Raw genomic sequence first — 142,589 nt, 5'->3', positions numbered from 1 at the left:
CATAAAGAGGAATTGGTGAAGTAGCTATTACACTACGGCAAACAAACAAACAAACTCGTATTTTTTGACAGTTTGCCAGTTTGTCTGCTTTGTTTGTTTGCCTGGATTTGTTTGTACAAACGTCAACCTGCATACATTTTGCCTTGCCTGGGTTGTTTTGCCTTGTTTGCGGGAGTTTGGCAAACTGTCAAACACGAAAAAGTGCGAGTTTATTTGTTTGTTTGCGGTAGTGTAAAGGCTCCTTGATTTAGGAAAAAATATTGTACAGAGCAATTCAAGCAAAACAATGTAAATGGGCAAATGTGGATTTATGAACAAGCAGGCTGTCCTGCTCATGCAAGTATCCCATATAACCACAATAAAACTACTAGGAAAATGAACTTTTAATAAGACCACCTAGACCCATCTTCACGTATATTAATCGATAGGTAGGGACAATTTGGGAAAAATTATACACTCTAAAAAAAAAATACCCATTATTTATTGTTTTCGAAAAACATAAAAATCGATTTGCGCAAAAATACTTTTTTCGAAAAAATATATTTTTTATGTGTTTTGGAGGATTAAAATCAAAAAGTTGCGCTTCTTTTTGCTAGATTTTTTTAAAATAAATTTGGAAGACTTCGAAAACATAGTCGAGATTTTTTTTAAATAATTACTTAGGTGATAAATGGTAAATTTTTATAATATCACTTTATTTTGTATGGACATTTTTTTAACAATTGTTTATCAGTTTTTAAGAACTTTTATATATTTACAAGCCTTACCCGACAAACTTCGTCTTGTCATTTTTTCACTTCTTGACGTTTTTAGCTTGTTGGCTTATTCAGCCTCCTGTGATCAACATTTTATTTTACGCAACTATTCCCATACAATCTGCAGATCTTCCGGAATATGTTCCGGAGTGGCCAAAGTTGTCACTCTTTAGCGTAAGAACCTTCCTTGGGCTTATACGAACCCAACGCAGCAAAGAGCGCTCCGATCCGACTTTCCGTTATCAACTGATTCGCGTTCGAACAAAACCGTCGAAATTTTTTATATACCGTAAAACGGGGTGACTTTGATAGGTTTGCGATTTTTCCGCAAAATGAAGAGTACAATTAAAATACGTAAGGAATGGTTTAGAAACATACTGACCGTGGTAGAGAAGTATTCAAAGTACCTCAAGAAGAACTTTTCAAAAAATTTTGACAAGTTTAAAAAGTTAGTTAACTATAGTTAAGAAAATGTTCATGAAAGTCATTATTTTAAACTTCTCAAAGTGTCATGATTTTCTCAATGAACATGATTTTTAATCGGAAAACGGAATGAATTTTCGGATTCTTTGGACAATTTTCCACTAGGAGAAGGTTAAAAAAGTTTGTAAAAAATAAATAATATGTGTTTTTGAAACACAGTTATAAAAACTCTCTAAATTTATAGGCAATTTCAGTTGAACAAATTTCATGTAAAATGTGAAAACTTGTGATTCGTGCTTCGAATTCAGTATAAAATGCAATATAAATCGATAATTTTATAAACAAAACTAGTTTTAACAAATTTCAGGCAAAATTCCGACTTTTTAACAATTTTACCTAAAATTTATATGTATTTTGCTTAAAAGCTTATACACGTAGTTAATTAAATATAAACATGGATTTTTTTTCTCTTAAAAACTATATCAGCTACTTTAGTGATGGTACATTTAACGTACAAATGAAGTTTGAACATCTTAAATATGATTTTAACAAGAAAAACTATGACTATCAAAGTCACCCCGGAATTCAAACTAAGAATTTTTAACGTAACTATTTTTCTAAACATTATTGAAAAAACTTTTTTTCCGAAATAGTGCATGGACTTTGTGTGGTCTACCCCAGTACATGTTTTAAAAATAATAATCTTGAGAAAAACCTTACCTGTTGGAAAATATTCTAAAAACAAATTAAAATCCTATCAAAGTCACCCCGGTTTACGGTATAGATATTTATTTCCCAATAAAATATGTTATTGCAGCAATTCGTAATTTTTTCATACTAAAAATCCATATGGTACACTTGCCCCACCTTAACAATATTTTTTAAAAGCTCTCAACAAAAATAACCAAAAGTTAAATCACACTTTATAATAGGTGCAAATCATTGTTTGGGACACTACTGGTCTAGGGAAAGCATTTTGATAAAATGAGCCTTAAAATGAACCCTAAGCCTTATTTTGTACTTTCAAAATATTATAAGAAAACAAAGGTTTTGAAAAAAACTTCATTAAATCTTATGCCCCGTGGCGTTTACGTCGTTTTGGCGGTTATGTGGTAATAGAATCAGCTAATTGCACTGCTAGCAACAATTACTCATACTGGACATAATCAAAATTGTAAAAATTACGGCCGTACGAGCGATTGTTCCTCTTGCCCCATATGGTCGTCTTGGCCCACCTTCCCCCATATCAAAATTTTTGTAATTGTCTGCTCTACAATTTTGTAGAACATTGTTACACTTTAAAAAACAACCCTGCAAAGTTAGAAAAAACACGAAATTTTAAAATGAAAATTTTTGTTCTAAAATTCTAAATTCGAAAAGAACATTAAATTTCCCATAAAATGACATGTTCCAAAATCTTTATCAGTCGAGTAACGGAAAATGGCAGAGTTTTTAAAACTTTTTGAGTGTTTTTTTTTTTTATTAATGAAAAATACGTTCATTCGGAATTTTAAATACGCCATCAAATCGGGCGTCCAATTTTACATAAAGTCCCTTTTAAACCAAATTTTCATCTAATCACCATTTAAGGCTGCAAATGATTGAAAAACACGTATTTTTCGCATGTTCAAAAATTGAAGGGGTCGTACCGCCCCTCCGTCACGAAATATCAAAAAACGGACCTCAGATTCGTGATCAGGGGCAAAAGTTACCCCTTACGACAAAGTTTCACGCAAATCGAAGAGGGGTCGGGCAACTGCTGTGTGAGTTGGCGGAGAATGACTCATATATTTTTCACTACAATTTCGGAACAAAGCTTGCGTTTACCAAACCCATACCGTCAGTGGGGGTGACATTGGGTCTGGGGGGTGAGATTGGGTCAAAGTGATTTTTTTACGGATTTTACCATTTCTCAGATTCTTCTCAATAAAACTTAATTCTGTTGAAGGGGTTGTGTAGGGGACATCTTAAGATATTTCGCTGAAAAAATCTCGTTCCTAGAACAAATCCTGTTATTTTGGCAGCTGTCTAAAGTACGTTTTTGGCCAAAAATGACCTCTCGAAAAATCATTTTTCTAATATTTTTTGTTAGAATTGCTCGAAAACTACCCAAATGTTTGAAAATCTACACTTCAAACATTGTAGCATGTCAATACGATTCCCTCGAACAAGAAAAACTGTTGGATGACTTGTTTTTACCATATCGTTGTATTTGAGCATAATTTTAGTTTCACTTGACCCAATGTCATTTCCTCTAAGGGGTGAGATTGGGTCAATTTTCAAACTGTTGGCATTTAAGGTAGTTTTCATCAAAATCCACCATATTTTGGGAAAATGTTAGTAAACTATCTAAGAACAAATCTACGTTGAAAGATTTTCGATGTTATTTAAATTGTTTTTGTGATTAAGAAATTACGAGAGGTGTATCGTTTTTTGACCCATAGTCACCCCCACTGACGGTAACTAAATTTCTAGTACCTTCCATATTAACTAAACCGACATGAAAATAAAAAAAAAAAAACACAATTTTAATGATCATCAAACCAAAAATTGTGGACCGGTTCGGAGATGTTAGCAGCGGCTTGTTAACTTTTATTTGAGCTGTTTGTAATTTAAAAAAAAAAACCCTTTTAATTTATTCGTCGGCCTTCCAATCATCGATGATGCAACCACGCGGCCCCGCTGCATTCAATCGACCCCATTTTTTTAAATATTCATCAAACAGTAAATTAAAAATTTCGCAGAAAAAAATTAAAAGTATCTGTTCATTTTTTATATCCTTTGATCTCAAATTTGAAAAAAATATATTCTTGATCATAAGATAGATTTATATTTAAAAATTTATCGGAATTTATCGGATAATCGAACCAGCACTGTGCATCTCTCGAGTTTTTTTTGAAAAGGTCCTATAAACAAAATTTTCACTTTTTGCTTTTTGGGTGTTTTTGAATACCCCTGACTCAAGGCGGTTCTAAAAACACCCAAAAATTAAAAATTTTGTTTATAGGACCTTTTCAAAAAAAACTCGAGATCTGTATTCGATATGAACTGTCATAAAGTGCACTGCCTGCTTGTGCAGTTTGCAGCGATACAAACAACAAAACAAACCTGAGTCACTATAGTTGGGCCGTGTCCAACTCAGTTCTGGACTTGTGTTTGATAGGGGGTCAAAGATTTTCGTAAATAATGAGTGACATTCCAGTTTTGCCACCAGAGGTATTATTATAATCTTCCCAAAAGACGTCGATAACACCACTCTTTCCAGGTGATTTCGATGATCCTGGACTTCCTCACATTTCGCGAACGACTTGCGTTAGCCACCGTATCCAGACAGTGGCACGATCTGGTGTTTGGGCCAAAGCTGTGCCAGCAGCAGCTGGTTCTTCGCGTGAGCTCCACCAAGGGACCGTCGCAGCCCAGCTTACCGGTTCAGCGATGTCGCCGAGTTCAGGTCGATTGTCGCGGGTTGGACGAGGAGAGGGTGGCTTTGGGGAAACGTTTGCTGCTGGAATCGCCTGTGCAGCATTTGGCTGTGATTGGGAGTGATCTGGAGATGAAGTGGGTTTTGGAGGAGTGTTTGAGTTTGATGAGTCGGTTGGTTAGTTTGGAAGTTGAGTGCAAATCTGAAGGTGGTGCTACTTTGTCTCTTGCGAATGGTAACCTTGAGAGAGTTACGCTGAGTGGGAGTTGGAAGTTCGATGTAGATTTTACTGGTTTGAAGAGCATTTCAATACATCAGAGTGATGAAAGCAGGGTTATAACTTTGCCGAATGCTGGTAGTTTCGCTGAGATTAACTCCTTCCATTTCAATGGTTTGTACCAATGCAACAGAGACTTTGGTCAAGTTTTTGAGAAAATGATTGCGTTGAAAAAAGTGCAGCTAGAACATGCCGTCTTTGAGTCGAGTCAGTTTAACGTGCTGACCTCGCTAACCGATCTGAGATTGCTCGACACCACAACCAAATTTGTAGCATGGAAGAGAGCCATAGCCGGAATGAAGCAACTCAAAACACTGCACCTTATTGGATGTACGTTTGAAGAGGGCACGGTGCCAAGTACCAGTTTTGCCTCGGATACTGTCACTGAGTTTAACTTTTACCCTGGAGAAGAAAACGACGTAATTTTACCAGATTTCCCAAATTTGCTAAACATGAGCTACATTTCAAAAGAAGAATCGACTCCTCAGATGTTCGAACCGATTTGCAACAAGTACCAGAAACTTCAACGATTGTCGTTTGGCTTGAGTGGAGGTCAATTTGGAAGGGTAATTACTTCAAATCACATTAATTTTACTGTTTCTTATTATTGAACTATCTTCAAAGTTTCTCACAGAGTCCTGTATCGCTCACATCAACAAACTTCCCGCGCTGAAAATCCTCCAACTCGTGCGAATGTTTCTGGACAATGTGGACTGGTCCCTGTGCCGAAACCAACTTCAAAAGATCAGACTGGTAAGTAGCCCAATCGACGGACGGGCAGCCCAGCAGCTTGCGGCGACCTTCCCCGAACTTCGTGAGCTCTTCCTGGACTATGGCTACCTGCGACAACCGGCCGAGGCGTTCGAGATTGCGGAAAACTTTTCCGAAGAGCAAGGTCTGAGGCGTCGTTTACCACGCTGTCGCGTTTCGTACTACGATTGCCACGTAGAGTCACTGTACGATACGTGCTCGGGACGGCGACGCGACGCCGGAGGAGTGCCCTCCTCCTGAGGGCGGTGCTACTACTTGTTTCTTGGCGTTCTGTGCGTTGTAATGTTCAAGTATGTTGGCATATTTCTGGGAGGAGGAGCCCTCGGCGGGGGAGATTCGGAATGAAAAATATAGTATTATGTTTACCTCATCGTACCTATTTATTTTACATTCTTTCCCAACTAAACCAGAAGCGGCTTGCACGTGAGAAACCATTCCCATAAACAGTACCGCTTTACGCCCACATCTTGACGTTCTTGCGGTTGGCCCGGTCCTTGCTGGCCGAGTGCACGTAAAACTCCTCAAAGGTCGGATCGACCAGCTTGTCCTTGGGCAGCGTCTTGAACACGGGCTCACCGTACCAGGTGCCCACCTCCCAGCCCTTCACGTCCTTCATGAGGGCGGCCTCCTCGTCGCGGTTTCGTCGCAGCTGCTTCAGATATTCGCGATCGCGTTCGGCCAGCAGCAGCGCGTAAATCACGTTCCGGGCTCCGCGCATCTCCACCTCGTTCCGGTGGTTCTCCCTGCAGTTCAGATAGTACAGCGACAGGCCGACGGTGGTGAAACCGGCGTACGCCGCAATCAGCTGCCAACCTGGGGAAAGAGTTGGTGGTCAACTTCTCCCCGCAAAATCAAAACAAAGTGTGACATAACCAACCTTTGAAGTACTTTTTGGCCGGAACGCGAGCAAACGGGATGCTCTGGTAGCCACCCCGCGGGGGCATGTCCTGCAGCTTGGCCGGGGCACTCATCGTTGGATCTGGAACGGGCAAGCGAGGCCGGAATTAGGGGAAAATTTGTTTATCGCGAAAATCGAAACGAACCTTTTCCACTCGTAACCAGAACAAATCGGCGAGTGACAGTTTGTGAAAATGAATCGAACTGTCAAGCGGTGAACCGGTTCGGCGGTGGGATCGAACGAACCGGTTGAATCATGCAACATTTGGGAAGACTGTTGCGCAACATCACATTGTGTTGCATAGGGCTATTTATGATTAAATCGCTTTGAATCAATATTGCGCAATTCTCACTAACTTGGACTTCGCACTAAATTATTGCTATCGATCGCACTATTGCGACTTGTCAAACTGGCTTGGGAAATTTTAATTTGCTCTGAAAATGATCAAAGCGAGCCGATGTTGCTCACCTGTCAATCGCAATTTTAACCCTTTCTAGCCTGATGGGTCATATATGACCCAAATATCAAAATTTCCAAAACTAGCCTATAATTTTCGTATGGTCATAAGAATCATTTTCCCATCATTAACTATATACTATATTTTTTTTGAAAATTCAGGCCTAAAAGGGTTAAAGTGCGAATGTCCAGTTTGGTGGAAACTGCGAATGGAAATGTAAATAAACAACTAGTGCGGGCCAAATCCAAGTTACAGTGCAAGGATCAATATGAGAGATAAAAACAAATTTCAATTTGTATTTAAAAAGTTAAGAACAAAACACTGATGAAGGTTCCTTACTGACCTCGGCCGTTACAAATGACTTCAGGGATATCAAGACCTCCTGTACGTCGATCGCGAGTTCATCAAAATCCAGAACCTAAGGCCGATAAAATTCCTGGACGGATTCTTAGTGACGTGGCGATTCTACACGAAGATTCCAACGAAGCAACCCTTCCCACCCACCGAATGGTATTGTGCGTATTCCCGAAAAAGACACGCGGCAAACCAGCCTCGTTATGACGCGCAGCACTTTCGGCAAACGGCGCTGTAAATCTCTAGGGCCTCGCCTCGAAACGTCATACAGGAACAAAAGCTGCAAACCGAAGATTCGCGTGACTTTTTGGAATTTTGACAGTCTGGAACGGATGAATTACCTCATTATCGGTTTCCCGCATGGATAAAGTGAAAATTGTTGCACACATTTGAAGTTGGAAAATATGCGACTAATTTAGATTTTATGCTAATTTTCATCATTAAAGCAACTTTAAAGCATAAATTTAGGAACAAAAATGTTTGAAAATATAAGACAAACCTGAGGCACGATGGTTTGATGCATAATCTTTCTTGAAAAGGCGGCCAAGATAAGGAACATATGAAAAACAAATGTCTCGATGCTTCATCAGTTGTTTTTTCAAAGGTTTGGTCAAAAGTTTGGCATAAAAGGGCATAAAAATCAACTCATAAAAACTGAAAAGACCTGCACTGCCCATGTTCGCATAAATGTCCCATATGCAAAAACAGCAAGCTGAGAAAAACGCATTTGAAGTTTGTCCCACACATAAGGCTACGTGTTAAGTTTTCACAAAAAAACTGGATTTCCTCCTGATTTCTAGAACAAAGTACTGGATGTTATAGACTCTTTTGAAAGAGCACACGATTTTGAACCAAACTGCATCAATAACTCAAAAGTGATGAAAATGCATATGGGACATTTATGCGATTATGGGCAGTGCAACGAATGCCAAATCATTAGCAAATGATGTCAAACTGACAAAAGAATGTTACTGAATTTTCAGCAAAACAAACTGACAATAATTTTGGTTGTTTTGACAACCCGTACTAAAATTTCAGTCAATATTCTGTCAAAATTACATAAGAAATAACTGAGATATGTAAACGTGAAGGTGGGTCAAGGAGGTCGAATTAAGAAGTTCATTGATTGAGAGATTTTCAAGCCATTCCTCAGTTAGGTGAGGAAAGCAAAACAGTGTGTGGATTTCTAGCATTTAAAAAATCCTTTTCAAGGTTTCTATGTTTCAGAAAGTTCTTTTTATTTCACATAATACTTCTGCTGAGAGTAGATCCAATATTTATGTTAATCACATGTAACAACGGCCCATTCATTGTCATTAAAAATACCCGTTGAAATTCCAAGTCACCGTTTGTGCATCCTCAGTTGACGCTCGGACTATTGGGCAAGTACATCTCCTCGTCGGCGTTCTTCTCGGACTTTTCCATCTGCGTGTAGGACGGATTGTGCGGCTTGGTCATGATGCCCAGGCTCTGCTGCAGCTGCCAGCGCCGAGCGGCTCGCAGTGACTTGGTACGGCGAATGGTACGCGCCAGCATAAAGGCACAGATACTGCCGAGGATCTGGACGAACGCCACCGTGGTAGCTCCAGTTGCTACCAAGGCAGCGCTTTGGGATACCACCCATTCCATGCGCGAGAGGCAGCCGTACTCGAACGGTTGGCACATCTCGCCAAACGTTGGCTTTTGGCAACACGAGTCGGGAACGACCAGCGGTGCGCTTTCCGTGCCGTTGGTCGCAAACGTGTCGTTTTCCAGGAAGAATCGCCAGTCCTGGTAGTTTTCGACGCCGCAGCATTCCAACTTGGAAGCAAAGACGGTTTAATATTTTTTTCATCAAATTAGTGACAATACACTTACCGCACTCTGCATAAAGTCGACGGACTTGGCAACGTAATGGTTCGAGTTGTAGCTGACCATGGATTGGTTGATGGTGCGTCGCACCATCTCCGTCACCTGTCCGCGCAGCGCGAATGCCGAAATGGCTGCCGCCACTTCCAGAACGAATACCAGCGCTAGCAGGACACCGTACTGAAAGTTAACGTTTTAGGTTACAAGCTGATAAACAGTTTGGGCAGTCCTTACGATGTTGATCATGGCGGTGCTTTCGCGTACGGCGCCGACGCAGCCAAAGATCGACACGAACATCATGATGAAGCCGATCGCCACCAGCAGCTGGGCCGGCGAGGAAAAGTGCGAATCGATGAACGTGTCAAAGTCGCCAAAGATGGTTCCGATCGCGGACCCAACGGTGACCAGCAGGATCGCTGTGAGCTGAAAATTCGGTCAATTTAGTATTCGATTTCAGTTTCATGTTTGACCAACACAGCCTAGACGAGGTGTCAACACAAAGGCAATTCTCGCGAGCAAACCTCTTATCAGATAAGATAAGCTGGATCGATCGCATCATCCTATGCCGAGACAACCTATTTTTACTGTGGCTCTGATTCATTCATTACGAACTTACCAGAAACATGAAATTGATCACGAAGATCATATACTTGACGCAGCGCATCCCCGTGTTGAGATCACTCCGTTCGTTCGCCATGGTTGCAGCTTTCCCTTGAAGTGAAACGATACTCGTATACGATACTATTCCAGCTGAAAAGTTGTAAAATACCTGGCGCAGTTTCACAAGAAATAAAAAATCAAGCAAAGCGTGAAAAAACAACAGCGATCTGAACGACCGTCAACTGAACAGTGGCTGTCCGTACGTTTACTGTACCCTTTTGCACGATATCTTATCAGGCCGCAGTGTTATTTGTAACAGATATAGTCAAGAGCAGCGCTTCAGTTGTGATAAGAGGGTGACAGTGTTGGTGGGTTTAGTTCGGTATTTTGCCATGTTGCAGGACCAGAAAGGGGGATTTACAATTGCTAGAAATTCGTATTCCTTGAGGTTGCGAAATTTCGGATGTTATTGAATGTTTTATTATGAATCCATGGTGGATGTTTTATTATGAGAGTATTATTTGGTAAGTTCCAGCTGGTTGCCACTCAGTATCTAACCTTTTCTTCTAAAATTGGTTCAAGATTGAATGCATCGTTATTGTAAACATCAGTTCTCGAAGAAGTTTGCGCAACTCGATGTTTTTTGAAGCTTTTCAGTTTAATTACGAGTACAACAGCGCTGATGATACAAATCACCTGAAATATGATCACAATGGTCGTTCCAGATGACATTAGATTGACCACGTATCCAATCAGCTGGTTCATAAGGCTAAAGCAGCCACCCTGGAAGGGTTCCTGAAGATGTGTCAGCGAAAAGCACGATGCTGGCACTGGGCTCTCTCCAGTTTCCGGTATCATCCAATTGTACCAATCTTGATACCCTTTAAAGCCACAGCATTCCACCCTTTGCTGCATATGATCAACGGAGCGTTGAACACTCAAGTCACCATGATAACGGTTGAAGGCGTAGTTCAGGTTAACGCGCAACATGCTATCAACTCGGTTGCCCATCGTGTAGGATGCGATGGCCACAATCGTTTCCAAAATTACCATTGTCACAAACAGTGCAATGTACTGCAAATACATGCAAAAATCATTTCTTAGCAGAGAAATTCTACAGATTCTACTTACCACAGTTATGATTGAGACATTTTCCAGAATAATACCAACACAACCGACTAGAACAAGTATCAACGTAACGATACCAGTGGCTACCAAGAACTGGGTTAGCGAAATAAAGTGGTCATCTATGAAAAGTTCAAACTCTCCAAACAGATGTCCTGCACTAGCACCGAGTACAACCTGAATCACTTCCATAACCTACATATGAAAAGTAAATTTTCAACTCGTCACAACACCGGATAAGGGATTTCAGTCCTACCACACACATTCCAGTCACCAACAGCACTAGATACTTTACGATTGAGAGTGCCTTCCTCGAGATCACTCGATTTGCAGGTTGGACAGGTTCCAGGCTTTCGGTCATCTCGCAGCTGTGACATGAACAATGCTGAGTGAATACTGTGTTCTGACGGTAGTCCGAAGCTATCTTGGGCAAATGCTGATCCGCAGCAGTAAAGCAACGGGGTTCGGTTCAAATTTGATGGAGTGAGCAGGGTGTGATATCACTACGGCAGCAAATTGATTTTCGATGGATATTTTGACATCGTAATTATAATCTTAATCTAAAGAAGTGATAAGATATACGGGCGCTGAGATAGCGTTGGTGGTTTGCTGGATATAATTTCGCAGTAAACTTTGGGTAACGCGATCCGCGAAAGCTTAGATCTTTGGTTTTTCATTCGAAATCTCGTTCAAACGTCGATAGTCGAACGAACAAATGGTCTCTTGATACTTTGACCGATCCAGCGAACATCTGGTTTTGATCAGTCTTATCCGCTTGCCAAGAATGAAGGAGAACATCGCCGCGGAAATCTGTGGGAAAAATGATTACTTTCACAAATAACTTTGACTTCACTACATTACGAACCTGAACGAAGGCAACGAGCAATAATCCACTGATGACGGTTTTTAGACAGTGTCGAAGCAGTGCATTCATCCTTTGGTAGCATCCAGTTTGAAATGGCACACATGCGCCATCCTGGTAGAGTTGGCAGCAAGAAGCTGGTAGTTCGGCTTGTAGGTTCCCACTGTCCAGATCGACCACCGCGAAGACATCCTCCCAATCTTGATATCTCGTTACACCGCAGCACTCCAACTATTGTCGTGGGAAATTTAAAAGGTAGCAACTTGTGTCACGTTCGCCCTCCAAACTCACCTCAATCTGCATGAAATCAACCGATTCTTGCAAGTTACTGTTCCACGGGTAACGCTGAAGCGAACTGTTCAGTGTTTGCATAAGAATTCCGTCTACCTCGCGACGATGGTAGATTCCGACCGAGGTCGCCGTAACTTCCAGCAAAAACACTACCGTCAGTATTCCACAGTACTGAAATTCAAAATTTTAATTTTCCACCAGAAAATCTTCACCCGGTACTTCACTCACGATATTGATCAGCAGTGCACTTTCCCTAAACGTGCCAATAAATCCGAACGTTGCAATCGCCAGTGTTATCACTCCCACGGCGATAAACATCAGCGTCGGCGAGTAGAATTGCTCATCGACGAAGCTGGTGAAATTTTTGTACACCGATTCGACGGCAACTCCTGTCGCAATCACCAGCACTCCGGTAAACTGCAAAAAAATAAATCAGACAAAAGCCTCAACCACACTCGATAACCGACCACTTGAAGCAACCACCTACCACAAACATCAGGTTCGTCATGAACAGGAAGAACTTGATCCACTTGAGGGACCAATTTCCGGTCCGGAACTCCAGCTTCGTCTCGTACGCCATCATGATCCTGGAAAAAGAGACAACCAACCTACACCAGTGCCGGCTACCGTGTGTGAGATATCGCGGGGTTCGGCAAAAGCCGTCGAGCTTGTTGACGAAAAAATAATAATGTCAAGATTACACCGAAAAGCAGCAGCTAGGTATAGGACAGGGGCCTAGATATGTGTTATCAGAGATCACGACGCGTCGGCAAAACGCACATATGCAGGTCTTGCTGGTAGAAAAAGTCTAGCGAAAGACATTTAATATCAGCACCCAGGTGATGATCTTATCGGGCGAGCTTTGTTGTACACACGTAGGGAAGTCTGAACACCAGCCAAAATTAAATAAAATCATACTAGCAAACTAGCATTGAATGCCAGAACTGCTTCTTTTGGGTGTACGCGAGAGCATTTTTCAACTTTTTCAAGTGCGATGCAATAGTCCCTCGTGCGGATACACAGCGAGATTGCTGGCGGATAACGAAGCCCAACATTGGAACTTTGCATACGAGGTTTGCTTGTGATGAGGGTGTTGATAAAAATGATAAGTCATTAGACAACGATACGGCTGTAGCACGGTCATTTATAGTTCATTTTAAGATTAAATCATAAGATGAGATTTTTTCTCGTGTTCAGAAGGATCATTTTGTTCAATGAAACACTTTTATACTTGGTTTGTGTTTTCTTCTTTTACTTTAATTATTTTTCATGCACTTAACTTGTTTAATTTTTTGACCCGACAAAAATGTGCAAAAAGGTCAGTCATAATCTTTGACCTAATATTGAACCAATTTGATTGTAAAAAAGTATTTGAGGTGTGAATATTTTCTGGTCTAACCTTGGTAACACATTTTTTTTTTAACGTCAGATACCCCGAATTTCATGTCCGTTATTATCTGTTAATGTGGTTTATGTGTAAATTATATCGATATTTTCTGGAGTTTCAAAGATATTAAAATTTACTTTTTGCTTTTTGGATGTTTTCAGATACAGAGAAACCTCTTTTTACGCCGAGGCGTTACGCTTCTTATATCGTCGATTTCTCTTAAACCATACAATATTTTTGCAATCTTTAAAAAGCGTTTTGTAGATCTGAAAAAACCTACACATTGCATTTAAATTGTTCGGTAACTGGGCGTTGTTTAACTGGGCTGCTTTTAAACTGGCCGCTCGATAACTGGGCCGTAGCCCAGTTAAAAAGCAGACGTACGTCACAAAAAACTAAAGCAACCCGAAATGACCGAGGGGTTAATGAATGCAAAATGATTTCTAATAAATGCAAAAACTTTTCTCAAACATTTATATGAAATTAAATAAATGTTTCAATTAAAGAAATATGAAAAGTGAGCATTATATTGAGTAACTTTAATTTTAATCTCATAATTTTTCGTTCAGCCCAGTTAGCGAGCAGTATTCGGTGACTGGGCTACGTTCTCAGCCCAGATACCGAACAAGAACTGATTGCAAAAATTTTGCGTCGTTCCAGAGAAACCGACAAAATAGAAAATCGTAACGCATCGCGTAAAAAGAGGTTTCTCTGTACCCCTGACAGAAGGCAGTTTCAAAAACACCCAAAAGCTAAATAGAAATTTGTTGATTGGACTCTAGATCGGACTCTTAAAAAAAACTGCAAATTTTATTATCAAATTCTCGAAGTCTACGATGTCTTGCCAGAGGTCACCAAATATTAATTGTTATTTAATAATTATTTATGCAACCAGTTGCAAAAGAAGATTTCTAGAGCAAAATAGTTCAGTTAGCTTACCCGACCTTTTCTCGAGTTTCTCCACATTTTTTCAGCATTTATCTAATGAGGTTCGCCGATTTGAATAAATATGACGAGTGCTGAAAAACACACGTTTCAACTATGGTCCCCTTGGAACGAGCTGTCAAGTTGAACCTTTTCTTTCAAGAAGGGTCGCGAAGTTAATTTTTCAAAATTGATTAAAAAATCCATTTTACATCTTTTACGGTCGTACAAAGGGTCATTGTACTCAGAAAAATAAGCTTTATCGTTGTAAAATTGATATCACAAAATTAAGCTTTATTTTAGGACCCTATTTATTCTTTTTTTGCATTAAAATCAAAAAAAGTTTTTAGAGATCGTTGCTGTTGTGCTAACTTGTCGCACGTCCATTTTGGGCCAAATTGAGTTAAGAACGTCATTTTGTGCACCTTTTGGCCTTCACAGATCCCCAAAAATCGATTTCAATTCTGAGATATTCAATAAAAACCGAAAAAAATGCAAAAAACGTGCATTTTTGTCACCTTTCATAATAAAAAAGTTTAAATCTTGTCGTGCTACCTTGACACACCCTGAAAGTTGGTGTAAGTGTGACAAAAGGGCAAGGGAATTTCAGGTCAGAACGCGTTTGACACAAGTACGAGATCGACTACTGTAAACATTTGTAGTTATAACTCGGGGCTCCACCAACTTGAGGGTTGTTGAGCAGTAAAAGTAAAGGAGCTATTACACTACGGCAAACAAACGAATTTTTTTTACGGTTTGCCAGTTTACCTGCTTGGTGTGTTTGCCTGGATTTGTTTGTACAATCGTCAGCCTGCATACATTTTGCCTTGTTTGCGAGTTTGGCTAACTGTCAAACACTAAAAGTGCGAGTTTGTTTGTTTGTTTGCGGTATTGTAATGGCTCCTTAAGTGTTCATTGTAAGGATAACTTTGCTAAACAAAATTAAATTTTAAAATAAACCACAGCAAAAATATATCCAGAGTTTTTTTTGAAAAGGACCAATAAACCATTGTCTTTCATATGTTTATAGGACCTTATCAAAAAAAACTCTAGATATATTTTTTGAATCGCAACATTCACTTGATGTTGCAACAGTGTCGCGCGACACGCTTCACTGCCGCAACACGACCCGAACCGGTTCGACTCTCACGAGCAAAACAAAACACCGCGCAACATAAACAAAGCAGAACAGCGCGCGCAAACTGCCGTTTGTCATGTTGTTTCATGAAATTCAATTTTTGAAATTCCAACTTGGATTGATGAGCTTGCCCGGTGTTTCGTTTAAAATGTGTTAAAAGTGTGTGATTTTGTGCCATAAATACTGCTCAAAATGGTCCCGAACATTGCCGCGGCCGTCATCAAGCTCGGCCAGCAGAAGAAGAACGACGAGCTGAAGGAAATCCTGGAACGAATTCCGACCAAGGAGTTGGTGGATCTGGTTTCGTCGAATATTGGGGGTGCGGATGGGTTCACGCTGTGGCACTTTGTCCTGCTGGGGATGACCCACTCGAGCAAGACCAGCGACAAACGGTTCCAGATTACGATGGCCGTGCTGCAGCAGTTGAATCGGGTGGAACTGGCGACGAAGGTTGCGTTTGATATTGTTTCGCGGCTGGTGCTCGATTTGCCCAAGTTTGGGCCGGACCAGCTGGTGGAGATCTTGGAGTATTGTGTGGAGTCGATACGGGCCGGGGATCCCAAGTGTATGGGTTGGAAGGATTTGCTGCCGGATGTGCTGTCGCTGCTGAGCCAGCAGGTGGGCCGGATCAGCGTGAATGGGTTTATTATGACGGGGGTGGAGTACAGGAAGAAGGTGCTGGACGAGCTGTTCAAGATGAAGATTCAGAACGGGATCTTGACGTCGTTTACCGGGATGTTTCGGGAGGTTCAGTTGAGCAGGGAGGAGGCGACTTTGCTGGTGGGAAAGGTTTGTGACGCTATTCGGCACCTTGAAGCGTTGGAGATTCCGGCGTTGACGTTCCAGCTGTTTCATGTGTGCCTGAAGTATAGTAGTTTGCTGGTTCTGCCGATATACTCGCTGCAGAAGTACTTTCACAAACATTACTACAAGAGGATTGCGTCGAACGACTGTGGGGACAGCACCGACTTTGATAGCATTGGTAAGATCTTTAAAACTGCATAAATTTTTGTAAATCTACAATTTTTTTTTATTCCAGAACCCGTTTCCGACAAAGAACTCCGCGAAGCGGAAGAAACCATCCTGTATCACCTCTCAAACGTAACTGAATTCCGCCTGGACGAAGCGCAGGTCGTCGCCATGTTCAAACCCTTCCAGAACATGCCGGAGTTTCTGCTCACCCCGTTCGTCATCAGCGCGCTGATCGCGATGAGCAAGATCAACCGCACCCCGGACACCATGAAGGTCGTCTCGTCCCAAGTGATGGCCTTTCTGGTGCGGCTCGTCGCCGAGAACGAACACGAGCGCGAGCTCTGCCAGCGGTCGGCGTGGTGCCGAGGACGGATCGACTCCTCGGGCGTTCCCGACGTGAACCGCATTCTGACCATCCTGACCGAGCACAGCCAGGAGGGGATGGAGGTGGTCACGCCGGGTGTGATTCACTTTGGGTTTGCGCTGTTGATTGCGAAGAAGCAGCCGAAGCTGCACACGATCGCGATCGCGTTTTTGCAGAACTTTATCAAGAAGCGGTTCATCTTTGGCAACGGGATCGTGGACAAGTTGAAGCAGTATCTGTTTGTGGAGTTGGAGGCGATGCAGTTTTCCGAGTGTTTGATTACGTTGAGCCTGACGAGTGCGTTGACGCTGTCCGAGTGCGGGTCGTCGATCAGCTATATTTTGGAGTATTTGCTACTGGTAAGTTGATTGACTACAATTTGAAGAAACATCTACAAAGTCTTCTTTCAGATCGACGGCCACCACGCGATGCGCATCATCACCTTCCTCTTTCCGCTGATCCGGATATCGCACACCATCCGGGACGCGTTCATCGAGGTTCTGCGCAAAGGCATGCACCACAGCGAAACGCGCACCCGCATGATGGGCGTGTTTGGCTTTTGCGCCCTGCTCAAGCAGCTCAAGAACAACAACTCGCGGCGGGCCGTCCTCGGCGGTTCGGCCGGCAACCTCACCCAGCTGTCCATTTCCGGGATGTCGCTGCTGTCGCAATCGACGCTCGGTCGCGCGGACAATCCGGACGTGCACTTTGACATGCTGACGCTGGAGATTTTGGGCATTCTGAGGCGCTGCTTCACGCAGACGGTGGAGATTCGCGAGCTGCTGTACGAATCGCTGGGCCGGGCCGTCGAGTTCAACGGGAAGCTGCTGCCGCACGTGCTGCAGTTTGTGGACTGGCACTTTAGTGGGTACTTTGGAGAATCGCTCGAGGGCGCGCTCGAGATTGACTTTGAAAAGTGCGTGCGATATCGGCAGGGAGCGAGCGAGGATGTTTCGGCCGGCGATCAGCAGCTGGAGATTTACGACAATGTGGGCAAGTTGACCGCCTTTATGGTGCACTGTATGACGCTGGCCGATCAGCAGCAGGACATGGGACACGATTGTGACGGGGCGCGGAAGCTGCTCGAAGATGTGGTGAACAAGATTGACGGAGTCACGTTGGATAGCTTGGGCATTGTAAGTTGATGTTATGAACACCAAGATCTCCCTTCTAACATTAATCCGTCCTCACAGATTGGAACGCTCGACCCGAAAACCTGTGTAATTGCCTGCCACTACCTGAACACCGTCGAAGCCGGCATGAGCTACTGCATCTGGAAGACCAAACCGGACAACGGTGCGCTGCGAGATCTGTTGAAACTCTTCAAGCATCACCAGAGTTGCAGTGAGAAAATTAAGGTTCTTTCAAAATCAATTCTTAATTCACCTACCTACTAAATCAAGTTTTTTTTATTGCAGAAAATGGAACCGAAAAAGGCAGGCAGGAAGGCGGCCAACAACGAAACGATCGCGTCGACGGCGGCTGCGGGAGCGTCTTCCGCGAAGAGCTTGTCCTTTAGGCCGGAAAATGTGTGGGATTTGGCGACGGTCGAGCGACTGCTGAGAATTGTGTTCGAGTAAGTTATTACATTTAATGTTACCTTGTTTTGCAAATTTGAATGACTTCTGATTTTGGGCAGGCCAAGGATTGATGCCCAAGAGCATGCAATGGCACTGACCTTGTTGCGTGCTCTTCGGTTGACATCCAGGTAAGGAACATCCTGGAAGGAGCGCAACTAACCACATCCGTAGTTCTGTTAGATCATTCGAATTATCTTGATCAGAACAGTACAGCTCTGGTTCCTTGCAAGTGTCCTATTTTTTACTTCCACGTTGGCTTGGTTTAGTCATCATGATGACAAGGTGTAACCTAGCTGGTGGCCTGTGGAAACGGATCGTAAACCTTTGACCACCGCGGGTCAGAGTCGAGACGGCTGAAAGAAAGGGGCGCAACAATGTGGGAAAGGGAAGTAATTTGTGATTGTAGACGGTATTGTTTTGATTCGCAGTATGTTGAGTCAACTGCTGTAGATGTACCTGAAACATCGCACAACGGGGTTTCTCTTCTCTTCATTCTCAGCTACCACCTATCTTCTGTTTATTTTGTTTCACTGATATTCTAAAACGGCTTCTGTTTACTATCCTCCATTTGATTTCGATTTTACTTATTTGATTCTCTTATTTCTCAACGCTTTTCCACTCTATTTTACCAATTGATGCTGCTGTAACAAACTGTCTGCTTTCCCTTAATTTGGCAGCGATGTCAATTTTTTTTATCATGTGCCTTTTCCTTATTTATCTATTTGAATAATTTCTCATCTTCCCTGTAAATTGCCCTCAATACAATCTAAGCTTGTTTGTTACCTCTATTCATTAACTATTGTTAATTTCTTTATTTACTTCATAAATTACTATCTTTCTTTTACTATTGATTCTTTACATAGTATATTTCCTTCACTGTCCATTGTTTTGCAACTTCATCTTTTTTTTAAGCAAGTGAGGTTCGAGCCCTTACGCTCGTACTGACTCAGAGCAAGGGTGAGATGTAGGTGTAAGGGCAGTGCGTGTTCGTCGGGAACCTGGTGCATAAGATCGGTCAAGGCCCGTGCTTACACTGAAAACTGCGAATTACGAAATTACTACTGGTATTGAGTGTTTTTGAGTTTGCAAAAATTGAGCACTTCCCAAACACGGATGTGCACTTCAAGTTCCTAGAATGCATAACATTTTGAAAGGAGCTCAGGGTCCGACGTTTTTTGTTGATCGATTGCTAGGTACGTAGTGTTTCATGAGTGTAAACAAGTGACACTGTGGAATGAACGTAAAACAGCTCGTAGCGTTTGTCTTTGAGATGGTCAATTTTTGGCTCCTCTCCGGCAGCTTGCGTTGGTGTCATCAGCGTTCCAATGCGAAGAGTTTCTCCTTCTCCATACTGAGCTCGAACGAAGCATACTCATCCGTTCAGCTCTTATTGTTGCAGGTTCCAAATTTCGAGATGATTTCATATGGAAAGGGAAACTCGAAAATTGTAATATTCTGGTGTGGAGCCTGGGCAGTTGCAAGCAAGTTCTACGCCGATGTATGCGAGGCGGTCGCTGCTGGAGGATCGGTTCAACGTCGTTACGTATTTTCTGCGCTCTTTCAAAAGTTTTCGAAAGAATAATTTAAAAAAAAGTACTGACTTCGTCTCAACGCAAAATTTACTTTCTCCATATCATAGGAATGGTCCTCGATTCCAATGGTTATATTGTGCTTTTTCTGCTAGATTTTTCGGGATTGCCTCAAAAGGCTGAAACTCAAAAGGCAGAACCTTGGAAGGCCGAAATTCAAAAGGCCAAATTTTGTCTTTTGCCCAGAAGGCAGAACGTCTCAAAAGGCCGAATGTCTCGAAAGGCAGAATGATTATGGAATTCAGAATTTTAATAATAATAGACATCACACCGTCTTTTCAGACTGAATTTAATAACTAACGGGACAAACACAGAACACCCAGAGGAGATGGGCGGGAATCGAACCCGGGCCCCTTAGCACACATGAGGGATCGGCAGCCGAAGCCGCTAACCACCGCGCCACGGGGTCCTCAAGTTCATATTCTCTCGATTTTCATTGATTATGATATTCAAAGATACAGTAAACTAACGAACTGTGTTCTTTTTTATAATTTGAAGCGAAATTAGTACATAATGAGTACATTCTGTATATCTTTACCGATCATGATACCATGCATACAAGTGAGTAGAGTAAAATGAATTCTAGATTAAATTTTCAAAACAACCTATCCCTCATGGGTTTTCTATGCAGATAGGGCCTTTTGAAAATTTAATCGAGAATTAAAGCATTTCAAAAGTGTTTCAATAGTGTTGTTTATTGAATTATGGTGACGATAACCGAAATTCGATCATTCGTCACCAAGTACTTAAATGAATTCAAATAATTACAATTATTTTTTTGCGGCGAATAAATAGAAACTTTTAAATTTAGTTAGCAGCAATGCTAGAAAGTTATGCCCTCTTTATTTTGAAACCAATGTTTATTACATAACTATGGTTTATAAAAATAATAACGGCAAACCGCGCCCAAAAAGGCGGAAACGCATTACAAACGAAGTTTGGAATGCGTTTCCGCCTTTTTGGGCGCGGTTTGCCTTATGAGATTCGGCCTTTTGAGCATTCGGCCTTTTGGGATTCGGCCTTATGAGAATTCTGCCTTTCGAGTAATTCGGCCTTTTGAATTTCGGCCTTTCGGGATTCGCCCCTTTGAGATTCGGCCTTTCGTAGGAGACCCGATTTTTCAAAGGCTTTTGACACGATTTCTCATGATAATATGTGTAAAAAATAAGAAATATGTATGGTTTTATTTTCAGATGGATTTTCGGCTTGCAGTCGTTCGAAGCAGCTCAAACACTTATTTGTGTACATTATCCAACGTTTAGATTTTTATTAAATCATCTTCAGTAAATGTCATCTACAGCATACCCTTCAGCGACTGCAACCAACAATACATAGGAATGACAACAAACAAACTCCGAACCAGGATATCAGGCCACAAATCAACACTCAACACACTGGAACGACTACGACAAACAGGTATCCCCCAAGACGATCCCCAATTAACAACACTTAGCGAACGCACATTGCTGAACCATTGTATCCAACAAAACCACACATTTGCTTTTAAAAACACAAAAATTCTAGACCGACACAACATAGAATCAGCTTTGCCCATCCTCGAAATGCTTCACATTTCAATTACGCCAAACACAGAAAACAAACTTACAGACACCGAACAGTTAAATCCCATTTATGTTGGCATTATATAGAGCTCTCAACAACAACGACCAAAAATAGTTAGAAACGACATCTAGGCGAAAAGAGAATCTCCAAAAGCATTAACAAACCAATGCAGTAAGTCTCCACAACACAAATCCACACACTCCCGATCAAAAATATCGACCAATGAACAAACATTCAATTTTTATAGTTTTCTCGACGCCACAAAACCGACATTTTTCAAATTTAACAAAATTGAACCAAGACAACCGAACACCTACGTACGAGTAAGTACACATACAAACACAGCAAAATTAACGGAAAACCCAAAAACCTAATTTTTAGTTTCCCTGAAGATGATTTAATAAAAATCGAAACGTTTGATAAATTACACAAATAAGTGCTTTCAACGACTGCAAGCCGAAAATCCATCTGAAATTGATCGACACAGTCGAAAAAGCCACATTTGTATGGTTTTAGTTGCAGTGCGCTTAATAAAATCTTATCCAACAAACAGATTTCAGACTATAATAAACAATGGAACATTTTCAAAACTTTTACCAATTTTGTCTGGTGTTTCAGCGAGTTCGTTATTTGGTCCGCTTCTTTTCATAAGATCTTCTCAGCCCTACCTTCATGTATACATATCAACTCAGAATCAAAAACTGAACAAATGTCTGTGTGTATGTATGTATGTATGTGACCAACAAACTAGCTCACGTTTCTCGGCACTGGCTGAACCGATTTGACCCAAACCGATTGCATTCGACTTGGTTTTGGGTCCCATAGATCGAGTTTTATATAAATTGAAGGTTCGATAAGTAGTTCAAATGTGATGTATAAAAATTAGTTTTCTCATATATCCGGATGTTAGATAAATTGCCAGAATTTGATTTAAATACCATCATGTTAATTGAAAGATCTTCCCAAGGACTCTTAAAAATTTTAACAACTGGCAGCCGGATCTCAATTAAATGCAAGTAAACTATGTCCTGATCTATTATCCGACCCATCGTTGGATAGGTGATCGAGAGACATTCTAAACGGTCACAAAAGTCTCTGTTTAAGTTATGATGTACTTTCAAAAGAAATAATAGTTCAAATGAAAAATATTTCCGAATCGATTTTTAGTAATTAGTGAGGAAGGCATCAACCACATAGGTGGGTTAAGTTAATTTTTTCACTTTATATTAATGATTTGCCATCGCAAGTACATAACTGTTATGTTAACCTCTTTGCAGATGACGTGCAGATTTATTTTGATTGCTTTAACAAAACAACAAATGAAATTTCTACACTGATAAATAGCAACATGCATACTATTTACAACTGGGCAAAACTCAACTGAATGCTTCTAAGACTCAGGCGATTTGCATATCTAGATCCAAAGGTACTGTTCCAAAATCGGAAATTAGGATAAATAACAATGTCATTCAACATTCTGATACAGTTTTAAGTCTAGGTATTTTAATTCAAAGTAATTTTGAAGAAACATATAAACTAACGTTTGAAAATGTTTCATCCATATTGATAAATTACGAGCCAAAACGTAAGCAAAAATGGGGGATTTTTGAGAAAATAATTAACAACTATTTTTAAAAGCTGGCACAACCGACACAAAAGCATTTCAGATGAAACAAAAAAATGTTCAGGAGTGATTTGGACCCTTCTTAAGAGCCCTTACACATTGAATTTGAATTTTTTACTTGTTTGATATATTTTACGGCTTTTTCAAAATGGTGCACCAGAGCACCATTGGGCATAAGGAGAACAACATTTCAAATTGCGATAAAATCAATAGCTTCGGGACAAATAAGTTTGAAACAATCAGAACTAATGAAAAGCGAGTTGATTGATTGTATTGCGGTCAATGAAACTTGTACGTACATTTTTCTATATTTGAGTTATTCTTGGACTTTTTTGGAAATACCAAAGAATTATTGAAAGAAGGTAACCTGTTTTATTAAAGGTTTAGCAATTAATAAATTGTAAGAAGATGATGTTTCCTGGGCCTTGTCAAGTCAAGGGGCATGATTTGATCCTTGTGCATTAGTTAAAATTTGGGTATACATTATGTTTTATAAGCACTATGGACACCACTTCATGCTACGAGAACTCGCTTTGCCGCTGCCCCAGGGCTTAAGCGTAGACCGGTTAGCTGTCTTCGTGAACTAGGTAGTTCTCCGATAGTGAAAATATCACAATTGCACAAGACATCGCTGCTTCTGTGACTTTTTCACTATCACATTATGGGATTTGGGTTGGGACTTCAGGATTGTACAATTGATTTGTTGCTTAGCATTAGCATTTAAAATAAATATGTATCCTTTCCAAATCTATTTGATGTTAAACATAGTTGCAATTATTAAGTAAGAGTAATGCTGTCAATAAACTTTGATTGATTTAGAATACTAGGCATTCTTTTATGTCAAATTGTCCATAGAGTCTCGATCAATCAATAATGTAATGATATCGGACTAAGTTCGTTGATCTGTTGAACTAACGGTTTTCGGATTATGGTTGTATCGACCATTGTTGCGATTTCTATCATATTTGTATATCAGTTCATAAATTTTTATTGTTTTTGATAGAAATAGTACTACAACAGTTAAAGGAGTGTTTAGTTTTCAACATTAAGTTCAGCGGATTTTAGTTTAAAGTTTAGATTTTCAATCCAACGTAGTTAGCAAATGAATATTTGGAAATAAATGAATAATTGAATAAGTTGGACTTATGAATAACACACAACTGTGCATTTATTCTAGAGTCAGATCCATACAGCGTCAGTGTTTATTTGGTCGAAGTGTACTAATTCATTGGCAGATCTGATTCTAGTTGTAATGTACGACAAGACTACTGACGGACGTGACAGGACGAGAGCCCAGTTTAGAGATTTCGACATCAACGATGTGCGGCTGGATCACCCTCCCAAAAAAAAAAAAAATAATAATAATAAATTGTAAGAAGATGATGTTATATTTGGCATGAAATCTTGTTTTTGTAAAGATTGAGTTTTTGCCGGTACAGCAAAAAAGGAGCACTGATGCACCACCCCAAAATTTTAAAATTTTGCATTGATTAAATGTTTGTGGGCCAAAGTAAAGCTATTCCAGAGGTATTGGACCAAAATTTACCCATTTTTTTTTTAAGATAGCTCTGGGCGTTAGAGGGGTAAGATGAGCTTGTTATGAGTCCAATTTGCTCTCCTTCCGCATTGACTATATATTATTCCTGATTTTTTGTTCTTCTTTTGCTCTTTCTACACTCTTTCTCTTGTATGTCCTTGTGAGGAGATCATTGATCCATCCTCATTGACATACTATCTTTTTATTTTTCTTCATATTTTCATGGTTTTTTTTCACATTTTTTACCAGTTTTGTGAGGGGATACTGAGCTCGATTTGCTCTCTATCCGCATTCACCTTTTCTCAACAATGATTTCTCTTTAGACAGTATGCTTTAATGGCGGAGACTGGATGTGGATAGTGGAAGACCAGAACTACGTCTTAAGGGGAAAATAGTTTATTGTACAATTTTTAAGGATTGTCTAATTACTAAATCTATTCTCGCTTACTTTTTCAAAAGGTCCTATGTCCTAGGTCCTATTCAGCTTTATCAGACTTTTTTTTCGGATTTATTGGAGGTTTCTGTCGGAAGGACATTCTCTTCCTCTGAGGACACAGTGAGTGATTTTGCTTGTTCGCGTTCAAGCACCCCCTTTTGGCCCCTCATACGGCAATAATTAAAAGGTGCTCCCTTCAAGTCTGCGTCACTGTTATTCTAGGCATCCGCTACATAGGTCATCCTTGTGGCCCTGTTGGTTATCACATCAAATCAAAATAAGATATCATACTTATCATCTCCCATTCTTATTTCCAGCGACTCCACCGCGTACGCCACCGAAGAGGACCTGGAGGCGCTCCGCTCGAACCGTGACTTTACCCAGTTTGTGCTGCGGGTGGCCACCGAGAAGTTGGAGGCGCTCCGCACCACGCCCGAGTACTGGCAGATCAAGCACAGCAAGCGCATATTCCACCACCTGTGCGAGTGCGGCAAGATCGCGTACGACCGGTGCGTGAAGCGGACCAACGAGCTGTGCGCAAATGGGAACGTGCAGGTTGCGTTGGCCGCCGTGGAGTGCTTCCGGCAGGCGCTGCTGACGGCGCTGGCGGTTTACGAGCGGAAGTTTGTGGATTTTCTGAGGATGATTAGCTGCTCGCTGGGGACGGCTTTTCGGGGGGATTTGCTGCAGACGCTGCACGGGATTGTGGATAGGTTTTTCGAGGATGGAGCGGAGTTGGAGGTGGCTGGGGAGAAGACGATTCATGGTTTGTTGGTTTGCTTGGAGATTCTGTACCAGTCGGAGGGGTTGGAGATTACGCACCTTAACGGTGCCTATTCGTGGCTGCAGGATTTTTGCGTGAACCACAAGTTGAAGGTGAAGTCGCTTGGGATTGTGCATCGAATTTTGTTTGATTTGCGGTTGAAGACGCAAACTGGGGCTTATTTTGATACGGTTTCGATGCTGGTTGAGAAAAAGTACGGCCAAATTCACGAGGAAGAGTTGGCGCCCAGCTTCGCGCTCAAGTCGATCAGCTCGATCACGGTCGAGTCTGCGCTGATGGCGCTGTGCAGTGTGACCAAGCAGCAGCTCGACGACGTGGAACATTTCGTGCTGAGGACGAACAGTGTGCTCGGCAGGTTGAAGATCTACGGCCAGGGCGAAAACGATGAGTGTAAGTTGGCATGCAAATTTTATTGATTGTTGCAAGCTAGTTGATAACATCTTTTTCGTTCACAGATCTTCACCAGCTGAAGACCATCGAGCGATCTATGTGCTCCCAGCTCGTGCACATCATGTCGGTGGCAACGCACCTGGCCAACACGCAGCTCACACTCGGAACCTGCATGGACGCGCTGCTCAAGCTGCTAATTAGTCTGTACGGTTGTCTGACCAACCTGGCGAAGCACTTTATCACGCGGCACGCGGTGGCGGCCGTCTCGCACGATTCCACCAAGTAAGTCCACTTCAACTTAGACTGCGAATTAAATGATCAAATCCAATCTCCAAACAGGTTCAACCTGGTCATCAAATCATCCAAGCCGCTGGCGGAGAAAATCTACCTCCTCTTTCCGCACATCGAGGAGAACATCCTCGGCCAGTCGGAAGAGGGCGGCGGCGACGACGAGGAAGCACCGCGCAAATCAACCACCGACGCCAAACGGAACCGCGAAAAGGTCCTCCGCCAGACGAAGCTCATCCCTAAGGTCGTTTTCCGCATCGAAACGTTCAACAAGTTTGTGCTCCTCCTAAGCAAGAAGACCAAAAAGGACCTCACCTACCTCCTCCACCTGGGTACCGTGCGCGATTTCCGCATCCGCGAACCAGCCCTCGTGGAAGCCATCCGGAAGGTGTGCGACGGACAACCCGTGGACGAAACCACGTCCGAGTTTGGCGACCTCGCGGACTTAGACGCTCACGACGAAGACGAAGACGACGCAGCTCCACTGGTCGAGAAACCATCCGACTTCACGGCCGGCCCAGCCCCTTCCAAATCGATCGGCGTCGAGGAGAGTCAACTTGACGAACAGGAGTCCAACACCGACCTCACCGAGTTGGGCAACGAAAACCTGGCGCTCAAAAATCTCGCCCTGCTCAACGAAAAGAGTCGCCGTCGGTCGAGCAAGAAGCGCAAAACCGCCGACGCCACGGCAGGAGATGCCGAGAATGCGGAACGAGTTGCTGCCGTGCCGGAGGTTAAAAAGAGAAAGGTTGGGGGTGCCAGCAAAAAGGGCAGCACCTCACCCAAGATCAACAAACGGGCGCTGGAGACGATGAACGAGGTTGCTGCGCCGTTGGCGAAGGTAACGACCACGCGGACGCTTGGGCCGAAGCGATCGAAGGGACTTGCGGCGAAGAAGGCGTGAGTTTTTTGGGTGGGTTTGTTAGAATGAAAAAGTACAATTTAGTACCTGTGTGCTATCGAAAGTGCAGTTTTTGAACTTTTTTTTTGCGTTGAATAAAATTCAAAAGTATCATATTTTTACAAAATTAATGCAATTTTAATGTTGTTATTTCATGAAAGAAATCACCAGAAAAGCACACGAGACCAGTTTAATTTAACCAAAATTTCGAGTCGATTTTGCCAAAGCAGTGTTAAAATATCGTGGAACCCGTTTTATGAAACTAATATCTTTAAAATCGATAACTACAAAAACCTCTTCTTTAAATTGCTAATAACTTTTTAGGATCAAATCGGATCGTTTTGCACACTTCCACAAAATTGAAGAGCGTTCAATTTCACATTAGAATCTCACACTTGACGAAATTTCAACACAAATAATATTTGTTTTCTCCAAACATTTTTTTTTTTCAAAAAGATCCACACAAACTTCAACGCGACCCCTAACCCTTAACCGATTTGGTTAAAATTTGGCACAAATGCTTAACCCTCTAACGCCCATGGTTGCACCAGCTCTGGATTCTATGGGTTTTTCTTAAAGTATACATCAAATTAAACTTAAAAATGTCAAAAAGTCAGAATCGACCAAAAATGACATGGGACAATTATGCGTAGAACGGCAGTTTAGGGTGTGTTCTCATAACTTCTGAATTCACGTCGTTGAATTTACGTTACCGGTTCATCTCTAGACGTAAATAGTTTTTCACCAATTCACGCATATTTTTCATGCAAAATCTTTGTCAACATGCTTGCTTACTTAGGAAAAGTTATTTAAAGTTGTTTTTGTAAGGATTTTCCCGGAAAATCTTGGAAATTTCCATCTCAAACTTTCCAGGTGGAAGAACCGTTTCAGGTCTAATAACGTCTTTCACTTGAATTGACGTCATGACGTGAATGATTTAACGTCGGACGTAAATTGCATGCAAGTCTCCATTATGGAAGTCGCAAATAGAGTTTGCCATAAAAAAATACAAAAAAACGAGTTTAACGACTTTTTGCGTAATTTCTCATATCAAACCATCTGCAAATGTAGATAAGTTGAATCAACAAGTAGGTGAGAATTGTGATTTGCATATAAAAACCACACTAGCAGGGGTACCCAACCATTGGCCCTGCGTTCGCATAACAAAAATGCTCCTTTGTTGGGCAACCCTGATCTAGGCCTAATGATTTTGGAATGTATCAACCCAAAAAATGGGCCATAGTGGATTTGTAAACAAACAGTCTATCTTGCTCATTCTTAATTTAAACATTTACTGACTTGAGCGGGATAGACTGTGTGTTAAAAATTTCCATTGGCCCATTTACATTGTTTTGCTTGATATATGTTATTTAATATGGCATAAACCACCCTTGCTCAAAATCAATCAAAACATACACTAGAATTTTAAATCGTCGTTAGTCGATGATGCCTTGTCAGATAGAGCCATTCATGGTTATGTACAATCTAAACATAAATTAAGCTGTCGTCGGAATAACATCCTAAACAGTCGGACCAGTGAAATTGACAATTTTTATTTTTGGCTTTAAAAATATAAGTCATTTTCAAAATTTATTCCAGAGTTTCGTCGTTTTCGAAAGTTAAGCATTTACAGAAAATATGCTATCACTGCCATCTGGCGGAGTTTTCCGCTATACAAAATGTTAGCGGTTTACTTTTTCCCAAGACACAAACCAATCGGTTCGACGTTAATTCAAAGACGTCTTTTGCGAATTTACGTCAATTCTGGAGTTATGAGAACACACCCTTAGTGCCTCCAATTCAAATGTCATCCAATTTGATCAAGTCTGTAAAAAATGGCAAGGAAAAACGAAAAAAAATCTCAATTTTGATCTGGGCCGAAATTTTTGGAAGACATATGCTGCCGTTCTACGCATAATTGTCCCATGTTCAAAAAAGTGCAACTGAGAAAAACGCGATTGACATTTTTCGACCGATTTCTGCGTTTCTACGCATAATTGTCCCGTGGGTTCCTATTCGCCCTATGTGTCCCTAATCGCCCCAGTTAGCAGTTTATCACCCTTATTTGTGATTCTCTTGCTATACAACAGGTAACGAAGACATAATGCTTCGTAAAACTAATGATTCCGTGTAAGCAAATACTTGGTGGGACAATTATGCGTAGAAGTTCAACGATGGGACAAACAGACTTGATGTTATTTTTAATGAGTTTCCGAACAAAGTACCAGATTTTATGTGTTTTTCTTAAAGTACACATCAAACTAAACTTAAAAATGTCATAAAGTCAAAATCGTCCAAAACTGACATGGGACAATTATGCGTAGAACGGCAGTATGGGAGAGAGGGAAGAAGAAGAAACCTTCTTCTTCCATATTCAATCGGTAAAAATTGAGGTCTTCATTTTTTTGGTGTAAATTTTAAACTTATCTGGCCTGGTAGCAGATCTAAAAAATATTGTACAGTTTTGTACAGATAATTCACATCTTTCAAACCCCTTTTCATTAAGTTTTTTTATTCGTTTTGATTGTGAACAGATATTCACAACATCTCTAAATTTGTCAAAGTCTAAATAAGTATGCCGCAGATATTGTTGAGTCCCAATCAATGTTTAACACCTATACTCCCAAGCTCGAGAAAAATGTGGAATTTCCATTCAAATTCCCCCTTTTTCTCGAGCTTGGGAGTTTAGGTGTTGAGCAGTTTTTTTTTGCTGGAGATTCAATCCCGTTGCAGAATGAATTGCATTGGGTTGTAACTTAAATGATATATAAAATGTTGATAAACTACAAAAGGATGAAAAAGTGACACATAAAGAAAACAAACCCATATATTGATTGGAAGTTGTACAATTAGCCTAAAGCCGCCATTAGACTATAGGAGCTATTACATTACGGCAAACAAACAAACTCGCACTTTTAGACAGTTTGCCAGTTTGCCTGCATTGTTTGTTTGCCTGGATTTGTTTGTAGGGGGAGGGGGGGCAGAATGGCCCGCCTAAGTAAAATGCGCCAAAAACCATAGAAAAACATGAAAACTTATGAATTCAGTGTTGTAGGCTTATGCTTTGGGATGTTCCCTTCAATGTTATATACTTGGTTGATGAAATTTTTTAGCTTAAAACTGTTTTTGAGCCACTTAAAAAAAAAAGTTTTTTCGACTTTTTTTTCCAGGGTGCGGGGCAGAATGGGCCACCCTGCGGGGCAGAATGGGCCACCTTAGAAAACAAGCCATTTTGTCTAATACAACGTTGAAGGGAGATAAGAAATGACTTAAGGTACCTTTCTAACATAGTTTCCATGAAGTTAGACCACTTTAATAAAAATAGTCACTTATCAAAACAAATTTTTTGAAAATAGTGTTAATATGTTGAAAAAGGACACTATTTTTACAAATAATCATCAAAACAACTAAAAAATCAACTAATTTTTCATTAAACGTGATTTGTGAAGCTACCAGAGGTGAAATAATCCATTTAATCCAAATTTCATAACTTTTGATTGTTTTTATAAGGCAGGATAAGGGTGGTCCATTCTGCCCCCAAGTGGATTTTAATTTAACACTTCCATCACCAAGTCTCTAAATGATTTTAAGGTTCCGTTGTTGTTTGTATACCTTGGTAGTAACATCTAGTAACGTTATAAGCATTGAGCAAACTTTTTCAAACAATTCAACTTTTCAAAAAGCTTATTTAAAAACCTCGAAATAAACAACATTTGCGTAGTTTTGTCAATAAATTTACATTTTTGCTCATAATTCGAAAAATACAATGAATTCAAACGTCGTTTTCGATATGGTGAAGTTATTTGACGTCCTTTATAAGACCCTTGCCTTACAATTGGTCTAAATCCATTCTAAAGCCCAAAACCAAGGGTGGCCCATTCTGCCCCCCTGGTCCATTCTGCCCCCCCTGCCCCTACGAACGGCAGCCTGCATACATTTTGTCTTGTTTGCAAGATTGCCGCAAACAAGTTTGCCAGTATGGCAAACTGTCAAACACGAAAAAGTTCGAGTTTGTTTGCGGTAGTGTAATAGTTCCTTAAAAAAACATGTAAAAATACTTAAAAAGAAAGAAGACAAACATAAACAACATAAAAACATAGGTCACCAACATATGTAGGTACAACGAAAACATTTCTCACCAAAACCGTCCTTTCTTGCACCGTGCTCCATCGTGTGCACCCACCTTAACATTTCGTCTCGTTTATGTTTTGCTCTCAATTTTCTTCTATTTTTATGCTCCGTTATTCGATGCTGATACCACGCGTAGCTATGCTGTCACCCACAACACAAAGACAACGACGTGGTTGTGAGTTTGCGTGCCACCCCATTTCTCACACCATCACCAGTTCAGGCAGATTTTCAAGATCAAACACAAACAACATTCTGCTGCCAGTCAGTCAGTGAGTGGCGTGATTCGTGCGATGTTGTGAAAAAGGTTTTTTTTATTTGCAAAAAAAAAGAAGAATCTTCATACTTTTCTTGGATGTGGTCAATTATGGAGCATCGCGTTAGCTAATCCGATTGCGGAGTCCTTTTTTGTGAATAGTTGGTTGTTTGTTGAAAGAAAGTTTGTTGACCAGTGTTGGCAGAACATGAACGGCTGGAAGGCTTTTATTGGTTCGTGATTGAAGTAGCAAAATTTAGTAGATATTTGTTTCCCGTTGCCCAAATCTTATGCCCTGCAATGCTGATTACAATGCTGTTTGTTGTGTGTGTTCTGATCTGCAGGTAGTAGACTGCCGATAGTTGCCAGTAGGGCACGGATTGCCTCGGCCGAACCATGGACTGGACAGGATCAACTCCCGAAACATCAAAAGGTATCCCATTTATTAGAACGGTGGACATGTCTTGCTAAATATATTTATTTCTAAAAATATGATTTGAGCCGTGGCAATTATATAAGCTGGTCACCCTCTACTGCGGGGTTGTACAGTGTTTGAAATCGATTTTCCTCTTCTTGATCATTTCGTTTCGTGTAGTTGAGGGGGTGTGATTCAATGTTTTGGTGTTTTTCCTTTGCCAAACTGTGTCTCGCAATACTCGGTTGGAGCAAAGCTATGAGTTCAATATCTTTTACGAAATTCCGACAGTCTTTCAGTCTGGGTTGAGATACCTTTCGTTCGTGTTTTCCCCTTAACATTATTGAGTCATTGTCTATCTATTTGGTCATTTTTGAATGTCTCATTTTGCAGGTAATACTTGGTCGACGTCGTGTTAATTATTTTATTCATCCATGCAAAATTCTTCTGTAGAACGTTTATAACAAATTTATTATTTCTTTAAAATTTCTGTAATTTTTCAAGTCTGATTGAAAAAAAAAAACAGAAGTTACAGAGAAGTTTTGTTATGATAAATTAAATTTCTGCGGGTATTATTTAGTTTATACATTTGCTAATTCAAGCGGTATATGCACTTCGTAAGAAACCGGTCAAGAAAAATTTCAAATGGGCAGCAGCGGCAGCGAAAGCAAGCCAGATAGGGTGAAGAAAAGCCCCAAGAAATCGCTCCCTCTCCTTTGTTCTGCTGTTCGTAAAGCTGTTTCTTGACCCCTTTCTTTCCAATCTTCGTACTAGCTTTCAATCAGGACTCAGGAGCAATGTTTTTAGTTTATATGTTTTGTTGTTGAATTTCTGAAGTATTGTTTTCAACACTGTAATATAATCTTTATTACTAATTTGTAGAGCATTTCAAAGAAAAAATATTTAGAAAGTTTTTGCTTCTCTCCGATTTGAGCAAGTGAGCAAGTAATTTTTATCTATTTTTTTGCTGACTAGTGTTATTTTTAACAACTCAATTTATATTTCTGAAAACGATTGCGAATTTTGCAGTTTTAAACATGTAGTCAAATTGGAATATTTAAAACTCTAACTTTCAAGTTTAAATGATATTTTTTTCTGCGAAAAAAGAGAAAAACAAAATCAAAATATTCCAAAACCAGCCCACAAAAAAAAATATTTCGAAATGGGTCCTAAAATTAAGCTTAAATTTGTTATATTATTGTTATTACAACGATACAGCTTATTTTTCTGAGTAAAATGACCCTTTGTATGACCGCATAGGATTTAAAATTGATTTTTAAATCAATTTAAAAAAAAAATAACTTCGCGGTCTTTCTTGCCAGACAAGGTCCTACTTGACAGCACGTTCCAAGGGGACCATCGTTGATCCATCGAAAAAATGTTGTCTTGTCATTTACTTCAAAAAATATTTGGAACGGCCTTTTAAAATATATAAAAGTTAAAAAATTGAAATTACAGGCCACATTATCAACATTTGAATGAAAAAAGTGTTTTAAAATCCATTTGCAATCATTTATTTCCAAGATTTCTAAGTATTGACGAAAATGTTATTTTTGCGAGAAAAAAAAGTTTTTGCGTTGCTGTCCATTGTAATTTCATAAAAGTTCAAAATATTTTCAATTGAGCCCAAACATGCTAAATATGATTATCAATGCAGAAAAAGGCATTCTAGATTGTTCTCAGTTGATTAGACTTCTATTTCCATTGAAATTTTGATTTTTTTGAAAAAATATTTTTTTTGCCCCGTAATTTTTCGTACCAATTTTGAAGGGAGGGGCGACAAAAACTTTAAAAAATATTTGCAACGGCCTTAAAATAAAATAAATAATTTTAAGAAAAATCAGACCATTAAAAACTAAAATTCAATTTCAAATTTACCGAATTATTTTGCCTAAAACCCCAAACAAGATTAGAAACGGAAAATCAACTAGAATTTTTGCTGATAGGTTGGTTGTCAATGTGTTTGGACAAAAACAAATTGTGATGGGTTACCTTGAATTTGAAAATATAACCTGGATTGGTACGCTTTTAATTTTATTATCTCAATGAAAAAAATGTACAAAAATGTAAAAAAAGAAAAAAATAAGTGGCAAAATTCTTAAAGCTTGTTCTTGGCTCACTCTTTGCTTAATACACTCAACCCCCGGTGGTTGGTCACTTTTTCGTTTGACACTTTTTTAGTTTGTACCCCGTTGGTTGAACTGTCACTTTTTACACGGCGCTTACGAACACTATCAAAACAAAAGTTTGGTAGTGAGTGTGAACTCCGTGTAAAAGGGCTGTCAAACTAAAAAGTGACCCCGATCGTTTGACAACAGTTGGTGTCAAACCATCGGGGTTTGAGTGTAGTTAAACTCCCATGCTTGAAAAAAGGAGGAATTTCCATAAAATTTCCTCCTTTTTCTCGAGCTTGGGAGTGTAGGTGTAAATTAATAATAAATGTAAAATGAATAAGCCAAAAGATTTTTACTTGAATTTATAAGTCAAAAAATCTAAAACTCGAGAAAAAAAATCTATGTCATTTTCACACAAATTTCGATAATAAATAAACATAATTTTCTCTACACGAAAGTTAGGTTAAGTTTTTATCAGAGAACTGCATATATTTCAACAAATTTATTAATACAATATATTATAATAAAAAATAAAAAATCACGGCTTGTTTCCTAGAAGAAACTTTTCAGGAAAAAATAGTTATCGCTTCTTTCGAAAGTGCTCTATGAGAAATTTTCTCATCTTTTTGATGCTTCAAAGAGCGAACAAGAGCAGACGGAAATAACTTGGGAATAACATTTTTTGATATTTGAAAATACTAGGCCAATAACATTTTATGTTATTTATGTGTTATTGTTATTCGTCGTTATGTTTTTTTTGTTATTGGATTGTTATTGTAATAACAGACTAGGGACCATCCATAAACCACGATGACACTTTGGGGAGGGGGGGGGGGGGGAAGATTTTTTTTGTATGGACAATTGTTCACGAGGTGGGGGATTTCGAAAAAAGTGTCCACGTGGTTTATGAACGGCCCCCTTATAACATTTTTAGTTATTCTTCGAACAAATCTTTTTTTATTATTTTTGTTATTTTAACAACTAATCCAATCATCCCAATAACAGTTGGCGGTATTCTTCTATAACCAAAAATGTTATTGCAAAAAGCTGGAGAATTGGAAAGCCGAGAATTTTTTTTTTAATTGGCACTTGAAAAAGCGAAGACTATTTTTTTCTTTTAAAGGCTGTCCAGAAAACACGCAGTGAAATGCTAGCTAAATTTTAATCCTTTAAAATCCTTTTTATTGAACTTTTCTTGTGTTACAGTCATGCCTCGGTTTTGCACGCCTCGGTTTTGCACTGCCTCGGTTTTGCACCGTTCAGCTGCCTCGGTTAAGCACGGCCCAGTGCTTAACTGAAGCACAGAGCTTATGGGATTTTGGCTATATGGGAGACATTGGCTTTAATCGTATGAAAAATCATGCAAACATCAAAAAATTATAGTGTTTTGGAATCGGGATGATGTCAGTTATCCAATAAATTATTATTTCATGAAAATTTTCACAAAAATACGTATTTTTCCTGTATTTCGAAAATGCATTTTTTTTTCTCTAAAGAATCCAAAAATATATTGTTATTGCAATATGGGTATCAAATGATCAGGTTTTTTTCATACATTTCGGATGTAATAACAACATTTTTAGAATATACTTTAAATTTTCACAAAACTACGTTTTTTTTCGAAAAAAATACTCAAAATTTCAATTTTTACAATATGGGTATCAAACGATCGGGATTTTTTCATACATTTCGAATTTAATAACAACATTTTTAGAATATACTCCAAATTTTCACAAAAAATACGTTTTTTCGAAAAAAATACTCAAAATTTCAATTTTTATAATATGGGTATCAAACGATCGGGATTTTTTCATACATTTCGAATGTAATAACAACATTTTTAGAAAATACTCAAAATTTTCACAAAACTACGTATTTTCGAAAAAAATACTCAAAATTTCCGTTTTTACAATGTAGGTATCGAACGATCGGGATTTTTTCATACATTTCGAATGTAATAACAATATTCTTTGAAAATACTCCAAATTTTCACAAAACTACGTATTTTCGAAAAAAAATACTCAAAATTTCCGTTTTTACAATGTGGGTACACACTAAAAAAATATGAATATTACATCAAACGTAATTCAAAATTTGACGTAAAAACTTATCACGTAACCTAAAATCAAACGTAATATTATGTTTGAATCGACGCGGATTGACCAAATTCACTTAAGCAGACACACTAAAAAAATATGAATATTACATCAAACGTAATTCAAAATTTGACGTAAAAACTTATCACGTAACCTAAAATCAAACGTAATATTATGTTTGAATCGACGCGGATTGACCAAATTCACTTAAGCAGAAGTTTGAATCTTATAAAATGTAACAATAAATCATTTTTAAATGAACATTACATCAAATATGATGCACATGATTGGAGCGTCGTTTGTCGTGTAATATTCTGTGCGATGATTTAATTTTACTTCAAATATAACCCGATTGTACGCTGATTTGGTGCCTTTCACTTCACAGTGCAGCAAACGTCAGCCATGATGGATTCCGATTAGGAAAGTTGACGCGGAGAAGTTGTCCCGATAAAAATTAGTTTTTCTCAGCTTTCGCCACTTTTTGAGCTAAAAATCTCAATAAAATCGATTGCCAAGGTAAGTGTACAGAATATTTCTTAAAATTTTAACCCAATTAAATGAAATTCCGAACAAATCTTTCCAGCCAGAAACATCTCCATCCCTCTTTCGGGCAAACTCCCTGAATCCGATCCGTGATCCTGTTGGCAATGGATGACTGCCGGTGGATGGGTTCGAGCGTTGGCTTTGCGCCAGGTACTGACCACGGTTGATAGTGCCGCGGAGGTAATCAGTTGGTTCAGTCGGTGGCATTTCGTGATGGAGATCGCTTTCGGTACCAACAGTGTTGTTCCGGTGGAGCTGGTTCGTTTGCAAGGCGATGTCGGTCCGACGGAGCCGGATGTGGTCGTCGTCCCAGGTGGCAAGATGAGGAGTTCCGTGACACGAGAAAAGGAAGGCCTCAAACAAATGGACCAGCTCACGTCATATTTTGAAACGATCGATTGAAGCAGGTTGGTCGTCGGTTGGGGCCTCGGCTGCAGCTAGCGGAGGAACGCTTGCGACGACGTGGGAACGAAAATGGATTGATAGCAGAGCTGGAGGGTTTGCGGCTAGTTAAGCTACGTGCTGAACGCGATGAAGGTTATCTGTTTAGTGGCCTGGCCACGTTGGGCATTCCGGTGGTGGATGATAGAGGAAAATGTATTTATTCGATTTTAATCATAAAGTGTTAATAAAAATAAGATTAATTAATATAAATACGGTGTTTTTTTTTCTTTCCAATAAATTTAATCCAAAAATCCAATAAATCGCAATTCCAATAGGAATGGTTTCCTATGAATTGCGTTTGATGTAATTTTACACGACCATATCGGTTGACGGTAAAGGTCGGGTAATTTTCAAATCAGATGTAATTTTATGTCTTATTTGACGCTCCAGTTATGTGCATCAAATAGACAGAATATTACACGATTTTTTCGAAGTGTGTATAAACGATCGGGATTTTTTCATACATTTCGAATGTAATAACAATATTTTTTGAAAATACTCAAAATTTTCACAAAACTACGTATTTTTGTAAAACTTTTCAAAATTTCAGTTTTTACATTATGGGTATCAAATAATCAATTCTTTTTTTTCAAAAATACGTAGTTTTGTGAAATTTTTTAGTATTTTAATTTTTTTAATAACTTTCGAAATGTATGAAAAAATCCCGATCGTTTGATACCCACATTGTAAAAACGGAAATTTCGAGTAATTTTTTTTCGAAAATACGTAGTTTTGTGAAAATTTGGAGTATTTTCAAAAAAATTGTTATTACATTTGAAATGTATGAAAAAAATCCCGATCGTTTGATACCCATATTGTAAAAATTGAAATTTTGAGTATTTTTTCGAAAAGACGTAGTTTTGTGAAAATTTGGAGTATTTTCTAAAAATGATGTTATTACATCCAAAATGTATGAAAAAACCTGATCATTTGATACCCTTGCAATAACAATATATTTTTGGATGCTGTAGAGAAAAAAAAAAGCATTTTGAAATACAGGAAAAATACGTATTTTTGTGAAAATTTTCATGAAATTATAATTTTAATGGATAGCTGACATCATCCCGATTCCAAAATACTATAATTTTTTGATGTTTGCATGATTTTTCGTACGATTAAAGCCAATATCTCCCATATAGCCAAAATCCCATAAGCTCTGTGCCTCGGTTATGCACGCCTCGGTTTTGCATCCCCCATATGCGGTGCTCAACCGAGGCATGAGTGTATATTAGGGTGGGTCATTTTTTTCGAAAGTGCTCGGATCCGGCTGAAATAAGGTCCATCTTGTAGAGGGTACCCATAGGGACTCTCATACCAAATTTGAGCTCATTTGGTTGAAAACTGGCTTGTCGCTCGGGGGTTAAAGTTTACATGGAAATTACTATGGGAAATGAGTGATTTTACTTCAAACGCTCCTACAAGCTAAGCGACAAACTTTAGCCCACACTTACACTAGGTAGCCGTGTCGGGGGTGGTCCAAGGAACATTTTTCTCTAAGGGTTCATGGTCATCCGTTCAACCCTGAGCTTGCGCAAAGCCGAAACATCCGGCGACGCCGGAATTCTTCAAAATCTCAGTTTTAACGGTCAACGCATGCTACAAACTATGACAGAAGCATCATTTGAATGAATGGAAAACGCGACGCCAAACGTCAACTCACTGTTTGGAAGCAAAAAAAAGGTTCATAATTGTGGTTTTTACTTTTTGTATTAAATAACAAATTATTCATATTTTTTTCATGCTTATTTCTAGAACGAATTATTCGAATTAAGGTGTGAAACATAATTAAATAAAAAAAACCCCTTTATGTGGTAGGACATCGTGGACGGAAACAGTTAAACGTCACACATGGCCAGCGGAATCGACGGCGAGGGGTTCACCGGAGTAGTCATCGGGATGGCAGGACATGTAGAGATAGTTACGGTTGGAATTCGTGGAGGGAAGTGATTGCTCGACGCACAGGGCCAGCAGAATAGCCGACTTGGGGTTCGTCTGGCAAGTCGAGCGGCATCGTCGGTGAGATGTTCACCCGAAGAGCCATCGGAATGGACAGGACATGGTTTAATTGACCTTATTGAAACGGTAGCATCGGCTTATCAGGATAATATTTCTATTTGTAAGAAACATACTAAGAAAGTGTAGCTTTTTTTATTTATTTTTTTATTTTTTAGACCAATTTTCCTCCGGTTCCCAGGTGTTTTCGGAATCCTCGCAACCCTTTCACTTGATCTGAAACTGGACCTTTTAGCGCCGAGTTCTCTTTGCAACGACACGCTCACCCACGGACTCGGGTTCGGAGGCCATGTTTATTTTCAAATTGCCGATTGAAAACCATTTTATTTTTCATGAAAAAAAAAAAACACTTTGTTGGAAAAGCGCAAACCCTCACATTAGCTTCTAAACAGTGAGTTGACGTTTGGCGTCGCTTTTTCCATTCATTCAAACGATGCTTCTGTCATAGTTTGTAGCATGCGTTGACCGTTAAAACTGAGATTTTGAAGAATTCCGGCGTCGCCGGATGTTTCGGCTTTGCGCAAGCTCAGGGTTGAACGGATGACCATGGACCCTTAGAGAAAAATGTTCCTTGGACCACCCCCGATACGGCTACCTAGTGTAAGTGTGGGCTAAAGTTTGTCGCTTAGCTTGTAGGAGCGTTTGAAGTAAAATCACTCATTTCCCATAGTAATTTCCATGTAAACTTTAACCCCCGAGCGACAAGCCAGTTTTCAACCAAATGAGCTCAAATTTGGTATGAGAGTCCCTATGGGTACCCTCTACAAGATGGACCTTATTTCAGCCGGATCCGAGCACTTTCGAAAAAAAATGACCCACCCTAGTGTATATCTAATATTTTTTTCTAACGTTTTTTTTTTCCTTTTTTACGGTTCTCAAGTGAATTAGAATTAGAATTCAAATATTGAAGCTTTGGTTTCAATATAAATGATGGCGAAAACATCAAATTAAACACCAAATTAACCACCCACCCTCAATTACAGCGCTCGAACCAGTCCCAAACGCGGCATGCCCTCCTGGACTTACGCCGCCAGGCCATTCCGCTGGAGCGGCAGCGCCAGGTTCTGTACGAGTTGGTCCAACAGCTGGAGCGGTCCCCCTCGGAGAAGGCCTTCGCCGTACAGGAGGGAGCGATCGAGCTGCTGAAGGAACTGCGCCACTCACCCGATCCGGCCATAGTTGACAGTGCCCGGCTTGGGTTGACCCTGCTGGGGTATGTGGGGCCACTTCCGGGGCAGGGCATTCGGATACTGAGCATCGACGGAGGAGGCATTCGGGGGCTTATCGTTATGGAACTGTTGCGCAAGCTCGAGAAGATGACGAATCGGAGGATATTCGACCTGTTCGATATCGTGTGCGGAGTTTCGGCTGGAGCGAACTTGGTGTGTGCGCTAGGTAAGTTATGGTGATAAGAGTGGGTTGTAACGAGGGTTCCCTTATCAGTGAGATTTAACTGGTCATGAACTTGAATGGGATTTAATGTTTTTGTTTCTTTTGTCGTAGCTTCCGAGAAGAACGTCACGCTGGATGAGTGTATTCATTTGTACAAGAAGACAAGTCATACGATCTTTCACCGGCCGTCAACGCTGGACAAACTGGCAGGCGCGTCCCGGCTCGTTTCGTCCCACGCGTATTACGATGCGGAAATGTGGGAAGGGCTGCTGAAGAAGCACGTTGGCTACTGGCGGATCATCGACACCTCCAAGCTGACCCACGTGCCAAAGGTAAGTCGCTGAAGCTTCAACCAAGTCATTTCTTTACCAAACTGTATCTCTCCCCCTAGATCTGCTGCGTCTCCACAACCATCTGCGACCAGCACATCGACGCGCACGTCTTTAGAAATTACACCTTCCCCCTAAACGTCCAGTCGGTTTACGCCGGAAGTCACACGGCCCGTCTCTGGGAAGTGGTCCGCGCTTCGACGGCAGCCCCTGCCTACTTTGGTGACTTTCAGCTCGAGGGACAGCTGCACCAGGACGGGGGAATCCTGTACAACAATCCGACGACGGTGGCCATTCACGAGGCCAAGTGTTTGTGGCCAAACGAGCGCATTCAGTGTGTGGTCTCGCTTGGGACGGGTCGGACGAGGACGAAACCCAGTGAGGGAAAGGACGGGCGTAAGATTGTGAGCGAGAACTTTCTGGCGGAAGCATCACTGTCGAGCTCGTGGAAGACCAAGTTCCTGCGCATTCTGGACTCGGCGACCGATACGGAAGGTGAGTAGGAGCAGGGGGGGGGGGGGGCAGAATGGGCCACCCTTGGTTTTGGGCTTTAGAATGGATTTAGACCAATTGTAAGGCAAGGGTCTTAAAAAGGACGTCAAATAACATCATCACACCGAAAACGACGTTTGAATTCATTATATTTTTCGAATCATAAGCAAAAATGTAAATTTATTGACAAAACCACGCAAATGTTGTTTATTTCGAGGTTCTTAAATAAGCTTTCTCGAAAGTTAGATTGTTTGAAAAAAGTTTGTTCAATGTTTATAATGTTACCAGGAGCTATTACAAAGGTAATCAAACAAGAACGGAACCTTCAAATCATTTAGAGGCTTGGTGGTGAAAGTGCACCGGCTACATGAAATATGCATTGACCCCTAGTCCAATCAAAACTGGTATACTGAAAAGTTGCCTCAAGTAAACAAAATCGCAGCACTCCATGCTTTGAATTTTCGTTTTGCCTCTCGTGCGACTCTCGTGTTGGCCGTTTGTTTTTGCGATTCTTTTACCTTTCCTGCTCCATAATGCCGGAAAAAAACTGTGCATTAAAAACTGCATTTTCAGATATCATGGCTCATCATTTTATTCGATTGCAAACAGGTATTTAGGTAGTGCATGGCTTGAATTCTTTGACATCGAACAAAAATATGGGAAGAGGAGGAGATTCGCAGCTCTTAAATCTGTTCCTCTCAATTTTCAAATCAACGACGTTATCAACCCATCGTCCATCAGTGAATCACGAGGGAGAGCTTTAATTGTTGAGGAAGAGCATCAAAATTGAATTATTAGCAAAGAAATCGCGTCACCGAAGCAACATAAAGTCCTTCATTTAATGAATGAATGCTTGAATTACGCATGATACTTTTGTGCGATTTTTACTGAAAACTCTCATGAATTTTCAACGTTATATTTCCGTACGATTGATCACTGTAATCTAAACTTTGTCAACATGCAAGTGGTATACATGTTTTGCTCTGTCAATTTGCAAGAGGTATAATAGATTCAAATTTTACAGTTGTTGATGCCGAGTAGGCTGTGACAAGCGTGGACAAATTTCCACTATACCAGTGACAGAACTAAACAATCGTCCCACTTTTTGACCTAACAGGTTGTATGGAGTTCCACCTATGTGCCTACTACACTGAATTCATAAATTTGTATGTTTTTCTATGGTTTTTGGCGCATTTTACCTAGGTGGGCCATTCTGCCCCCCCTGCCCCTATCAAAATATATTGACCCACTGGCGGCAAAATATGTTTCTTTCTCAAACAAAATTTTATTGCGCTTTGAAAAATAAGCATAATCTTTTCTGCCATTCTATACATGACAGGAACTTTAAAAGTTGTTAATATGGTAGGGTATTTGGTCAGGATTCACCATAGAAGATGAATCAAAGTGTTTGTTGAACGGTATTAGGACCTGGACCTGGTATTATTCTAAAGGCAAGCATTCGGATGCTGCGGATAAGAGATTTCCATTTTATCTGTTTTTATCTGTTTTAAACCGCAAGGTTTCCGCGAAAAATTAAATTTCCTCCAGATTACTAGAACAAAGTACTGGATATTTTTTTATTTTTCTAAAAGAGCACACGATTTTCAACCAAACTACATAAATAACTCAAAAGGGATGAAAATGCATATGGGTCATTCCATCTCAACTGTGCACGAAAAAGTGCAAATTTGAAAATGACCCTCTCCGATCCTGCTCAAATTTGGCAGAGCTGTTGAGACTATCAAAACATGCAAGATTCCCGAATTTCATCCAAATCGGACCACCCCCTCCATTTTTGTACCTCCCCAAAAAAATCGACTTTTTGGCGATTTTTGAGCGAATCTTCATCTTCAAACGGCGATAGCTCAGGAACCACAAATCTTAGAGGGTCGGTCTTAGTCTCAATTTTGAAGGAAATTGGACGTTGAATCCATTTCCGTGGTCAAAATGTTGATCAATTTATTTTTTCTACCTGTATTGCGCAATTGAAAACTTTAAATGGCCGTATCTCAAAACACCCCTACTTATTTTTTTGATTTGACCTCACCATCGTATTCCCCGGCCAATTTTACATAAGAATCACTTATTGACAGAAATGAATATGTTTCGTTCCAGAGATATCGATTTTTTTTGAGTATTTGAAATTACCTACATTAGCTTCATTCGCTTCATCTGCTAGAAGCACTTAGACGCGCTGATCAATAACTGCTACCTGTTCATTTATTGGAATAAGATTTCATATACTTTACTCTGTGGTTAGATGCTGGAATCACATAATTTTTTTGTTTATTTTAAGATACACTAATAATATTTACCACTTTGTTCCAGATAATTGAAAATTTACGGCAGGTTTGTTTGTCCCACCTGAAAAATGTTCAAATATGAGTCCCATCGTAAAAATGATCACAAACCAGTCCCTCATGGAAATTTTATGTTCTGAACTCACATTTAGGGCTTGACGATGTTATAAATTAAGGTTGCGTTTCATCTATTCTGGCATTTTAAAACCTTTTCAATAGTTTGAAGTGCACTCTTACGATGCAGAAGCTGGTTTTATTCAAATTCAAAAAATATTTTTCTCGCCATTTTCAACTGAAAATTTTGTTTACAGTTGTGTGTTACCTTGGTAGCAAGAAAATGTTCACATATCAAGTCCCATCCTGCGCACTTTTTCAAATCGAAAGAGAAAAATCAAGACAAACTTCAATATAAACATATAAAAAGCATAAAGAAGAGCATTTTCAAGATCTCTGTTTAAAAATTTTCCTGTGAAATGCTTTCGTATTTGAAATTTACAATAAACGTTTTTTCAAACTTCGAAGCTCTTTTTTTCAACACGCTCAAAATGCATATGGGACATTTATGTGAGCATGGGCAGTTAAGTGGTCATAACATGAGACATGGTTGCCAGATCTTCATTGTTTTAGACTCATTGGAGAGGTATTTGGATTACCTAACCAACAATGGGTCTGTATCGATCGTAAAATTTAGTCAAAAAGGTGCCCGATGAACATGTATGCTGTTCTTCTAGTTTTTTTTTTAAAGATGAATAATTAATAAGAACAACAAAAAGAGAAGTTTAATAAATAAAATACAAGGCATTAAAAAAATCAGGCTGCTGCCAATTATTTCAAATATAATTTTGTTTAATCTAAACTTATTTTTTTAATGCAATTTTATTCATTCGCCAGCGACCCACACCATCCTGAGTGACCTGCTCCCCCCGGGTCGCTACTTCCGGTTCAACCCGTACCTGACGGAGTTCCTGTCGATGGTGGAGGTCCGGCCGGAGAAGATCGCCCAGCTCGAACGGGACACCAACGAGTACTTTAAGCGCAACGAGGACAAATTCGAACTGGTGGCGGAACATCTCACCCGCAAGCGAAACATCGTCCACCAGACGTACGACGCGCTACGGGACGCGTTCCGATAGGTTGAGAGGATTCAAGTCATGTTTGGTTTTAAGATGTTTTAATTTTTTTTTGATATTAGGATGAGCGCTTCTCAGCCCACAGGGCTGAGGTTAGGCGAGTCGTGTTCAAGTCATGTTAGGAGCTAAGTTCCAAAGATTTAAAATCAGTCATTAATAGGCTAGTGCGAGCGAGCATACTTCAATAGCTGCAGTATCGATAACCTCGAGGAGATGGTCAAGTTCAATCTCGTCGACACCATTTTTTTTAGTTTGTAATGAACTTGACTAAATTTTGAGTGTGTATTGCCTGTTTCCGATCGTTAAGGCCCGATAGGCATGCCAGAGTTTAACGACGTGATTTATGTTACCACGGACCATGGAGTCGATATATTTCTCACCCCTGCTCGTTTTTTTTTATTTTCTTCTAAGAAGCAAGGTTACTCGAATAAACAAAACCTGCGAGAGTTAATTACGCTGCGTTGTGTTCATGTGAGTAGATCACAGTCCAAAAAGAAAGAAAGCCAGCCAGCCGGAGTGAGGCAAATTTCGCCACCCCCTCCTCCCTCTCTTACTCTGTTTTTCCCCTTCTCTTTTGGTTGGCAATTTGGAGATGACTGCTTTTTGGGGGGAAGTTGCTGCTGATGGAGAAATTGCTTCATAATTTGGGAAATTGGCAGCACGTATTAGAGGCTACCGCGTGAAGCTACCCTAACGGCGACGCGCATGCGAAATCGAGAACGCGCGCGCGAATGTTACGTACGCGACGGTAACGACGATGCGCGCGAATTTGGCTACTGGTAGTGTGTGGGGAATGTGGACAGTAAAGTGTCGTGTAGTGCGGATACTTGGCATGTTTAGAAATTTAATGTTTTTAGTGCTTTTGCTAACGTCATTGGGGATGCAAAATGGTCTGAGGGGTGTGATTGTGTCATATAAAAATGCTGAAATTTGTATGACTCAATCTCAACCCTAGACTCAATGTTATCCCTGATGACGGTACTTACATTTTATAAAAAAAACTTACATTCCAATTAAAAAAACTTCAAATCATTGTTTATTTTCAGTAAAAACATCAGAAATGAGTCAAAAATCAACAAAACCTCCTAGCCAGTGTCATCGGAAGTACTGTCAGGGATGGAATAATCGCGAAAAAATCAATTTCGCTTGCGAACTTTCTTCACCCGCAAAAGAGAGAGGAGGCAAATCACGCAAAAAAAAAAATCGCTCCCAAAATTCTCCAAGAAAATCAATCTGCTGATGATTTTTTGTGAATTTCCTTGTCAGCACCACTCAAAAATATCTATTTCACTTTTTTTACACACATTACCCATCTACAAAATGTGACAGGTCATTTTTAGACGTGTGACGTTACATTTGCAAGTGTTGTAGTGAAAAAGATGTTCCGTCGAATAATCAAGATTTAGATTCCTTTTACCGATCTTTCGTGCGCGAGAGAGGAGAGCCATGCTCCCTTCAGATTTTTTCTATTGATGAACGTCCAAAGATTTTCTTTTGATGATGATTATTCCAACGCTGCTGGTTGATAACGGCCAACTGGTAAAGTTATTGACATACATGGTGACGACATTCCAGGGTGTCAACAAAAACCTAACTTTGTTGGATGAGATTTTAAGGCTTTGGTGTCTTGGTCAAAGTTGGTTAACATGCCACATTAGGGTGTAATATGGTTGTATAGAAAAAAAATAAAGTTTCCAAATTTAGTTAGCACAGCAACTTTTCAGTTCCATTTGGGGTCCTAAACAACTCCCCAAAGTTTGCTGTTCTACAACTTTGCCGCAGAGAGTATGGTGCTAACTTGCTTCTGAAAGAAGATATAGCGTCCTCAAAACTCGTCTAAAGCGTGATTTTCGAGCAAAAAACACGCTTTGGACGAGTTTTTAACAAGCTGTATCTTTCTATAGCAGTGGTTCTCAACCTTTTCCGACCGATTCCCCCCTTAGAATATTGTCAAGACCTTAATTCCCCACTTCAATTTTTAATTTGGTATTAATTAAAATAAATCATGATAATTTATACACAATTATTGAATTTTTCACTAGAAAATAGAAAACTCTTGCAATAAAATAACAAATTCTTAAAGATTTGTTTTAACAATTTTTCATAATTCGGTTTTGTTAAATAAAATGCAAAACCTGATTTAAACTATAAAAAAAAAAATCTTAAAGAAAGATCTCCTACAAAAAAAAAAAAAAAAATAAGAGCAGCTCATATTCTAAAACAAATCCCAGAACTCGAGAGAATTATTTAAAAAAAACTAAAGCCTTGCTCATGTTTGAAAGATTGTCAATGAATTCTGTATCACAAACATTTATTACAGCTCATTTTTGAAACTAGATCAAAATATTAATGACCTGTTCATGTTTGTAATAATAAAAAAGTTAAGAGAAATTGATTTCTTTTAAAAAAAAATCAAATTATTCGCTCTACAGCATTGCTTTGGCGTTCTCGATTGAGAGATTCCTACTCGAAACTAGGTGTCCGAAGGCTTGATTTTTGAGGCAATTGCAACCCTCTTTTTACACCTAAGCGTCCATCCACCCCGGGATTCAAACTGACGACCTTTGGATTGTTAGTCCAACTGCCTACCAGCGACTCTATCGAGACAGGACCCAGGGAGACGACTCCTACACCTGGACTGAGCTTACGACCTAACCTCTAGGTTAGACCGGGGCCAACATTTACTTCCCCGTCCGACGGAAGGCGTGATCAGACAAATCTCGTCTCGAAAAATGCCACTGGGACCGTCTGGGATCGAACCCAGGCCGACTGGGTGAGAGGCAACCACGCTTACCCTTACACCACGGGTCCCGGTAGTTTATAAAATGTATTAAAGTAAGAAACAAAGAAAATGCTAGCCTTCAGAGGATTCAAACCACAATAACCTTTTAAAATAAAAAGGCATTAACTAAAATGTAAATCTTCTCCTCCTACCCCGAGATCCAACTGTAGGAATTTTCCAATTTTCTCACTTTCGCACACGACCTCGCCGAGGGGGCGCGCGCTTCTCTGAAACGTCTCAATTTTCACTCCGCCGCGCGTCTTCAACCGGACGGGGGATGCTGGCCCGCAGACGTTCCATCAGACGGCATCGGCAGCCGACACAGTGAACATCTCCGCGTTAGAAAAATCACCGGGAAAATCTCCATCACCAAGTAGTGATCGCACGATCGTTTGAAAGTGAGATTTATTTTTGATCTGCGCTCGAAACGCACAAGACGCAACCGATCTGCCGCGCGCGCGAAGAAATCTGTTTTGCGCTGAAACGCGCCAGAAAGGCAGTTTGCGCCACGCCACAAACGCCGGATTACAAGAGTGCATCGCGGTAGAAAGATTATCTACTTAATTAGTTTATTAACTTGCTCGCACTGCAGTTAGTGTGTGGTTTTTTATGTGGTTTGCAGATTTATGGGGAATATCCGTGCGTTGTTAAAAAGTTACACGTAATTGAAGAGTGTTGTGGTGGTAAGTTATTGAACTTTTTTTCTAAGAAGTAGAGGGTAGAATTGCTTGTCAAATTAAAAGATGTCAAAAATTTGTAGCACCTTGAATTTTTTTTTGCAAATATTGTCTTTACAAAAAATTAAACGTAGTTCAACAGATTGTTTTTGTAACAATGAGAAATACAGTCATCCCACATATTCGGAACACCCACAAATTCGGAAAACTTTTGTGATAATTTGGCAATTGCATGCCAAATGCATCTTTTCTGTCGACCCTAATATTTTTAGGACCTTTATTTGGACATTCTCTTGCTATTTCATTAGTAAAAGTAGTACTTTTAAAACAAAAAACTACATTTCAAGACCATTTTATCTAGAGCAGCTAAACACTGACTCCAAATTCCCTATTCCATATGAATATATTTTTACAAAAAAAAAAGTTATCAGACCATTCATAAAAATTATCAAGCTTGAGTTTCATTGGTTCCAGTGTGCGAAGTCATTGTTTTGTAAAAAGTATGGACTCCTGGAGAGAACCAAAGTTTGTTTACATCCGTAAGAAAAATGTGTTCCGAATTTGTGGATTTCAAGGGTCAATGTTTTTCTTTAAAAAAATGATGTAAACCCGAGCAGGGTTAAATAACACGGGAATACCAAATCTTGGTATTACTTGGGCAAATAACAGGGACCAAAATGTGCCCTTGGTTGCCCAGTAATAGATGGTAAAATACCATGAAATAATACCAAAGTCTTGTATGTGGAAGGGCACAACAATACCAAACCATGTTATTCCAAGAGTCAAATAATACCACAAAATAAAACCATTTCAATACCAAGTAGAGGTCTTCTGGATTTTTGAACATTGCTTGAATACCAAAACTTGGTATTGCCATGGTTTTATTTTTTTATTTTTAGGTATTCCCGCGCCCTTGGAAAATCAGATTTTGGTATTCCTGTGGTCTTCCACATACATGATTTTGGTATGATTTCATGGTATTTTACCATCTATTACTGGGCAACCAAGAGCACATTTTGGTCGCTGGTATTTGCACAAGTAATACCAAAATTTAGTATTTTCATACCATTTTTAGTGCAGCAGTTGCAGTTAGTGAAAAAACAGAAATGATCCATATGCAACAGCCAAATCTACTCACCTGATGATTCCATGTTGTTCTTAGTGATATTCTTCACCACATCGAATGCATTTGTCATTGATGAACGGCTTGTGCTTGAAGTTCTTGAAGCTTCTGAAAAATAACAAGTTAGAAAGAAAAATAAGTGTTAATAAAATGAAACTGCATTGAAATTCACCAAAATTCAATAATCTGTCGATTGACTCGTTTTTCAAAGTATTTGGTTATCCCGACTTAGGTCTGCCTGTGTGGATCAATCGGACCGCGCACTGGACTCACAATCCAGAGGTCACCGGTTCGAATCCCGAGGCGGACGCAAAAAAAATTCTAAGTGTAAATATAGGTATTCGGTGCCCTCTCCCCGTGCCCATACCTTCACACTTAGGAGACCCGGAAGGCGGAGTCTTGTCGCAAAAAGAACGATACACGCCTGTGGATCCGTTGACGAAACCGCAAGGTTTAAGAGGGCCACATCATAAGGTGTTACGTCGATTCCGTATCCCGACTTAGAGGAATTTTAACGATTTAAAAAAAAAATCTTAGTGGGTATATCAAAAGACTTTGAAAATCAGCTTTAAAATTTTTGGGTTTCAGGTCATTTCAGCGCTAAATTAATTATCTCGTCAAAATTTATAAAAAATTTCCCATAGTTTCAGAGGAAATTGATGAAACACTTCAATACCAAAATAATACCAAAATGTGCCATCCTGACTTAGAAAATTTTCCACAATTTCAAGTCATTTCTTTAGGGGGTAGGGGCAGGGGGGGCAGAATGGACCAGGGGGGCAGAATGGGCCACCCTTGGTTTTAGGCTTTAGAATGGATTTAGACCAATTGTAAGGCAAGGGTCTTATAAAGGACGTCAAATAACTTCACCATACCAAAAACGACGTTTGAATTCATTGTATTTTTCGAATTATGAGCAAAAATGTAAATTTATTAGAAAAACCACGGAAATGTTGTTTATTTCGAGGTTTTTAAATAAGCTTTCTGAAAAGTTGGATTGTTTGAAAAAGTTTGTTCAATGCTTATAATGTTACTAGAGGTTACTACCAAGGTAAACAAACAACAACGGAACCTTCAAATCATTTAGAGGCTTGGTGGTGGAAGTGTTAAATTAAAATCCACTTGGGGGCAGAATGGACCACCCTTTTCCTGCCTTATAAAAACAATCAAAAGTTACGAAATTTGAGCTAAATGGATTATTTCACTCCTGGTAGCTTCACAAATCACGTTTAATGCAACATTAGTTGATTTTTTACTTGATTTGATGCTTATTTGTAAAAATAGTGTCTTATTTCAACATTTTAACACTTTTTTCAAAAATGTTTGTTTTTGTAAGTGAATATTTTTATAAAAGTTTTCTAACTTCATGGAAACTATGTTAGAAAGGTCCCTTAAGTCATTTCTTATCTCCCTTCAACGTTGTATTAGACGAAATGGCTTGTTTTCTAAGGTGGCCCATTCTGCCCCGCAGGGTGGTCCATTCTGCCCCGCACCCTGTAAAGTCAGTCGAAAAAACTTTTTTTTTAAAATGGCTCAAAAATAGTTTTAAGTAAAAAATTTTCATCAACCAAGTATACAACATTGAAGGGAACATTCCAAAGCATAAGCCTACTACACTGGATTCATAAATTTTTATGTTTTTCTATGGTTTTTGATGCATTTCCCTTAGGCGGTCCATTCTGCCCCCCCTGCCCCTATATCAAAAATGTTTAAAATCAAGTTTGAAATTTCCGGTTTATAATGAAAGCATTCGCTTTGAGACATCATTTTAGCGCAAAATTAATTATTTTGTGAAAATTGGTCAACATTTTCACATAGTTTCAGAGGAATTTGATAAAAAACTTTAATAACAAAAGAATACCAAAATGTGGTGTTCGACCATTGACAAATTCTGCAATTTTGCAATATCAAAACAATACCTTAAATTGGTATGATACCACATTTTGCTCTTGCATAATCCTTAAGACAAATTTTAAAGGGTCCAGGAATACCAAAATTTGGTATTGATACCAGAGAAAGGTATTATTACGCATTTCCCTTGTTATTAACCCATGCTCGGGAACCCTGAAAAATTACCGTTGGTCAATACATCAATCGAAAGATCACAAGAAAAAAATTCACATGAAAGTAAAAGCAAATCATTATGTTCAACTATCGATTTTCTATGTTTTTTTTTTGAACATCGGCCGATCTGTAAACCGTTCCGAATATTTCGGATGACGGATATATTTGTTTGTGAAACTGTAAAACTAAAATAATGTAATTTTTTGCAGTATTCAATTCAAACAGATTTTTTTTTTATAAAAGTTCAAAAGTGCAAAATACAATATTTTATTTATTGAGCATGGCAAAACCAGTTATAAAATATTGTTCGACCTGATTTTTCAAGTTTGAAATAGAATTTTTTTTATCGGAAACAGTTTTAATTTGAAAACACAATTATACAAACTGCGATTAAAATCATTTTATTGCGGGCTTAGGCTCAGTAGTGTGTATTGAATTTATTCATTTTCCGGTAAAGTCATTTTTCAACCCTAAAATTACTGATAGGTACCTCGATTTGCGAGAAGCCTTTCTAGAACAGTATTTTTTGTATTCTGGGAATCGGATATTTTTATGATTTATGTATGTATTAGATTTGTGTGGGATAGATTCTCGTATATTATTTTATAATCTGAAGTTGTGAAGTACCAATCGACACTTGAAAAATCTTCAATTTCATGGTGAAATGGTGACAAATTTTATGGCAAAAAAATGTGTAATATTACATCAGAAAATGATGAATTTTCATCAGTTCCGGGGAATATTCATCAGGTTCACATTTTTACACATTTTTTAGGTAATATTACACAAAAAGAGGTAATATTCAACCTACCAAATTTTCAACATTCCAAAATTCAACTCTTTTTTACTGTGTACTTTAATACGGAAATTCAAAAAACTCAAAATATTTTTGAATTACTTTAAACATGGTAAAAATGATTATAAATGCAGAGGAATGTACCGTAAACCGGGGTGACTTTGATAGGATTTCAATTTGTTTTTATAATATTTTCCAACAGGTAAGGTTTTTCTCAACACAGCTAAAAAAGTAGTAATCCAGCTGCGTGTAAAAGACCTGGGTGTAAAATAAATATTGCATTATTTTATGCAATTTTATGTGATTTTACATCCTGAAATATGTAGCCCATCAGTAAAGGAAACCTACATGACCGAAATGTCAAGCTCATATATGCGTTTATCCATGCAGCTTTACATCGGTCTGATGGCCGAGTGGGCTAAGGCGCCAGTCCTTACTGTTGGTGCTGAGTTTAAATCCCGTCGGTTGCAATTTTTTTTTGTGTGTTGCAAAAATTGTACATGCAGTGTGTAATATTAAGTGTTTATTTTGACGAAGGTGATGTGCATGCTTTTGCATGCGATTTTACCATCGGATTTTTTGCTGTGAAGATTATTATTTTTAAAACATGTACTGGGGATTTTTCAATAATGTTTAGAAAAATAGTTACGTTAAAAATTCTTAGTTTTAATTCCGGGGTGACTTTGATAGTCATAGTTTTTCTTGTTAAAATCATATTTAAGATGTTCAAACTTTATTTGTACGCTAAATGTACCATCTCTAAAGTAGCTGATATAGTTTTTAAGAAAAAAAAATCAATGTTTATATTTAGTTAACTAAGTGTATAAGCTTTTTAGCAAAATACATTTAAATTTCAGGTAAAATTTTTAAAAAGTCGGAATTTTGCCTGAAATTTGTTAAAACTAGTTTTGTTTGTAAAATTATCGATTTATATTGCATTTTATACTGAATTCAAAGCACGAATCACAAGTTTTCACATTTCACATGAAATTTGTTCAACTGAAATTGCCTATAAGTTAGGAGATTACGCATATTATTTATTATTTACAAACTTTTTTAACCTTCTCCTAGTGGAAAATTATCCAAAGAATCCGAAAATGCATTCCGTTTTCCGATTAAAAATCATGTTCATTGAGAAAATCAAAACACTTTGAGAAGTTTAAAATAATGACTTTCGTCAACATTTTCTTAACTATATTTAATTAACTTTTTAAACTTGTCAAAATTTTATGAAATGTTCTTCTTGAGGTACTTTGAACACATCTCTTCCACGGTCAGTATGTTTCTAAACCATTCCTTACGTTTTTTAATTGTACTCTTCATTTTAATCTAATCTAATCTAATCTAATCTAACCCTAGCGCAGCCAGTCTTTCGAGGGCATCCTGGAGAATGCCTTAGGTTGATTGACGCCTAGCATCTTCTTGTCATTATCAACATTTGCAGTGCGCCATTGCATTAACATGCATTGAAACGTCACAAACGTCGAAGCGGCCAGGCCAACTGCGTAAAGTTAACCGCAAAGATGATTCGTTGAATTGGATTGAGTATGAGCACGAGTGTTCACACAGCAATACATTTCTGAATCTGCAGGGGAGGAAGAAACGTGGGGATCCCCCGCTCACGTTCCTGTTTGTTTGGGCAATTAATCGTTGGGAGCACCATGCTAAGAAGTTTTGGTGCTCCGGGACCCTCGAGGATGGGACATCGAATTTCCGCGAATGCATTGGACACTATTTGCCGTGGTTATAGCGCCACAACTTGCTCGTATTTTAATTGTACTCTTCATTTTGCGGAAAAATCGCAAACCTATCAAAGTCACCCCGGCTATCAAAGTCACCCCGTTTTACGGTACTTAACATTGTTTTCATTCTACATTATTTTCAGCTGATTGAAATTTTGAAGTTTTTTTAAAATTTTTTTTGTTGCCTCGTTTTTGGACCGTTCTTGAAGGGGAGAGGCAACAGCCCAAGACTTTTCTTTTGAAACATGTTCTAATTGTGTTCTCTCAGAATTTGTTTTATTCAATTTATTTAAAAAATGTTTTTTTTTAATGCAAATTAAAATTTCATTAGCTTGACTCGAAAATGGGACAATTTTCTAGATTTTTCCCGGATTGTTGTAGAGGTCGTATCGAGGTTCCCCGAATTGGAAAAAAACGTGTTTGCTTTTATTTGTCTATACATTAGTTGAAGAGTTACTCATGCTAAATATCTACAGTTTTTTTTAAATGGTCCAAAAAACATAATTTCATTTTTTGCTTTTTGGGTGTTTTTGAAATCTCAACCCCCCCCCCCCTACAAAAAGAATCTTTTTTGTATGGACCGTGGACAATCGCCAACCCCCCCCCCCTCCCTAAAGTGTCCACGTGGTTTATGGATGGTCCCTACCCCTGACACAAGGCGGTTTTAAAAACACCCAAAAAGCAAAAATTGGAAATTTTGTTTAATTGGACCTTTAAAAAAAAAACTCTAGATATGAACCTTCTACGACAAAGTGAAGTGGAGTAAAACAGGCATCGAATTTTAAGGTCTGAAAATCATGTAAATTATTGATATTGCTTGCATTTAGTAAAACTTGATGAAATCAAATTCTTTTTAGCTTTATAGCTTTTGTAAATTACTGTTAAACATTTATTTTTTTCCGTTTTACCCCGCTTCCCAATGTTTAGACGGCTTATAGTAGGCTTGAGTTTATCTCATAAATAAGTTTCATCTGAATCGGGGCGCCTCAATACGACCGTAGCCAACTCTAGAAAAAAATGCTCTTAAATTGGGATAATTTTTAGGATTTCATTTGCATTTATATTGTTTAGTTTTTATTTCTTTTTGAAAGTATTAGTGCTTTTCTACCGTTTTTAACTGTTGTTTACATCTTTGTAATAAAATTTAGCCATTAGATTTAAAATTGCAACGAAGTTTGTTAAAACATAAGCTGATACATTAAAACAAAAATGATCCATACTATATGTATACCGTAATCTGGGGTGAATCGGGACTACAGTCTGAATAGGGACAGCTGTTTTTAGAGCACTTAAAGCTTTTAAATTTGGAAATGGATGTACACATTTTGTTGGCCTGAGTCTGTTCTAACCGAAACCAACCAGAAAAATCAAAATATTGTGCTCCAACATGGTTAAAACTGCTGTCCCAGTTCGCCCCATGTGTCCCGATTGACCCCGGTTTACGGTACTTTGTTTGTCTTAAAATAAACGCCATTCTTAAAAAAATGGCAAAGTAAGATAAAACAAGTCAATTCAATTTTTTAATTCACATAAAACAAGTCAATTCAATTTCATTGGATATTCTAACAATCGAATTGGCAGGAGAAGGAAAAACTACTCAAAAATTGGTTGAAAATTGATTTTGGCGAAATCTAGATCAAAGCCCGTCTAGAAAGGTTGTGTGGTAAAGGGTTAAATACACTCGGACAGAAAGGGGAAGGGGGAGGGGGGACTCGTATGTGAAAATTTTGGATTACGGCATTTGTGAATGACCCCCGAGCAAATCTAGAACAAATTTCTGCCGAAGAGTGGGCATGGTACCTCCCTGGTACCGGCAGTGGTTAAATATTTAAATTAGAAATGTATTGTTCAAAGTCCTATTTTTTTTTTTCTTTTCTCGACAGGCAATGTGCGTTCTTTCAACCATCGTGATCTTGTTTGTAATACTATGCTGTGCTTATAACAGTAAGAAGAGCTTGTGAAGTGTAGTTAAAAGGGTTGAAGAATTTCTCATAGTTTTCCCCCAGGGGGATCATCGTTCTGTAAATCATTGTAAGAAAACTGTTCAGAATGCAACCCGAAGAATACGAAAACACCGGCTGGTTGTCATACTTTAGCCGCCATAAGACGACTTACACGGCCGCCGACATTCACAAGATCAGCAATGAGCTGAATAACGTTCGGAAGAATCTGACCGCCACTCAGTACGCGTACGGCGAACTCAGCAGTGAACTAAAGGCCTTGCGAAGCTTGCACGAGCAACGCCTGAGCGAGGAGTACGAGCGAGCTTCGGCCGCGGTCAACAGCAAGTCCTCCGGTGGGTCAAAGTCCACCGAGAAACGACTGACCCAGCAGGCAGATGATATCAAGTACCTCAAGAATGAACTGGCCGGATGCCGGAATGAGTTGGTCAAGCAGATCAACGCCCTGAAGGTGAACGTCAGCGAGGCATCCAAGAAGAAGCTCAAAACCGGTCAGTTACCGACGGGTGCATCGCTGAACATCGAGAGCCGGATCATGGCACTGGAGGCGCAGCTGGATCAGCTGATGGGGGAGAACCGGGATCGGATCAACGGGCTCGAGGGTCGGTTAAACCAGCTGGAGCAGCAGCACGAGCGTGAGTGTAGCCACGCGTTGAAGAAGCTCGAAGCGTCCACCAGTCGAAAGTTCCAGGAGATGAGCAACATGATTGTGGAACTGCAGCGAAAGCTGGACTCCAGCGAGACCAAGCTGGACGAGCAGATTCGCAATCAGTCGATGAGTCAGGACGCGATCTACGAAGAGTTGGACCAGCGGATGGACGTGTTTGCGTCCAAGTTGAGGGAACTGCACGCCCGAATCGCGCACATGGGACTGCGGGATGACATTGGGTCGACGTTTGTTTGAAACTCAGCGTGACTGTAGATGAACATAAGGTAAGTGGCAAGTTTGCATAAACCATGTCGAATGTTCTCCAATTCTTACAATTAATTATAAAAAAACTGTGCCGGTGCAAATAACAGTAATTACCCCTACGTAAAACTGCAATTCAAATCTGAAATGGAACATATCTACATCAAACCGTCTTCGTCATCTCCACTTGAAAATTTCGACTCAAGAGAAAAACCAACACGGCCATTTCCACAGCTTGAGAGGAAACAAAGAGCGGCGAAAAATTTCGACTGCAGCAATCGACTGCGAGTTTTTTTTTCTCGGCCCGCGTGAACAAAGTAATAATTAAATTGATTGCTGCAATAGTGCAGTGCAATTTGGCGGCGACGGCGTTTCCAATCGATCGGTATTGCGCGTCCCTTGGTATGTGAGTGCGTAACCCTCAAATTTTCTGCGAGCTGAGGTGTTGCGTTAGTTTAGTTTTGCGGTAGTTGCGGAAATAGTTGGTTAAACCTTCAATTGGAGGAATTGAAGATGTGATTTGGAGTGAATCGCGTAATTTTGGTACTACGATGGAGTTTATTAAGATTAATTTGATGAATCTTCAAAAACTGAAATAGTAAATCCAAAAAAACTTATTCACTGATTGATTACAATATGTGGTTTCTAAGTATTATGCTACTGTCAAAAATTTGCAAAATATCTTGAAAATATCATAAATCTATGAAAAAAAGATTTGCTACAAACTTTTACGTTTTGTACCGATCAGTGGTCCTAAAATTTAAAATTTGTAAAATAATTCGAACGACTTTATTGATTTTAAATGCATTAATAAGCGTTATACAATGTATTGTTTAAAATATTTTACAATCAATCAATACATATTTTTAAAATGAAAATTTAAATTTTAGTCAATAATTTGATATGCCCCCTTTTTCAGGGGAAATTTTGAAGACAAAAACATGATAAAAAATTGCGGTGGCTCAATAACACTCAAAATACCATTTTATGTTCAAGGTAGAATTACTAAAAGAATTAGTTGATGCAAACTTGGTTCTCAAGATTTCATTGCTTTTGATTCATTATATTATTTTTGATCTAAAAATGCAGACCTTTTTAAAAATATTTCAGATTTTATTTAGTTCCAAAATTTTGTTAATAAATAGGGTATTTAAACCACTTATAACCAGCGATTTCACGTCAAACCAGCAGGATCCAGATCAAAAGTGCTCCCATTTTAGCTTGAATTGGGCATGGGAGTTTCTTGGGCAAAATAAATATTTTATTGTTTGGCGATTGGTCCTTGGTCCTATCCGAAATATGGTGGTCCAAAATATGACGTTTTTTTTTAAATGTTCACAAAAATTTCAATTTAAAAAATATATAACTATGGAACTTTACTTCTATTGTTTTATGTTTTTCTTGTTTCATTTTTAGTATTTATATTTGCGTTTATCTTGTTTACTTCATGTTTGTTTCTGATAGTATTTGGCTTATACTACCACCACCTTTTGTCTATTTAATTTCTTCATTTATTCTCCATGGCTGTACCACTTTTCATTTTTTTTACATGTTTTTCACATTGTTTACTCTAGATTGAAATCATTATCATTTAAATTGTTTAAAAATGCTTAGAGGCATAGTCTGGGACAATACAAAAATTACTGCATACTTATTTTTACATATAGAGTAGCCCGGGGCAAGTGTGCGCACCTAACAAATATCGTTCTGGTTTGTACTGAAAATAAACGATTTATCATTCGACCTTGTTATCAAAAGGAAGCTATATCAATTCCCTTCAAAACGTATCACTAGATTTTTTCAAAAAAGTTAAGTGCTTCAAGATATAAGCAAAATCTGTAAAAATCACAAATGCGCACTCTTGCCTCAACATTGGAGCAAGTGTGTGCACTTTACGGGGCAAGAGTGCGCATTGGATATTATAATTTGTTAGTTAACTATTTTACCTATTTTAGTTTAGGGGGTTGTTTTGCAGTCAAAATACAACAAATTCCACGATAAATCAAAAAAAAATATTAGAAGGATATTTGTGACAAGTAGTTTAAAGTTTTAATAATTTAAAATTTTGAAAACAGTCATTTTCAAGGTTATTTGTTAAATTTTGTAATGGTTTTTGAAAGGGTGTCATTTTTTCATCGTTTCAACATATTTTAGTTATGAATCAATCGATTTTAGCAACTTTTATTTTTTCTCCAAATAAAATTGTATGTGAAATTCAAGTGCGCACACTTGCCCCGTACGCCTTTTCATTTGTGAAAAGGTCGTAGTACAATTTAGAGAAACAACTCAGTGAAAATCTCTACACGATTTTACTAGTAATTACCTCAGCTTTCAAGTTGCATACCTTGTATTTCAAACATGAAATTTACTAACAAAATACCGTAATCTGGGGTGAATCGGGACTACAGTCTGAATAGGGACAGCAGTTATTAGACCACTTAAAGCTTTTAAATTCGGAAATGGATGTACACATTTTGTTGGCCTGAGTCTGTTCTATCCGAAACCAACCAGAAAAATCAAAATATTGTGCTCCAACATGGTTAAAACTGCTGTCCCAATTCGCCCCATGTGTCCCGATTGACCCCAGTTTACGGTAGCGAAGAAATGATTTTTGCCTGTAAAAATAACACGCTTAATTTTTTTTCAATTTCTTTTTCAAGGGCAAATTTTCATTGCAATTAAGGCCAGAAAAGGCTAGTGCGCACTCTTGCCCAGGTTTACTCTAATATAGAAAATATTAGTGAAAAGCACAGCCAAAGTTGACCCCAGATTTTTTTTTTAAATCGTTGGCAAAGTCACATAAAACAAGTCACACCTCCACCACTAAAATTTTCTTAAATTTTAAGAGTTTTTTTTCCTTTGCTTTTTAAACATCAAAAATTGTTGAAAAATTGATTTTTGGCGATTTTTTAAATCGAAGCCCGTCAAGAAGCGGGGTTGGGTTGTAGAGAGTTAAAGCTCGCTACGTTTCAAAAACAATTGTGCTTTTATGATTTTTAAGGATGTTTACGTAACATATCCAAAAATGGTGCATATCTATTGATGGATTCTGAGGCATGATTTTTTGAAAAAAATATGGGATTAATTTAACATAAAGCACCATGCGGTTCCATCGAATGAGTTCCCAGCATATTTTGCTGGAGACGCAAGGTGCTTTATATTTTAAAATGAACGAAATGGGTTTTTTTAAGATATCATTTTTTCAAATCCTGTATCCATGGTTTCAACAGTTGAATAAAAACAGTGTTTTAAAATGCATTGAACAGCACTCCACTTGTTTTCAAAATACCTGGCTACTGACAAAATAGTAGTTTATGCAACAAGTTGCAAAAAGAGGATTTTTTCAGCACGAGTCGTACATTTATACAACGAGGTTCACCGAGTTGAATTATTTATTTCGACGAGTGCTGAAAAAATCAAGTTTTGCAACAAGTTCCATACAAATTTTTTTGCAATTCCGAAAAACACCCATTGAGTGAAATTTTAAGTCAAATTTTCATGTATTTTGTCAATAAATCGTTTAAATAAAAAAAAAGTTGAATAGTGTTACTTTTCAAAAGAAGTGCTGAAAAGTTCAACTTTTCAGCACCCATTTCAGTGCTGAAAAGTAGAACTTTTCAGCATTTATTTTGAAAATTGTTGCAATTCGATTCTGTTATTTTTGGTACAGAAAAGTAGGCTATTTTGTCATTCAAGAATGACAGGAAAAGTAAGTAGTTTCACGACGGAATTGCAAAAAAGAAATTTTTCGTGAAAAAAAAAACTTTTTGCGGTACTGTGGTGACATACACTTTGGAAATATTTGCAACGACCTAAAACAATATTCCTCATTCTGGAAATTAAAGATTAAAAAAATTAAAGCAGCAAAAAGGTATTTTCAAATGTTCAATTTTGGATGGAGACTCCTGCACACCTGTTTCAGAGGAATACACAAATTATTTTGCTGCCTGGGACGATAGTTATGTGGTTCTTATTTGTCCCATTTGACAGTAAAATATTTGAACAATGCCAATGTAAGAATAATATTTGAATATGATGCATGTCTATTATTTCTTAAAAAAAAAACAAATTTGATCAAAAGTACTAAAATTGATATAAAAAACTTGCAATCAGCTCAGTTTCCCCTTAACGACAAACCCCACTTAGCACCTAAATCATTACCCAACACTAAACGGGTTCAGGTCTAACACCCAAAGGGATCATCAATCACCGCGCGTAGCTCTAGTTTACACCCGCAGAAGTATTGTTGGAATTTTGAAAACAAAATAGCGTCCCCGTTTGCCGCGTTACCGAAAAATTGCGACCAACGAAACGCTGTTTGTCACTCGAACTCAAAAGTATCCAAGCCGTACACAATTCAACACCCCAAATGTGACGAACGGGCCAACATTTTTGACGAGAGTATATCACTAAAAATACGTCTCGTCGTCACGTTTTGTAAACCACACCCACTTAGGAAGGAAAAGCCGCAATAAAACATACAATTTGTTTCCCATCAGACTTATGTCATTGCCCTGGGTGGGGGCCATTCGTAGACTACGTGGTCACGCTTGTAAAAATCAGTGTGTTTAAAAAATACATATGCTGGCAAAATCAACAAACATAAACGGACTTAATACAATTGGAAAAAGAAATTAAAGGCTGTGATAAACCAAAAAACATTAATGCATCCAAAGTTTTAAGATTAAAAGAAAATAAGGCATTGTTTGATATAGTGAAAAACAAAATAAAATAAATTTCGTCTCCAAATTAATTAAGACCAATTTTAAATTGAAGAATTAGAAATTTTATAAAAAAGATGGATCAAGAAGATTCCTGCGGAATTGAATCAACAAGATAATATTATTTTTTCATGAATTTTGTAAAAGCATTAATTTTTCAGCAGAGCAATAACTCAACTTGAAATCAATTAGCGTCCCATCAACAAATTCACTCCAAATAAATCTGCTTTTAATCCAAATTGGACAGAGCGTGGACCAAACACAACATACACACACACCTCGGCGTCGTCATCAGCTCGGGTGGTTTTGAAGAATGGAGCAAAAACAGCACAGCAAAGTGCCAAAAATCAACAAATAGAATTCATTTGGCCTAAAAACGCGCACGCTGGCCACGACGACTATAAATAAAACTCTATTTTCACGAATAAACAGCCAAGTCTGGCCAGAACGGCGTGGAAAAAAAAGAAAAGTCGATTCTAGAGTAATCTCTCTCTCCTTGGCAGGAGCGCCAAAAGAAAATATGCGTCTTAAGTAGCTTTTCATTACGGCAACTTTTATTTTGCCTCCTCGCTCAACTCAACTGGCCAAAACCCGAAAACCGTGCTTGATTGATGGCAACAGGGACGCGACTTAATCAGTCTTGTATTTATGGGAGATAAACGGCCCGCATGTGGGCCAGTTCATTAGGAGGTGGAAATTTTTATAAAATTTGAGTGCAATCCACTTGAGTCTAGACTTCTGGGTACCTCAAGGTTGAGTGTGTCCAAGTGGGGTCCAGAAAATAACTTAAGTAATATTGTTAATATCAAAAATCGTGAAATATTATTAAAATTAAAATTAAAAAAATGGCAGATTTTAGCGTAACGTAGTTTATGGATGAAGCTTAACGACAATTTCCTCTAGTATACTGCCGTTCTACGCATAATTGTCCCATGTTCAAAAAAGTGCAACTGAGAAAAACGCGATTGAAATTTTTCGACCGATTTCTGTGTTTCTACGCATAATTGTCCCGTGGGTTCCTATTCGCCCTATGTGTCCCTAATCGCCCCAGTTAGCAGTTTATCACCCTTATTTGTGATCCTCTTGCTATACAACAGATAAAAAAGGCATAATGCTTAGTAAAACTGATGATTCCGTGTAAGAAAATACTTGGTGGGACAATTATGCGTAGAAGTTCAACGATGGGACAAACAGACTTGGTGTTGTTTTTGATGAGTTTCTGAACAAAGTACCAGATTTTCTGTGTTTTTCTTAAAGTACACATAAGACTAAACTTAAAAATGGAATAAAGTCAAAATCATCAAAAACTGACATGGGACAATTATGCGTAGAACGGCAGTATAGGGCAATCAATACACCAATTTTTATTCGCTGAAATTTATTAATTTTTTATTGAATTTTCGTCAATTGAAATTTAAGAGCGATTTTTTCACCAATGTGTAACAGGTCGTATCGAGGTGCTCCGATTTGGATGAAACTTGTTTGTCTATACATGAGATGAACTCATGCCAAATATGAGCCCTCTACGACAAAGGGAAGTGGGGTAAAACGAGCTTTGAAGTTTGAGATCCAAAAAACATAAAAAAATCTTAAAATTGCTCGCATTTCTGTAAAACTTAATTAATTTGATTGACTTTTTCTCATAGCCTTTGCAAATTACTGTTAAAAATGGACTTTTTTAAAACCTCAATATCTTTTTGCAACAGCCTCCAACACCCATACTCTTATAGGTCAAAAGTAAGGGAATTTCGTGGACTATAAGCCTGCGGTAATAACTTGCTGGCCAATTGCAGTTTTTCTCATAGTTTTTAGATGTTTCTATAATAAACATTTTATAACGTTAGTTTCTGCCCTGTAGGCTTCCATAGCGGCACTTTTTGGTCTCAATTCTGACATATTCGGAATCCTCGAAAAAACTCACGTTAGTTAGACGTGTTGAAGTTATAAATTTGGTTGGATAAAAAGCCATTAAGAATGAATTAAAATATGTTTTAACAATTTGTTGGATTAGGGGTAAAACAGGTTTTCGCCTACTTGATACATCATTTGACGCATGGTAAGATCTATTTCTTATTTAATTTTTTTTTATTTAATTATTTTTTAAATCAAATTTACGATACGACCTCTAGAACAACCCGAGCAATACTTACAAATACTGCATCTTAAGCATATGATTCAGCAGTTTACTGAATTCTCAGTTTATTGAGACTAGCGTGCACAGGGTGGGGCAACTTGGGGCAGATGTCCCACAATCCTCATATTTTTTTCGAAAATTGGTCAGCTGGTGTCCATGAACGACGAAATTTTAAAAACTTTCAAATTGTTGCCCCATGATGATTACTGACATTTCAGTAAAATAGGGGAAATCTACCCATTTTAATCCTAATAAGCGGTCGTGTTTGAATGATGCTGGATAATCTAGAGTCTCCCTTGAATTTTACTAAAACCAAGTACACCAACGAGTAGAGCAAGTTTTTGTGAACATTTCTGTTTATTTTCACTTTCACTAAAAGTTATTCTATTTCTTTACCAAGCATTTAACAAAAAAAAATCCCAAGGGTATTCTAATCGAGGCGAATGCATTGGGCCACGCCCATTTTTCTAATATCGGCTTAGTTCTTTTTTCTTCCAACACTCTGTCGAGTGTTGCCATTTGCGCTGACAGTTCAAACGAACACTCACGAAAAGTGGCATTTATAGGGAAAGTTTCCTGGCATCGCTGGCTGTGCTGCTGGTGGTGTTGACGGCCAGCCTTTGTTCTTTTTTGCCTTCGTCTCTCGCTCGGTTTTCTTCAGCCTTCGGTTGGAATGCAAAGTGAAAATTGAAACGTCAAACGACTTGACGCGTTTGTTTTTTTGATGGCGCTTGCTAATTTATTACATTTTTCGGGATTATTCTTCAAGTGAGTGCCTTACTAATGATCAAAAGAACATGTTGCCGGTAGTTGGAAGCAATTTCATATCTTAAGCGCCGTGAAAAAGTAAGCGAAAGTGAAAAGGTAATTTTGGCGATGTTCATTAAGCGTTTGAGGGATTCTCGTGTGTGTCACTGTGTGTGCCAACAAAATGATGAGAAGTGGTCTCGCAAAATACAAATTATGATCAAAAGTGCATTAAATGTGATCTTTTTGGCCAGTAAGTGGCATACATTTGCGTGCTTACTCGAGGCGGTGCTGTTGCTGGTAAGTTTATAGCCCAAATAGTATTTTTGGAGCTTTAATCGAGCATCAAACTCTCCATATGACGAAGATAGGTGTTTGATTGGAAAGGGTAGATTTCCCCTATGTCAATTTTATGTTTTGCTGAAAATTCAGTAATTTTTTTTTTCTGAGAACAATTGAAAAGATGGCGGCGGTGTGGAAGTTGTGGATTTCCGTCGCGATTTATCTTGCCGATTTTGAAGTGTTTTTGTAGTGCTACGGTCCGGGAAAGTGCATCAATACAATAATTAAGTGGCAGGCTATCCGATTTTTGTGAAAATTACGCGTGTTTCTGTTTTGAAAGAGGTTTTTGGTCCATTTTAGTTTTTGTTGTCGTGTATCTAAGGAAGAAAAAACAGCCAAACGTCATTTCTGTTAGAGAGTTCGCTCTCAGAGAGCGTCACAGGAAGGAGAGTGTGTGTGTTCGGTGTGGTTTTGGTTTGCCGATGACGCGCCTCGACGCTGCTGTACGGCGGAGAACAGTTCCCGGTTGGAGGGGGAGTCGGAGTGGCCGTCGCTTACTCTCCAAGGGCCAGGGTTCAGGCTCCTGAGTCGGGAGCAGGTGGAGGGGTGGTGCATGGTGGGAGAAGAGCGGTGACAGCACAAGCTGGTTGCTTGTGTGTGTATTTGTGTGAAGTGCAGATGGATTCTGCTGCTGCTTCATGTTTCGCGATTTTTCCTGACAGACGTCATTTGAACTTTGAAGTGTAGTTTTTGAAAAGGGCCAAATCGACACATGCAGACTTTAGATATGACCTGCAGACTTTTTAATATTGGGTGAGCTCGTTTATGGCGAGCTTGGGTTTGTGCGTGGTGGGTAGGGGAAGGAGGATGGGTGTTGTGAGCGTTAAAACTTGTGCAGTGGATTTGTTCGTGCCTCAGAGGAAATATATATTGTGAATATTGTGAGCGGAGCAGTAAGGCCGACGCAAACGGATTTGTGCGGTGCTGCAGTCGTCGGACGGTGTGGTCGAGTTGCACCTGATTTCGATGCTGCGGCGGCGGAGCAGTCTCCAGTATTCAAGACCCCGGTGAGCTCGTTCCTTGATGACATCCCAAGCATGTGTGTGTGCGTGTGTTGAAGAATGAAGAATGAATCAAGAGTGTGAGAGGAAAAACCATTTGCGAGTGAGAATTTATTTTTTCGTCAGTCGATTTTCTCCTTTGCTGGACATTCTACCCAATTTAGGGTACTTTGTTATTTATTATTTTTGCAGTACAGGCTGTTTTCATTATATTGATGCCTTTCAAAAATAATTTCAAGTTTAATTTAAAAATCTTTCTCACTATAATGTTGAAGTCTAAAATGTAAATTAGTATATGTGTGTATGAGAGTGTGAATGAGTTTTTCTGTTCTTTTTTCAGCCCAATAAAAATTTAAAACCGCGTAAAATCTCCAGAATCGGTCGATAAATCCAAATCATATCTCATTGAAAATAATCGTTATAGGGTCATTCTTAAATAATAATTTATATGCGTTTTTGATCATTTTGCTGTCGTTTCGTTAGTTTGTCAACTGTACCTGTAGAAAAACTCATTTCTATAGAATCGTTTATCGAGAGACGCGCTGACATTTAGGATAGACCATTAGCGCGCGTTTTTGAATTTTTTGATTCGATTGTGAGTAGCGGTTCCTCACGATTACTCTGCAACGTGTTTGTAGGAGAATTTTATTTGATATTTTATTTTTCATAAGTCCTTCTTTTATCATCGTTGATTGGAAGGCACGCCGCCGGTTTAGTTCGTTTAAGTTATTGTTTTAATTTCATTGCAAACGTTTACGTGGCGTCCTGTTTTCTTTTTGTTTATATTCATTGATCGCAATAATTTATTCCAACTGGCAGTTTAAGTATAAACTCATCAAACTATCGATTTTGAGTTGCGTTCGTGAAGTTGAACGGTGCACGTCGCGGTCATCACGCAAGATTTTCGTAGCCGTCTCCGTCTTTGTTGTCCCCCCGATTGTGTGTGTTTTTCGATCCGGGCGGTTTCGCGTTTTCGAATATTATTTGGTTTTATCTTTCCACAGCCGGCTGTCTAAGATTGAATCATTTATTCTAAATCAACACCAAATAACCGGAATAGTCTCATCCGCATCATCCGACTGTTTGCCTTGAGAATTCATAATCAATCACACCATTAAACAAAAATTATTGATTATTGGGTCGCATCATCATCCTCTATGATGAATTCTGGCCATTACCTTTACCCACTAACAAAATCCCAAGTAGAAGTAGTTTTTCCGGCACACGTGGGGGTGTGGATATCGTATAGAACCCACCCTTGGTAGCAACCTGTGCTAACTAAATTCCCGTCCCAATCCCCCGAGATCTACAAACTGACATGGCGGGCGCCGTTGGTGGCCAACGACTGTTACCTATTTGCTCCAGGTCTAGTTTGGATGATCTTGATGTTTTATCTTTTCAGCGCATTCATACATGCTGTTGATAAGGGAAACGCCATTAGATCGTTGAAGCGTATGACCGGTTGTATTGATAGGATATTACGGTCCTGTTCAGCAACGGAGAAGGACAACCATGGGTGGTCTCTCATGCTCATGCTCATGCTCATGCTCAAATTCAGTAATTTTTTTTTCTATCAGTTTAACAGATAATTTGCTAAAGATTTTTCCGTTACCAAAATTTGATATTTTTGCAATTGAAAATGTTTTCAATGCCTTAGGGTACGTTATCCATTAGTGGACCCCTTTCCTATAGTGGACCCTCTAAAGGGTTTTTGATGAAAAATTCAATAAAATCACAATTTCAAGCGTGTCGTTATCTACAAATCTTTTATTTGGCATGTTCAGCATCATTTAGAACAATGTTGACTGACATTTAATTGTCCTTTTCACCAAAATAAGTGTTTTGAGTTCGACATCTGAAATCAGCCGTGGCCACTAGCATTTTCACAACAAAACTGCATTTATATTTTATGATTGAATTAACTATCCAATCATTTTTTGACTGATTATTTAACTTCAGCAAGTCGAAATAATGTAAGTTTAAGGAACTTTACTAAAATAAAGCGAAGAACTGCTCATTTTCGAGCAAAAATTAGGGGGGTCCAATATAGGACAACGAAAATCCAAACTTTTCCAAAAGTGGACCCCTGTTATTTAAACCTTCAAAAATGATGAAAACTGTGTATTCAAGCAAAAGTTTCTCTAAAACATACAATAAATGCTTGTTGTTATCAACCTAAACGCATATTTTTTCAATTATGAGTATAAATATAGCTGTTTTCATGTTAAAAGTACCAAAAATGCTGAAGCCGTAAGAATTTATAATTAATCAAAACTATAGTTAATTGTACTTAACTGAAGCATCATAATTGCAGTTTGAAATGATATTTTATAATAATAAATCAATAACAAAACATTTTTTTCCAATAAACATGCGTGGTTTTATCAGCAACTGTAAACAAATCTATTGTCTAGTTTCGGTCCACCATTTATGTAACTAATATGGAAAAATTTGCATCAAAATTAATTTTCTTAATTATTTTTATGTTCACAGTGGTTTTTGAAACGTTTTCTCTCATCTTTTTCAGAAATAAATGTGTTTAAATGTCAGTTAGGTTTTGTTGTTGTTTGAAGCCAAATTTGTTAACAAAACATATTTGTTTATGATGAAAAGTGAGCAAAATCCATCTTTTATTCATTATATCTATCATTAGACTTACACCATGCATCAAAACATCAAATATCGGTTAAATTTGGTATAAAAATAACAGTTTGCCTATAGTGGACCCGGGTCCACAATCGGATTATGGACCCGGGTCCATTATAGGAAAAAGGGGTCCATAACAGGCAAAAAAAACTTTTTTTTTCAAGTGGCTATTTTTCTGCTTAAAAACAAATAAACTGATGAAACAAATAGTCAAAATTGTTCAAAAGACTTCAGATTTCATTGTTTTGTACAAAGGGTTATGAAAAGGTGCTTAAAATATTGAAAATTTGTGAAAAATATGCTTCGGCTCTACTAGGGGGTCCACTAATGGTTAAAATACCCTAATTGATACATTTGTTTCCCAGTTCATATTTTAAATTCAACAACCCCTAGAAAAATCGTATTTCAATCAACATTATGTCCAATCTTGGTTATGTTGTGAGTGTAACCTCTGCCTCAATATTTTTCTTACCTTTGTTGAATAAGACCATGTTCGGCAATGTATGTCAGCTAAAGTGACGATTATTTAGTCGCATTCAGTAATTCAGTAAAATAGCTGAAATCGACGCTGTCGTGCTAACTTGTCGCACGTCGTTTTTTGACGTTCCAAGAAAATTGTCTTTTAATGTTTGACCTTGAATAAACGAAAAATAGAGCACGCATTGTAAACAATAACAAACACGTTTTGTGTGGTTGATCATTCTGTGCGTTGTCCTAAAGTTTGGTTGAATTTGGTTGCTGGAGTCCCGAGTTATAATAACAAATATTTACGGTAGTCGGGCATGTACGTGTGTCAAACGCGTTCTGACCTAAAATCCCTTTGGCCAATTGTCGCACTTACAACAGTTTTCAGGCTGTGTAAAGATAGCTTGACAAGATTGAAACTTCTCTCATATGAAAAGTGACAACAATGCACGGAGTTTTTTTCGGTTTTTATGGAATATCTCAGGATCTTAGGAAACATTTTTTATGCAGATCATTTTGTAATACAGGTAATAATAGGTTAAGGTTATTTGCCTTTCAAAAGTAGATCAAGACCACGAAACTCATAATCGATCGTTAAACAATACGTAATAACCAAATTACAACGCTAATAACTCAATAATAATTCATATCAGGCCTCGAATCTAGTTATTATACATGTCTAGTCAAGTGCAGTGACCCACATTGGTGCAAAATTTAAATTTTACTTCACCCAAGTCTACGGTTTATGTACTTTTGTGCGTCCCGTCCATCATCGATCATTTCCCTTTCGATAGCGGGTTTAACACCTCAGTTGACTGTATTTAGCGAACCAAAGGTGAAGCGTTGAACTGGGTGGGAGGTGGCGCGCACCTTTGGCATGTGCTGGCCTGCATTAATCGGTTCGGTTGATTCGTCCGGCCATCCGGGGACACAGGTTGAATATTTAATCAACTTGAACGAAAACTTTGGTTTTAGGATTTTATCTAATTTTTAATTTAAGGGTTTTTTTTTTCACCATTTTCTTAGATGTATAAAAATGTTTGATTAGTTCTAAAAAATGCAAACATTCTTTGAAATCTAAAGATATTACTTCCCCCTAAATCATCCGCTTCAAAGTATTCGGTCACACAACATACTTGCCAGGAATATCCAATGAGGATTATGCTTATCACCGGGCAAGAAAGAGGTAACAACATGTTTTAATCCACTGACGATGGTGGTTAGTTAGTTAGTATGACCAGCGCAGCCATAGGCCGAGTGCATTGTTGTGCACGGACTGCCTCCTCTGTGGCGTGTACTTGTACTTGTGACTTAGTTTTTGCGCCTCTTTCTCGATGCAGATCGTGTTTGATTTGGCGCGAACGATTCCAATTACATATTTCGGAAGTCAAGTCCCCTCCCCCCTTTTCGTAAACGTAGGGGTGGTGCGTTTGGAGTTGTTCTTTGTGTATAAAGGAGTTTACTTTGCCAAAACTGACCACCAGTTTGTGAAAGGATTACGAAGGTGACACATATCGGGGTGAATTGGGATTAAAGTTGCTGGGGAGTTTACCAAAAAAAAGTGAAAAGTGAGTGCAAGTATCAGAAATTAATTTCAACTGTGCTTGTGAAAAGAGACGGAAAACAAGTGACTAAAGGACTCTTTTTATTAAAACTGTTTTATGGACTGGAATAAAACAATCCATTACGTTTGCGGTGAAAAAAAACCTTGTGCTTGAACAATTGTGCCAAAGTTATGAGAAAGTCATACAAGAGATTCAGGAAAAATCATCTAAATTATTAACTCCTTGAAAGTCATGTGCGCAGAAAACTTATATTCTGTTGTGGAATAAGTCGAACTAAAAACCGGTCCCAAGAAGTTCATCAATATCCCTTAAATTAATGTACCTATTCAGACTCTAGTCAATAAACAAAAATCCGATATTAAATCCATGTATCTTGGATTGTTAGAGAATCCAAAATTATAATGCAATAATTGATTGTTTTGCTATCAAAAGTTCATTTAGGTCAATGCTGAATTGGCCTACCGTAAAACGGGGTGACTTTGATAGCTTGATAAGTTGGGGATTTTTCCACACAATGATGAGTACAAATTAAATACGTACGGAATGGTATGCAAAAATGTGACAGGTTTGAAAAGTTAGTTAACTGTACACACTTAGTTTTTTATGCCGAACTTCAGCAGAATTTTGCCAAAATCAGAACAACTTATCGCTCGGCAGAAATATATACCGAGTCTCGGTAAAATGTGAATCATTCTACCGATGTCTCGGCGAAAAATGACAGTTAACTTGCCAGTTGTTTCGTTTTCGGCAAAATTCTGCCGAGCTCGAAAATCAAAAATGAGTGTGTAATGAGGCAAATTTTGATGAATTATAATGTGTTATTTTAATATACTCAAAGTGTCATGATTTGCGAATCAGAAAACACTGCACTTTCGGATGTTTTGAACAATTTTCCACTAGGAGAAAGTAAAATAAGTTTGTCAATTATAAATATTACGTGGTTTTGAATCATAATATTAAACAAATCAAATTTAAAGGCATTTTCAGTAGAACAAATTTCATATAAAATGTGAGAACTTTCCATTCGTGCTTCGAATTCGGCTTAAAATGGAATATGAATCGATAAATTTATAAACAAAACTAATTTAAACGAATTTCGGGAAAAACTCATACTTTTAAACAATTTTACCTAAAATTTATATGTATTTGGTTTAAAAGCTTATAAACTAAATTAACAATGTTTTTTTAAAACTATACCAGCAACCAGACGTGCATCGGCACTCCATAGCACTTCACCACATTTTGAGATGATGACCTTCCCAAACCGGCAGAGTGAATCTTTGCGCACTGTGCAACACAAGAAGCTTTAGTTCGATGCTTATAATTATCGTTTTTCACTATGCAATGTGGCTTACCAACAAATTAATAGTGAATTGAATAACACAAATATTTCAAGTGCTAAATGTGCTATTACGCACTCAAATAGCACTTCATCGCTAAAACTAGCGAATAAGTGAAGATAAAGGTTTTGGTCCTTCAGCAACTCATAGTGCAATGAAATAAACATACTTTCTGTACAAAACAAATTGATGTGGTGCCTTTTCCAAGCCATGGCCTTAGAAAAACTGTCAAGTGCTATTGAGTGCCGTTGCACGTCTGCCAGCAACCTTATTGATGGTACATTTGACGTAAAATAAAATTTGAACACCCTTTAATATGATTTTAAAAAGAAAAACTATGACTTTGATAGTCACCCCGGGATTCAAAATTGAAACAACTATTTTTCCTAAACACTATTGATTTTTTTTCAGAAATAGTGCTCGGACCATGTTTTAAAACAATAATCTTGGGAAAAACCTTTACAGTTGGAAAATATTAAAAATCAATTGAAATTCTTTCAATGTCACCCCGGTTTACGGTAATTGTTTTTTTTTTTGCACTTTGAGAGGAACAAAAAAGGATATATAATATATTTGCTTCTTGAAATATATTTTTCAGCACATTTTGTTAAACATATCCTTAACACAACCCATTTAACAGAATGAAGCCCTTATAAAAAGTCTAACTAACAGGATATCGCTGTCAAATAAAATTACTTTTACTATTACTACTATTTGATTAAATTCTGGAAATTCCGTCAAAAATCATATTTACTTTACCCCATTCCTAATGTCCGTACTGAAGGAAATAAAGGTTTCTTTGTAAAACACTGTAACTTTTTTTACAAGGTCATTAGTTAGGAGAAAGATCGTTAATTAATTGTGTTATTTGCAATGATAAACTTTGAGGAAAAAATGATTTAGTTTCCAACATTTTTTAGTTTTTTTTTGTTTAAACTTTTCATAATTTGACATTTATTTCAAACTTCACAGCACTAGAATTAAAATATACAACTTGCTTTAGCATAATTTATTATTGTTTATTAAAGTTTCCTTCTTTACTTTTTTTTTAATTTCAGATGCTTTTACCAACATTAGTATTAGCTTTATCACTATCCAGTATCGTAGGAACGACCGAGCTTGAAAGGTAAGACGTAATGATTAGTTATTCAATTAGGATTTCCAATAACCCACCACAATCTAATTAAGTGGTAATTTTCAGCTACAAACATTTCCCCTGCATAACAAATCTTGTTTAATCGAAATCTCATAACTTCAATGCAAAACTCCCTTCCTAACCACTCCCAACCGTCCTAAAGATTCGACCTTTCGAGACTGTTACTGTTTGCTGTGCTGGTCATCACACGGGTTCAGCAGATCTAAAATCCAAACAATCTTGGAAAACGTAGTCGTTTAGTCGTTTTCCCGAAATTGTTTGACGCGCTTCTGATGGTAGGTTCAAAAGTCGAACGGACAAACATACCCAACTGCCTAACCATCTGCCAAAACATCGCAACGGCGTTAGCATCATCAGCCTCGGTGTGTTGGATTCTGGTGCGATTCAGGTTTTATGCAGTGATGACCGGTGCTTAACTACGTTAGAGTTTAAAATTAGAATTGATTTTTTTTAAATTCGCTTCAATTTCTTCTTCAAAGTTTACATAATGCTGAAATTTTGTTTTAAATTTTTTCCGTTAAGTCATTTTCAAATGCTAGTCTTGCATTCAAAAATGTAAACATTCCCCTGCGCTGATCCAACCGGCGAACCGACCGACTCAAATCGATTAACGAGCAGCTGTGATTAGCGTGGGTGGAGAAATAATAAACTTGGACTTTTACACGCTTTTCTAGTGAATTTGAGTGGAATGATGTAATGCAAAATGAATTATTTTGAATTTTTGAACATTTTTTTCTTACTCAAAGTTTTTCAAGTTTTTGATTTTTAAACATTTTTCCCACTGTGTACTATTGTGAAAAAAAATACCAATTCAGTATCGCTGCCAGGTCTTTTTGGCTCATAAAATTTAACGACTTTTCACTTTCACAAGGCAGGGTTTCTAATTGGTGAACCGATAACCTTTCTGAGGTGCTTTTTATGAACTGTTTGATTTCCCGCGCAGGTGAAATTTCGAGTGCGCGAAAAATGATGTTCGACAAATTGACGTAAGTGCGAGGCATCAGTGTGCCATTAGAGCTATGATTGGCGGTTGGATCCGAAAATTTCAGCTGAAATTAAGGAAACGATTTTCTTTTTCTTTTTTTTTCATTGCTGGAGGAAACGCGCTGATCGGATGTTTACTTTCGATGGTGTATGTTCGATTGCACTGCGCTGGCGATTTCGCTCGGTGATTAAATATAATTATTGCGATTTTTTCAGTAATTATCCGTTTATGTAGAATTCAGGGAGTCTGTCACAAACGAGAATGTTGGAGACTGATCAATTCATTTTAGAGCGTCCAATTTCCCGTCCCGGGAAACAATTTCCCGGGATTTCACGAAAAAAAATATTTCCCGTTTCCCGGGAAATTTGTCAATTTTCCGGGAATTCCCCTAATTCAAGCGGAAGTATACATTTTCTTAAATTTTTGGAAATATTTTTTGAAAATGCTCTGAAAAAATAATAAATGAACAAACTCAACATGATTTTGTTCAATTAAATGTACTGTTTGGTTTATATATAATTAATCAGATTATCAGAAATTATGATATCAGAATTATTTCTGATAATATTAATTTATGAAGCAACTGGGAATAGATCTTGCTTAATGAGTATTAAATTATTACAATTAGGTAAGCTTTTAACAGATTGATGTAATTTCATCAAAACAATATTAACTCCTCACCTCCAAATTAAAATTGAGATTTTTTTTTACGTTTTTGTTAACCATGATCAAATGAGATGAAAATCGAATTTATGCAAAAAGAAATAATTCAATTAGTTCAATACCTAGTACTAAAGAAATTACAATTTGAAGTAAAAGAATAATGGAGCACTGGTGCAACTACAGGGTTAAATGTGAAATAATAGAAGACTTTTTTTGGAATGATGTTAATTTATCGTATAATTTTAATCATGTTGCATAATAATACAAAAAAAAATCATTGAAAAATTACTTTCTATTGTTTGTTCTCAAAAAATACAAAAATATATTCAAAGCTTGCATCAAATATTTGAAAACATTGGGTTGTTTGGAGTTAAACCAACACTAAAAAGCTTTACCATTTGTTCAAGAGCTGAAAACAGTATTTGTCATGAAAAACATAATTTCTGCATGTTTTTTTTTCTCATTTCAATAAACTGGTCTCAGAGGCAAGTTTAAAATTTCTCTTAAGAAAGTACCAAAATACATTTTCTTGTAGTTGAATGATTTTTTACATGCAGTCAAGCTGTTAATTGATCTTCACAATTATTTAAACCATTAATGTTGATGTTCTGTACAATTTTGTTGCATAATATTAATTAAAACCAAGATCATGACAATTTTCAATACATTTAAAATTTCCCGGGAATTCCCGGGATTTCCCGGGAAATTGGCTGAAAATTTCCCGTTTCCCGGGAAATTTGTAACCCCGGGAAATTGGATGCCTTAATTCATTTCAATGAAAAAATCATAAAAAGTAGAAATAAAAACTAATTCAAAACAAACATATTACTTTCCCAGTTTCACCACAACCTCCAACGGCGCCACCGTGCATCACGACCTAACCCACCACCATGAGCTGCACCATCATCAGGATCCGTTGCATCACCACGATCTGCACACCGCCGCGGAACTGCACCACGCCGCCGCCCACGTGGACCTGCACCCGGTGACAACTAGCACCTCCCACCATCACCACGTAGACCTGCATCCAATAACCGCGACCGCCCACCACGTGGACGTCCACCATGAGCCGCACCTGCTGGATTTCCACACACACGCCACCACCACCCACGCCCACCCGGTCCATCTGCAGACCGAGCTGCACCACCAGGACGTCGTCCAGGAGCACGGTGACCACGTGCACCACGCGCACCGTGATGTGGTCGTTGCGACGCCCCACGCTTCGGGCTTCTGGAAGAAGAGCTACGTGTGGAAACCGCGCTGGGTCAAGTCCTGGCAGGAGAAGAAGGTGTACGTGGCCGTGTGGAAGCACGTGTGGGGACCGGTGCAGGTCAGTGAGTGGGTTCCGATTCCGAAGCCACCGCCGGGATGGACCAAGCACTGAGTGCTATTGGGTTTGTGGGGGTACGCGACTGTTGGGGGCGTTTAACTTTGCGTTACGTGTCAAATGTACAAATATAGTTAATATTTCATTTTAACTATTGTTTTCTGCTTTCATTTGATGAGAAATCCTTTTTAAATTCTTGAGTTTTTTTTGAAAAGGACCAATAAGCTATTGTCTTTCATATGTTTATAGGTCGTTTTCAAAAAAAACTCAAGAATTGTTTTATTTATTTTTTACTGAATTTGCTGTGATGAACAGTTGAGGTACAATGTAGAAGAATCTCCCCTAGCATAGCATAGCATAGCATTACGGGTCTACAGGTGCCACAGTAGTCAATCCAATATTTTTAGACAATTTGATTGTTGCCCGGTACAAACAAAAATATCTATGAACAATGTAGAAGAATCTCCCCTACAATTAAATTTTATCGAGCAAAGCATAATCAACATACATGCAGGCGTTTTTCACGGTCTCCAGTGCTTTCATTATTACAAGGTCTTCTTTCACTTCTACGTGATCGTGCTATCTTGTCGAAGGTACTTCTCTTCCCGAAGATTCATATGAAAGAAGTTTCAATCTTGTCGTGCTGACTTGACACAGCCTGAAAATTGATGTAAGTGCGACAATTGGCCAAAGGGATTTCAGGTCAGAACGCGTTTGACACAGGGACGAGCTCGACTACCGTAAACATTATCAGTTATAACTCCAGCAACCAAATTCAACCAAACTTCAGGACAATGCACAGAATGATTAACCATACAAAACGTGTTTGTTATTGTTTACATTGCGTGCTCTCGTTTTTGTTTATTCAAGGTCAAAAATTAAAACGCGTTTTTCTCGGAACGTCAAAAAGCGACGTACGACAAGTTAGCACGATGGCGTCGAATTGTTTGATGATAAAACTTAAAAACTGAAATACTTTTGTGCATATTTTGGGTCCATTGCTCCTAGGATCCGACTTTCAATGTGCCTATTTTTGACCCACCTTCTGATTGGTTGAAATTCCGAAGCACGTGGCGAACCCTTTTGACGTTCAGTTAAGCCTCGGCTCGAACAGTTCAGCCCCAAAAAGTACGGTCGCCAAACAGGCTAAATCGTTGTGTTGTTTCAAGCCACAAAACAACATTAGGATTATTGATTTAATGTCGTAGAAGGAGTCATTCACCAGTCTGCGATCAGCAGAGAAGCGAGTCAGACGTGCGTCCCTCACAAACCAAAAAAGTGCTTAAAAAGTGCAAAAATGCCTCAGGGCAAGAAAAAGAGGCGGTCCTCACCAGCAGGATCGGCAGATTTGAAGAAGCTAAAGAATGCCGAAGCGCTACCTGCAAAGCCAGGCAGTGCACAGTGGTCCAGATCGCAAAATTAAGTGGAAAATGGATTTTCCGAAAAATGGTTAAGTTTTGGAGCTTTGGTGTCTTCAGAAGAGTTGTTGCATATAGAAAGGCGCAACTTTTGGTTTGGTTGAAAATTAGGGTGGTTCACGATTAGGGTGATTTTGGAAATCTAACTTTGCAGGAATATTTTTGGGAATTTTTTCGTCTTCTAGAAAGTTGACGGGCTTGCCAATCCAAGCAACTTTGTCCAAGACACCAAAATTTTATCTCGTAATCTACGCCTTCTATGACCAAATTTATAGAAAGCATCTGAGCAAACCTTCAAAAATCAGTTTTTTTAACGTGGCAATTCAGGGTTAAGTTTTAGAGAAAAGTGGTATTCGAGGCACTTTTAGAGCTCTAAAAAACAAACATTTTTATTATCTAACAAATCAATTTGGACTTAAGGGTCAAAAGTTACAGCGATTTTAAGGTAAAAAAGATGCAAATTTAAAACTTAAATATCTCGAAATGGCGCAAGCCAAATTTTAAGCACTAGGTTGCATTTGAAAGAGGAGATCCAGCACTACAAACGCTGAAAAAATCTCAGGGGTGTTTTTCTTAAAACTCGAGATATCTTCATTTGAAAAAGTCTAATTTTCAAGGGAAAACCTTATGGGACCACCCTAACGAATTTCGAAAATTGTCCAAATATACGTTTTTCCATGTAATTTTGCTCGCTGAATCTGAATCTGCCCTCAGAATTGACCCAAAGTGTCGAAAAATCGATTTTTGGTCATATTTTGGGTTTCCATGTAAAATTATCATTTAAACCCAAAATATGACCAAAAATCCATTTTTCGACACTTTGGGTCAATTCTGAGGGCAGATTCAGATTCAGCGGGCAAAATTACATGGAAAAACATATATTTGGACAATTTTCGAAATTCGTTAGGGTGGTCCCATAAGGTTTTCCCTTGAAAATTAGACTTTTTCAAATGAAGATATCTCGAGTTTTAAGAAAAACACCCCTGAGATTTTTTCAGCGTTTGTAGTGCTGGATCTCCTCTTTCAAATGCAACCTAGTGCTTAAAATTTGGCTTGCGCCATTTCGAGATATTTAAGTTTTAAATTTGCATCTTTTTTACCTTAAAATCGCTGTAACTTTTGACCCTTAAGTCCAAATTGACTTGTTAGATAATAAAAATGTTTGTTTTTTAGAGCTCTAAAAGTGCCTCGAATACCACTTTTCTCTAAAACTTAACCCTGAATTGCCACGTTAAAAAAACTGATTTTTGAAGGTTTGCTCAGATGCTTTCTATAAACTTGGTCGTAGAAGGCGTAGATTACGAGATAAAATTTTGGTGTCTTCGACAAAGTTGCTTGGATTGGCAAGCCCGTCAACTTTCTACAAGACGAAAAAAATCCCAAAAATATTCCTGTAAAGTTAGATTTCCAAAATCACCCTAATCGTGAACCACCCTAATTTTCAATCAAACCAAAAGTTGCGCCTTTCCATATGCAACAACTCTTCTGAAGACACCAAAGCTCCAAAACTTAACCATTTTTCGGAAAATCCATTTTCCACTTAATTTTGCGATCTGGACCACTGTGCAGTGTGAGCAAGGACGCTCAAAATTCGTCTGGAAACCAGTTCGCTACCCTCCCTGTGGACGTGAGCGAGAAGGAAGAATTTGAACGACGGGAAAAGTTGCCACCCATTTTTGTGAAAACATCGTCATCGGATTCGGTGCGAAAGTGGCTGACCGGGTTTATCAAATCTGGTGCTTTACGAGCTTCCATTCGCTTGTGTGCTGATGGACTCAAAATTCTGCTACCTACCAGAAAGGATTACAACTACGTTCGGGATTTCCTGAACAACACCAAGATTGAATACTACAGCCATGACGATCCAGGTAAACGCCCCATGAAACAGGTCCTCCGTGGCCTGTACGACATGGATGTGAGTGTGCTGAAAGACGAGCTCAAAACTCTTAAGTTGAACGTGATCGAAGTCTTCAAGATGACGAGACACAACAAGGACATCAAGTATCGTGATCAACTGTACTTGGTTCATCTCGAGAAAGGATCGACAACGCCGTCTGAGCTGAAAGCAGTTCGGGCAATTTTCAACATCATCGTGTCATGGAAACGTTATCGTCCAGTGCACCGTGACGTGACGCAATGTTCGAACTGCTTGCAGTTTGGACATGGTGGAAGGAACTGTTTCATCAAGAGTCGTTGTGCAACCTGCGGAGGTGAGCACAAAACTCAAGCTTGCGAAACAATCAACGAGAACATCGAAGCGAAATGCTTCAATTGCGGCGGCGACCATTCTACCAAGAATCGGAGCTGCCCAAAACGTGCTGAGTTTGTAAAAATTCGGCAGCAAGCGACGACGAGGCACCAACCAAATCGTCGAAAAACAACCACCAGCTTTCACAGACGTGGATTTTCCTGCTTTGGCGTCACCTGGAGCGGGATCTGTTCGAGTGGTTCCAAATCTGCAGCCATTGCCGTTGAATCAGCGGCAAAAAGTTGCAGAGAATACAACACCTCCTGGTTTCAGTCAGCAAACGAAGGAAAACCAACCAGCATCAACGGATGAAGGCAGTAGTGACCTGTTTTCACCACAAGAACTTCTGAACATTTTCATCGAGATGACAACAACACTGCGTGGTTGCAAAACTCGTGCGGAACAAGTAAGAACGCTTGGAGGATTTATCTTAAAATACAGTTCGTAGTTTACTTGTTCTAATGATTTTGAATATTTCAATGAATTTACTTTTTTAGTTTTAAGTTAGGATTAGTTGTTAAAGCGAGTTATTTTTTCTTTTTTACCCAAATGTATTCGATTTAATGCAAAAATTTAAAACAATTTGAAGTAAATAAATGAATGTGAACAGTTAATAAGAAAACGAAAAATATAACAAAGATGAAGAGCATGTAGCCATACCACTTAGAATGTAAATGAAATGTAATTATTATGAGAAAGTTCAATAAAGACATATTTAATTTCAAAAATTTCAAAAGGAGTCATTCACTTTTGGGGCAATGACTGCCAATGATGGTTCTGAATTCAGGGTCCAAAAATAGTAAATTGAAAAGAAAAAAATAATCTCGATATGAAAATGCTTCTACAACCAACACAAAGAAACCCATTTATTGATTGATACATTCTGAATCAAGATTTGAATGTTTTTCTATAACAAACATGCCCGCCAAATGACCGATCAAGAATGATGCCTTCCAGAGCTTTAACCATTTACAGTTAAATTACGTGCATAAATTGCATGAATATGATTTATTTATTTAATTTATTTATTGGCTTTTAACATAATTAAATCTGGAGTTTTTTTTAAGTTTCAATAAACCAAATTTCCAGTTTTTGCATTTCGGGTGTTTTTGAAACCGCCTTGAGTCAGGAGTATTAAAATCACCCAAAAAGTAAAAACTGTAAATTTGATTTATTGGACCTTTAAAAAAACTCCAAAAATACTAGTTGCACAGCCAATCAATTAACCCGTATACTACGCGAGTAAGGACTTTGAGATGTGAAAGATGCGCACATAATGTCACAGTTTGTAAAAGTGTCCAATATACTGTAAATACAGCCATCGTCTCCGAGATTAGGAAGTAACTTTGATTGAGAATATAATTGATTGGTGGCAGTTTAGTGATTGTTTGTTGGAATGGAATAATGCTAACCGCAAATAAAATATATTACCGGTGGTTGGAGCTTTGGAGGAAGGCTATCATTCGTGTGCCGTAAGCAAAAGTGGTGAAAATTTTGGACCTAATGGGCAACTAGCCATTTTCACGAAAAAGTTGAAAAGGCATATGTTTATTCCGTTTATTCCTATTTAAAAGTAAATAGTGAAATAATATTGCCCATCAAACTGAACCTAATCAGCAAGTATCATTCCCAAGTGGCATTTTCCTGCCAATTTTTCGGTGGAATGCACAATTTCGTCAAATTAAGTTTGGTAGGTCCAATATAGGTATAGTCCTACTAGGCTAAAATAGGGATAAATACCCTATCTCAGGATTAAAATCGAGTTTTGAGGGTATTTTTGGTTAAAAGGTAAGGCATTGAAACCTGCAAAAATGGCGTTCATAACACTATTGAGCAGTTCTCTAGAAATTTTCAAAAAAATGTTTTTAATTTTTGTGTTTATAAATTTGGAGTAAACTTTGTCCATCAATTCCTTAGGTCCAAATAAGCTATTTTGAATCATTATAAAATTCTCCATACACCAACCCCCTCTCACCTCCAACTGCGTTACGTAATAAAAGATCGTTCCCAAAGATGTAAGGTATGATTAGGGATATTCGAAAAAAATGGTAGCTACAAAAAAAAACCATTTTTTCAAATAAACCTTTTTATACTAAAACTCGATTACGACAAACTTGACCCCCTTTGATTATTTTTAATTTTTTGATTTGTTTTATTGAACAAAAAGTGCCAATTTTTGAGCTACAGGGTATGACGGACGTAAAGTTCTTCCCAAGTTATATTTTTTTGAAAATAGTGATTTCAACAAAAAATTCAACAGAAAACAAGCATCCAAAAATCATTTTAGATGTAAAATTGAATTTAGAATCAATAAGTTCTATGCATTTTTGATAAAATACATCGTTTTCAAATTAAAGCCATTATTCGATTAAATTTTCAGAATAATTTTCTTTGTAAATTATTAGGCCTATTTGAAATGTTTTTTTCCAGGTGTTGTGAGATAGAAATTACTACCAATAATCAAGCATTAACTTTAGTGAGCTTCAATTTTAACAAATTTTAGCGCTGGAGAGACAAAAAGTGGCTCAGCAGATGATTTTTTTTTGATAAATCAAAAAAAAAAAACATTTATTTCAGGGAAAGCATTGTAAATATTATAAAGTTTAAAATAATATTTGTTACGCTGAATTCTGTAGAGATAATCACTAGCCTAAAGTGACAAAACACACTTAATATGGGAAAAGGATTTTCTTTCAAGTGAACTTGAAAAACCTTACTACATTTGACTTTTTTTATTCAATCGTTCAGTTTTTCTTCCGATCACATGAGGAGAATTAACAATCTTAATGGTAGGCAACGGATGAATGGATGGCTTTCATGGAACTTAAAACAACAAATTGCCCTAGCTCTGACAGATAATGAGATATTCGATACTAGATATAATGGGACAGTCACTATTATCACCTCTTTTTTTTTCTTCTAACTAGCGGGTCGCAGCAAAACGATGAGTAGTACGAGTATTTCTTGTCGTAAACCAAAGTTCTAACTAATCACTTTACATCTTTTACCTAGCGTAGCGCTCATTCGATTCCACTAGTGTATTTACAGGACGCGACCACCTTAACATTTAATTAAATACTGGGGGGTAACTCTAGTTATCAGCTAGACGACTTTGTGTGTACGAAGGAAACTAAAGCTTAGTTACTTAGAAGGCTAAAATAGTAACAATTTACGCGACCGGAAACCGGAACTCGGATTTGTTTTCCGTCGTGTCTGTTTTCACCACGGCAGGCGTGATGTTGGCAGTCGCTCCGGGAGCAGCCTCAACGGCCTTGGGTTGGGCCGCAGAAGTTTCACTGCGTTTGAACAGAACCTTGGTGGAGCCATCGGTGGACGACGCCGAGGCCGCGCTGTCCTTCCGGTCCCATCCGTGGGATTCGATCTCGTGGTGGTGGTGCTCGTGAGGATCCGGCGATGGGAACCACTCGGAGATCCAAACCGGCTTCCAGATTTGCTTCCACGCTGGGACCCAGATTTCCTTCCAGTCGGGCACCCAAATCTGCTTCCAGGCTTCCTTCCACTCCAGCTTCTTGTCCGGAACCCAGATCAACTTCTTGCTTGGCTTCCACGTTTGAACCCAGGCAGCCTTCCATTCGAGTTTCTTCTGTGGAACCCAGATCTGAAATTATAAAAAGACGGATATTTAGGAATCCATTATTCAATTTTTTTTTTAATTTCAATCTATTTCACAACCGGCCCCTAACGAATACCTTCAATGACCTACCTGTTTTTTCTCAGTTCGCCAGATCTGCTTCCATGCTTCCTTCCATGCAAGTTTCTTATCCTCGACCCAGATTTGCTTCTTGCCCGGCTTCCAAATCTGCTTCCAGGCGGCCTTCCATTCGAGCTTTTTGTCAGTCTTCCATATTTGCTTTTGTTCTAAAATGATAAAATAAAGTGGGGACATAAAATTAGTTTAATTCGGGCTGTTCTTTTGCAGATTAAAAGTTTCAATCCAATTTAGTTGCAATTTCACCGCAGGATCAAAACTATACCTGTCTTCCAGATCTTCTTCCAGCCCGACTTCCAAACCAGTTTCTTTTTCCACAGGTCGTGGCTGGTGTACTCCCAGCCGTCGTGATCCTTGCCGAGATATTTTTCCCCAGGCACTCCCACCTTAATCCAGGCCGGATACCAGTATTGCTTCCACGCCGGCACTTGAATTTCCTTCCAGTCGGGCACTTGGATTTCCTTCCAAACCGGTTTCCAAATTTGCTTCCACGCCGGCACTTGGATGTCCTTCCAGGCGGGCACCTTAATGGGGACCCAGATGGGCTTCCAGATCTTTTTCCAGTCGGGCACTTGGATTTCTTTCCATGCCGGAACTTGGATTTCGTTCCACCATGGTTTCCAGATTTGCTTCCAAGCCGGAACCTGCGGGTGGTGGGAGGCGGTTTGCGGTTAGTGATCCAGTAGAACGAGTATGAAAAACTTTAGTCCAAGGTGTTAAAGTGTTTGTTCGGTTTGAGTTCAACCTTTTATAAGTGATCATTTGATTTGAAATCAAAGATTCAAGTCAGTTGAGCCAACCTTGTTATACCATCATTACAATCCCAGAGTCGCTTAGAAGTGGGTACTTACAATCGTTCAGTCCGTGCTAGTGAGTCTTAAAATCTATATGGGAAACCTTCTGTATATAATACTAATTGTCGTCACAGTAAGAAATAGCTTAGTCGGTCTCGTCCAAGCGGAGGAGGTATCGCCCAACGACCCCCTCACCCTACCTGAATGTCCTTCCACACGGGAATCTGCGTCGGAACCCAGATCGGTTTCCAGATTTTCTTCCAGTCGGGCTTCCAAATTTGCTTCTTCCCTGGCTTCCAGATCTTCTTCCAGCCCTCCTTCCAGATGAGCTTCTTCTTCCAGAAGCCCGGATCCGGATGTTCTTCGTGCACGTGGTGCTCGTGGATGTCGTCAATCACCGGCAGTGGTTGCGGCTGGTGGAGCTCCTCGATAAGCGGGGCCGCGCCCACCGGTTCACCAAACGAGACCGGGTCGGCCGGGGCCGGATAGTCGTAGCCGATTCGTTTCTGTGCGCTGGCGCCAACCGCCAACTGCTGCTGGACAACGTTGCTGTTTTGCGACTCCTCGGCTTTCTGGTCGATGACTGCTTTAGCGCTGGCTAAAGCGACGATGTGCAGTATTATGCCGAGGGTGACCTTTAGCGGTTTGGGGGAGACAGACAAAGTTTTTTTTAAGAAATATTTTGTGGGGTATCGTTTATCGCATAATGATATTAGCTAATGTATAACATTTGAACGTGGTGTGATAACAAGAAATGGTAATAATCAACGATCAGTCTTTCGTTTGTGTGACCTCGAAACTAGCTCCGACAGCATAAGATATTGCAAATAAATGTGTCATTTGCGATTTTATGAAATTAGAATTTAGCAAACGTTCACTTTTGTTTTGTTTGGAGGGAAAAGCCCGTTTGAGTGGATCGCCTACCGATGGGTCCTTCTCAAATAGGCACAATACCTCTTTTTTTTATTGTCAACACACGGAGAAAAAATCGTGAACAAGCGTTCATGAAAATGGGAACCACGAACAAAGTGTTCAAATTTTATGGTACGTTTTTCAAAATCGTACCATGGGATTTGAACACTTTGTTCGAGGTTCCCATTTTCATGAACGCTTGTTCACGATTTTGGGAACTTTTTTCTCCGAGCAGATTTACAGTCCAAATGACAAAAAGGATTTTTACATAATTTAGCGCAAAAGGAAATAAACACACTGAAACAGCATTTCAGAAAAAAATAGTTCAGCTTTGGAAATTTCATGCTTTTGGAAAAGTTGTTCCAAATAGAAAAGGCATGATTTGGATTGATTGAAGAGAAAAGGTGGTTCTCGTTAAGGTTGTCGCACTTGCATTTTGGGCCAACAAATTTGGGACAAATTATTGAGTTAAGAACGCCGTTTTTTGCAGCTCACAATGTCTCACTTTTTGACCTTAACAGATCCCCGAAATTCTTTTTCAATCCTGAGATACCTATTCAATAAATCCCGAAAAAACTCCGTGCATTGTTATCACTTTTCATATTGAAGAAGTTTGAATCTTGTCGTGGTAGCTTGACACAGCCTGAAAATTGCTGGGGGTTCAGGTCGGAACCCGTTTGACTGACGTATTTACAAGCCCGACTGCCGTAAACATTTGTAATTATAACTCGGGACTCCGGAAACCAAATTCAACTAAACTTCGGGACAATGCACAGAATGGTCAACCAAACAAAACGTGTTTGTTATTGTTTACATTGCGTGCTCTTTTTTTTGTTTATTCAAGGTCAAACATTTAAATGCGTTTTTCTCGGAACATCAAAAAGCGACGTGCGACAAGTTAAAGTTATTAAAGTTATTTTTTAACCTTTTCAGGTCTAGTGGATGACCCAAAAATCATTTTTCTCAAAACTACACAGCAAAAAATGTCTGTGTAAAATCGCATGCAAAAGCATGCACATCACTTTTGTGAGAAAAAGCATGTAATATTGTATGAGAAAACGTGTACACAAAAAGCATGTACCGAAGAAAAAAAAAATCAGGTCTGCTCACCCCAAAAATAACATCAATCCGGCGAGAGTCATATTTAGATTACCAAGTCCGCGCCCCAGACCAAATGATCTATGTCACAAGCACACAGCTGACGAAATATTCAATGTTGGAAAATACATGTTGGTTTCCCAAGGATTTTAACATTTCATTACAAGAGTATTTTTAATCGTTTATGAAATCAAATAAACAGATCAATGAAAACTTAAAACTTTCATGATTTAATCAATGGACTAAACATTTTTTATTGCCAAATCAAATTCCAATAAACTCTTCCAATCCCGTCTGACTCATCGTAAAAACTAGCCCACTGACCTGCCTTCAACTCCCATCCCAAAGACACACTTCCCCACATATTGCATACCCCGTGTCCAAACTCGGCATCGCAAATCGATATTAAATCTTACGTTGTTACGTAACACCAGTTTACGTGCAAAGCAGCGGCAAAAGAAGACTGCATGTAGTAACACCAGCAAACCTGTCTTCCCATGTGAAGAAATGGACCTCTCAATGGACGTCTTCATCTTTGGCTCACTTACCTACTAAACTCTACACTATACGACACAAAGTCGTGATCGAGCGTTTAGCGGAAGGTGGAATCGCGTGCGCGTTCAACAACGGCACGTCACGGAGATATTGTGGAACCGGTATGACCAAACGAAGAAAGCATTGGATAACCCTACCCCTCCGTTCCCGCGTGATAAACCGGTTCCACTGGGCAACAACAAGCAAGCAAACCACGTGTGTTTTGGGTCGATCAACTGTCCAAAAACAATTCTCAAGGTTCACCACATCAATCAAATCCAGCCTTGGGGGTCATTTCACTTGGCTTGTTGTACCGATGACCTAGATATGTCTCCCAGTGCAAAAAAAAGCGGTATGACGAAGGAACAAAGGTGACCGGATTCGGTATGATCGGGGCGGTTAGTCATTTCGGCGAGGTTATGTAACGGTGACCTGCAGATGATGGTTGTTTGGAGCTTAAGTGGTCTGGTTTGTTTTGTTTCTCCATATTTTTTAAGGACCGTGGTATGTCAAATATTGTGGAAATGCGTTGGCGGTGAATGCAGTGGATTAAGAAAAAAAGAGTTGTTCGCGTGACTTATTGGTGTGCTTCAATGCTCTGATTGAAGATGCAAGATTTTCGAAAATGAACAACTATTTTGAACAGTCTTTAGTGAATTGTGGTCCATTTGAGAACACTTGTGAATTTCTCGTTTTCCATATTGTTTTTTTTTTATTATTTTTTTCATATTCGATTTTATAAGAGGATATTAAAAACTGTCAAGTCTGTGAACCCAAATTATAACAGTTATCTGTTATGTTAATTATAAATATACGAGATCATTTTGATCAGATCAAAGCAAAAACAATGTTGAACAAAATGTTTTCACAGCGTGATCCGTTTTGCTAAAAGTTTCACGGACAGTTCGAACATTCGGTGGTCGATTCTGCATGCAAATATAGGCCGATTCTTGAAAAAAAAAAAACGAATTCTCGAAATTTGTGCCAAATCCATGCAAGGGGGACCCATTTGTCTTGGGGTTTTTATGTTTTCGACTATTTATGAAAATTTATATTTTTTCAGGTATTTTGCCCTAAAAGATTTTTTTTAAATACAAACAGTAATGTTTTGCCGAAAATCACAAAAAATCCTCCACAAAAGATTCTGTTCTACAAAATCGCCGAATCTGGACCGATTTAGTTAAATTTTTCACCGGGGCCCTGTTTAGACTCCATAAGACGCCTACTTTGATTGAAAATTCTGCACGTTGGATTTTATCGATTCTTAGGTCCAAAACTTAAAACCCCTAAGCTGATGGGTTCCCCTGCATAGATTTGGTTCAAATTTCGGCTGTCGGTCTATTTTTGTAATTTTTGTAAGAATCGACCGACAAAAATTCAGATCCGTGAAACTTTTTGCAAAACGTAATGTTTGAAGGAAACTGTAAATTATAAAGGAAAATTAACAACCAATTAAAACTGTGTTGCCTTATTTGCCAGAATTGATCTTGATCTTCAAGATTTGTTTTTCGTATTTAGGCCGCTGCAAATATTTTTCAAAGTTTATGTCGTCCCCCTTCAAAATCGACCCGAAAAATCAAGGGGCATTTCTGTGCTTATTCCACACGTGTAATCGGCTGAAAACAATTGAAATGCAATTACCTGCATTTTAATTCATATTTAGTATGTTTGGGATCTATTAAATACATTTTAATTTTTTTTCCAATGTACAGAACAGCAAAATTTTGTTTTCTCAATACTAAGAAATTTTGGAAACTAATGATAGCACAACAACTGGGCAGGTTTAAAATGCATTTTAAAACATTTTTTTTTCATTCAATTTGTAATATCATAGCTTGCAATTTCAACTTTCAAATTTTAAATTTTTTGCCAGATTTTACGAGCGGCAATTTGAGAAAAAAAAATCTATTTCTTCCAGACTACCGTCATCAGAGGGACATTGGGTCTGGGGGGTGAGATTGGGTCATACAAATTGCAGCATTTTTGTATGACCCAATGTCACCCCTGATGACGGTATGTTCAATTAATGTATGTAGTTTATTTTGTAAAGCAATAATGTATAAAAAGTGGAAACACACCATTTTTGAACACAATGTTGCTCATTCTTTTAAGAAAAGTGGCATGCCTGGTTTTTCCAGATTTTTTGCCAGATTTTTTCTGTTCAGACCGGGTAACCCTGGTCCAGAAGCAATTGTCAGAAGTTTTGATTACCCGAAGCTCGATTATCCGAAGATTTTTATGAGACTTCAAATAATCAAATCGAAAACAAACAATTTTTTTTTTTAATTTTGAACTTTTTAAATTAAACTTGAGTTCTGGGAACCCCCCGTGTGGATCAATCGGACCGCGCACTGGACTCACAATCCAGAGGTCACTGGTTCGAATCCCGCGGCGGGCGCTCTAAAATTCTTTGTGTAAATATGGGTATTCGGCGCCGTCGCTCCGTGCCATACTCTCGTACACTTAGGAGCCCAGGGCGGCGAAGTCCTTGTAGATAAAAAGGAAGACACTAGTGGTTGGTACTAGCAATGGTGGCCGACAGCTATAAAGTCAACTTCGTTTTTTTCTGGGAACCCATTTTAGTCAAATTTGAATTATGTATTGCCTATTAACACTGGAACGCCCAACGCATGTCCAACTTACACGGACGCCCAAGCCTCCCAAAAAAGTTGGAACGGTAACTTCAACTCGCTGGTTCTCGGGCATAACTCAACCAATCGGGACGATTCTTGTTTCCAGTAATTTGTAAGAATGTCTAGATGATCCTAGAACTTTGCAGAACTTAATTTGATCAAATCTGTAATTTCTGCGACCGAAAACATCGTTCCACCTTTTTTCAAAACGACTGCCTCCGCGGAATTTTTGGCGATTTTTTTTTTTGTACGCGAAAGAAAAAGTTGGAACGATGTTTTTAATCGCAAAAATTACAGATTTGATCAAATTAAGTTCTGCAAAGTTCTAGAATCATCTAGACATCCTAACTAATCACTGGAAAGAAGAATCATCTTGATTGGTTGAGTTATGCCCGAGATCCATTGAGTTGAAGTTACCGTTCCAACTTTTTTGGAGCCTTGGGCGTTGGAATGTTAAATTACAAAAAGCCTTTTTTCAATTGATTTCAATTGATTCTGGTGCATTATAGGGTATTTTAACCATTAGTGGACCCCGAAGCACATTTTTCACAAATTATCAATATTTTAAGCACTTTTTCAGAACCCTTTGTACAAAACAATGGAATCTGAAGTCTTTTGAAAATATTTGACTATTTGTTTCATCAGTTTATTTGTTTTGGAGCAGAAAAATAGTCATTTGAAAAAAAGTTTTTTGCCTGTTATGGACCCCTTTTTCCTATAGTGGACCCGGGTCCATGATCCGATTGTGGACCCGAGTCCACTATAGGCAAACTGTTATTTTTATACCAAATTTAACCTATATTTGATGTTTTGATGCATGGTGTAGGTCTAATGATAGATATAATGAATAAAAGATGGATTTTGCTCACTTTTCATCATAAACAAATATGTTTTGTTAACAAATTTGGCTTTAAACAACAACAAAAACCTAACAGACATTTAAACACATTTATTTCCGAAAAAGATCAGAGAAAACGTTTCAAAAACCACTGTAAACATAAAAATAATAATAAAAAGTAATTTTGATGCATATTTTTCATATTAATTACATAAATGGTTGACCGAAACTAAACAATAGATTTGTTTACAGTTGCATGTTTAAAAGTTGTTTATTTAAAAAAAAATGTTCTTGATTTATTATTCTAAAATATCATTTCAAACTGCAATTATGATGCTTCAGTTAAGTACAGTTGACTACAAGGGGTTAGACTCTCCGCACCGTTTTCGGAAAACCGTTTGTGTTTAAGAGTGAAATGGGTGCACCGCGGTGTTCGTGGGTGCTGGCGATGTGCGCGCACACAATTCACGCTTGGGGAACTGTCATAGCACTTTTTCGCACAACTGGCATCACTTCGCTTTGAAATGTCAAATTTAACGTTGTTTACTAATAAACGCGTTATGAAAACTTTTTGAATTCCTGAAGTTCGAGGCAGCGCAGATTCCGGTTAATTATAGTCGGTTTGTGAGCGTTTAAGGGATTTTCCGGAGTGTCCTTGCTACCGGCGGTAGATCCAGCTGAAGGAGGAGCAGGACCACGACATCCGCGCTGTGAGCAAACGTCGTTTACAGCACAGATTCGAGTATGTTCTTTTCCGGGTTTGGAAGTCTGTCGAAGGAGATTGGAACCGATGTCACGGTGGCCGCGGTTCCACCGGTTAGGACATTAGTGACGAGGAGTATGAAGCTAAGAAGGACAGTGGCAGCAAGGAAGCAATCATCCGCCGCTAAATTGAACGAGACGGCCACCAGATGATGTATGTTCGGAAGTGGCAAGGACGACAACCACTGCACCAGCTGCGGCAAAACCGTTTAATTTTGAGTTAAGTTACATGTTCCTCATCCGGGCAAATTCAACACCCAAAACGGGTTTCAGTTTAGCCAAAATGGTCAAACCCGCCGAGTACAGTACGAAAAAGGCCGTCGAAAAAGGTGCTGATGACGAGGACGGCGAATTGTTCAAGGTGGAGCTTGCGTTGGTTGAGGAGAAGGGCAGCATCGTCTGGAATGGGCTTCTCGGACAGCAGCACGACGGACGGCGAATCAAGATTATGTTTAAACAAATAAAGAATTTGAGAACAAAAGGTAGCAAAATGCAAAACCAGCTTAGTATTTATTTCATCAAAAAAGAAGATGTCCTGTAACTCTTCCGATCCTTGCTCCGAGGCCAACATCGGACATCCGTATGGATGAAGTTAACCTCAAGGTCCTCTCCCAGATGTTCCTCAATATTCCACATAAAATCCGCCCCGTACAAACTAATCTGGATGTTTTCCACAATCGAAACTGCTACCTCAAACTACCCACCGCCAGACAAGTGGACACTCCCTGGTAGGTCGCATCCTTCTTCACCACGATCACGTTCAACCACTTCCGGCCCCGCTTCTTCAACCAGTACGCAATCAACGCACCCACGCAACCTTCCCCAATGACCAGCAGGTCACAGTGGCTCTGGTACGCCTCTCTCCGGTACCGTTTCAGATAGTTGTCCACACTCTCGACCGATTCCCGCTTCGGCAAGATAAAGTTCTTCACACGTTTCATACCGTTCCCGAGAATCTTCATCGTTCGCGACAGTGGGATGTGTAGTTTCGCCTCGACCTCCTCCGGCCCCGTTGACCCTACCCATTTGTTACCGTCGGATGCAAATTTCCAAGCACTTCCGTAAGATAGCGGCGGTAAAAATGACCGCTCCAGCACCACAAATTGGCTTGTTCCGCAGCCCTCCGGTGGCCGTTTACAGCACGGCTTCGGAGTAGAATTCGTCCTCTGCTTTTATGGGGCACCATGGATGAACGACATTCAGGGATGGTTCGATGGAGGAACCGGGCTGTTACTTTGGCGGCTTTTTGAGCCTCAGAATCCTCAGAATCATCGAGTAGAGTAGCCGGAACCAACGTCTCAAAAATGGAATTAGCCAGATTTTGCGTATGTTGACCAGACTTTATTAAAATTATAATAATAATTTCGTTTTAACTTAAATTTTGAATACAAATAAAAAGTCTTCAATGGTCTCAGCAGTCGTATGACAGAAACAAAAAAAAAAAAAAAAAGTCTTCAAAAAATGAACGCATTTTTCCATCGTTTGTTTATAAACAAAGATGTACATGACATTTCTAGAAGTGTTGCCATGTTTTCCCGATTTTTTCTCTGATTCGAAACGTCAAAATGGTGCGCGATGGTGCGCGAGAGTGCGCGAAGTGTGCGCAGGATGTAAAACGCCGTGCACGCACAGCGTGCTGAGTGTCCAACTCCTGGTTGACTATAGTTTTGATTAGTTATAATTTTTACGGCTTCAGCATTTTTGGTACTTTTAACATGAAACGTACCCTATGTTATTCTTTATGATTTGCGCATTTGCTGACTGGATGGTATTTGTTGTCAAGATATATGTCAAACACCAAAACAGTATCGAAAAGTATCTAATTGCTAACAGATTTTGACTGAATCTATATTTCAGAAACTTATATCCTGTCAAAGTTGAATCAATTCAAATTAAATATTATAATTATTTTGTTATGAAATCTCTTTTCATACGGGAAACAAAATTTATTCATAAAAACAACAAAAACATCAATCAAAGCATCGCTACCATAAACTTCCTGCCGGGCACAATAAAGCGATCTAATTTCAAATTAATTAGTGCTTATAAGAAATAGCTCAATCGGCAAGTGCTCATTTTGACGCATTACTTAAAGCGTATCAAATTACTGGAATTAGCAGAAAAAAAATGTACACAAACGACCCTACCAGCGGTATAAAATTACCTCCAAAAGATCACCATCAAACGCCTCTTATGTAATTTCTTCGATCGATCCAACTGCAAACTGCTCGAAGCTGGACTGGTTTATTGAAATCCCACGTGCTCACTCACTTTGCTTGCTTGGGTTTCAAACCACGTGGTGCCGCAATTAACAATACATTATTACGCGTGAGGCTCTCTCCACACACTGACTGCCAACCCTCTCCGTCCAAATGGGTGTCTTTTTCTCTCTTTCTAGAAAAGTCCTAAACCCACCAAGACGTGATTATTGTTTGAGCACAATTACATAAAATTTATGCTGCCCCGTCGAAGGGCCTGGAAAAATGCATCACGGTGTGAAAAAATATAACATTTCTCTCAGAAGTACCGGCCGCTTTCATGAGTGACGCACTGTGGGTAACCCTGTGCTGGTTTAATAAAAATAAATATTAAAATATTTTCAAACAAATTTTTAACAATTTTTAACTTTTTTATAAAGTAGTTATCTGAAAAAAAAACTGGATTAAAATATTCATGAAAAAAATTTAAATATGACATTTGAGGGATAATCAACTGCATTTCACTGCCAGCGCCAAGCTCTTGCCGCAGATCATAAGTTGATGATTGTTTTGCATGCGCGCAGCGCAGTCGCTGTTTATGCTCTGTCTCGTGGCGGGAATGTTTTTCTTCTCTTTCTCCATCGCCCTCTGGTTCTTCATCAACTGCAGTTTATTCATTATCACAGCCCGGCTTCGACTCAGTCGTCGTCATCGTCGTTAAACAATAAGGTTCGTTTTCCGATCGCAACTCGGCGGGCGAGCTTTTCGTGATGGAAATTGTTATGCGTGTGCGATACTTTGTTTTATTATTTTTTTTTTCATATGCTTTGAATCGCATCATAATTATTTCCCATTTCCTTGTGTATTCAAATTATTGGCACAATATGTCGCCCTGGATTCACGCTCACGTGACATGGCGTGAGCATTTGATGGGAGGGTTTGCATTATGTAAAACTGGATAAGTGGATATATTACATACACGAACAACCATTTGTTAATGAATGAATGAATTGATGAAATTTTTAGACTTCAACAAAATTCTATCAGATATTTTTAAAATGAATATGATCTTAAAATATGTCCCTATCTTCTTATTATGCAAAATTGCTTCGACATAAAAATGCAAGCACAAAATTTCACCTAATTAAAAACTTAAAAAATAGTGGAAGATCACGAATAGTATTTTTGAATATTAATCCATTGCATTTTTTAGACGCTGTACCGTGGCCGTGAGGTTACGGGTTTCGCTTTGTAAGCGGAAGGTGAAATCAGATCCCTTCAAAGAGCAAATTTGCTCACTGGGAATACTGACGGTAGGGGATGGGTTTCAACTAACGGCGTGCTGGATTTCCAATTCAGAGGTCGTGAGTTCGATTCTCGTACCGGGATGATGAACGCTTTTTGTACAATGTAGGGGAGGGAGGGCTTGTCCATTGCCCACGCTCCATTACATTTTTCGTCTAATATGTATTTAACATTCATAATTTCAGAATATTTAATGCAAGGAATTATTTGTCATCAAATCCAATTTTCGGAATTTTGAGTACCGTAAACTGGGGTGACTTTGATAGACCGGGGTGACTTTGATAGGTTTTTCAAATGCCCGTCAAATTAATATCTAAACATTTTTGAGAATTTTGAGTATGTAAGCTTCAAGGGATAGCTTATTATCGAACATATATGCAAAAATGTGACTGTTACATTGGATGTATCAAAATAAGTGGCCAAATCAAATTTCTATCAATGTCACCCCGGGCTATCAAAGTCACCCCAGTTTACGGTACGCCATCAAATCGGGCGTCCAATTTTACATAAAAGTACCTTTGACACCAAATTTCGATCTCATCACCATTTCAGGCTGCAAATTATTGAAAAATATGTATTTTTTCAACAGTTTCAAAAATACCAATTTCAAAAGGGTCATTCTCCAGCAACTCACAGCAGTTGCCCCGACCCCTCTTCGATTTGCGTGAAACTTTGTCCTAAGGGGTAACTTTTGTCCCTGATCACGAATCTGAGGTCCATTTTTTGATATCTCGTGACGGAGGGACGGTACGACCCCTTCCATTTTTGAACATGCGAAAAAAGAGGTGTTTTTCAATAATATGCAGCCTGAAATGGTGATGAGATAGAAATTTGGTGTCAAAGGGACTTTTATGTTAAATTAGACGCCCAATTTGATGGCGTACTCAGAATTCTGAAAAAACGTATTTTTCATCGAAAAAAACACTAAAAAAGTTTTAAAAATTCTTTCATTTTCCGTTACTTGACTGTAAAAAATTTTGGAACATGTCATTTTATGGGAAATTTAATGTACTTTTCGAATCTACATTGACCCAGAAGGGTCATTTTTTCATCTAGAACAACATTTTTCATTTTAAAATTTTGTGTTTTTTCTAACTTTGCAGGGTTATTTTTTAGAGTGTAACAATATTCTACAAAGTTGTAGAGCAGACAATAACAAAAATTTTGATATATAAACATAAAGGGTTTGCTTGTAAACATCACGAATTATCGCGATTCTACGAAAAAAAGTTTTGAAAAAGTTGGTCGTCATCGATCATGGCCGTTCATGGTCACCCGCGACAGACACGGACGACGAAACAAAGAGAAACGCAAAAAGTAACTTTTTTTCGTAAAATCGCGATAACTCGTGATGTTTATAAGCAAACCCCTTATGTCTATATATCAAAATTTTGTAATTGTCTGTTCTACAACTTTGTAGAACATTGTTACACTCTAAAAAATAACCCTGCAAAGTTAGAAAAAACACGAAATTTTAAAATGAAAAATTTTGTTCTAAATGAAAAAATGACCCTTCTGGGTCAATGTAGATTCGAAAAGAACATGTTCCAAAAATTTTTACAGTCAAGTAACGGAAAATGGTAGAATTTTTAAAACTTTTTAAGTGTTTTTTTTCGATGAAAAATACGTTTTTTCGGAATCCTGAGTACACCATCAAATCGGGCGTCTAATTTAACATAAAAGTCCCTTTGACACCAAATTTCTATCTCATCACCGTTTCAGGCTGCAAATTATTGAAAAACACCTCTTTTTTCGCATGTTCAAAAATGGAAGGGGTCGTACCGCCCCTCCGTCACGAGATATCAAAAAACGGACCTCGGATTCGTGATCAGGGACAAAAGTTACCCCTTAGGACAAAGTTTCACGCAAATCGAAGAGGGGTCGGGGCAACTTTTCCCGATTTCGTGTGAGTTGGTAGAGAATTACCAATTTTTTGTTATTTTTTTCAGAAATATGTAAAAATTTCTCTACATTGTTGTTTACGTAACACTTTTTCCACAATTTCCAAGATATCAACAATTTAAAAAAAGTAAGAAGTGTACAAACATATGAAAGACAATAGCTTATAGCTATTAAAAGCATGAGCATGAGCATGAGCATTGAGCATGGTAGCTCATAGGTCCTTAAAAAAAACTCAAGATTTTTTGCTAAATTTATATTGAAAGGTTGGATAAACATTGTTAAAAATAGGACATATTATTACCTTAAACCATCCTTTTAACATTTTTTTAAGAGGCGGACAAAAATCTCAAAACTCAAAAAGACATAGCAATTTATTAAATTATTTTAAAAAACTTAACGATTCTAGTTTTTTTTTCATTTAAAAATTTGTGGATACTGGCGATATTTTCTAAAACTCGTTTTTAACATAGCTTAACCAACCACAATTTGTCCGTCATTTATTGTAGCTTCCTAACATAATAGTAACTTTTGTTATGGACGCTCCCCTAGGCGTCATCCGAGGTTTATTTGTTTTGTGAAATGTGTATTTATACTATAAATTTCATGTCATAAAATTTCAAGGCTCAATTTTCAATTCAATTCGGTTTTATTTGTGAATAATCAAGTTACAATGAGTTCATTTAGGTACGCAACAGAGTTTTGGTGTTCCTTTCAGCTGTGTTTTACATCGTAATTCAATCGAAAAATTATTACTAATAACTATGGAATAGACAAGAGTAAGAAAAAGTTTTCAAAAAACTTACAGAAAGTGCAATGGGAAAAGGATAGATAGAGAGAAAGCTTAAAACTAGATCACAGACAAAAATAATCAATTATAGATGTGCTTGATCATCAGCTCCCCGAGGGCCAGAAATTGCTCCGCCTTGTTACGGCAGCTCCGAAACCGCGTCATCATCTCCCCCGCGAGAGCAAAGAACTCCGGCAGGGTAAAGAGATCTTCCCCGGTGACTCCTTGCTGGGCCGCATCGCCGCTACCGGCAGCGACCACGCTGGCAAACGAACGCCCCCATCCAGGAGGGATCGCTGGGTTGTCCGCTGGAACCGTACGCTGTCCAGCTGCAGGAACGGCTGCGCTCGTACTTCGCTGAGGAGAGTGGGACGCTGCTGCTTTCTTCTTCCTCTTTTCCTGCTCCTCGAGGTAGGCCTTGCGCGCGACGCATCCGCGGTAATTGCCGGTATGGTTGCCGTCACAGTTCGCGCACTTTACGCGCGGCTTAGTTTGTTCTGCGTTTTCCCCCAAATCCGCCTTTCGAGGCAGTGCGCACGCCTCCGAGAGGTGTGACTCACCGCACTTCACGCAGCGGGGCCGAAGGTTGCAGTTCCGCGAGCCGTGGCCGAATTTCTGGCAACGGTGGCATTGCGCTACGTCCGTCGGGTTCTTGGTGTAAAACCGCCAGTTTACCCAAAAACCGTCCAACGTTTTAGTCCGCCGCAGATCTTGGATCTTGACGGTGCCGCGGTCGAAGTACAATAGGTACAGGGTATGTGTACCCGTGACTGTTGTCTTTCGCGAGAGCACTTTTATCTCCCGTGGCTTTATTCCGGCGTTCGAGAGGTGTCGCTTCAGGTCGGCGATCGGACGGTCTTGGTAACCCTGCAAGACTACCTTAACAGGGGGCTTCTCTGGGTCGTATGTGTAGAAGTTGAAGTTGCTACGCTTCAGTTCTTCAAGCACCAGGTCGAAATCTTTTCTGTTCAGTGTGATCACTTGCACTGCCGACTTACCGATTTTCAGACAATATCCGAGGCCTTCCAGCAACTCGTCAACATCGTCCGCCAACGTGTCCAAAACAAAAATTGGAGGTGGTCTTCGTTCCGTTGGAGAATTGTTCTTTTTTGGCGTCGGCACTTTTTTCCGTGCATGACCATGGTCGTCGTCGTCGTCGTCGGTAGTGCTGCTACCGTCGGTGTTGTTGTTGTTGTTTTCTTCGTCGTCGCTCAGCATCTGGAACTCGTTCCTGATGGGAATGTTGGCGGATGTGCCACTGGTCGTGGCACCGGAAGTACCTGAACGGGTTCGCACTGGTGATCTTGGAACATATCCGGGATGTAGTAACTTTTTGTCGATTCCTTCTGCGCTCACTCTCCCCTGCGCGATGGCGGTCGACACGGCGTTTGTTTGTTTACCTTTTTGCACACGGCCGGTAGACGAACTTCGCGGGTTTTTCGAGGCCGCACTCGAACTGCCACGGCCACGGCCGGCCCTTGGCATGCTGCTGGAGCAAACTCGCGGCTAATCACGGTAAACTACGGCGAAAAAAATCGAAAAAACGATGGAGCACTGAGCACTTGACTGCTGCTTGCTCTCGTGCGTACACGGAGGTGATTTCAAGGCTCTAGCTTGTATATGGCAAAAGTTACGGTAAATTTAATTTTCAAAAAAGCCAAAAAAAACCCCAATACCGTAGGAAGGTTAACCGACGAATGTATTTTTTTTTTGAGAGAAATATTTTTTTACTATTCATACCTGATTATAACCAACCACTTTGCCAAAGAATGGCGATCAGAAAACCCCATCGTAAGATACCGACAGATTTTTGAAAACTTTCATAGCACTTGTGTATGAACATCCTCCATTAGGTATGCAGAAAGCAATTATGCAAAATAGCTTATTTAGGTTAAACAATGAAAAGTCAATCTGATCACTCATTTGGCTTATTGAATCTTCATGCTTGATCAAATTTGTTAACAATTTTTGTACATTTTGTGAAATATTTTTTGAAATTATTTTTATGCAGGAAAGCATTTTTACAGTGAACATAAATTTAACGTTTGTTGTACAGTGTACATAAATTTAACGTTTGTTGGTAATTTTAGACTTCAGTCTAATGAGATCAATATTTTGTAAGCTAATCAGATTGAATTTCAATAGATAACTGCTTCTAAATTCTTATCCAAATAATGCATATTATACAATTACGCACGCGATCTCCTGCACCCATAGATCACACGGAAATGATTACAGCACCTCCTTATGCCGATCAACCGCACAGATGATTTACATCTTTTAGCACAGAAGTGCTAATTTATTCATCTAGATAGGTTCACACTTACTGTGTTCGAACGCCGGCCTGGCCCACGTGGGTAATGATCAACCTACATTCAAATATGTGTACTAGGTGCGTGTGTTACATGTATTGGAACACATTTCTCCGGTACACATTGTGAAACACCTTCTCGTCGAAGGTGCATAATCTCCGCGGTACGCCCTTAAGACCTTAAGTCTAGGGCGATATGCTGCCGTGCGTGTGATGCAGTTTGCATAATCTCGATCAATTGATACCCGGCAAGATAAAGAACATTCCACGGAAAAAGGTAACCTCTCCGAAGACAAGACGATAGTGCAAAGGTTGCGCAATTTTTGCTCGTTCCTCAGTTTTGAACCCAAGAAAGCCTTTCCTGACATTTTGCCGATAACCCGGGCATCATCTGCCCGCCGGGCTTCGTGTGGAGATTGTGATCTAACTGCACGTAATAACTCAGACTCTGAGCTTCCCAGCCAGGGTATTTGTAGCGGTGCAAAAAGTCGTCGTTAGAAGGTAGCTAAGGGTGGTGCATTCCATAAAAGCTGTGCCCAACCTCGCTGTCAACGACCGCCGCACTTGTTGGTGGCTTGGCAGCATAACTTAATTTGTCATTGTTGGTTTTTGCTGGTTATTTCCTTCTCTTTGCATATGTTCAAGTTTACGGCCATTATTAAGTGGCACTTTTTCAAGTGACATTACGACCATTTGTCGCAACATGTGGATGTTTGTCTTTTGAGTTGTAATCGTTACCCTATTTTGCCCCAAGGTGCAAGTGCTAAAATTTGCCAAATGTCCAAACACCTTCATCTAAGATTGACAGTTGATACGAAGAAAATATTGCATAATGCGGCCAAATGATGCACACTCTGCTCACTGGTGATGAATGAAGATTTGTTGTGATTTTATTCCATCTTTCACTGCCTCTTTGCATCACGTAAGATCTACAACCATTTGCGAACCCATTCCGGTTCAAGCAAACAGGTGCGCAAAACATCGTCGAATGACCTCGTGATCTTTGAACGATTCGTCATAATTGATGATGTTGATGCATACAGGATTCAATTTGAATCGGTACGTAATTTTGAGACCGTTTGAGTGAATTGTTACATTTATGATTTTTTGCAATTATTTTGTACCGTAAACTGGGGTCAATTGGGACACATGGGGCGAATTGGGACAGCATGTTGGAGCACAATATTTTGATTTTTCTGATTGGTTTCGGTTAGAACAGACTCAGGCCAACAAAATGTGTACATCCATTTCCAAATTTAAAAGCTTTAAATGCTCTAAAAACTGCTGTACCTATTCCGACTGTAGTCCCGATTCACCCCAGATTACGGTACTAGAAAAGTTTCTAAAAACACTATTTTCATGATTTTTCAATCATAACACGCTGTTTAACTGTACAATATTTGTCTGAAGATTTATAAAAGAGCGCAAATGGAATTTTGCTCAAGAAATACACATGGAAAGAAGACGGAAAGACTTCGTTCATATCCAAATTAAAAATTTGCATCCGGCACTTATAATTTGTATATATTTCATATAATTGCTCTTAATCCTAGTCAGGAACATCGTATTATCTTTTCTAATTGAAAAGGTAATAATAATTTGAACATATTTCAACATAATTTTGCTAAAACATTTAGTTTTATTGTTTCACCAGTCTTGCATGCTTCATAGTTCATCGCCTGTTGATAATGTTTGAACATCGAGCATCGAAATGATTGATGAGGTGTTCTCTGACTGTTGGAATTTTAAACCCGAAGAGAGGCTCACTGGCGGATTGCCTATCGAGGTAATTACTTTATTAACGTTTCTGCGTTTTCTTCTGTTCCTCCTTCAATGTCAAGAGGGGAAAGGTTTTGTGCATTTTGTTGAAGAAAATTGTAGGATCCACTCCCAGCTATAAATAATTACTTTTGTTTGTATGTTTGTATTCAGTAATGAGCATATTGATGTACATAAAACAGTCATTTTCCATGGGACAGAGCATATATTTCTATCGTTTTGAGAATCAGAAGAAATGCAATTCTGAAATTAAGTAAACATTTCATCACCATTTCAAGCTGCAAATTATTTAAAATTGGACCTCGGATTCGTTTTCAGGTACCAATGTTACCCCTCAGGACAAATATCCCAAGTAACAAATTGTTTCAGGAGTTCTACAAGAGCTCTTCAAGATAGCTACAGCATAGCAGTTTGGACCGCGGCAGGATAAAAATCTCTTCAAGTACTCTTCCAAACTCCTGAAGAAGGTTTGAAGAGAATTTTATCCTGCCACGGGCCAAACTGCTATGCTGTAGCTATCTTGAAGAGCTCTTGTAGATTTCCTGAAACAAATTGTTGCTTGGGATACAGGAAAACAAAGAGGGATTTGGACAACATTTTCCGATTGTGTGTGAGTTGTCAGAAAATGGTGATACATTTTATAGCAATTTTTTTTTAATTGGATTATTTTATATCTTAAAGCAATCAAAGTTAAACATTAAATTAAATAGAAACCGTAAACCGAAGTGACATCAATAGGATTTCAATATGTTTTGCAAGTAGTATTCAACCAGTAAGAGTTGTCTTAAGAGTGATATGTCAAAAACATGTAGGTACTGGGGTAGGTCATTGTCCATGTAAGATTTTTTTCCAGCAATTTAAAAGTTTAGCAATCCAGGAAAATTAATTTCGTTGAAACCGAGGTGACACTTTGAGGCTGAAATTTGTAAGAAAAACAACTGTTTTAATAGTCGTTGTGTTTCTTACAAATTTTAGCCGTCGCTTTTTGGCATTCTAAATGTCCTTTTATCATCAAATGTTCCATTTTATTAAGCACATATTAAGAATGCAGAAACTTTTTATTCGGTGATTCTACGTCAAAACAGCCGGATCCAGATCAAAAATAAGGCCGTTGCAAATATTTTTTTATATTCCCTCGACTCTAGCGAAAAAAAATAATAATTAAATAACAAGCCATGGTATCCAGATTTTAATGAAAAAAAAAGTTTTAAAATGTATAATACACCTGCCCAGTTGTATAGCAATCATTAGTTTTCATAATATTTGAAGAACATTGACAAACCTTTTTTTTAAGCCGAAAAAAACTTTTTGCATTACGGAATTTTACAAAAATTCAAAATATTTTTGATCGATCCCAGACATGCTAAATATGATTTTAAATGCAGGAAAATGCATTTCAATTTGGTTTTTAGATGAAACTTCTATTTCCATAAAAATTTGGAAGTTTTTGAAAAAAGATTTTTTCATCCCCCTGATTTTTTGGACCGATTTTGAAGGGGGGTTGGGGGGCGGTGTAGGGGGAATGACAAGAACTTTAAAAAATAATTGCAACGGCCTAATCTGATTTGGCGTGGGAGTTTCTTGGTCTTAATAATTAGGCCTATATTTTTTGTCTGTCGATTGGGGTGGTCATATTCGAAATATGACGTTTTCTAAAGATTTTCGCACTTTTTTCAAGATATTTTACGTAACATATTCCCAAACAAGATTCTAAGCTATTATTTAAAAAAATATATATATTTAAATCGGATTTCGGTTTATCAATCGAACTCAAAGTACCATGCTTTTCCATTCAAATGAGTTCCGAATACATTTTGCTGGAGACGCATGGTGCTTTATGTTCAATTTATGTACCGAACTTTGATATTTTTTTATTTCGAAAAAAAATATCTGGGAATCCTGTTCATGAATATCACCACATTGTCAGCTATGATTTCAACATGTCTTAGTATTTTGCATTTAAAAGCTAACTGATCACATTTCTTTTGAAATGTTGTGAACTGAAATAGCTAAAATAGCGGAGATATGATATTTTGAAAAATATGTTTTTTGCGAAAATCATCAAAAAACACAAATTTTTGTACCACTTTATTTCGGATTGGACAACCTTAATCGACAAACAAAAAAATATGATCTAATTACTTGGCCAAGAAACCCCCAATCCAAATTTGATCCAAATAGGAAAACTTTTGACGTGGAATCTCTGTATAATTATTATTATTGGAAAAATTAGGCTTGAAATCGTTTGAATATTTGAAGGTTTGAAAGTAAAGGTTATTCTAGCGAGTAGTACTAGTAGCAGTTAGGTGAAACTAAGACTTTGCAGTAACTACCGCTTCTTGAAATATTCTCAATTTTTTAATCAGTTTATGCCATACTGGCAAATTGGGACCGCTGTTTTAGTCATTTTCTTGCGTCTATATTTTGATATTTTTCGTTATTTTTTGTTGGTTTCAGTAAGAACAGATTCAGATCGACTATATTAGTACATCGATTTCCTTATTTGAAGCTTCTGAATGCTTTAAAAACTGCTTTCCCTGTATAATACTTAGAAAATATAGAATGTTAACTTATAATCATCACACTTCATCCAATTTGATCGATCCAGATACGAGTAATGCAGAAAAGCGGGCTGGTTAGTAAAAGTCAGAAGTTGAAGTTGGTATTGTTCGAATATTCTGAGCCCAAGCAAAAGATAACAAATCCAGAGATACCAAAGTTTACAACAGAATCGGCTTTTTTCAACAACATTCAGGAGATTATGACTTGTTGCTGGAGTTAGAATCTAGCCCAGTGGGGTCAGATTCACCTCATGGAGTTAGAATCTAGCCCAGTGGGGTCAGATTCACCTCATGGAGTTAGAATCTAGCCCAGTGGGGTCAGATTCACCTCCATTAGCCACGGTCAGAGTCATCTATTTTAACATAATCATAAACAATTGGTTGTTTTCGTTTATGTAAATAGAAGTTTTCAAATCGGACATGAAAAAGTTTTCGCAATATGAAAATTAGATCAGCGATTAAGCAAATATTTTAGATTATAGATTGGTTTAAAAAATTAATATTTAGGAATGTATTAACTTTTTCCTTAATGAGAATGATCAAACTGATAAATAAATCTTGATTGCAATGTCTCATGATAATTATAATAAAAAAAACAGTTCCATTATAGCTTTGAAAACATTATCTCAACGTTATTTTATTCATTTACTTTAAAAAAAAAGTCCAGGCATAATAAGAGCTATTAATTAACTATCGATGATTGAGCGTCCGAATCAACTAGATCACATTACATCAAACCTCCTCTGCTCTACATTTCTCCTCGAAAGACCTTCAAAATCAGAGCAAAAAGGTGCGAATCATAATCGCGCAATCAAAGCACTTTCGACCGAGTTTTCGTTTGCACGCAAAAACCACCAAAGCCACAACCAATTAAAAGCTCGATTGCGCAACGGCCGGTTTAAAATTGAGACGCATCTGCTGGCGCCCGCAAATCACATCAAACTTCCACTTTCACGCGCACCCATTTACTATTTGCTTCCCTTAATAATTCCGCACACACCGCACAAGACAGAAGTATCTCATTTCACACAAATTAATAAGTTGTCGGTGGTAGCAGCTGCAGAAATAGCCGGTTTTAATGTTAAAGTTTGTGTTTCCGAATAATTCATGAAGGAAAAAATAACGAACAAACGGAACAAAAATCTCATTATCCACAACCGGATTGGTTTTATTTTTCTTAAACGTAAACAGCAGGTTCGTCGCTTAAGCCGGGTGCAAATCTCTCGTTAATAGGCTTTGGAGAAATTAAGTTTGATTCGATAATTTCGCTTAGGTGAGATTAGATAATCATCATTACTTAAAAAGGGTTTTTGTTCGTAATTTAATGAATTTATATTTTATATATGATATTATCAACTTTTTCACTTGAACTTGATTTATCATGTATTGATTGTAAACTTCGTGTAATCACAATTCAAAAATGTTCGTTTAGACGATTTTGACGACTTTTTTCTTCATCTTCTTAAACAGCTGTTATCAAACCATATTGAGAAACGTGTTTATCATCACAGTAACACTTCTTTCCCAACTCGAACAGCGGTAACTTTGCGTTCATCAGTTCAAGTTTTCAGAGTCCTCATGTTAATCAGCAGAGCAAATTTCTGCGGATTCCACCAAATTGCATAATGCACATGCATTTGAATAATTTTTAAACTTTTTCTACATTTTCACCAACCATGTTCAAATGTTTTCACCTTTTCACAAACTATTTTTCCATAATTTTAAACAAATTTTTAAACACTAACCACAAGATTCCATCGGGGCTTCATGGTTCCCGCTGCTTTGAGGGACGGGTTGCGCCTCGCACAAAACACACTTGGCACTCGGTTTGGTCCTCACCGGGGAGGTTTTTGACACTGACTGGCGGATTGTTTACATCCGCTACTATTTAATATATGGAACGACCCAGACGGTGCCGAGGCCACCCTTACCACCTCTAACGAACAAGAGCGAAAGCTCATCGCCGAGAAAAGCTTCGCGCCTCGAACGAGAGTGAGAGTGTGGTTTAGTAAACAAACCAGAGAAAGAGAGAGAAAGCTTTCACTCTCACTTTTCATTCGTGCGTGCAGATCAGCAGAACATAAATTTTGGTTGTGCGCCGCAAGCTAAAGGTTGTTGTGCTCTCTCTCACTGCGAGAGCAAGAGAGTTTGTTCCCACGGCACGTAGTCGGTTGTAAGAGAGAATATAGTGCTGAAGAAATGCTATTTTACACATGATACCGTTGGCTAGAGAACGAGGTGTAAAACCGGTTACGGTTATGTTCGTGCATTTTGAGAGGCCGGTGAAGCAGGGTTGAAGTTTACAAACCTTGATGCAATTTAAACTTTTGCTTACAAATAACATTAAACCTTATTTTATACAGCAGATAACTACAGTGCAGACTCGATTATCCGAAGGCCTTGGACAAAATTAACTTTGGATAATCGAATCTTCAGATAATCATGTAACAAAATATGTTTTTTTTTACTTGGCTCATTTTGATTGCCGAGCTAATGCAGGCCTACCCAATCTCCGTCCCGCGAAGCCATTTCGTCCGGCTCGCGACGGATTTTTAGAATATATGGTAAGTTTAATAATAAAGTTGAGTGTCTAAAATTTTCACATTTTATATTTACTACAATGTTGCTAATTCAACGTAGTACTGAATAATGCTTTTGTCTTTATTGAAATATAAATTGTTGTTCCAAAAACATTGTTTTGGTTTAAATCTAATTGTTATCCATTCTAAATTATTATTTTTCAGTATCTATTCTTTGATTGGAAAAATCGCAAAACAAATCGATCCAATGTGAGATAAACGAAAACAATCTTGTATTGTTGGTTACAGATGTACAGAAATAAACTAAATTTAAATTTCTTACAATTTTTACTTCGTTTACTTGAAGTTGAAGTTAATCTTTTTTGAGGCACTTGATTGAAATTGTTATTTAAAAAAAAAACAATAAAAAAAATTGAACTTTTCAGCGATAAAGCGATGAGTCAAGAAATCAGGAAGCAAAAATATACTGTTTCATAAACTTCAATATTTTAACCCTCTACAACCCAACCCCGCCTTTAGACGGGCTTCGATTTAAAAATCAACCATTTTTTGGTTTTTAAAAAGCATTGGAAAGAAGAACTAATAAAATTTCAGAAAATGTATGGGTTGGAAGTTTGACTTGTTTTATGTGACTCTGACAATGTTTTTAAAAATGAAATTTTTTTGGGGGTTTACTTTGGCTGTGTTTTTTACTAACATTTTCTATATTTTAAGTAAAAAGAAGTATGCAGTAATTTTTGTAGTGTCCCAGACTATGCATCTACGCATTTTTTTTACAAAACAAAGATAATGGTGCCATTTTATAGCAGAAAATGCGAAAAACAAGCAAATAATCGAAAAAGTGACTGTAAAAACATGAAAAAATTAGATAAGCAAAATGTAATGATAGGAGGTGGTAGAATACGCCAAATACACAATTTTCTTGATTTACACAACGAAATGGGGGTGTTCAAATCGAGAATCGTTTAAAAAAAGAATGTTCATGACTTAAATTGAGCATATGACTTAAATTAAGAATCTTTGGGATTTCGTAATTTGTCGGAGAATTTTCAAAATGTATCAATAGTATTTTGTTTAGTAACGTTATTCAAACATTTTAGCATGGTTTTGGAACACCTGGGATGTTCTAGTCCATCCGAAACTTCCGGAAGTGTTGTACTCACTGAAGCTATGCGGGTATGTTCCGGGGTCAAAATCCGTCGACTTCTGGCTTGTTTCTTAATTTAAGTCATATTCTCAATTTAAGTCACGGACATTCTCATTTTAAGTCATGACTTAAAAAAAGTTGCGTGAATCGAGAATCGTTTAAAAAAGGTGGCTTAAAAAAACAATATGGTGTACTACCAAAACCAAACATGAACTAAACAAGATAAATGAAAAATAAAATACTAAAAATTAAACATGAAAAACATAACACAAGAGAAGTAAAGTTTTTCGTAGAACAAAAGTTGCTTAAAATGACCTCCTGAACAAGGGAAAAATAAAAATTTTCGAAAAAAATTTTGGCAGTAGAAGGTTAAACTGGAAATTCGAAATACTGAGTTTATAACTAATCAATATATGTTTTCCTACGCTGTTATTTTTACATTTTTTTTTGTAAAGTATTGAATTAATGTGCACCTGTTTTTTTTAAATGATTTTAATCCAAACTAAGTTTTATTAAAGGTTAACAACCCTTATTGAATTTTTTTTATTTGTAAAAAAAGATGTTAATCCAAACTAAGTTTCACTAAAGGTTATCAGCCATTAGTGAAATTTTGGTTTTTTATATTGCAGTGTTGAAAAAAATAATCTTGAAAAATTCATGATTACAAACATTCCGATAATCGAACTTAGGATAATCGATAATTCGGATAATAGATTATTTTTAATTTGTCTCCCATAGCTTTAGTAAAAAATGTAGACCTTTCCTAGTTCCTGAGAGAAACACTCTTAAAGAGTATCGGAGCTGGCATTTACAAAGCGGATTCACTGGCAATTTTTTTACTCAACTTATGTTGAAATGCTTAAAACTTATTTAAAGTTAGAGATAACAAAATTACAATTTTTGCAATTATTTAAAATTCAAATGCATGAAAAACCGATTAAAACGATTAATCAAATTTGAAATAGATAAATCAAGAAGACTCTCATTAGCAAAGTACTAATAACAAGAAACCTTGTGCAATTATTTCAATTTTTTTAAGGAAAAATAGATGCAAAGTTCTTTACAAATGATTACAGTTGTTTTGCAATTATTGGCTTTGGTGTCTTCGGAAGAGTAGTTGCAAATTTCTCCGGAGGCAGCCGCCACCCTATTTGCACTGTTTTTCGAAACCGTTCACAGCTCGCAAGACCCCACGGTTCCCCCAGAGCAGCTAAACGAACTAGCAACCTACAACATTAACCTCCCGTTGCTCACAGTCTCGGTTGCGGAAGTCAAGAAGGCTCTTGGCTCGGTGGATGCAGCGAAAGGCCCTGGACCGGACCGGATCCCTCCATCTGTCATCAAGAACTGCTGCAGCTCGCTTGCCCGTCCCGTCACAAGCATTTTCATCCGCTCGCTCTCCGAAGGTGCTTTCCCGTCGGAGTGGAAGGTCGCCTCAATTACCCCGATCCACAAATCGGGGAGTCGCGCCAAAGTTGAAAACTACCGTTCGATCTCAATTCTGAGCTGTTTGGCAAAAGTATTGGAAAAGTTGCTTGTTGACCACACCTACCCGTCCGTGAAAAACATCATCTCGGATACCAGCACGGCTTCATGAAACAGCGATCTACGACGTCCAACCTGATGGCTTACACAAACTGGATAATCCGGAGGATGGAGAAGCGTCAACAAGTTGATGCCGTCTACATTGATTTCGCCAGGGCCTTCGATCGAGTCCCCCACAAGCTAACTATCGCCAAACTATCAGCGCTTGGCCTGCCTGACTGGGTTACTCGTTGGCTCAACTCGTACCTGGTCAACCGTTCCGCCTATGTGAAGATCGCTGGTTCTCTCTCGACCTGCTACTAAATTCCTTCCGACGTCCCGCAAGGAAGCCACCTTGGGCCGTTGATTTTCGTGCTGTTTATCAATGACCTGTGTTCCCGTCTCCAGTCATGCAAGCTGCTGTACGCCGACGACCTCAAAATCTTCCGTTGAATTGGCGATTTTGACGACGTTCGTGCTCTCCAGGAAGACATCAACGTGCTGCTTCGCTGGTGCGTTCAGAACGGAATGGAAGTGAACGAAAAAAAGTGCAAGCTGATCTCGTTCTACAGGATTCGGAGCCCAAATCTTGCGGAGTACAACATGGGCCGATCCATACTCGAACGCGTTCACTCCATCGTGGACTTGGGCGTCACGATTGACTGCAAGATGGATTTCAACCAGCACGTCTCCATCTCCGTGGCCAAATCGTACGCTATGCTCGGTTTCCTTCGAAGAAATGCTGCTGGTTTCACCGACGTGAGGGTCCTCAAAACGCTGTAATTCTCGCTAGTTCGCAGTGTGTTGGAGTACGCCGTACCGGTGTGGGCGCCGTATTACGCCGTCCATCAGCAGAAGATCGAGAGTATCCAGCGTCGGTTCGTAAGGTTTGCAGCTCGAGTGTTGCCCTGGAACGACCCTGTGATACTGGCACCCTACACGAACCTGTGCGCTCTGGTCGGCCTGCCAACACTCCAACACAGAAGAGTTCTCCTTCAACGACTGTTTGTGTTTGACGTCTTGCGGAACAACATCGACTGCAGTGACCTACTCGAGGAAGTCCACATCCGAGTTCCCTCAAGAGAACTTCGGAACCATCAGCTTCTCGACATACCAAGACACACGACGAACCACGGACACCACAACCCTCTTGACGCCTGCTGTAGAAAGTTCAATCACTCGACTAGTTTGGAAAATTTTGACTTTAATGTGTGTAAATCTGTGTTTAGAAGTAGAATTTAGTAAGAAACCCTGAAGTCTGCAAAGATGATAAATAAATAAATAAATAGATAAGGGGCAAAAAGGGTTATAAAATATATAAAAATTGAGATTACAGGCCATGGTGTTAACATTTGAATAAAAAACTAACTTAATCCACCTATGTGTTTGATGCCTTCCTCACTTTTTATCAACAATGGGTAATAGGAGTGATTTGTACACAGGCCCGTAGCCAGGGGGGGGGCTTCCGGGCTGCAGCCCCCCCCGAAATTTTTTCCATTTTTTTTTAAATTGAACTACCTTAAAAAATCTCAAATCAATGATTGTGTGTTCTCTTCCCAGAAATAATTTGCAAGATAGAGAATCAAGAATTGATTGATCAAACTAAGTAATTTGCCTGTCCATTGCCGGGCTCAGTTTTTGTAGATTATGGATCCAATATTTAAAAATTGAGCTGCAGATTTGATCATTGTTCCATTCAGTAACATCTCATTTATCTTGTAGTTTTAGCATTACATTGGTTAGGATGGTCCAAATCTGGGCTTCCTTGGGGCTATCCCCTGAAATTAAAGATTTACGCATCACTAGCCTAGGTTCCAAAATTTGAGCTTTTTCTGACCACTGACCACCAAGTTTGGGCAAAATCGTCAAATTGTATGGAGAAAAGCAACTGTTTCAGTTTTTGACCAATGGAAGGCGCAATAACTATCCAGTTCTTACCAATTTTCAGAACTAATATCTTCTTTAAATTTGGAAAATCTTTCCCGGAGACACCTTATTTTTTTGGGTTTTTTGCTAAAAAGTTATTAACCTTCGAAAATAACAATTTCCGAGCGGACTGCTCTAAGGGGCTACATAGAAATAATTACCGTTATCTGGGGCGAATCGGGACTACAGTCTGAATAGGGACAGCAAAAATCCTTAGATCTTGTTGTCTTATTTTTGATTGTAGAACTTAAGTATGACCCCTGAAGAACCATAAAATAATTTAGAATTTTTTGGATTCAATGTGGCGGCCAAAATGGAGGTCAAGAAATATTTCTGGTGTTTTTTTTAAAGGTCTAATAAACCAAAATTCCAGTTTTTGCTTTTTGGGTGCTTTTGAAACCGTCAGGGGTATTAAAAAACACCCAAAAAGCAAAAACTGAAAATTTGGTGTATTGGACCATAAAAAAAACAGATGCCGAATTTGATGTTAAAAACAAGCAAATAAAACATGCCGATTTCATTTGTTCCTGATTCGGTTATCCGAAGTCCTTCGAACTTCGGATAATCGAAACTTTGGATAATCGAGGCTTCGAATTTGGACTGTAAAATGAATAGCCCTCCTTTATTTGCATTAAAACCTTTAAACTGTTAACAAATGTTTTTTTTTCTACATTTTTCAAAATTTATCATAATTTCTCAAAAATATTTAGATTTTGTTTTCAAAAACGAAAGCATTTAATATGAAAAACATTTGAGTGATTTTCGACAATTATCAGAAATACAATTCTAATTTTATCGTTTTGGTTTTAAGAATATGGTTAGTTACATATCTGACATATAGAAAATTGCTTGGGAAATACCTGTGTGTATTTTTTTATTACTTTTTCGTAAACCTTTTTTCCGAAACCACTCGTACAAAATGCTTTCTTTTGGTCACATTTTTTAGTTTCCACCGTGGCCAATCTCCAATTTTTATTTAATATATCAAAAATCGGAAGATCAACTAAGTGAATCCTTATTATCAACTAATTTTCACTTTGTGCATGAGCTTGCGATTTTTAAAGGAAGAAATAAAATGATAAAAATATTCAAAACGTTAAAAAAAAAATAAGTTTGGATTCAAAAACTCTGAAATGAAATTAATTAAACATCATTTTCAAATTGTATAATTTCTGATCAATAATTAATTTTTAAACTATTTAATTTCTATTTTTTGGATTTTACAGATTAAAATTTGCATTTTGAAAATTTTAAAATTTCTTTATTATTTTTTTTATAATTTCTTATTTCTGAATATCAATTGTAAATATTTTCCAAAGTTTATGTTGCCACCTTTTCAAAATGGACCAAAAAACAGAGAGCAAATACAATATTTAAAAAAAAGATAGCTTCACAATTTTAATGGAAATAACTTATTTCGATTAAGTCTTTTTAGGACCAGCGACCAGGTCGGTTCAGAAAACAAATTTGAAATGTTTTTCCTGCTTTTATAATCATATACGACATGTTTGGGCTCGTTTAAAAATATTAAGAATTTTTGTAACATGTCGCGGAACCGCGGAAAGTTTTTTTTCACGAAAAAAGCATTTCGCCATCAGCTAGATATTTTGAAAACTAATGATGCAAAACAACTGTACTGATTTAAAGTGTGTTTTGAAACACTTTTAAAATATTAAAACCATAGCTTGTAGTTTTGATTTTTAACCCTCTCGACTTTGGTCAGAGTTTAGTGACATAAACTTCAGAATAATATTCGCAACGGCTAATTAAAGATTTAAAAATTTTACACTTTCAAATTTCTAAATTTTCATAATTTTTGATTTCAAATTTTTTGGTATAAGACAAAGAAATGCCAGAAATCAAAAATAAAAATAATAAAAACATAAAAATTTAAGATAACAATTCAACAGAATAATATCAAAAAATCTGAAATTCCAAAATTTAAAAAATCTAAAACTGAAAAATTAATAAAATAATTAATACTTAAGAAATCCTTAGCTAAAAAAAATATCATTTTAAAATTAAGTTATTCAAAATCCAATAAATTATGTTTTTTCAATCTTAATTTTTTGATGCTTTTAATATTTTTATGTTTGAATTCTAGTATTCCTAAATTTATTTATTTTTACCAGAAAATTAAGTGATTATTGTAATGGCTTTTCCCTTATTCCAGCATTTTAAGATTCAGCGTTTTGATAGTCAGCTTCATGAGGCAATTCTTCAATATTATTTAAGCGAATACATTATTTTCAAACGTTATTTTCAGTCGCATCCAAATAAACAAATCAAAATCTCATCAACACATATTGCACCCGAAGAAATATCAAACGACGCTTTTTGTTTCTGTTCCTTTTCAGCTGCGTACCGCTTAAGAGAAGTCTTTTCGTAAACCTTTTCTTGACCGTTGTTTTGTATGGAGTTTTAAGAGTCTCCGTACTACAGGACATTTTTTAAAATTTTCGTTTGAATGTAAAATATAGTTCTTGTAGCAAAATTCAGACTAAGATTTGATTTTCAGGAAAAATGTAATTGATTTAAGAATTCTTACATAAAGTATTCTTTACTTTTAAAACAAAAATTTAAGATAATAATTACACATGATAATTTCAAAAAAATCAGAAATTCCAAAAATGAAAAAAATCAAAAGCATAAAAAAATATAAAATAATTACAACTAAAAAAATCCTTAAATTATAAAAAAAACATTTTTTATCATTTTTAAATAAAGATATTCAAATAAAAATTTTCAATCATTTCAATAAATTATGTTTTAATAATCTTAATTTTTTGATGCTTCGAATATTGGTATGTTTGAATTCTATTGCAGACTAAGATTAGATTTACAGGATAAAACTGATCGATTTATGAATTCTTACATAAAGTTTTCTTTATTTTTAATTTAGCAAGGTTTCGTAAATATAAAATTTCTAAACCATAAAATGTGCAGGATTTTGCTCCCAGAGTCAAGATATTGCTTGAACAAACATCGATTTTAATAAATGGTTACAATCCTAAATTATTAAACATGATTAGATCCCAGAAATAGAAAAAAAGGATTTCATTTGTGTGTTTTGACAAAGAACTTTGTCCTAAGGTTTCTATACGGGGTGTCAATCCAAAATTTTCGCGAAGCGAAAACGTTACGTGACGAATTCCCCTCTCGGCAAATTTCCCCTCTTTTTGGTGCACGCTGGTTGGTTGAACAAACGTTTCCCAATCAGTCAATATAGAGACGTGAGATTGATGTATCTAAAATCACCCCCACTCTACCTCATAATTTTCGGATCGTCGACGCGGCAAAAAGCGAATAAGGAGATGTAGGAGAATGGGTGCAAAAAGGCGGGGCATACGTCCCCGATCTAAATTAACAAAACTCGGCTCGGTCGGTCCCGAAAATTCAGTCTGTTGCTAACCGTCGACGAGACCACATCAGGAGCAGATGGCCTGGTGGCCCGTTTGCAGACGGCCTGGAGGCCCGGGAGCAGATAGCCTGGAGGCATGGACACGCCAAGACATGCCAGCCGGCATGAGCGGGAATTGGAATTGGCCACCACATTTCGGCAGTAGTGGCCACCACCTGGAGTGGCCGGAGGCCCCGGGGATGTTCTGATGGGGGGACATTTGCCGAATCATAAGAGTTGGGGCAATATGGGTATCAAACTTTAGGGTTTTTGATACTGGATATGAAATTGGACATTTTGGCAGTAGTGGCTACCACCTGGAGTGGCCGGAGGCCCCGGGGATGTTCCGATGGGGGGACATTTGCCGAACCATAAGAGTTGGGGCAATATGGGTATCAAACTTTAGGGTTTTTGATACTGGATATGAAATTGGACATTTCGGCAGTAGTGGCCACAATCCGGAGTGGCCGGAGGCCCCGGGGATGTTCTGATGGGGGGACATTTGCCAAACCATAAGAGTTGGGGCAATATGGGTATCAAACTTTAGGGTTTTTGATACTGGATATGAAATTGGACATTTCGGCAGTAGTGGCCACAATCCGGAGTGGCCGGAGGCCCCGCGGATGTTCCGATGGGGGGACATTTGCGGAACCATAAGAGTTGGGGCAATATGGGTATCAAACTTTAGAGTTTTTGATACTGGATATGAAATTGGACATTTCGGCAGTAGTGGCCACAATCCGGAGTGGCCGGAGGCCCCGGGGATGTTCTGATGGGGGGACATTTGCCGAACCATAAGAGTTGGGGCAATATGGGTATCAAACTTTAGGGTTTTTGATACTGGATATGAAATTTGACATTTCGGCAGTAGTGGCCACCACCTGGAGTGGCCGGAGGCCCCGGGGATGTTCCGATGGGGGGACATTTGCCGAACCATAAGAGTTGAGGCAATATGGGTATCAAACTTTAGGGTTTTTGATACTGGATATGAAATTGGACATTTTGGCAGTAGTGGTCACAATCCGGAGTGGCCGGAGGCCCCGGGGATGTTCTTATGGGGGGACATTTGCCGAACCATAAGAGTTGGGGCAATATGGGTATCAAACTTTAGGGTTTTTGATACTGGATATGAAATTTGACATTTCGGCAGTAGTGGCCACCACCTGGAGTGGCCGGAGGCCCCGGGGATGTTCTGATGGGGGGACATTTGCCGAACCATAAGAGTTGGGGCAATATGGGTATCAAACTTTAGGGTTTTTGATACTGGATATGAAATTGGACATTTTGGCAGTAGTGGCCACCACCTGGAGTGGCCGGAGGCCCCGCGGATGTTCCGATGGGGGGACATTTGCCGAACCATAAGAGTTGAGGCAATATGGGTATCAAACTTTAGGGTTTTTGATACTGGATATGAAATTGAACATTTCGGCAGTAGTGGTCACAATCCGGAGTGGCCGGAGGCCCCGGGGATGTTCTTATGGGGGGACATTTGCCGAACCATAAGAGTTGGGGCAATATGGGTATCAAACTTTAGGGTTTTTGATACTGGATATGAAATTGGACATTTCGGCGGTAGTGGCCACCACCTGGAGTGGCCGGAGGCCCCGGGGATGTTCCGATGGGGGGACATTTGCCGAACCATAAGAGTTGGGGCAATATGGGTATCAAACTTTAGGGTTTTTGATACTGGATATGAAATTGGACATTTCGGCAGTAGTGGCCACAATCCGGAGTGGCCGGAGGCCCCGCGGATGTTCCGATGGGAGGACATTTGCGGAACCATAAGAGTTGGGGCAATATGGGTATCAAACTTTAGGGTTTTTGATACTGGATATGAAATTTGACATTTCGGCAGTAGTGGCCACAATCCGGAGTGGCCGGAGGCCCCGCGGATGTTCCGATGGGGGGACATTTGCCGAACCATAAGAGTTGGGGCAATATGGGTATCAAACTTTAGGGTTTTTGATACTGGACATGAAATTTGACATTTCGGCAGTAGTGGCCACCACCTGGAGTGGCCGGAGGCCCCGCGGATGTTCCGATGGGGGGACATTTGCGGAACCATAAGAGTTGGGGCAATATGGGTATCAAACTGTAGGGTTTTTGATACTGCACATGAAATTTATTATTTTGGCAGTAGTGGCCACCACCTGGAGTGGCCGGAGGCCCCGAGGATGTTCCGATAGGAGGACATTTTCCGAACCATAAGAGTTGGGGCAATATGGGTATGAAACTTTAAGGTTTTTGATACTGAACATGAAATTTGACATTTCAGCAGTAGTGGCCACAATCCGGAGGGCCCCGCGGATGTTCCGATGGGGGGACATTTGCGGAACCATAAGAGTTGGGGCAATATGGGTATCAAACTTTAGGGTTTTTGATACTGGATATGAAATTTGACATTTCGGCAGTAGTGGCCACAATCCGGAGTGGCCGGAGGCCCCGCGGATGTTCCGATGGGGGGCCTTTTGCCGAACCATAAGAGTTGGGGCAATATGGGTATCAAACTTTAGGGTTTTTGATACTGGATATGAAATTGGACATTTCGGCAGTAGTGGCCACAATCCGGAGTGACCGGAGGCCCCGCGGATGTTCCGATGGGGGGACATTTGCCGAACCATAAGAGTTGGGGCAATATGGGTATCAAACTTTAGGGTTTTTGATACTGGACATGAAATTTGACATTTCGGCAGTAGTGGCCACCACCTGGAGTGGCCGGAGGCCCCGCGGATGTTCCGATGGGGGGACATTTGCCGAACCATAAGAGTTGGGGCAATATGGGTATCAAACTGTAGGGTTTTTGATACTGGATATGAAATTGGACATTTCGGCAGTAGTGGCCACAATCCGGAGTGGCCACGGAGGCCCCGCGGATGTTCCGATGGGGGGACATTTGCGGAACCATAAGAGTTGGGGCAATATGGGTATCAAACTTTAGGGTTTTTGATACTGCACATGAAATTTATTATTTTGGCAGTAGTGGCCACCACCTGGAGTGGCCGGAGGCCCCGGGGATGTTTCGATAGGGGGACATTTTCCGAACCATAAGAGTTGGGGCAATATGGGTATGAAACTTTAAGGTTTTTGATACTGAACATGAAATTTGACATTTCAGCAGTAGTGGCCACAATCCGGAGGGCCCCGCGGATGTTCCGATGGGGGGACATTTGCGGAACCATAAGAGTTGGGGCAATATGGGTATCAAACTTTAGGGTTTTTGATACTGAACATGAAATTTGACATTTCGGCAGTAGTGGCCACAATCCGGAGTGGCCGGAGGCCCCGCGGATGTTCCGATGGGGGGACATTTGCCGAACCATAAGAGTTGGGGCAATATGGTTTTGATACTGGATATGAAATTTGACATTTTGGCAGAAGTGGCCACCACCTGGAGTGGCCGGAGGCTCCGGGGATGTTCCGATAGGGGGACATTTGCCGAACCATAAGAGTTGGGGCAATATGGGTATCAAACTTTAAGGTTTTTGAAACTGAACATGAAATTTGACATTTCAGCAGTAGTGGCCACAATCCGGAGGGCCCCGCGGATGTTCCGATGGGGGGACATTTGCGGAACCATAAGAGTTGGGGCAATATGGGTATCAAACTTTAGGGTTTTTGATACTGGATATGAAATTTGACATTTCGGCAGTAGTGGCCACAATCCGGAGTGGCCGGAGGCCCCGGGGATGTTCCGATGGGGGGACATTTGCCGAACCATAAGAGTTGGGGAAAAATGACTGTTAAACTTCTGAAATCTGTTTCTGGAAATTTAGAATAACTATTTCGTAATCAATTAGAGCCCTGAATAGGGCAGTTCAGCTCCACTTGCAATTTTCATCCCCTTAGTTCGATAGGACGTTGATATTATGCCTTAAAACTTTACAAATCAAACAGCCTGTTTCAGAGCCACGAAATAGACCACAAAAGAGTTGTCTTGTGTAATTATAAGGGAATCATAGGGAAATTTGGATCGGACGTTCTAATCGAAAATTTCAACAATCATCTAGCAAAGTTCTTTGTCATACTGGTCATGTGTAACATAACCACCTGCACCTTTTTTTGTTTTGTTTAGAAATATTCAGAGAGTCTTTTCTAGAACCACCACAGCCAATTTACATTATTTTTTTTTTTTATCTTGTAAAATCATATTGGTTATCAAAACTTATTTCAAAAATAATATAGTTCTGACAGTTATTTCAAAATAAATAAATATGTGAATTGAAGATTTTAATTTGTTAATCTTGTTCGCATTTACGATTTTTATCGTACATTTTATTTTATTTCAAGAAGATGTGTCTCAGGAACTAATAGATCAATCTCCAATGTTTCTGAGTCTTTACACGATAAGAACAATACAAGTTTTGCTTGATGTTGCTGTTATATCATTTTCGTTGAAATACTTGTTAAACAGTTTGTACACTATTTTCAATAAATTGGATAATGTTAATTTTTGTGTTTTAACGAAATATGCACTTTAAAGCTTACTGTGGATTTATTTTTTTATCGATAAAAAATGAATGATTTCTATGAATTCATAGACTTTTAAATATTTTGACTCTGGATATCTTTAATAATGTCTTTTTGATACTCTTTGGTTTAAATTTAACCGTTTATTCGATCAGAAAATTTTATTTTTTTTTTTTTTAATTTCGAAGATAAGCAGCACTGCAACGATAGATTGAAATTTTATTAGAAAATTATCTTTAGAATTAAGATCTGATTAAATTTCTTTGTCATGTTTAAAAATTTTATTTTTGCTCAAATTCTGGACCAATTTTCAGAATACAATGAGTAATGAATTTGAAAATGGCGTTTAGTCGGAATATTAAAGTTAAACATGAATCGTTTTAATGTTTGATGCAATCGAGGAAAATTTTAACGGTTACATATGCATTTAAAAATGGTTACATATGCATTATTAACAACTCTTCCAGTGAATATTTTGGCGTTAAAAATTAATTTAATACATTTTATCTAAATTTTTCAACACATTAAAATTAAACACAGGCACTGATTTTTTTTCTTCAAATCTATTTATTAACAGATATTTATTATAGGCCTATAGGGTCGTCGAATCACCATGGAGACACTTCAGAAGCTGAAATTTCATCGATTATATTTTTTTGTATTTCATTAAAATTATTTATTTTTGAGAGCACCAGGAGCTTCGCAAAATATGAAATGGCTTCAATAGCTTAGAACAATTAAAATAAAACATTGTTTAAGTTTGTTTATAAAATTTTAAGAAAAACAAATATTCCAGTTATGAGTTTTATGTTCTGCTAGAAAAAATGAAAAATGTTAGATAAACCATCACAATTATCACACAGCTGGAAATGTAAATCCAGATGGTTTAAAATTTCTCTCAGTATAAAATACAGAAAACATAATACTTGTGATTAGATAAATCGATATTTCCTTAAAAAAAATTTTTTGCTATCAAAAATATTTAAAATTTAGCGACGTTTATCTCGAAATTGGATTACAATTAAACAATTCAAGAAAATGTTAGAAAAAAAAAACACTTTCTCTACTCCTGTAATACAAACTAGCTGTTAAAATAAAGAGAAAAAAAATGAAGAAGGAGTTTCTTCAATAAAGACATTGAAAACTTAATATGAAAATCTTCGAAAACTTTTTTGCATACATTACATTACAATTTTACAATTCATCTCAATAATTATACCACAAACCATGTGATGGTATAAATGATTTGCTGATTTTTATACTCCTTGAATTTTTGCACCCAAGCCCCCCCCGAACAAAAATCCTGGCTACGGCCCTGTTTGTACACATATTTCAGCAATTTTTTTGAATCCAGAGAAAACGTACACATATATAACTTAAGTAATCATTTTTTTTTATTATAGACATTTTACCACTTTTGTGGCATTCATGTCTTATTAAGTAATCATATCTCGAGACAGGGTTGCCAGATCTTCAGTGTTTTGGATTCGTTGGAAAGGTTTTTCGATTACCTAACCAACGAAGGGTCGGATGGTGGATCCGGACATAGTTTACATACATTTAAGTAAGATCCGGCTTCCAAAAAGTACATAAATATTACTTAAGTGGCCATATCTCGAGACAGGGTTGCCAGATCTTCAGTGTTTTGGATTCGTTGGAAAGGTTTTTCGATTACCTAACCAACGATGGGTTGGATGGTGGATCCGGACATAGTTTACATACATTTAAGTGAGATCCGGCTTCCAAAAAGAGCATCAATATCACTTAAGTGGCCATATCTCGAGACAGGGTTGCCAGATCTTCAGTGTTTTGGGTTCGTTGGAAAGGTTTTTCGATTACCTAACCAACGATGGGTCGGATGGTGGATCCGGACATAGTTTACATACATTTAAGTGAGATCCGGCTTCCAAAAAGAGCATCAATATCTCTTAAGTGGCCATATCTCGAGACAGGGTTGCCAGATCTTCAATGTTTTGGACTCGTTGGAAAGGTTTTTTGATTACCTAACCAACAATGGGTCGGATGGTGGATCCGGACATAGTTTACATACATTTAAGTGAGATCCGGCTTCTAAAAAGTACATAAATATTACTTAAGTGGCCATATCTCGAGACGGGGTTGCCAGATCTTCAGTGTTTTGGATTCGTTGGAAAGGTTTTTCGATTACCTAACCAACAATGGGTCGGATGGTGGAGCCGGACATAGTTAACATACATTTAAGTAAGATCCGGCTTCCAAAAAGAGCATCAATATCACTTAAGTGGCCATATCTCGAGACAGGGTTGCCAGATCTTCAATGTTTTGGGCTCGTTGGAAAGGTTTTTTGATTACCTAACCAACAATGGGTCGGATGGTGGATCCGGACATAGTTTACATACATTTAAGTGAGATCCGGCTTCCAAAAAGTACATAAATATTACTTAAGTGGCCATATCTCGAGACGGGGTTGCCAGATCTTCAGTGTTTTGGATTCGTTGGAAAGGTTTTTCGATTACCTAACCAACGATGGGTCGGATGGTGGAGCCGGACATAGTTTACATACATTTAAGTAAGATCCGGCTTCCAAAAAGAGCATCAATATCACTTAAGTGGCCATATCTCGAGACAGGGTTGCCAGATCTTCAGTGTTTTGGACTCGTTGGAAAGGTTTTTTGATTACCTAACCAACAATGGGTCGGATGGTGGATCCGGACATAGTTTACATACATTTAAGTGAGATCCGGCTTCCAAAAAGTACATAAATATTACTTAAGTGGCCATATCTCGAGACGGGGTTGCCAGATCTTCAGTGTTTTGGATTCGTTGGAAAGGTTTTTCGATTACCTAACCAACGATGGGTCGGATGGTGGAGCCGGACATAGTTTACATACATTTAAGTGAGATCCGGCTTCCAAAAAGTACATAAATATTACTTAAGTGGCCATATCTCGAGACAGGGTTGCCAGATCTTCAATGTTTTGGACTCGTTGGAAAGGTTATTTGATAACCTAATCAACGATGGGTCGGATGGAGGATCCGGACATAGTTTACATACATTTAAGTGAGATCCGGCTTCCAAAAAGTGCATCAATATCACTTAAGTGGCCATATCTCGAGACAGGGTTGCCAGATCTTCAGTGTTTTGGATTCGTTGGAAAGGTTTTTCGATTACCTAACCAACGATGGGTCGGATGGTGGATCCGGACATAGTTTACATACATTTAAGTGAGATCCGGCTTCCAAAAAGAGCATCAATATCACTTAAGTGGCCATATCTCGAGACAGGGTTGCCAGATCTTCAATGTTTTGGACTCGTTGGAAAGGTTTTTTGATTACCTAACCAACAATGGGTCGGATGGTGGATCCGGACATAGTTTACATACATTTAAGTGAGATCCGGCTTCCAAAAAGTACATAAATATTACTTAAGTGGCCATATCTCGAGACGGGGTTGCCAGATCTTCAGTGTTTTGGATTCGTTGGAAAGGTTTTTCGATTACCTAACCAACGATGGGTCGGATGGTGGAGCCGGACATAGTTTACATACATTTAAGTGAGATCCGGCTTCCAAAAAGAGCATCAATATCACTTAAGTTGCCATATCTCGAGACAGGGTTGCCAGATCTTCAATGTTTTGGACTCGTTGGAAAGGTTATTTGATAACCTAACCAACGATGGGTCGAATGGTGGATCCGGACATAGTTTACATACATTTAAGTGGGATCCGGCTTCAAAAAAGTGCATCAATATCACTTAAGAGGACATATCTCGAGACAGGGTTGCCAGATCTTCTATGTTTTGGACTCGTTGGAAAGGTCTCTCGATTACCTAACCAACGATGGGTCGGATGATGGATCCGGACTTCGTTTACATACATTTAAGTGAGATTCGGCTTCCAAAAAGTGCATCAATATCACTTAAGTGGCCATATCTCGAGACAGGGTTGCCAGATCTTCAGTGTTTTGGATTCGTTGGAAAGGTTTTTCGATTACCTAACCAACGATGGGTTGGATGATGGATCCGGACATAGTTTTCATGCATATAAATGAGATCCGGTTAAATGTGAAAACACATTTTTATATATAACTTTTGAACTACTTATCGAAACTTCAAACAATTCAATAGCGATGTATGGGACCCTAAACCAAGTCGAATGCAACCGGTTTGATCAAAATCGGTCCAGCCAGTGCTGAGAAAACTTGGCAAGAATTTTGAACACATACATACATACACACACACACACATACACACACACACACAGACATTTGTTCAGTTTTCGATTCTGAGTCGATAGGTATACATGAATATAGGTCTACGAGCTGTATTTCAAAAGTTCATTTTTCGAGCAGGATTATAGCCTTACCTCAGTGAGGAAGGCAAAAAAGTGTTTAAAAATGCATTTTAAACTTGCTCCGTTGTTTTGCAATCATTAGTTATCAAAATATCCAAGTATAGAATATTTTTTTTTTCGCCGAAAATATTTTTTGATTGATCCCAGACATGTTAAATAGGATTTTGAACGCAGGAAAATGCGATTCAAATTGTTTTCAGTTGGTTGGACTACTATTTCCATTAAAATTCTGAAGTTTTTTGAAAAAATATTTTTTTGCCCCCTGATTTTTCGGACCGATTTTGAAGGGGGGACGACATAAACTTTGAAAAATATTTGCAACGGCCTTAATTTGATAAAAATTATGACATGTGACAAATCGTCAGATAAGTAATTGAAATTCTTTTTCAATGAGTCATACATAATCTTTGAATCTTGCCACCCTATTTCAAGTCAGGGTAAGTGATATTTACTAGGCAGGATCATAGGAATATTCATGAATATTCTGTCTATTCAATTATTCGATACATCGATAAAAAGGTGTTTTAAATACATTGAACATTGCAGTTCACATTTTAAATATTTTTAAAATCAGATGAAACCAGGGTCCAAATTCATCATGGTCCACACTATTGACTATTAAATTTCTTCAGATTTTTTATCCCAGTGTAATCTTCTTTTTCTTCTTTTTAACAGCAAGTGCAAATTTTTAAATTTATCGCATTGCTTCGAAACATATTTGAACATTCCAGTTTTACATCGCATTTGGTTTCTCAAGAAAACATGATTTTTGCTCCAAATGATCTATATATTTAAATCAATTCAACAAACATCTCTATAAACAAAGAATCAGCATGTACCCTACTTGAAAACTCTGTAGAAATATTTGTAGTGGAACAAATGTATTTCAAAATAAACATAAGTCCACGTTCCTCAGTAGATTCATCCCTGCCCATTAGTTCGTAACTGCTTGCGGAAAACCATAATATCTCCGATTTTCCACCGATCGTTTCTAAAAGTTCACTGCATATTTATCTAACCAATCAAGCTGATTGCCGGCAAAGAGTAAACACTCCTCCTCCACCAAATATGTACATCATCATCGAAAAACTCCTTTCACTGCGATGAGGCCAAAGATGACGGTAACGAAGCCCAAACCTGTCGGCCCTCGCAAATCCGTTCACTGTGTCACTATTATATCCCCTTAGTCAGCATGTGTGCGAAACATCATCGACTAAGGCCCCCTTTTTCTGGAAAAAGTAACCATCAACGGCCTTTATAGTAATGCCCTGAAGAAAAGTAGTAAAAAGAAACATAACGAGACAAGTTTTTTTTTGCTTCTTTCGCTTTATTTTTATGTCAGCGCACAGATTTGAGCGCGCAACATTTTGACAAAGAACTTTGTCCTAAGGTTTCTATACGGGGTGTCAATCCAAAATTTTCGCGAAGCGAAAACGTTACGTGACGAATTCCCCTCTCGGCAAATTTCCCCTCTTTTTGGTGCACGCTGGTTGGTTGAACAAACGTTTCCCAATCAGTCAATATAGAGACGTGAGATTGATGTATCTAAAATCACCCCCACTCTACCTCATAATTTTCGGATCGTCGACGCGGCAAAAAGCGAATAAGGAGATGTAGGAGAATGGGTGCAAAAAGGCGGGGCATACGTCCCCGATCTAAATTAACAAAACTCGGCTCGGTCGGTCCCGAAAATTCAGTCTGTTGCTAACCGTCGACGAGACCACATCAGGAGCAGATGGCCTGGTGGCCCGTTTGCAGACGGCCTGGAGGCCCGGGAGCAGATAGCCTGGAGGCATGGACACGCCAAGACATGCCAGCCGGCATGAGCGGGAATTGGAATTGGCCACCACATTTCGGCAGTAGTGGCCACCACCTGGAGTGGCCGGAGGCCCCGGGGATGTTCTGATGGGGGGACATTTGCCGAATCATAAGAGTTGGGGCAATATGGGTATCAAACTTTAGGGTTTTTGATACTGGATATGAAATTGGACATTTTGGCAGTAGTGGCTACCACCTGGAGTGGCCGGAGGCCCCGGGGATGTTCCGATGGGGGGACATTTGCCGAACCATAAGAGTTGGGGCAATATGGGTATCAAACTTTAGGGTTTTTGATACTGGATATGAAATTGGACATTTCGGCAGTAGTGGCCACAATCCGGAGTGGCCGGAGGCCCCGGGGATGTTCTGATGGGGGGACATTTGCCAAACCATAAGAGTTGGGGCAATATGGGTATCAAACTTTAGGGTTTTTGATACTGGATATGAAATTGGACATTTCGGCAGTAGTGGCCACAATCCGGAGTGGCCGGAGGCCCCGCGGATGTTCCGATGGGGGGACATTTGCGGAACCATAAGAGTTGGGGCAATATGGGTATCAAACTTTAGAGTTTTTGATACTGGATATGAAATTGGACATTTCGGCAGTAGTGGCCACAATCCGGAGTGGCCGGAGGCCCCGGGGATGTTCTGATGGGGGGACATTTGCCGAACCATAAGAGTTGGGGCAATATGGGTATCAAACTTTAGGGTTTTTGATACTGGATATGAAATTTGACATTTCGGCAGTAGTGGCCACCACCTGGAGTGGCCGGAGGCCCGGGGATGTTCCGATGGGGGGACATTTGCCGAACCATAAGAGTTGAGGCAATATGGGTATCAAACTTTAGGGTTTTTGATACTGGATATGAAATTGGACATTTTGGCAGTAGTGGTCACAATCCGGAGTGGCCGGAGGCCCCGGGGATGTTCTTATGGGGGGACATTTGCCGAACCATAAGAGTTGGGGCAATATGGGTATCAAACTTTAGGGTTTTTGATACTGGATATGAAATTTGACATTTCGGCAGTAGTGGCCACCACCTGGAGTGGCCGGAGGCCCCGGGGATGTTCTGATGGGGGGACATTTGCCGAACCATAAGAGTTGGGGCAATATGGGTATCAAACTTTAGGGTTTTTGATACTGGATATGAAATTGGACATTTTGGCAGTAGTGGCCACCACCTGGAGTGGCCGGAGGCCCCGCGGATGTTCCGATGGGGGGACATTTGCCGAACCATAAGAGTTGAGGCAATATGGGTATCAAACTTTAGGGTTTTTGATACTGGATATGAAATTGAACATTTCGGCAGTAGTGGTCACAATCCGGAGTGGCCGGAGGCCCCGGGGATGTTCTTATGGGGGGACATTTGCCGAACCATAAGAGTTGGGGCAATATGGGTATCAAACTTTAGGGTTTTTGATACTGGATATGAAATTGGACATTTCGGCGGTAGTGGCCACCACCTGGAGTGGCCGGAGGCCCCGGGGATGTTCCGATGGGGGGACATTTGCCGAACCATAAGAGTTGGGGCAATATGGGTATCAAACTTTAGGGTTTTTGATACTGGATATGAAATTGGACATTTCGGCAGTAGTGGCCACAATCCGGAGTGGCCGGAGGCCCCGCGGATGTTCCGATGGGAGGACATTTGCGGAACCATAAGAGTTGGGGCAATATGGGTATCAAACTTTAGGGTTTTTGATACTGGATATGAAATTTGACATTTCGGCAGTAGTGGCCACAATCCGGAGTGGCCGGAGGCCCCGCGGATGTTCCGATGGGGGGACATTTGCCGAACCATAAGAGTTGGGGCAATATGGGTATCAAACTTTAGGGTTTTTGATACTGGACATGAAATTTGACATTTCGGCAGTAGTGGCCACCACCTGGAGTGGCCGGAGGCCCCGCGGATGTTCCGATGGGGGGACATTTGCGGAACCATAAGAGTTGGGGCAATATGGGTATCAAACTGTAGGGTTTTTGATACTGCACATGAAATTTATTATTTTGGCAGTAGTGGCCACCACCTGGAGTGGCCGGAGGCCCCGAGGATGTTCCGATAGGAGGACATTTTCCGAACCATAAGAGTTGGGGCAATATGGGTATGAAACTTTAAGGTTTTTGATACTGAACATGAAATTTGACATTTCAGCAGTAGTGGCCACAATCCGGAGGGCCCCGCGGATGTTCCGATGGGGGGACATTTGCGGAACCATAAGAGTTGGGGCAATATGGGTATCAAACTTTAGGGTTTTTGATACTGGATATGAAATTTGACATTTCGGCAGTAGTGGCCACAATCCGGAGTGGCCGGAGGCCCCGCGGATGTTCCGATGGGGGGCCTTTTGCCGAACCATAAGAGTTGGGGCAATATGGGTATCAAACTTTAGGGTTTTTGATACTGGATATGAAATTGGACATTTCGGCAGTAGTGGCCACAATCCGGAGTGACCGGAGGCCCCGCGGATGTTCCGATGGGGGGACATTTGCCGAACCATAAGAGTTGGGGCAATATGGGTATCAAACTTTAGGGTTTTTGATACTGGACATGAAATTTGACATTTCGGCAGTAGTGGCCACCACCTGGAGTGGCCGGAGGCCCCGCGGATGTTCCGATGGGGGGACATTTGCCGAACCATAAGAGTTGGGGCAATATGGGTATCAAACTGTAGGGTTTTTGATACTGGATATGAAATTGGACATTTCGGCAGTAGTGGCCACAATCCGGAGTGGCCACGGAGGCCCCGCGGATGTTCCGATGGGGGGACATTTGCGGAACCATAAGAGTTGGGGCAATATGGGTATCAAACTTTAGGGTTTTTGATACTGCACATGAAATTTATTATTTTGGCAGTAGTGGCCACCACCTGGAGTGGCCGGAGGCCCCGGGGATGTTTCGATAGGGGGACATTTTCCGAACCATAAGAGTTGGGGCAATATGGGTATGAAACTTTAAGGTTTTTGATACTGAACATGAAATTTGACATTTCAGCAGTAGTGGCCACAATCCGGAGGGCCCCGCGGATGTTCCGATGGGGGGACATTTGCGGAACCATAAGAGTTGGGGCAATATGGGTATCAAACTTTAGGGTTTTTGATACTGAACATGAAATTTGACATTTCGGCAGTAGTGGCCACAATCCGGAGTGGCCGGAGGCCCCGCGGATGTTCCGATGGGGGGACATTTGCCGAACCATAAGAGTTGGGGCAATATGGTTTTGATACTGGATATGAAATTTGACATTTTGGCAGAAGTGGCCACCACCTGGAGTGGCCGGAGGCTCCGGGGATGTTCCGATAGGGGGACATTTGCCGAACCATAAGAGTTGGGGCAATATGGGTATCAAACTTTAAGGTTTTTGAAACTGAACATGAAATTTGACATTTCAGCAGTAGTGGCCACAATCCGGAGGGCCCCGCGGATGTTCCGATGGGGGGACATTTGCGGAACCATAAGAGTTGGGGCAATATGGGTATCAAACTTTAGGGTTTTTGATACTGGATATGAAATTTGACATTTCGGCAGTAGTGGCCACAATCCGGAGTGGCCGGAGGCCCCGGGGATGTTCCGATGGGGGGACATTTGCCGAACCATAAGAGTTGGGGAAAAATGACTGTTAAACTTCTGAAATCTGTTTCTGGAAATTTAGAATAACTATTTCGTAATCAATTAGAGCCCTGAATAGGGCAGTTCAGCTCCACTTGCAATTTTCATCCCCTTAGTTCGATAGGACGTTGATATTATGCCTTAAAACTTTACAAATCAAACAGCCTGTTTCAGAGCCACGAAATAGACCACAAAAGAGTTGTCTTGTGTAATTATAAGGGAATCATAGGGAAATTTGGATCGGACGTTCTAATCGAAAATTTCAACAATCATCTAGCAAAGTTCTTTGTCATACTGGTCATGTGTAACATAACCACCTGCACCTTTTTCCCTGTTTTGACGGCGTGCGCGACTTTTCGCAACTTCTTATCACATTTCCTTGGCCAATGTATCTTCCTGAAGTCCTAACACTGCAATGTTTGGCATCTGGCTGGGTGCACTATACAAAATCATTTGTGGAAATTTTATTAAAAACTTAGTTCAATAATAATTTGATGACAAATCTTGATATATTATGCATTACAAAAAGTAGGTAACTTTTTTTTAAGGTGTCCCACAACATTTTTCCTTTTTCCAGCTTCAATAAACTGGCATACTTTCCGCAGGTTCACCGTCCTGCATTCGTACTCTCGGGGGTTGTCTCCGACTGTTTGCATAACACTCAGTCTGTCGCACCACTGCTGGCTGGCCATTTTGGTCCAGATATTACATCACCGGCACCCTCCTCCCACTTCGGAACCGTGTTCTCTCCGGCAGGTTAGCCGGCAGTCTGGACAGTCCCCAGCAGCGGTGTGCGAATTGGCCTCAAGGACGTTTCGCGATGCTAATGAGCGTCGTACCGGGCACTGCACTGTGGGTTACGATCTTTGGGTCATTATAAGTACTTTATTGACCATAAGGAAATGTGTGAAATGAATGTGTTTGTTAAGGGTGCAGAAAACCAAAAATAGTTTTTACGAGAGTGACCAAATTTTCTTTAAAAAAATCATAACCACGCTCCATTTCAACCAATTTGATCGCTCCAGGTTGCATTAGGCAGGCATGTAGAGAAAAATAGTTTAGTTTTTAAAAAATTTAGCCTTGCAATTAAAAAGGCCGTATGAAAACAAAAAATGCTGGGACCAAATAGCCTATGTTTGAGATATTGAAATCGAAGTCCTCAGAAAATGTCGCATTCCATATGAGCAATTCTCTACCAAAACCGAAAATGGATTTTATTTTTATTTGGCTCAAACTTTGTGTTGGCCTTCACTTTGACCAAATAAGCTATTTTGCGTCATTGGTTTAGCCATACCAGTCTCCATACAATTTTGCAGCTGTCCATACAAAAATGGCACGTAAATATTCAAACTGCTGTAACTTTTGAGTGAATTTTCTGATCAATTTGGTGTCTTCGACCAAGTTGTAGGTATCGCTGAGCACTACTATTTTTAAAAATCGAAAAACTGCAAATATTTCGCTAAAACAAAACATTCGGTGGCTCTATTTTTAAAACGAAGCCCTTAATCAAAAAATCTGTAAAGTTCTTTTCGATTGCAAATTCAATTTTACATAAAAAACTTTATCCACCTTCAGGTGGTTGGTGCCTTCTTCACATTCATAAAGTGAATGCACTACACAGCCTCAAAAAAGTATATCAATAACACTTATTTTAATCAAAAAAATCTGAGATCCGGCCTAAAAAAACTGTATTAAAAACACTAAAGTACTTATAACTTTTGAAAGGGTTGTCAGATTTTCAATTTTTTGCGATGCGAGATCCGGCCTCTAAAAAGTGTATAAATAACACTTAGGTGGTTATAACTTTTGATGGTTGCCAGATTTTCGACGTTTTGGGCTCGTTAGAAAGGTCTTTTTAAGCCCTTTCTAAAAATGTATAGCATGACGGGTTTTCTTACAAAACCACCCTTTTTACAATCTTCCGGACTTTTGTTAAAATCGTTTTTTAAGCATAACTTTTGGAGTACTTTTCTAAACTTCATAATATTAACTAGGGTCTTGTTCGAAATCGGTTCAGTCAGTCCGGAGATCGTGTGCATATTTTTGGGTGCACGGACTTACAGACATTTGTTCAGAATTTGATTCTAAGTCGATAGGTATACGTGAAGGTAGGTCTATGAGGTCGAATAAGAAGTTCATTTTTCGAGTAATTTTATAGCCTTTCCTCATTGAGGTGAGGAAGGCAAAAATCAGGTGAAATTTTTTTTGATGAAATTTCGACTTTTTCCAAAAAATACTATTTTTTCAAAAAATCATAATTTGGCGGCAGATTTTTTTACCATTCTTGTCTATGGCTCAAAAGTTGTGGGTTTTTGTCTCCTAAAACATGTAACAAAATCTCGAATATCCAAAAATATGTATTTTGGGAAATTGAGTTTTTGTGAAAAAAAGTTAATAAAAAAATCGGCAATTTTTTTCCGTGTACCTATTTTTCTCAATAGTCCTCAACGATACCTACAACTTTGTCCAAACCACCAAATTGATCAGAAAATGCACTCAAAAGTTACAGCTGTTTGAATATTTTCATAGTTTTAGAGAAAAATATGTATTTTTGCTCTATTTTCAGTCATATTTGAATATGCTAGGCTCTTTGGTCCCGAGGCACCAAAAACAGCATTTTAAATTTGAAACGACCTTTTCAGATAGAAGGCTAGATGTTTGAAACTCCAATCCATTTTTCTCCAAAAGCCTAACTTATCACCTGTTGAATCCGGAGCGATTAAAACGGTCAAAACGGCGCAGAGTTACATTTTTTTCAAGAATTGGTTTTTGGGAAAAAATATGAAAATGGCATTTTTTCGGACTCCCTAACGCTAAAATTTAATATTTTCAAATTGTGCTGTTTTCGTGGTAAATTGAAAGATAAGATTGCATTTGCAATATTGCAAAAAAAAGTCAAAATCAAATAGGACAACTATGCTTAGCAGGCCTTGGCACACAAATTTAAATTTTTGAGAAATTCTGGAGATTAATTCTCCAAGAGTTCATTCACCCCAATATCCGAAGCTCACAATCTTGCGAGTTGTAGCATTCACATTCTCCTAGGTTATGTAACGTAACGTACCTTCCAAGCAAGACATGCGTAAACAGCTTTATGGACCAGTTCCTTTATAAGTCAACAAGATATTTTCTACCCACTGGTACACATCTGCGCACGCCAACGAATTCTTCAAAAAAGATCTGAATTTCCTCGTGGACGGACCTTAACAAGGCCTACTGATTTTGTCATATCTTAAATTGCATCAAAAGTCCTCAGCAAAAGGGGTGGTTACCTCATTGACCTATACCTAACTTGTTGAAGTTGGTGCAGCAACCAAAGCATGGCGTCTTAATGGCGTCCGATTCTTACGTTGACACCCCCGTCCGTCAGCGGCGTCCTCACGTAGACCGCTCGATAATTTCGCGTTGCAGCGGTTTTGTTTTGATCGTCTCGTTCGTCGCCTACCACCTCGCAGACGCCGGTCGTCGTTCCACTTGAAACAAAACGTAAATAATGGCTCAGGGCCCTTGGGGTGGCCAATAATAATGACACGCGGGGGGAGTTTGCCAAAATGGATAATGAAAGGCAACAAACCCCTCCGTCATCGGCACTCGACTCGACGTGAGGGGGCTTTAAAGAAACAACAGTGTAATAAAATTGGAGAAATGAAGGCACCTTTCGTGAGTATCCGCCGGTGGAGTTGGTCAAGTACCGTTATTCAGGCGTTACATAAAGCCGGCAACTCTTCGTGCCGTAAATCATGCGCAAAAGATAACGTTTTTATTTTCGTTCAACTCGAGCGTTTTCAAGGTCTCCTTCGAGCGGGCTTCAGCACCGCGTTTCAGCGTTGTGTAACGTCCGAGAAATGTGTCAAGGTTAGGAGGTTTCCGATACATCCGAGTTGGGCCGTGGTGGACGAGCATGGCGATTCGTTTACCGGATCGAGAAAGACATCGTTCAAAACTAGCGTGGGATGGACCAAATTTTGGAGTTTAGCTTCATTATTTGTCTGTGATGGAATCATCTTAATAGTTCTTTTTCACATCTTCAAAAAGTTGAAAACCAACTCAATTTGCTGTAAGTTCATCATGTTATGGATAATTGATTTGGTTTCTACACTATAACTGTTTATAAGTAAATAGATTCTATTATTATTTATGTAGTGGGATCGAATTTCTCCTGAAAAAATGTAAATAATAATTCATCGAATTTCCAGTTCCATATATCTAAAGGCAGAGTGAAGATTGGCATGCATCAACCTTAAAATAATTTATTCTCAACCTGAAAATGGAGAATGTACTAAAAAGGTGACACAAAAAATTCATATTTTCTGGTCTAAATTTTGTTCGAAAACTTTTTATTGGCTGTCAAATATTGGTCAAATATATTAAGTTAGAGCCCCCAAGGCATATTCATAAGAAATTTGAGTGATATCAACATGAATGTACCGATTTTAGGCGACTTTTCTGAAGAAATATCCCATAAAATCGAAAAAAAAAAATTTCAAAAAATGTTGTTTTAGACCCCCTGACGAAATATTTCGGTATAGACCGCAAAATGACGGGAAAGAGCCCTTCTTTCACGGTGACAAATATCAGACATACCGATTTTTTTTTATCTATATGTGCTCAAAAAAATACACCGTGAGTTGCCTTGGCTTTGGTTGACAAAGAGGAGGACATCAAGGAGAAGAGGGAATACAAAAAAGTTCTAGTAAGTTTCATAAAATTTTAAAGAGAAATGTAGGGGCAGGGGGAGCAGAATGGACCAGGGGGGCAGAATGGGCCACCCTTGGTTTTGGGCTTTAGAATGGATTTAGACCAATTGTAAGGCAAGGGTATTTTAAAGGACGTCAAATAATATCACCATACCGAAAACTAAGTTACTAGATGTTACTACCAAGGTAAACAAACAACAACGGAACCTTCAAATCATTTAGAGGCTTGGTGGTGGAAGTGTTAAATAAAAATCCACTTGGGAGCAGAATGGACCACAATTTTTCAGTCTTATAAAAACAATCAAAACTTACGAAGTTTGAGCTAAATGGATTATTTAACTCCTGGTAGCTTCACAAATCACGTTTAATGCAACATTAGTTGATTTTTTAACTTGTTTTGATGCTTATTTGTAAAAATAGTGTCTTATTACAATATATTAACACTATTTTCAAAAATGTTTGTTTTGTTAAGAGGCAGTTTTTGTAAATATTGCTCGATTTGTTCTAAAGGTCGTATCGATTTGGATGAAACTTTCAGCGTTTGTTTGTCTATACATGAGATGAACTCATACCAAATATGAGCCCCCTACGACAAAGGGAAGTGGGGTAAAATGGGCTTTGAAGTTTGAGGTCCAAAATCATAAAAAATCTAAAAATTTCTCGCATTTCCGTAAAACTTCATCAATTTCAACTCTCTTTGATTGGAAAAAATGCCATTTAGAATGAATTAAAATATTTTTGCCTTTCTAACTAAAGAAAGGTATAGGTTTTACTTTAAGGCAGGACGTCATTTCCATCTTCGTAAATATGTCGATTCAGCATCAATTTTAAACGGAAAAATCGTCAAAAAATCACACTGCATCGATTTTCGACGCTCTCGATTCACCTTGACAGAACTCGTCTATCTCCAACCTCTCGAAATCTGCGAACCAACTAAATTCCGTGAGGTCGAGTGATAGTACGTATGTGCCGCAAACTCACGCAAAATACTCTCTAGCACCGTCACCCGACACACGCGCCTCAAACCTCAAAGCACCCATCCCCATCATCACTACTATATATCCCGATTCTTCTAATCCGCGGACGAAAAGCTCCCAGAGCGCATGAACCTGGGCGAGTTGCTCGCGCAAAACCGCCCCGAAACCTAAAACCCCATCCCAGATTACCCAAGGAAGCCAAGACATATTTCAACAACAATACACAGCCCCCCCATCGAAAATACTGTCACCCCCCACCCCCCCCCCCAAAACCACCTCAACCACCACATTAAATTCTAACTCTCTAAATCAATCCACCCCACCTCCCCCCCCACCACCCCCCTTACCCCTCCCCATTATCCAACTCCCCCAAAAACCAAAATCAAAACAACTCCCAAACAATCACCCAACCACTACCTCCCATCTATCTCCACATCCCCCCCAACTCCCACTCACTTCCCACCTCACCCAAAAACTCCCTCAAACCAAAAATCCAAACAACCACCCTCCCTTACACTTAAAACCAAACCTCCTTCCTACCAAACCCACAACTACCCACATACTCAACCTCCATCCAAAACCCCTTCCCCCCACTCCCCCCCACCCCATCCACTCAAAACTCCTCAACTACTCCCCTACTCCCTAATACCTAATCTCAACTCAACCATTCTCTCTCCATCATTCTCCACACAAAATATTCACTCAACACACAAAATACTACTCAATAACCCTCATAAACCAACCACATACCTCACACTACTCAAAACTTAAACAAAATCCATACCTAAAAATCCACCCATACCCATAAACATGCCCCCAAATATCCATTTTACAAACCACCTTCACCCAAAAAATTAAAACCCTACCACACACCCTCCACCCATACCAACCAAAAACTATCTAAATACTACATATTCAAACCACCTTTAACCTAATTAACTTACCACTTTAAACACTCAAAACCTTAAACAAACAAAACCCTATAAGCATCATTCTCCTACCATAGTCTTTCTTCCTAAGGTTCTCGCGATTGAGTATGTAGTGGTGCGGTTGTTAAAAATAGCTATCTCTGACTCTGTCACTCTCGTAGAAGCTGAATGGCTAGCTTCCCTGCACCGTGCGGCAAACGCGGTTCACTTGTACCTTGTCTTGGTGCGCTGGTACGATGAACCAAAACACCAACACAGTCACACAAAAGGGCTCGTACCGAAACTAGAAAACCAAAACCGCGGTGTGCGTTGTTGGGAAGCTTGCTATGATCGCGTTTGTCATAATCGCTTGTTTGATTAGAAACGTACAAACATATTGTACGATTAAAAATATTCTTTTGGTGAAAATTGCGTTTTAATTTCTTTTGGAAATCATATCATTCATAATACTCATAATATAATCATAATACATTGCTTTCATCATAAGACTTTCTTTTGAGCTGACGTTATAAATAAACAAAGTCGATGTTATTAATTGAAAGAAGTTCTACCATTGTTATATTCTTTAGTAAGAAAGGCTCTTTCTCACCCCAGGTGGGATTAAATCGGGTTTTTAACAAGTTGTTGGATTAGGGGTAAAACAGGTATTCGCCTACTTGATACAGCATTTGACGTATTGATCACAGGGTAAATAAGTTCTATTTCTTTTTTCAAAAATGTTTTATTTAATTATTTCTTTTTATTTTTTTTTTAATTGTTTTGATGCTCATTTGTAAAAATAGAGTCTTATTACAACATATTAACACTATTTTCAAAATGTTTGTTTTGGTAAGGCTTCATCCATAAAGTACGACACGCTAAAATCAGCCGAAATTTACCCCCCCTCCCCCCCTTTGTCACGCTTTTCCTATACTTATAACATGCAATGTCACGCTTGCTCAGACCCCCCCTCCCCCCCTAGAGCGTGACAGGAAAAGTAGTCGAAAAACAGTTTTTTTTAAATTGCATCAAAAATAGTTTTAAGCTTAAAAAATTTTCATCAACCAAGTATACACCATTAAAGGGAACATCCCAAAGCATAAGCCTACTACACTGAATTCATAAATTTGTATGTTTTTTCTATGGTTTTTGGCGCATTTTACTTAGGCGGGCCATTCTGCCCCCTGCCCCTATCACAAAATGTTCAAGACATGATTACAGTTATAGTCAAAGTGTTCATATAAACTGTAAAATTATGAAAAAAAAAAGACTGAAATATAAATATAAGCGAAGCATATTAAAATCATTTTACGATCGATTGGTGCATTACAAAACCATTGAAAATGTATGTAAATATAATTGTCTAGTGCAAAGTTGTAAACTCTCTTAACAATTCATTTTATTTCTAAAATACAAAAAAGATCAACAAGAAAAGACTATTTTGAAACTTCGTCCTGCGGAGCCTTTTGTGTCCTTGATATCAAATTTAGTGTTTGATTTAGGACATTTCGTGATATAATCTATTTTTTCAATTAAGAATAAACGACACAACAACAATTATTGATGATAACTAATAATTTAATTTGCATTGATTAAACGCTACCATGATCATGATGTCATTTTTTATATCACTTAAAAAATGTGTTAAAACTAAGGGGTAGGCGTGGCTGAATGGTTACGCTGTTCGCTTTGCAAGCGGAAGGTTCTGGGTTCGATTCCCATCTGCTCCTATCGAGAAATTATGGAAAGAAGGAATTCTGAACACTTGAATATGAACGAAAAATTCATTAGCTCGCGGCGGGTTTCGATCCCCCGTCCTTTGGGTCAGCAGACAAAAACGCTAACCACCAGACCATCGAGGCTTAGTTGTCTAGAAGGATTAAGAATGATATAAGAATCCAAGAAACTTGATTGGAATCTGTGTGAACCAAAAGAACAGGAAAATGCAATATTGAATGCAAGTTGAATTTTAGGGACACTTACTGGTTGCATAATTGTTAGGCGAATATTGAACTTTCAACACGACCAGAATTCACCACAAAAAGCTTGGTGAACCGAATTGGAAAGCTTTCAAAATGAATCCAAGAACATACGAAGAATTAAGGACTAAAAATAGATTTGACCGGCCGCATCACTTACCACGGTGAATCCTGGCTTCACACCCATCTTACTAACACCCGCAAACCTCACGTGATACTTTGTCGAAGACGCAGCCGATTTAGCGGTTTTCATCACTCAAGTATCGGACTAAAATTCCTATCCACTTCCCCGTGTCTTACCACTGGTCGTGGCCGGCGCTGTGATTGGCTAGCATGATAGGGACATTTGAAAGTTGCGAAGTGGTGATGATTGGTTCCTACTCTTCATCTGTGGTCCACGGAGCAATTCTTGGAGGTCCTGGTCAATAACAGAGTAGCAACTACGGGTAGACACCAATGCTATGCTATGCTATGCACTTAAAAAATGTGTTACAACTCCTCCAAACAGTGCTAATTGTAGTCACGAAAGCTGCAAGCCGCGAATTTTTCCAGCCTTGAAAGCCCAAATGCAGTTCGTTGCAAATGCATTATAAAACGGTCGACCGACATGCGGTTACTCGTGCTCCCAAGTCAAGTTCGGCAAAAGACGACAACTCATAAGATTATTTAACACTATAGGTAAGACGCTAGGTTGGTGCCACTGCTCATTAGTCACTATCGCCACCTTAAACGCATGGCGCATGTGCTAATAACGTCATTGAACCGCGTAACGTTATTTTGTTTTGGTGCGAGGCGAGGTGATTAATATCAGCTAAATTTTTTGTGCTGTAAAGTAATGAATTGTGACCGTTATGGTCTAAGTACACCCAGGGCGGAGCCGCAACCGTCTGACCACATACTTTGTTAGTTGAATGGCAGTTAACATGGATGACATAAGGTGGTGATTAGTATTCAAAGATGGGTATTTTTTTCTTATCAAGGGGCTGTGTTCAATGCTACGGAACATTAATTTTGAATTTTGTAATTGTTATTCAAAAGCTTTTGATAAAAAAAAAACATATATTATCGCATGTTTATCCACCTAATCGACAGCCCAAATTAGAAACCACACCTTTGCTTAACACCTCATCCTATTAGTTAAATCCAGGTCGCACACGTTTCGGTCTGCCCCATCATCTCATTCGTATGTCCTAATTGACCGTGATGCTCATCTGTTATGGAAATCTGCCGCGAGTATTCGCAGACTTCTGAGCAGCAGCCCCCGGGGGTAGCCAACTTCTTCCTGACCGTTGCAAACCACGCATTGCGCAATCGACAAAAAGGCTCGCGCACTATTCGATGCCGGACTTATGCAATCTTAAGCCCCCTTTTGCGATATCAAACGAACCTTATACCAGTTTATTTATTTATTTACTTATTTTGGAACAGGCTTACCTTCTCCTCCAGCAGTGGACCTGAATCCGTCCAAATGGTGCAACAGGTCTGGAGTGACCTCACCCTGATGTGATTTGAGGTGAGGTTGTTTTTCAGCAGGGTAGCAGCGGTCGTTGGCACCATTTTTGACTGTAAAGCTTAAAGGGAACTAGTTTAAACTAATCCTTAAGTTTATTCATTTTGCATCTCAAGTGCTTGAAAAGTTGCGAAACGAGTTGCCAGACATTTTGTTACCTTGAACTATATTTGATTGTTTACCAACCCTCAGATTGGTGTTATGAATATATTCAAAATGAGAATACAAAAGAAATATTATAAAAAACAATATTACTCCATTGAAAACTTTGCAATCGATAGCAAATTGTTTAATAGTAGTTTATGCAACAAGTTGCAAAAAGAAGATTTTTGCAGCACGAGTCGTACATTTATCCAATGAGGTTTATCGAGTTGGATAAATACGACGAGTGGTGAAAAAATCATGTTTTGCAACGGGTTGCTTACAAACATTTTTGCAATTCCGGAAAACGCTTGTAGATTTGAATTTTGTGTCAAACATTCATGTGTTTAGTAAATCCACCGTTCAGAACAAAAAAATATTGAAAAATTTTACTTTTTGATACTAGTTGATACCCATTACAGTACTGAAAAGTTGCACTTATCAGCACTGGTATTGAAATGTATTGATTATCCATTCTGTTATTTTTGGTAGGGAAAAGTAGGCCGTTTCGTTTCTCCAGAAGGACAGGAAAAGTTGTCAGTTTCACAGCGGAATTGCAAAAAATATGTTTCCGGGCGTTTATTTACGATATTTTTGTCAAACTCACCTACTCCTACACATACTGACTCACTGATCCACTGATGAAAATAAAACAAATAGTTTTAAATATATCATCAGTTGAGAAAATAAGGACTTATTTGGTGACACTGAAAAAAAAAACAATTTAAAAATAGTAAAAATTTTGTTTTTTCGACTACCTTTCGAGGGTGCGGGGCCACCTAAGAAAACAAGCCATTTCGTCTAATACAACGTTAAAAGGTGATGAAAAATTGACTTAATCCACCTATGTGGTTGGAGCCTTCCTCACTCATTACCAACAATGGCTGTACACAAAATTTCATCTATTTTTTTGATCCGGAATAAAAAAGTACATAAATATCACTTAAGTGGTCATATCTCGAGACAGGGTTACCAGATCATCAATGTTTTGGACTCGTTGGAAAGGTCTTTTGATAACCTAACCAACGATAGGTCGAATAGTGGATCCGGACATAGTTTACATATATTTAAGTGAGATCCGGCTTCCAAAAAGTACATCAATATCACTTAGGTGGCCATATCTCGAGACAGGGCTGCCAGATCATCAATGTTCTGGACTCGTTGGAAAGGTCTTTTGATAACCTAACCAACGATAGGTCGAATAGTGGATCCGAACATATTTTACATACATTTAAGTGAGTTCCGGCTTCTAAAAAGTACATCAATATCACTTAGGTGGCCATATCTCGAGACAGGGCTGCCAGATCATCAATGTTCTGGACTCGTTGGAAAGGTCTTTTGATAACCTAACCAACGATAGGTCGAATAGTGGATCCGGACATAGTTTACATACATTTAAGTGAGATCCGGCTTCCAAAAAGTACATCAATATCACTTAAGTGGCCATATCTCGAGAAAGGGTTGCCAGATCATCAATGTTCTGGACTCGTTGGAAAGGTCTTTTGGTAACCTAACCAACGATGGGTCGGATGGTGGACCCGGACTTAGTTTACATACATTTAAGTGAGATCCGGATATATGTGAAAACACATTTTTATACATAACTTTTGAACTACTTATCGAAACTTCAATCTGTATAAAACTCGATCTATGGGACCCCAAACCAAGTCGAAGCAACAGGTTCGGGTCAAATCGGTTCAGCCAGTGTCGAGAAACATGAGCTAGTTTGTTGGTCACATACATACATACACACACACATACACACAGACATTTGTTCAGTTTTCGATTCTGAGTCGATATGTATACATGAAGGTGGGTCTACGACGTTTTTATACAAAGTTCATTTTTAGAGCAGGATTATAGCCTAACCTCAGTGAGGAAGGCAAAATGACTCAATGGACTTTTCCAACATAGTTTCCAGAAAGTTTGATTACTTTTATAAAAATAATTAGTTTACAAGACAAACAATTTTGAAAAAAGTGTTAAATTGTGTTAAATTAAACACTGTTTTCACAAACAAGCATCAAAATAACTGAAAAATCGACTAATGTTGCATAAAACGTGATTCTTGAAGCTGTCAGGCGTGAAATAATCCATTTAACTCAAATATCATAAATTTTGAATGTTTTTATAAGGCAAGAAGAAAATGGGTGGCCCATTAGGGTGTAATATTAAAATCGATTTTCCAGCACAGCAATTTTTCAGTTCCTTTTGGGGTCCTAAACAACTCCTCAAAGTTTGGAAAAGATTGGTTTAGTCCTCGCTTTGCGTAAAGCGATTCAATTTTCCATATAAATTTGTATGAGAAAAACTAACTTAATCCACCTATGTGGTTGGAGCCTTCCTCACTTATTACCAACAATGGCTGATATGATGGAATTGTACAAAAATTTAATCTATTTTTTAGATCCGGAATAAAAAAGTACATAAATATCACTAAAGTGGCCATATCTCGAGACAGGGTTGCCAGATCTTCAATGTTTTAGGCTCGTTAGAAAGGTCTTTTGCTAACCAAACCAACGATGGGTCGGATGATGGATCCGGACATAGTTTACATACATTTAAGTGAGATCCGGCTTCAAAAAAGTACATAAATGTCACTTAAGTGGCCATATCTCGAGACAGGGTTGCCAGATCTTCAATGTTTTGAACTCGTTGGAAAGGTCTTTTGATAACCTAACCAACGATGGGTCGGATGGTGGATCCGGACATAGTTTACATACATTTAAGTGAGATCCGGCTTCCAAAAAGTACATAAATGTCACTTAAGTGGCCATATCTCGAGACAGGGTTGCCAGATCTTCAATGTTTTAGGCTCGTTAGAAAGGTCTTTTGATAACCAAACCAACGATGGGTCGGATGATGGATCCGGACATAGTTTACATACATTTAAGTGAGATCCAACTTCAAAAAAGTACATAAATGTCACTTAAGTGGCCATATCTCGAGACAGGGTTGCCAGATCTTCAATGTTTTGAACTCGTTGGAAAGGTCTTTTGATAACCTAACCAACGATGGGTCGGATGGTGGATCCGGACATAGTTTACATACATTTAAGTGAGATCCGGCTTCCAAAAAGTACATCAATATCACTTAAGTGGCCATATCTCGAGAAAGGGTTGCCAGATCATCAATGTTCTGGACTCGTTGGAAAGGTCTTTTGATAACCTAACCAACGATGGGTCGGATGGTGGATCCGGACATAGTTTACATACATTTCAGTGAGATCCAGCTTAAAAAAAGTACATATATGTCACTTAAGTGGCCATATCTCGAGACAGGGTTGCCAGATCTTCAATGTTTTGAACTCGTTGGAAAGGTCTTTTGATAACCTAACCAACGATGGGTCGGATGGTGGATCCGCACATAGTTTACATACATTTAAGTGAGATCCGGCTTCAAAAAAGTACATAAATGTCACTTGAGTGGCCATATCTCGAGAAAGGGTT

The 142,589-nt window shown here is 38.8% G+C and overlaps 9 protein-coding genes and 1 long non-coding RNA gene across 13 annotated transcripts; 5 read left to right on the top strand and 5 right to left on the bottom strand.

The window, feature by feature from the left end:
- Positions 1-4,252: 4,252 nt before the first annotated feature.
- Positions 4,253-6,022, top strand: LOC120418975 (uncharacterized). Its single transcript, XM_039581521.2, has 3 exons — positions 4,253-4,394; positions 4,444-5,442; positions 5,501-6,022. The coding sequence occupies exons 1-3, from the start codon at positions 4,365-4,367 to the stop codon at positions 5,885-5,887; spliced, it is 1,416 nt and encodes a 471-aa protein (XP_039437455.1). The 5' UTR covers positions 4,253-4,364; the 3' UTR covers positions 5,888-6,022.
- Positions 6,009-6,744, bottom strand: LOC120418979 (NADH dehydrogenase [ubiquinone] 1 alpha subcomplex subunit 13-like). 2 transcript variants are annotated; one of them, XM_039581527.2, is made up of 3 exons: positions 6,691-6,744; positions 6,525-6,626; positions 6,009-6,460 (listed from the first exon to the last, which is right to left on the bottom strand). In XM_039581527.2, the coding sequence occupies exons 2-3, from the start codon at positions 6,616-6,618 to the stop codon at positions 6,102-6,104; spliced, it is 453 nt and encodes a 150-aa protein (XP_039437461.1). In that variant the 5' UTR covers positions 6,619-6,626; positions 6,691-6,744; the 3' UTR covers positions 6,009-6,101. The 2 variants fall into 2 exon arrangements, with proteins under 2 accessions (XP_039437461.1, XP_039437462.1); XM_039581528.2 differs by having other exon boundaries at positions 6,525-6,633; positions 6,692-6,728.
- Positions 6,745-8,569: 1,825 nt separating this feature from the next.
- LOC120418978 (CD63 antigen-like) lies at positions 8,570-10,084 on the bottom strand. Of its 2 annotated transcripts, XM_039581525.2 has the most exons (5): positions 9,974-10,084; positions 9,821-9,915; positions 9,439-9,627; positions 9,214-9,384; positions 8,570-9,156 (listed from the first exon to the last, which is right to left on the bottom strand). In XM_039581525.2, exons 2-5 carry the CDS (start codon positions 9,899-9,901, stop codon positions 8,716-8,718), a joined length of 882 nt encoding a protein of 293 aa, XP_039437459.1. In that variant the 5' UTR covers positions 9,902-9,915; positions 9,974-10,084; the 3' UTR covers positions 8,570-8,715. The 2 variants fall into 2 exon arrangements, with proteins under 2 accessions (XP_039437459.1, XP_052564963.1); XM_052709003.1 differs by lacking the exon at positions 9,974-10,084 and having other exon boundaries at positions 9,821-9,967.
- Positions 10,085-10,280: 196 nt separating this feature from the next.
- Positions 10,281-11,331, bottom strand: LOC120418941 (leukocyte surface antigen CD53-like). Its single transcript, XM_039581478.2, has 3 exons — positions 11,186-11,331; positions 10,936-11,124; positions 10,281-10,878 (listed from the first exon to the last, which is right to left on the bottom strand). Exons 1-3 carry the CDS (start codon positions 11,288-11,290, stop codon positions 10,351-10,353), a joined length of 822 nt encoding a protein of 273 aa, XP_039437412.1. The 5' UTR covers positions 11,291-11,331; the 3' UTR covers positions 10,281-10,350.
- Positions 11,332-11,460: 129 nt separating this feature from the next.
- On the bottom strand, positions 11,461-13,070 carry LOC120418940 (CD63 antigen-like). The gene is made up of 5 exons (XM_039581477.2): positions 12,570-13,070; positions 12,311-12,499; positions 12,083-12,253; positions 11,795-12,022; positions 11,461-11,739 (listed from the first exon to the last, which is right to left on the bottom strand). The coding sequence occupies exons 1-5, from the start codon at positions 12,663-12,665 to the stop codon at positions 11,587-11,589; spliced, it is 837 nt and encodes a 278-aa protein (XP_039437411.1). The 5' UTR covers positions 12,666-13,070; the 3' UTR covers positions 11,461-11,586.
- Positions 13,071-15,571: 2,501 nt separating this feature from the next.
- LOC120418964 (Fanconi anemia group I protein-like) lies at positions 15,572-27,695 on the top strand. Its single transcript, XM_039581509.2, has 8 exons — positions 15,572-16,513; positions 16,571-17,226; positions 17,278-18,003; positions 18,061-18,225; positions 18,286-18,443; positions 25,514-26,370; positions 26,436-26,652; positions 26,710-27,695. The coding sequence occupies exons 1-8, from the start codon at positions 15,724-15,726 to the stop codon at positions 27,560-27,562; spliced, it is 4,422 nt and encodes a 1,473-aa protein (XP_039437443.1). The 5' UTR covers positions 15,572-15,723; the 3' UTR covers positions 27,563-27,695.
- A 4,248-nt stretch (positions 27,696-31,943) lies between these two features.
- On the top strand, positions 31,944-45,666 carry LOC120418967 (calcium-independent phospholipase A2-gamma-like). The gene is made up of 6 exons (XM_039581512.2): positions 31,944-32,176; positions 32,288-32,376; positions 40,552-40,963; positions 41,072-41,292; positions 41,352-41,784; positions 44,973-45,666. The coding sequence occupies exons 1-6, from the start codon at positions 32,152-32,154 to the stop codon at positions 45,212-45,214; spliced, it is 1,422 nt and encodes a 473-aa protein (XP_039437446.1). The 5' UTR covers positions 31,944-32,151; the 3' UTR covers positions 45,215-45,666.
- On the top strand, positions 36,676-40,545 carry LOC128093153 (uncharacterized). The gene is made up of 3 exons (XR_008212273.1): positions 36,676-37,084; positions 37,152-39,671; positions 39,727-40,545. It is a non-coding gene; the product is annotated as an uncharacterized LOC128093153 (long non-coding RNA).
- A 2,588-nt stretch (positions 45,667-48,254) lies between the features above and the next one.
- LOC120418976 (myosin-1) lies at positions 48,255-76,499 on the top strand. Of its 2 annotated transcripts, XM_039581522.2 has the most exons (4): positions 48,255-48,676; positions 56,279-57,289; positions 73,286-73,353; positions 75,869-75,939. In XM_039581522.2, the coding sequence occupies exon 2, from the start codon at positions 56,445-56,447 to the stop codon at positions 57,258-57,260; it is 816 nt and encodes a 271-aa protein (XP_039437456.1). In that variant the 5' UTR covers positions 48,255-48,676; positions 56,279-56,444; the 3' UTR covers positions 57,261-57,289; positions 73,286-73,353; positions 75,869-75,939. The 2 variants fall into 2 exon arrangements, with proteins under 2 accessions (XP_039437456.1, XP_052564965.1); XM_052709005.1 differs by lacking the exons at positions 48,255-48,676; positions 56,279-57,289 and adding an exon at positions 64,340-65,168 and having other exon boundaries at positions 75,869-76,499.
- Positions 76,500-82,741: 6,242 nt separating this feature from the next.
- LOC120418942 (uncharacterized) lies at positions 82,742-106,051 on the bottom strand. Its single transcript, XM_039581479.2, has 5 exons — positions 105,914-106,051; positions 84,749-85,183; positions 84,020-84,398; positions 83,749-83,903; positions 82,742-83,643 (listed from the first exon to the last, which is right to left on the bottom strand). Exons 1-5 carry the CDS (start codon positions 105,935-105,937, stop codon positions 83,194-83,196), a joined length of 1,443 nt encoding a protein of 480 aa, XP_039437413.1. The 5' UTR covers positions 105,938-106,051; the 3' UTR covers positions 82,742-83,193.
- Between the last annotated feature and the right edge of the window lie 36,538 nt (positions 106,052-142,589).

The sequence above is a fragment of the Culex pipiens genome, chromosome 2, assembly GCF_016801865.2.
Source record: "Culex pipiens pallens isolate TS chromosome 2, TS_CPP_V2, whole genome shotgun sequence".
Taxonomy (NCBI): domain Eukaryota; kingdom Metazoa; phylum Arthropoda; class Insecta; order Diptera; family Culicidae; genus Culex; species Culex pipiens.
Note: the sequence above shows the minus strand (reverse complement) of the source record. Positions and strands in the feature narration are given on the sequence as shown.

What these genes read in the sequence shown, in the direction of transcription:
- LOC120418978 (XM_039581525.2), bottom strand. Translation starts at nt 9,901, where the DNA reads ATGGCGAACGAACGGAGTGATCTCAACACGGGGATGCGCTGCGTCAAG. An exon ending in TGATCAATTTCATGTTTCTG is followed by an intron (nt 9,628 to 9,820) that starts GTAAGTTCGTAA and finishes CCGAATTTTCAG; the next exon opens with CTCACAGCGATCCTGCTGGT. An exon ending in GCACCGCCATGATCAACATC is followed by an intron (nt 9,385 to 9,438) that starts GTAAGGACTGCC and finishes GTTAACTTTCAG; the next exon opens with TACGGTGTCCTGCTAGCGCT.
- LOC120418979 (XM_039581527.2), bottom strand. Translation starts at nt 6,618, where the DNA reads ATGAGTGCCCCGGCCAAGCTGCAGGACATGCCCCCGCGGGGTGGCTAC. An exon ending in GGCCAAAAAGTACTTCAAAG is followed by an intron (nt 6,461 to 6,524) that starts GTTGGTTATGTC and finishes CTCTTTCCCCAG; the next exon opens with GTTGGCAGCTGATTGCGGCG.
- LOC120418975 (XM_039581521.2), top strand. Translation starts at nt 4,365, where the DNA reads ATGAGTGACATTCCAGTTTTGCCACCAGAG. An exon ending in TTCCAGTTTTGCCACCAGAG is followed by an intron (nt 4,395 to 4,443) that starts GTATTATTATAA and finishes CACTCTTTCCAG; the next exon opens with GTGATTTCGATGATCCTGGA. An exon ending in GTGGAGGTCAATTTGGAAGG is followed by an intron (nt 5,443 to 5,500) that starts GTAATTACTTCA and finishes CTATCTTCAAAG; the next exon opens with TTTCTCACAGAGTCCTGTAT.
- LOC120418964 (XM_039581509.2), top strand. Translation starts at nt 15,724, where the DNA reads ATGGTCCCGAACATTGCCGCGGCCGTCATCAAGCTCGGCCAGCAGAAG. An exon ending in CTGCTGAGAATTGTGTTCGA is followed by an intron (nt 18,444 to 25,513) that starts GTAAGTTATTAC and finishes TCTTATTTCCAG; the next exon opens with CGACTCCACCGCGTACGCCA. An exon ending in CCAGGGCGAAAACGATGAGT is followed by an intron (nt 26,371 to 26,435) that starts GTAAGTTGGCAT and finishes TTTCGTTCACAG; the next exon opens with ATCTTCACCAGCTGAAGACC.
- LOC120418942 (XM_039581479.2), bottom strand. Translation starts at nt 105,937, where the DNA reads ATGAAGCCCCGATGGAATCTTGTG. An exon ending in AGCCCCGATGGAATCTTGTG is followed by an intron (nt 85,184 to 105,913) that starts GTTAGTGTTTAA and finishes AAACCGCTAAAG; the next exon opens with GTCACCCTCGGCATAATACT. An exon ending in GGCGAACTGAGAAAAAACAG is followed by an intron (nt 83,644 to 83,748) that starts GTAGGTCATTGA and finishes TTATAATTTCAG; the next exon opens with ATCTGGGTTCCACAGAAGAA.
- LOC120418967 (XM_039581512.2), top strand. Translation starts at nt 32,152, where the DNA reads ATGAACGGCTGGAAGGCTTTTATTG. An exon ending in CGGCTGGAAGGCTTTTATTG is followed by an intron (nt 32,177 to 32,287) that starts GTTCGTGATTGA and finishes TCTGATCTGCAG; the next exon opens with GTAGTAGACTGCCGATAGTT. An exon ending in GAACTTGGTGTGTGCGCTAG is followed by an intron (nt 40,964 to 41,071) that starts GTAAGTTATGGT and finishes CTTTTGTCGTAG; the next exon opens with CTTCCGAGAAGAACGTCACG.
- LOC120418941 (XM_039581478.2), bottom strand. Translation starts at nt 11,290, where the DNA reads ATGACCGAAAGCCTGGAACCTGTCCAACCTGCAAATCGAGTGATCTCG. An exon ending in TGGTGACTGGAATGTGTGTG is followed by an intron (nt 11,125 to 11,185) that starts GTAGGACTGAAA and finishes TTTCATATGTAG; the next exon opens with GTTATGGAAGTGATTCAGGT. An exon ending in ATGTCTCAATCATAACTGTG is followed by an intron (nt 10,879 to 10,935) that starts GTAAGTAGAATC and finishes ATGTATTTGCAG; the next exon opens with TACATTGCACTGTTTGTGAC.
- LOC120418976 (XM_039581522.2), top strand. Translation starts at nt 56,445, where the DNA reads ATGCAACCCGAAGAATACGAAAACACCGGCTGGTTGTCATACTTTAGC.
- LOC120418940 (XM_039581477.2), bottom strand. Translation starts at nt 12,665, where the DNA reads ATGATGGCGTACGAGACGAAGCTGGAGTTCCGGACCGGAAATTGGTCC. An exon ending in TTGATTTCATGCAGATTGAG is followed by an intron (nt 12,023 to 12,082) that starts GTGAGTTTGGAG and finishes CCACGACAATAG; the next exon opens with TTGGAGTGCTGCGGTGTAAC. An exon ending in TGCTCGTTGCCTTCGTTCAG is followed by an intron (nt 11,740 to 11,794) that starts GTTCGTAATGTA and finishes TTTTTCCCACAG; the next exon opens with ATTTCCGCGGCGATGTTCTC.